The 121,896-nt window shown below is 38.0% G+C and overlaps 7 protein-coding genes across 9 annotated transcripts; 5 read left to right on the top strand and 2 right to left on the bottom strand.

Annotated features, from left to right (window-relative positions):
• Positions 1-19,643: 19,643 nt before the first annotated feature.
• On the bottom strand, positions 19,644-21,428 carry LOC148073608 (ras-related and estrogen-regulated growth inhibitor-like protein A). The gene is made up of 4 exons (XM_087797389.1): positions 21,380-21,428; positions 21,260-21,313; positions 21,110-21,186; positions 19,644-20,330 (listed from the first exon to the last, which is right to left on the bottom strand). Exons 1-4 carry the CDS (start codon positions 21,426-21,428, stop codon positions 19,908-19,910), a joined length of 603 nt encoding a protein of 200 aa, XP_087653515.1. The 3' UTR covers positions 19,644-19,907.
• Positions 21,429-36,306: 14,878 nt separating this feature from the next.
• Positions 36,307-77,816, top strand: slco3a1a (solute carrier organic anion transporter family member 3A1a). The gene is made up of 10 exons (XM_087797067.1): positions 36,307-36,747; positions 44,011-44,449; positions 70,582-70,680; positions 70,758-71,030; positions 72,332-72,496; positions 72,569-72,767; positions 74,512-74,674; positions 75,529-75,701; positions 75,791-75,855; positions 76,644-77,816. Exons 1-10 carry the CDS (start codon positions 36,577-36,579, stop codon positions 76,994-76,996), a joined length of 2,100 nt encoding a protein of 699 aa, XP_087653193.1. The 5' UTR covers positions 36,307-36,576; the 3' UTR covers positions 76,997-77,816.
• A 5,340-nt stretch (positions 77,817-83,156) lies between these two features.
• Positions 83,157-99,666, top strand: st8sia2 (ST8 alpha-N-acetyl-neuraminide alpha-2,8-sialyltransferase 2). The gene is made up of 5 exons (XM_087797074.1): positions 83,157-83,477; positions 88,472-88,606; positions 88,674-88,931; positions 93,318-93,611; positions 98,657-99,666. Exons 1-5 carry the CDS (start codon positions 83,353-83,355, stop codon positions 98,931-98,933), a joined length of 1,089 nt encoding a protein of 362 aa, XP_087653200.1. The 5' UTR covers positions 83,157-83,352; the 3' UTR covers positions 98,934-99,666.
• Positions 99,667-104,233: 4,567 nt separating this feature from the next.
• Positions 104,234-107,763, bottom strand: fam174b (family with sequence similarity 174 member B). The gene is made up of 3 exons (XM_087797444.1): positions 107,217-107,763; positions 105,009-105,140; positions 104,234-104,685 (listed from the first exon to the last, which is right to left on the bottom strand). The coding sequence occupies exons 1-3, from the start codon at positions 107,483-107,485 to the stop codon at positions 104,682-104,684; spliced, it is 405 nt and encodes a 134-aa protein (XP_087653570.1). The 5' UTR covers positions 107,486-107,763; the 3' UTR covers positions 104,234-104,681.
• A 5,350-nt stretch (positions 107,764-113,113) lies between these two features.
• Positions 113,114-116,448, top strand: LOC148073612 (GTPase IMAP family member 9-like). 2 transcript variants are annotated; one of them, XM_087798310.1, is made up of 3 exons: positions 113,114-113,480; positions 113,556-113,637; positions 113,696-116,448. In XM_087798310.1, the coding sequence occupies exons 2-3, from the start codon at positions 113,559-113,561 to the stop codon at positions 114,547-114,549; spliced, it is 933 nt and encodes a 310-aa protein (XP_087654436.1). In that variant the 5' UTR covers positions 113,114-113,480; positions 113,556-113,558; the 3' UTR covers positions 114,550-116,448. The 2 variants fall into 2 exon arrangements, with proteins under 2 accessions (XP_087654436.1, XP_087654437.1); XM_087798311.1 differs by having other exon boundaries at positions 113,559-113,637.
• LOC148073613 (GTPase IMAP family member 9-like) lies at positions 114,309-121,315 on the top strand. Of its 2 annotated transcripts, none has more exons than XM_087798307.1 (3): positions 114,309-114,401; positions 120,146-120,236; positions 120,295-121,315. In XM_087798307.1, the coding sequence occupies exons 2-3, from the start codon at positions 120,158-120,160 to the stop codon at positions 121,158-121,160; spliced, it is 945 nt and encodes a 314-aa protein (XP_087654433.1). In that variant the 5' UTR covers positions 114,309-114,401; positions 120,146-120,157; the 3' UTR covers positions 121,161-121,315. The 2 variants fall into 2 exon arrangements, with proteins under 2 accessions (XP_087654433.1, XP_087654432.1); XM_087798306.1 differs by lacking the exon at positions 114,309-114,401 and adding an exon at positions 118,428-120,081 and having other exon boundaries at positions 120,141-120,236.
• Positions 116,773-118,304, top strand: LOC148073614 (GTPase IMAP family member 9-like). Its single transcript, XM_087798308.1, has 3 exons — positions 116,773-116,924; positions 116,986-117,081; positions 117,140-118,304. Exons 2-3 carry the CDS (start codon positions 117,003-117,005, stop codon positions 118,000-118,002), a joined length of 942 nt encoding a protein of 313 aa, XP_087654434.1. The 5' UTR covers positions 116,773-116,924; positions 116,986-117,002; the 3' UTR covers positions 118,003-118,304.
• Positions 121,316-121,896: the final 581 nt, after the last annotated feature.

The raw sequence follows: 121,896 nt of genomic DNA on the forward strand, positions 1-121,896 counted from the left end.
TCTGTAATGTCCATCTTGTATTGCAGCCTTGACATGATGAATTGTTACGGGAAAAAAAATAAACAAGTCTGTATTTTTAACTTCTGACAGCAGCCTAAATCTTGCTCTTGCGCACTGACACTACAATGTGTTTCAACGAGGATAAAAGGATCAATGAAAGACGTCAGGAACATAGAGACTATTACTTCTGGTACAAACAAAGTTAAAATATACAGATTTATAAACGTATTTTTAAGAACAATTCTTCATTATAGGATAGACATGACAGACCAGCACCAAGGAGGTATTTTGATGTTTTTTTTAGGACAAAGATGAAGACGAAGATTACTGAGTTCCAGTCATTACATTAAAATGCTCATATATTTTTGTCTATAACTATTACTCCCAACCCTTAGTCGAGTATGAGTTGAAATTAGTGAATTTTGGGTGATCTATCACTTCAATAATTCTGTCTGAAACCAAATCTGGAAAGTACTTTTGTTTCATAAAATGAACACAAATGTAAGTGTTGACATTTTTGTTTTATTTTATAATGTAGACACTATGATGTACAGTACAGACCAAAATCTTGGACACACCTTCTCATTCAATGAGTTTCCTTTCTTTCATGACTATTGACATTGAAGATTCACATTGAAGGCATCAAAACTATGAATTAACACATGTGGAAATATGTACTTAACAAAAAAGTGTAAAACAACTGAAAATACACCTTATATTCTAGTTTCTTCAAAGTAGCCACCTTTTGCTTTGATTATTGCTTCGCACACTCTTGGCATTCTCTTGATGAGCTTCAAGAAATGGTTTCCACTTTACAGGTGTGCCCTGTCAGGTTTAATAAGTGGGATTTCTTGCCTTATAAATGGGGTTGGGGCCATCAGTTGTGTTGTGCAGAAGTCAGGTGGATACACAGCTCATAGTCCTGACTGATATGACTGTTAGAATTTGTATTATGGCAAGAAAACAGCAGCTAAGTAAAGAAAAACGAGTGGCCATCATTACTTTAAGAAATGAAGGTCAATCAGTCCGTAAATTTGGGAAATCTTTGAAAGTGTCCCCAAGTGCAGTCGCAAAAACCATCAAGCGCTACAAAAGAAACTGGCTCACATGAGGACCGCCCCAGGAAAGGAAGACCAACTTCATGGTAGAATAGCTGCAAGGAAACCACTGCTAAGGACACGCAACAAGCAGAAGAGACTTGGACTTTGGACTAAAGAAGACAAGGAATGGACATTAGACCAGTGGAAATCTGTGCTTTGGTCTGATTGGTCCAAATTTGAGATCTTTGGTTCCAACCATCGTGTCTTTGTGCGACGCAGAAAAGGTGAACGGATGGAGTCCACATGCCTGGTTCCCGCAGTGACGCATGGAGGAGGAGGTGTGATGGTATGGGGGTGCTTTGCTGGTGACACTGTTGGGGATTTATTCAAAATTGAAGGCATATTGAACCAGCATGGCTACCACAGCATCTTGCATCATGCTATTCCATCCGACTTGTGTTTAGTTGGACCATCATTTATTTTTCAACAAGACAATGACCCCAACACACCTCACCTCAGATGACCTGGCCTCCACAGTCAACGGACCTGAACCCAATCGAGATGGTTTGGGGTGAGCTGGACCGCAGAGTGAAGGCAAAAGGGCCAACAAGTGCTAAGAATCTCTGGGAACTCCTTCAAGACTGTTGGAAGACCATTTCAGGTGACTATCTCTTGAAGCTCATCAAGAGAATGCCAAGAGTGTGCGAAGCAGTAATCAAAGCAAAAGGTGGCTACTTTGAAGAACCTAGAATATAAGATATATTTTCAGTTGTTTCACACTTTTTTATTAAGTATATAATTCCACATGTGTTAATTCATAGTTTTGATGCCTTCAGTGTGAATCTACAAAGTCAATAGTCATGAAAAGAAAGGAAACTCATTGAATGAGAAGGTGTGTCCAAACTATTAATGAATCCATGTCCAAGGGTTACTTTCACTTTATTAGCCAACACCACCTCACCTCTAAAAGCGAATGACATCGACTCAATAAGGCTTGGCCATAAGGCGAGCTCATAGCAAACACTGGAGAACGTAATTGACTGCACGAATCAATTCAGCGTGAACTCCTGCTGTTTAATTCAGTCATCTAAATTCGTAAGGAAATCTGGTAAAGCGAGTCTATTCTGAGATAATTATTGGATGTAAATGTCTCTAATGGTTGCTGCAGGGAAGGATTCTTTCTCCTTTGCTGGTGTTTAAACAATGAAGCACCTGCAATGTGTTACTCACCGAAAGCATTCTTTGAGTTTGTCCAAGCTAGATTAACAGACTATCTGTGTGTGGGTATTTATGTTGTCACACTGTATTAGTCTAGATATATTCTCAGCCTGTTTAGTAACATGTTTATTTCCAGATCGACGGCTTACAAGTCGACTAAATTGCATTATCCCTGTTTTGCATGTGCGATCTTGTGCTTTTGCACGCAACAAACTTTTATAAGTGTCCAGAAAGAAAGAAGATTTGAGTAAATATGTAAAGGAAACTGCTGATATTGCCAAATATGACAAATTGCTATGAAACAGGAAAAAAAAGTCTGAAACAGGAGCTCAACCTTTAAAACTTCTTAAGAAGCCATTAAACGTCATCAGTTATTCAGGAACGTTTCACAAACACCTGCGAACAACAAACTCTAATCCATAAATCATGACAAAACCTATAATAACAACATGCTTTTATGTGGTTTCAGCACTAGTTTGTACTTAAGATCAACAAACGTACTAAAATATTTAGTCATATTTACAATTATTGTTTATTTTTTATGAGTTTTCTTAAACTTCGCTTGTTTCAAGAGTAAGAGCCTATGAGACTTGTCCCAACGCTCTGTGTTCCCTCACTTTGTCTACAACTTCTGACCCTAAAATCATGGTTTTCTCTTTCAATAATCAATCACTCTTAACTATTATTACTCTATTATTCATGTACTCGTTATATATTAACCAGATTTATTTCTGTCTTTGATGTAAATTTGGGATGATCCTTCTGAGACATACTTCAGAAAGAGTTGTTTAAACCCTTTTCAAAGAACAGATCAAAAGGTATTTGATTTCAGAGGTTTCAAATATAAAAGGCAGTTAAGCTGTTTTCATTAGACTCGTGATCCTGTCATTTAAAGCTTGTGAGACACTTAAAAAGGTTTGTTTTTACAATTTTGGCTTTATTCATTCCAGAAAACATCTTTCAATTCACAAAAGTTCAAAACAAATTCTCCAAATAAGTCGTACTTTTCATTGCGTAAAGATAGATGGATAGATATAGGCTAGTGTCAGAGCTTTTGAGCAGGTTGAGACATTCCCACCTGGCTGGAGAACTCACACTCTTGTCTTTTTTCTTCTTTTCAGGCTGTCCTTTTGACTTGCTGACAACACAGTCTGTGTTTACCTCGTCCCTCAGGGTCCAAGAGGTGGGAAGAAGAGCCTACACAAATGCCCTGAATGCTTAGAAAGAAAGATGATACATCTTTGATGCCTGGCTGCCAACGAGAACACCAATGGAAAAAAATAAAATAAATAAACCTAACCAAGTGAAATTCTTGGTAATAACTGATACTTGACAGTGGTTTTCAGTGGTGCTGAAAATAAGTTTACCGTCACAGCAGTAATCAAATTGATTCGCTGGCATTGTTTCTTTGTTAAAAGCAACACATGCATGACAGAGAATGGATTTTTTTTCCAAACAGAATAAACTTTTAAAATAGACGAAGAATATCTCTTAAGTGTGGCTGTTAAAGTGTGGAGGAGCATGTCCAAGGAAACCTTGTTGAATTCTAAAGCAAAGATAATCCATTTGACGGAGAGATGTGGTAAATGGACCGAGGACAAACGTGGTCCTTGCTTGTGATGAGTACACACAAAAGTACTTGAGTAGAGAATTAGGATCTTTGGGAATAGTATCTATCTATCTTAGCCCATCAAATGGTCGTTCTTGAGACTCCGTCTTGCAGTGGCCTTCAGGTTCCTGATGGTCTATAATCCTCTTTGGACAGTCTAAACCAGTGGTTCTTAACCTGGGTTCGATCGAACCCTAAGGGTTCGGTGAGTCGGTCTCAGGGGTTCGGCAGAGCCTGCGCCACCGAGGTTCGGACACACCAGAATTATCGTGTAAATTCGTGATGACATGCTACACTGACAGGCCAATCAGTGCCGAGGGGAATTTAGTGCGCCCAGTAGTCAGCGTGTGATTCCTTTGTGAATATTTTAATCCATACTAACTATGTCGGGCAAAAGAAGAAAGTTGACGAATATGTACAACATGGATTCACATGTAACACCGGGACGTGATGGTTGTGAGCGTCTTATCTGCATGATTTGCAAAGCCAAGTTGTGCAACTCTAGTCTCGCTCTGGCAAAACTAAAGGAACACTAAGAGGGGTTCGGTACCTCCAACAAGGTTAAGTACCACTGGTCTAAACGCAATAGCATATCATCTAATAGTAGATTTTATTATATGTTTAAGATTTTACGTGTATCGTGTAAAATTGTACCCAAGCAAATTAATGTCATTAATTTATTCCCTTCCGTCTCACTTCCCGGTTTTATTGTCCTGATCCTTGTCTTGTTAACTTCCTCTATTGCTCCTGATCTGATAGCCCTGATTCGTGTCACCTTTGTCTTCGTCTCACCTGTTCCCTGTTCCCCTTGATTGTTGTCTGTCTGTCACTGTCGTGGTATGCGTTTTGCTCAAGTCTGGTATATACAGTATTTAGTTCTGTTGGCCGATGTTTTGTGCCTCTTTGCCAGTGCTGTTTTTGTTAGCCTTTTATGTTATTAAAGTAGTTGTTCACCATTCCTGTCTCCTGCCTCTGCATTTGGGTTTCCTGCCCCGAGTCCTGACACATCCGCTGATAATGGCAATTAAAAATAATTCTTCTCAGTCTATGCTCTCTGTGTCTCTCTGTCTTGTCATAATAAAGTGGTCTTGAAGCACAATTACAATTAATGTATGTCATATGTGAACTTTTTTTCTTAGATCTTTGTCTCAAAATGGAAAAGTATTGGTCTTGGCATGGTCTTGAAACTATGTGGTCTTGATCTTCACTACAAGTCTACCCCAAAATAGCTAAAGTTTTAAATCCAGCATTGCAACAACGTGGTGGACTAAAGTGAAGCAATCGATATATAATTTTATATTTTTGAGCATTGGCAAATTGTCCATGTTCTTGGTATAAATTATATCAAAGTGTTGGTTTAAACTGACATAAAAACATGCTATAGGTTATTGTTATAACAGTTTTGATCCATATCTTTGACAACATTTTCTTGGGCTCATGAAGTCAACCAGTAACAAAAGAAAAACCCTTTGAAACATTATCACGGAGGACCTGGCAATAATAAGGTGTTACAGAAAAAGGTAATCGTCAAACCTATCAACCAGTAGTTGTGTCAAGTGATGGTGAAAACCCTCATGAAAGGCGAGTGAGTCAAATGCACAGGACTGTAAGTTGTTGTAGACTCGAGGAGACGGCGACCAATCTACAGCACAATAATCATTTTTTATTGAAGAGCCAGTTTTAGGTGATGGATCAGACACTTGGTGAGCTGAAGGGATACTTTTGAAAACGATATTGCACAGTGATGATCCCTGCGAGTCAGATACGCCTCCATCTTGGCCTCCCCCTACCAAGTAGTTCAGAGTCTGGCACTTCTCTTTGTGCTTCTTGGTGTATCTGACTCCAAATATTAACACTAGAATAGAAAATGTGAGATGTGAGGTAAAAAACTAAATTAAATATCCCAGCCAGCCTCCAACAATCTTTAAAAATGTAAAACACGTTCTCTGGTTGACTACAGAAAGGTCCGTCATTTAAAATGCCAAATTTAAAAATGGATCGCTTCAATAGATTTAGTATTGATAATTCTTTTTGGATCTATCTCCACTCTTTTTATTTTTCTACTTTTTCTATAGCGCAGTTCCAGTACTTTTTTTTTTCAACCCTAAAAGGGACACCAGTCTGTCACTGGTCATATAAAGACATACAACCATTCATAAACACATTCATACCTTCCCAAAAACACTTCCAGGTATTCAAAACCACCATCTTCCATGTGAGGTTGTGGGGCCGTCCCGCCATCCATTTAAAGGCCTGGCCTTACTTTTTATTCAGCTCACCCTGGCAGCAGACGCAAGTAACTAAGTAATATTTGTAGAGTGATTGTCTAGACTAGGGTCACAAAGCAATCAATCAAAACAATACTCAATAAAATATATACTTAAAAGGTCAATACACCACCGAGACTAGCAAAGTAGTCTCAGAGAATCAAAGAGAAGTCTGCACAAATAAAAGTGTCTTCAGATGTTTCTTGAAGGAGTTAGTAGATCATCAAACTCAGAGGAAGATCGTTCCAAAGCTTAGGAGCAACAGCCTGGAAGGATTTCTCTCCTCTGGTCCTGAACCGTGTGCGAGGAACCATCAGTAGATTCTGATCCACAGACCTCAGAGCCCGAGCTGGGGTGTAAGGCTGGATCAGATCACTGATGGAAGGAAGAACCTGACCATGAATAGATCTGAAAGTAAGAACCAGAATTTTAATAATGATCCTGAAAGAAACTGGCAGCCAGTGAAGAGTTTTAAGGATCTGAGAAATGTGAGTTCTTCTACTAGAGCGGATCAGAATTCTCACTGCCGAGTTTTGTATCAACTGCAGGCGAGACAGATCCTTCCTGTTAAGACATGAAAACAAAATGTTACAACAGTCCAGACAAGATGACACATACGCTTGAATGGTTGAGACGTTCTATGAGTGGCGAGTGTGTTTACTTTTTGCTGATCTTCAGCTAAAACAACAAAATCATCATGTAGGTGCCAAATGAACTGGCGACCTCCAAAACATCACAAATGAGGCAGACTTTGTAAACCGTCCTCTTCCAAGGTCTGGTCTGTTCTCCTCGTGAACCTCCCCCAGACAGTTGGCGTTGGCCTTTGAGAGAATTTTACAATCTGTGTAGGCGATAGAGACTCGACAGTTCATCATGTCCCTCCTGCAGGGCGGAACAAGGACTCCAGACTCTCATTTAAAATGTCAGGTCAAGAGCAATAATGTCCCAAGAAGCTAGGTATGATTTCACACTGAGGCCATGGGATCTGATAAGTGTGACGTTTGTTGGCCTTACCTGAGACCCGAGGCAGGCCATTGCAAAAAAATATTTTTTGCAATATATATAGTCACTCTCGTAGAGTTGTTTATAAAAATCCACGGCTCTCTGTCGGATCTAGACAGTTCATTGTCATCGTCTGACAACAGGGAGTGGATGCACAGCAGGAAATCACAGCGTGCGAGTGAAATAAATCCTTTTACTTTACAGCGTAGACGGACTCAAGCGAGTTGGTTGATACATGAAAGCGTCCAGTGTCAGTTGTTTGGAGCGCCGAGGAACGAAAACTTCTTTCAGGAAATGGTACAGGGAGTGGCCGGCCACGACATTAAAGCAGAGTGGAGAGAAATGTCAAGAATGAATAACGACTGCAGGACTTTGAAGGACGACAACAGTCAAGGTGATCCGATCTGAAAAGTGGCGGTGATATGACAAGAGGCATGTTCGGACACTACTGTCTCAATGGAGACAATAATGACAATGAGTGTTGTCATTTGTAGTCTATAGTCTTTATTATTTCAAGAACTATCTGTTTGTGAAATTAGCTTCATGTAGAACCTCTGGAGCTGAACGGAGCTGTCTCACACACCAGACAGTCAGTCAGTTTTGAAAGTATCTAGTGAGTCCATCATGTCTCAGGGACCTGACGAGCCAGTAATGACTAGCGTCTCTACAACAGCTGTTCATGGTAAGAATTTTAAAATGTTAAAAAAAAAATCCACATCTCATGTTTGTCTTTGAATAACTTTCAAAAAACTATATTGTTTAGACTTTTTACATTAATGTAAATTTGACCTACATTTTTATTTATTTTTTTAACATGAATAAAATACTTTTTATGCTTTCGTTTTTGCAGTGTGTATGTTGTATTCATCTTAATCTGGTTCTTATGAAAGAAACTCGGGAGGCAACATCGAGGTGAGAGTGACCGAAACAACTTCAACCAGGTGGACCCTGGTCAAGCTGTGAAGGAGGAGAAGGAGTAGATTGTCATCCAAACAAAGTGTAATAATGTTATTGTTTTTTAAATAAATAATAATAAAAATAATAATAAATCAAAACCCCACCTTGGAATAAATCATTCAGTTTTTCAAAGCATGTGTTTCTCTCTGCACCTCTGTTTGGAGCATAAACATTAATTAAAACAATAGAAAAGGAACTTTTAAAAAACAGCTTCAGCTAAAAGGCATCTGCCGAGGATAATGTTTTCCACTTCCAAAGAGTTTGGGGTAAAATCCCTGGAGAATTAAAAAATCCCACTCCTTCTCTGAAGTTCCCACTCTCTGTCCCAGTCAGTCTCGTTAAAATCACTGCGGGTCTCTTGTAGAAATTAAACAACAATGTTTTTGAACCTCACAGTGTCAAAGATAAAAACCCCTCTTTTCTTGCTTCCCTAGGCCTTTTTGTTTTTAAATGTCCCTCTTTAAAAACAATAAGTTTAAAACTTTGCTAAAAAAAACAAGAATTTAGTTCAAGTAATTAAAAAAAAAATTACAATTATTTTACATAGATTTGACTTCTGACTCTTTGTATCAACTTCTTTATTCTATCATTTCTTGATCCATGAATTCTGCTTTGTTTTTGAGACTGATATTTGATATTTCTGATGAGATGAAATGCCTGGTGTCTGGAAAATCATTTTCTGTTTTTTGGCCGTTCCTGTTTTTGTTTTCCTCTTACAAAATTCTTAAACATCGCTGCACTGTACTTCTTTTTCTTGGCTTTTAATTTTTTGTTAGTGTCACGTCACTGCTTTCAGACAAGTTGGCACTTTTTTCTTCTGCTTTCTTACTCATCTTTGCAATCAGATTTTTCATTTTCGCTGCTTTTGTTGTCATCTGGTTTTTCAGTTCTGCCAACTCCTGCTCCATCTCCACAAACAAGCTTAGACTATAGACTTGTTTAAGTTGTTCTTGGACCATTCCTCTTGTCGAGACTTCAATACAAGATCGACGTTACAAGCGAAAACCGCAGAGGTAATTCGATGTTTGTAAGTGGGTGTTAAAGGAACAGATAACAGATTAGAGAATGTTTAATTTTTGGGTGATTGATCACTTAAATGAAAAAAATAAGTATATAACAATAGCGACAATATTACATAAACAACCAGATGACCATAAATTAACAAGATAAAGCCTTGGGACAAACCAATGTTCACAACCTTACATTCTCAACCACTTCCACACACATCCACTCACACTTGGAGAGAGAGGGGACTGAACTTTTTTCCAAGCTGAGATTGAAATAGTTTGGATGAAGTGGAGTTCAGAAAAACAGTTTTTTTTCCTTTTGTTAGTATTGGATTGAAAATATTTTATTTTTATTTTCTTCTGATGAAGTTGTGACAGGACAGTCAAACAACATATCACAGATAAAACGAAGATTCTTTGATATGAAACTGGAGGCAAATAAATGATTTTCTTTTTCTTTTGAACATGCAAAGAATGTGTAATCTATTGAGTCGAATTAAATAATGTACAATCAAAAACATAACCTGGATTTCAAACCTGCAAATTGTCATTTAATTAACTAACGTGATCTATTTGTTCTTTGTAATTTTCAAAGGAATCCACATGTTGTTCACATAAGAAAGCACAATATGAATCAAAAGAGCAGGTGTAGATCCCGTAAGTTTCCCACTGTTTGCATTTAACACACAAATCCTTTCTGCTCAGGCTAGCCCGGAGTGCTACTTAAATTTTCTTTCTGATGATTTTTTTGTTAAAAAGAACTAGGATGTGTGGAACAATACCAACCTGAAGGTCGCACGCCGGATTAATCTAAACGCTCTGGAGAAGATCCTCCGGCAGAATAAAGTGTCTCTTTGATCCTGTAAGCCCTGCTGTTCCGTTTTTTTCAAAGTACACTCGAGGTCTACCGTAGGTGATCCTCAGAAACATGGACGGTTAACATGTTTGAGAGTTTGAAATGAATGTCACAGATATTCAAGGAGGCGTCACGAGTTTGGATCTGAGCTGTGATTCAGAAGAGATAGAAATTAATGTAAGTAACGTGTTCACGAGGCTTAATGAAGCCGCATGCGCTGTATACATTTTGAAAGGTCACTAGATGTCGCTTTAAATCTTTGGCTCTGATCTACTAATTCAATAAAAAACCTGGCATTATTTTCAGAACTTAGATCGACATCTCGTGGATTTTCAAACTCTGTCATGATACGGCATCATCTGCCTTGTCACTGGGTAAACACTACTACTCCACTGTGTTCCTCTATTTCTAATCTTTTAAAAATGCAATTACACTATAATAAAAGTAGTAACGGAGACTCTGATTTAGTGTTGGATTTATTAGATTCAGTCTGGTGCAGATAAGATCTTCCTTTGTTGAACTTCAATCAGATTAGAGGTGATCAGAGATTTTTATTAGTTGCTTGAGTCTTTAAACTCTTTTCACCTTCACTGAATTTGTGTAAGTATGTTATGGACTAGATAAGATTTTCCCTGAAACCCTCTTTAAAAACGAGGAGGTCGCTAACTAAATTCTTTAACCCCTGAAATCGATCACAACAAGCAACAAAATAATGAGGGACTACATACAGAGAAGTGGTTGTTCTGCAGCAGAGTTTGAGAATATAAAACATCAACACAAAAAGTTCGGCAGTGAGTTTCGCTCATTATGTGGTACTCGTTGTTTTCTCATCCTCGTGTGGTTCCTAAAAAAAGTGTTAAAGCTGTCATAAAATCATTACAACGACATATACAGGCCTGATACGTGTACTACAGCTTCACTTGTTTTGTCTGGACGTAGGTTTTCCTTAAAAAATATTGCTTATGATTTACTTATATAAGCAAATGCGATGGATAAGATCAGACAATAAAAATGTTAAAAAATAAAACACACTATAACAATATAATGAAGCGGGGAAAGTCCATCTAGAAAGAGTAGATCGATAGATAAACTGTATTGATCCCTCTGGAGGTCTCCTTCGGGTACTTGTTTGTAGAAGATCCCATGTTGAATTAAAATACTTTTTAACAAACTTGCATTCATCGAGAGGATTTAAAAAGTCAACTTCAACATAGAGAATATCGTTTCACGATTAACTTTTTACTGCCGAGATGATGAATCGCGATGAGACTTGTCGGTACCGCCCCCTTCTCTCCCTCATGTCGTCCTGCTCTCTTCCCTCAGCTCCACCTCTCCTCACGTCCACAATCATCTCATCTCCACTCGACTCTGTCCGATCGACACAGAGAAACTTGAAAAAGAGGAAAAAGGTATCATGTGGCCAACAGCACCCTCACGTGGTCGGTTTATCTTACTGCAATGAATGTTAAACAAACGACGAATGTAAAATATATACAAATGTCTACATAAATAGAACATTATGTCACAAAGTAAGTAGATTAAAAGTATATCATATTGTATCCCTTGACAAACTTGAGTTTAAAAACAATTTATTTATCCAATTTATAAGCAAATTGAATTGTCATCGTTAAATTCAATCATGTAACACTGACCTAATACAGCTTTTTTGAATTAGTTACTGAGTCACATTCAATTACAGGTACTGGTCTTTCTGTAATATAACGTTTATATTAATAGAAATTGTTTTTTTCAATCTTTTACCTGAATTAAATTTGGATTTCACTGATAACCATGTTCATCTGCTTTTACTGCACATACCTCTCTTTAAACATATCATAATAACATATACACACACCTATCACAACCCAGGTTCTACGAAGACCAAGCACTCTAACCATCGCCCGGCTTTATGGGGCTGGATTGGACTCGACTGAGCTTCCTGGGATGTGATGCAGAGCCTCTGAGATCAACCAATAGCGAGGCTCGGTCAGAGGGCCGAGCACTGTAATGTGGAATACTCTGCCTCTCTTGCAAACAAATAAAACTCTAACAATAAATACTCTCATACACACAGAGGCACACACACACATTTTCTCTCCTACAAAACGAGGTTACAGTATACAAGAGTCACCAGGGTTAATGACTGAACAAGCGTGTGCTGAAAGAACAGGAACAGGAAGTAGGAATGAAAAAAACAAACTGGACCACACTGAAGATTAAACAGTTGAGATCAAAAACACACCTTTTGTCCTAGTCTTTGGCGCTCGATATATGAATCTTGACCATATTCGTTCATGAATACTTAAATTTATCTTCATAGTATTTTATCTACTTTGATCATTTCTATATTTGTAGTTAGTTCTAAGAGTAAAACACTGAAGTTCTGAATTTTTAATTATTTTAGTTGAGGATTTAATTAAATAAACGATTTATTTCTGCTGTTTATGCATCGATTTGAACCTTTCATTCAGTGGACTGTTAAACAGATCTAACAAACTTGAGCTGTTCAGCATTAAATGTCACATTTAGCTTCATTATGAGTGTTTTAAGTTTCACTTTAAGTTCTCTTTTGAATTGACATATTTGATAAAAACAACCCTGCATCAATTAAAATCAAATAAATCAAATTATTTGACTGGATGACAAGACACATCTTGAACAAAAAGGCAATTATAGTTTAAAAAAACTTCTGTGGTTTTTAACTTGTTGATTAAATGTGGCTTAGTCATTCAGAAAATTGCTTTTGGTCCCACGAGCTCTCGGAAAAGATCTCCTGAGAAGTTTGTGGAAGATTGTGTTTAATCTTTCTTTCGTTCAGAGTTACACTTTCAGAAATGATCTATTTTTTTTTACCTATAACTCAAGCTACCAAAGCATCTTTAAACATATAGATGATCAGATTGTTTTAGTTTTACCATTTTTATTTCTACAGAATGCCTGCTTTAACTTCTTAATTATTTTAATCTGACCGCAGTATGGTTGTGTTCTTCCCTGTTTGGGTTTCAACTCTGGACATTGTAAAAAATCAACAGCATTCCGTACATTAAGCCTCAACTGCACCTCCCCTGTGCTGCGGCATCATATAGAGCATTAAGGATCTTATATAACATCATGACCCCTGCTTACTGACATGCAGTAGCACTGTGTTAACTATGACAGCTTTTTTTATTCACTTAAATATTTTTCAAATCGTATTAATGATTCAATCATTAATTTAATAAGGAGATAGTTTGTTTTTCTCAGTCTTCTGTGAGGTTTTAAATACATTTTGTACTTGTCTTTAAAGGAAGGGGGTGGAGCCTATCTCAGTTTCGTCATGTGAGAGATGCGGGGGACACCCTGGAAAGGATGCAAGTCTGTCGCAGGGCACAAATAAAACCAAACAACCATTCGCACACACACTCATACTTACGGACTATTTCCCCAAGTTCTCAATCAACCTCTGTATGTTTTTGAACTTTGAACTGTGTCTCTGATACAACGACCTCCACCACTGCATATGCATTTTTGGAAGCCATGGAGGTCGTTCATCCTGACCCTGAGATAAAACAATGGATACCTCAAACACATTTGTTTCCGGGCCTCCGGGTCATCTTGACCCTGAGATAACACAAGGGTCAAAAGTCAGTGAAACTATACATGTTTCACAACGCTATATATTCTCTTAATAACATGAAACGATATACTGATATACAACTTAAATTTAAATATTTATACATAATTATGAATATATTAACCCAAAACAAATCCTTATTATTCATAATAAATATTTACTTAATGCTTAAGTCTGTAATGTAAATGAAATAGTTGTGTCTAATATGAAGGTCCTAGTAAATGAATTTAAAAATGGTCTATTATGAATAAATATTGAATTGTATGTATATATTAATGTTATAGTTTACTTGGAAATCTTTTCCAATTTTGTGTGTTTTTAAAAAACAGGTGTCAATTATTAAAAGTTTTTATTGTTATTATTTATTTTATTCAAAAGTTTGAAAGCTGATATTTGTCTTGTCTTAAATATCTATCTTATAGCATACAAATATTCACATTAATTAAATCTGTGTTGTTACTTTGATATTCAAATGTAATGTATAGCTGCCACAAATCCTACTCAACCTGCTGCTTAAATAAAAAATAAATCACATTGTAATCAAATCTCAACTTCCCCTGGCTTAAACAAGAAATGTGAAATATGCACAAAATGTTCGACTCTCGGGTATTTTCTTCCAGGAAATCCTGCCTAATGATATTCCTGATCAAAAGTGTTGACGCATTCCTTCGTTAACTCAAGATGAGTCACTCTTGATTCAATTTCCAGGCTCACGTGTAGAAAATAAAAGTGAGAACTCAGACCTCCACGTGGAACACGTCACGAGAGAATAAACGATTTCCCAACAAAATCAGCCGTTTTATATTAGATCACAGCATTAGGAGCTCCTCCCTGCAGACCTCATTACTCTCCATCAGGTGTGGTGTTGGATTATTATCAGATTATGAGGCTCAGACTGAGAGAGTGAACAGTAATCTGCAGGATCAAAGTGATGGGTAGATCAGCAGTGAAACTCTGAAAACAAAGAAAGGAGAAAAGCCTTTTTTTTAAGACGTCGTTCATGGAGCTAAATCATGTGGATGAAGGTGTGAATCTCGGTTTAAAAATGTTCTTATGAAAAGCCACTTCTCTGTTCTTGATCCTTATTCAGCAGTACGTTCTGAGAACCACCAGATGGTGCTGTTTACTGTTCAACATTTGACGCCTCTGAGGGATTCACCCACAGTTTTCACAGAAGGCTCTGGACATTTGCAATTCCCTCCTGGCTGTTTTTTTCTACGTGGCTTGGCCGAACTCTTGCAAATTAAATCTCCTCCACTCTCCCCGATGGTCTCCTTTTGTACTTGCCTATTCAGCTTCCTACAACTAGGCCCCTCCCACATCAATAGGCTATAGGTGTGCATAGTGGGCTGTTCCCATAAGGAATGAATGCTCTTGCATACGTTCACGTAGAAACTCCATTCTAACTTTAAAATGTAGATAAAAGTCCTAAGTATCAACTTGGGATTTGACTCATTTGAGGCTTTTATAGTTTTTTGGTCAGGGGCCAAAACGCATAACCCACTCTCGCGATTTCCCGGCAGGGAAATGTCTAGTTTCAATCCCAGGCCGCTTAAAATCTGCTCAAGATCCACAAATTAAGACTTTCTTTTTGATCAATTTTGAATTTCTTAATTAAGACATGGCTGATCTACACATATTTTTACAGTCATCACGAGGACCCACAATTTTCGGAAGCCATGTAAATGAATTTGTACAGTTTAACAAACAAATGTTATGTCCAAACCACAACTTAAAAAAAAAAGGATGACGTCATATGGAACCTTTTCAGCTCTGCTTTCATTATAATGAGCAGCAAACCATGATTGAAGAACAGACACGACATATTGAGGTATAAATGACACGATGTACGGGTGGATAAAACAAGTGAATCCCAAACACAAATGTTTTATTTCCTCAGCGAATTTAAGATTTTCTCAAATGAGTTTAAAAACGTTGTGAAAAATTAAACAATAAACCAGCGTTGATGGAGCTTGTAGCACATTCCAGTGTTCTTGTCTGCTTTATCGGGTTCTTTATCTGATCTAAAGAAAAACAACTCAAGTTCACCAAACTTGGACTATTGCTATTGTTAATCATTTATATTTAATCGACAAACTCAAGCTACACCGTTGTCAGTCACCGTTTCTCAACGCCTGTTACAACTAGTTTTCTACAAACCAATGAGATCGTTCAGATTAAAAAATATATTTAGTTTGGTCAATGCTAACAACCCATTAGCCTATTAGCTACTAGGCTTATAGTGAAGAAGACTTAATTGTTTGACACTAACTTACTTGTTATTTAATATACTAAATCATTATCCAGAAATGTTCTACTCATGATAACATCAAATAAGTCCTGAAATTAAAGTGAAGAAATGGAAATCGTGGAAGTGTTTTTCCTTCAATAAGGGATACTTTGCTTATGCAAACCGCTGTTAGTCTCAAGTGGAGCTCAAAGCTCTTCTCGGTTAAGCCTTCAAAAGCTGAGAGGTGTACTTTAAACTTCATGCTCTAATGAGTAGGAACCTTATTTGGAAAGTTTCTGCAGGGCTCTGCGGGGGGTCCTTAACATTCTTTGCGGGGGATCTCAAGAAAGCATGATTGCATATTGAAAAAGATAGCTCACATTTTTCTACTGTTAACACATTTTTGCTGTGTAAATTTAAGGAGAGAACGGTCTTAGTTTTTGTTATTTGCAAAGCAGACCCCCATGACCCTCCTTTATTAGGAGATATGAAGTTGAAAAATTAAGCATCACAGGTTTAGAATAAAGGACAAGATGTTCTGCAAGCATTCAGGTAGGAACACAAATAAAAATGTATGAGCGTTTTTGGCTTTGAATTTGGGTTATTTGGCAAAAACAAAAAGTCACTTTTTGCTGCTTGATCCCAGTATCCAAGGGGTTTAAAATTCCTGGCATTAGATGGCAGGGATGATGGGGACACCCTGGAAAGGCTGCCAGTCTAGACTGGCAAGAGACTTTCTAATTCCACCAATTAAACTTTATTGTTTGCGTGGAAAAAACAGGAGGAACTTGTGAAACTGCAAACGCTGTTTTTTAATTTAGATCGTTCAGTAGATCGTTCGAACCTTTTGTCCCCAAAGGAAATATCACTGAGAAATGTATTTTTAATTGTTAAAAATAAGGTTAAAAAAATGTGTTTGGCTAAAAAATATAAAAAATATTTTTGCTCAAGTGACGGTCATTTGCGCAAATTTGAAAATATTTCACTTATTTCAAGTTTTTTAATTTGCAGATTTGAACCCTCAACCCCTCAGGTATCTCCCACATCGTTACCGGTACTTCACGTGGACGAGCTGGCTCTCGTCTTGTTTCTGAGCTCGTCACACGTTTGTCCTGTTTGTGCCGCGATAATAGAATAACTCTGGCTTTTATTTGATCAGTCAGCAAGAAAATCACATTGTGTCTTCGCCGCGGCCACACGTGTCTGTTGGAAAAAACCTGCTCCCCATAACCCGGGCTCCCTGCGGGGGGTCTGATCCGTGGCCTGATGACACATGTTGGAATATGGGTCAGCGTTTTTTAGATTCCTCCCGTGTTCATGACCGATTGATCCACATTTCGTTTTTTTTTTGACGCCCGTCGACACCGTATCATCCCATTTTAACACTCGATTGTATCGAAGACATTTTCAAGGGAAACACTTTTATTCAATCCTTCCTTCGAGTCTGAGAGTGACCTTGTTTATAAACTGCTTTCAGAGCAACTGAAGTTCAAACACGAGTGATACCGACTGAGTTCCGGTTGAGTCAACGATTCAACCGGTGTGGCGTTGTTGTGTATTTGAGCATCTGACCTTGATTCACGTGGAGAGAAACATATCCTACACCGTGATGCGGCAAAATCATGGAGGCGCTCCGGGCTGTCAAAGTACAATACACCACCTCTTCTCGGTGAGTCACCAGTTTGAACAAGAGTCTGAAGCAAACATTAATCATGACATCATCTGTTTTTTGGACTATTATGTCCTCACTAACTATTTTTTTTATCATGTTTTTTTCTATGTGCAATTGTGTGTGAAGAAATTGGTGGTAATTATACATCAATTTTATTTTCTGGTTCTTGTTATAAACACAAAGTGTCGATCCACAGTCTGCTTCTCCTCCCGTTTAACTCGCCCGGACACAAACAAAAGAACATAACGCATTATTTCCCCATATAAGGATGTTCAAAAGAGCAATTTCACCGTGTTCTTTGCAAGATTTGATTTGCGTTCAGGCTGAATCACAATGAGATTAAGAGGGAGGAAATACAACTTTTTTTTTACTTTACCCTGTTAAAACAATGAAATCTAATACAATATATAAATATGTAAGAATTGAAAAAATGTTTTTATTTATTTTCATTTATGACTGAAATACACACAAGGTGTTCACATGCCTGTATGTCTCATCACTCATTGATTTAATTCATTAATTTATAATCTTAGTTAATATGTGGCTTGTTCTGTCTGCTCCTCTAGTGACTTATATAAATGATATTCCTAAAAACACTGATAACATTATTTACTTTTCAATAATTACCAATTGGGCAACAGGAAAGGAATAAAACAAAATAAGATTAATATAATAATTGTTGTTGTGTAAATGTGGTTTAAAAACTCAAAATTTGTCCAATGAATTGATTAAAAATAACATTTTGAAGAATGAAACATTGTTAACCCTTGTGTTATCTCAAGGTTAAGGTGACCCGAAAGGCCTGAGAACAAATGTGTTTGTTGTATCCCTTGTGTTGTGCCTGGGTCAAGATGAACGACCCTTGACACCTTGACCCTGAGATAACACAAGTGATACCAGAAACACATTTGTTTCCAAGGCTTCTGGTCACCTTGACCCTGAGATAACACAAGGGTATTTAATATAAGTTGTGTTTCAAGGCTTCATTTTGACAAATACAACAGACTTAGAAATGTTCTGTCAGTATAATTATGGGGTTTAATTGTGTCTGTACAAATCCGCGTGAAGGAGGGGTTTTGCTTGCAAGGCTAGTTCTGATGATAGTTTGTATAACAGGTAGTTACTGTGATGTCGCACGTCTGTTCAAACCTTGGCCATCTTGAAAATGCAGTCTTCTGGTTTAACCAATTGAGTTATTACTGAGGTCAACCTTTATTATGCAAACTCATGGGTTTGTATAAAACGTGAGGAACTGCTGCTTTTTGCACATCAGCATCGGCTTGACCCTTTTTTTTAAATACATCTTAAATGTTTGTATATGAAACTAAACATTTCACCAGAGAGACTGAAAGTAAGGCACCAAAATCTACATTTTTCGCCTGGTTACTGCCATTAATGTCAGAACTGTTACGGTAAATATTAGAGATAAGTTAATGAGGCTTCATGAAACAGCTTATGAGGTATCACGATACAGCGTCTTCATTTTTAAGACCAATAGATGTCACTCGTCAGGGATTTTCTTGACACACTTGAATACAAACAGTTTGTTCCTTCCAGCTCATTGTGAGCCGCAGCAAGCATGACTACGTGCTTATTGTGATAAAACTATAAGCAACATAAATTCTTTAACACACTCTGAGTAAAAATGATGCCAGGTTTCAGGGCAGAAGATCGTAAAGTAGAGAGTGACATCGAGTGGTCTTTGAAAATGATGACACTGTATCATGATACCTCATCAGATGTTTCATGAAGACTCATCAACACATCACTAGTAAAGAGTATTAGTACACACCCTTAGGTGTGAGTGATGACAGAAGTTCTTTGTGGAATTCTTTTAGGTCAGTTTGTAGCCTCGCTAATTTTACAACGAAGTAAAAGTTAATTTACTTACTCAAAGCCAAAAATGGCTCAAGATATCATTGAAAGCAATTCCTAAAATCCAGGGTTGCGTGTTGATGTGAAGCAAGTTCTGTCTCTACTGGACACATTTTGTCTCTTCAATGTAGTAAAAAAAAAGGCGATGCAGATGAGGAGAGGTGAAGAAGAGAGTGCAGGCAGGATGGAAGAATGTAACGAGTGATCTGTGAGCAAGAGTGAAGTTTAAATGTAAGAGTTACAAGAGTCAGAGTTGACGATACTCAGGTTTCTTCTCATTTCATTCTGGCACACAAATGTTTTTGAACACATTTTGTTTATTAAAATTCTTGTAAACAAGCCCAGGGGAATAAATACAGCAGTGTTTGGTTCAACAGTATGAAGACACATCATCTCATCGTGAGGTGCACAAGAACGTGCAAAGAATCTCTTTCAATCTGAAAGTTAAATATCACATCAAACATTTACATCAAAGTTTCTCCATCTTAAAATCCCAGCACAAACATGGCCTCAATGAGATCTTTCACAGCTACACACCGACACCTTCTCCACGGGATCCACTTAGATGGAGTCAATCCGTCTTCTCGCGAACACGGCGGACATGGTCTTGACTATTCCCTTCAGGCCCAGAGGTCTCTTGGTGGGGAGCTTCGCGTCCTTCATCCGGTCCATCAGTCCATGAAACACCATCAGCACGCTGTGGTAGTTCTCGGCAGCAGACACCTCGTAGAAGTGGCAGCTGGAGTTCTGGGCCAGGAGCCGGCCCTCTTCGCTCAGAACCGTCCGCCTGTGGTGAAGGTCTCTCTTGTTGCCCACGATGACTATCGGGGATTTGGGGCCATTTTGGTAGTCCCTGGAGGACTTGATGGCCTGCACGAGTCTGCTGATGTAGGTGAAGCTGGTCCGGTCACAGATGCTGTAGACCAGGACGAAGCAGTCCGCCCACTGGATCTTCTTCTCGAAGAGCGACAGCTCAGACTCCTCCTGGAATAAAAATAAAAAAAATGATGGTTTTGTTCAAGAGTAACTGGAAGTTAACTCGTAGAAACATTGTCTGGATATTTGGTTCCTGTTTCAAACCACAATGAGTTTATTTATCTTTGAAAACACTTCAGAATTTTGCTGTTTTCTTTCTTCATTTTACTACTTTAGCGGATGTTTTATACATTTCCTAAAGCCTCATACTTAATACTGTGGTTAGGGGCCATCAAGACAAAAAAACAAAAACAAAGATAAAGTACGATTTTTAATTAAGTTCAACAAGATCAACATATTTTTTTTTCCTTTAATATAAATTCAGAGAAAATATTAATAAAAATGTGAAGCTCATTAAATAAGGAAATATTCACAAACATTTCCCAAACAAATGCTTTATTTTATTGTTGTTGATCAAAAGCAGGGTTCTTAGTTAGCTAGCTGTCCACTTCCTGTCTAAATAAACAGAGTTTATATATTGTCAATGATTAGACTCTGACACCATTTGAAAGGTTGGCAGTATTCTTGACAAAAGATCAATATTTTTCTTATTCAAAACATGTAATCTTTGTACTTTTAATTTATTTTCCCTTTTTTAATTCATTATAACATTGTGTATAACGTGTTTTATTAATTTGTGTATTTACATGTTAATATTTATATACAAAATGAATAAAGCCTTTTAAATTGCAGTTTACATAAATTATATTTTTTAATTGTTTGTAATTTTCTACACATTAAAGTATAAATCATTTTCAATATTTGATACAGTTTATTCTTTTTCTTACCTCAGTGAAAGGCGAATCCCAAATATTGACATTAAAGTCTTTCCCATCTACGAGGAAACTGCGACAAAAAACTGATTCTGAAAGATAAAAATCAGAGAAAGATTAATTTTTGCTGCAAATAAACATGATTAGTGATGATATTAAACTCACCGATATCTCCATATTCTCCAATAAACCTCCTGGTTAGAAGTCGAACGGTGAGTGCTGAGAAGAACAGACTGTTATTTTCATTATATTTAACATTATTTCAAAGTAGGAAATGTTGATTACCTGACTTTCCAACGCTCTCACTCCCCATCACAACAGTGTTTACATCCATATTGGTGGAGTCAGTGGACATGTGACGGCAGGAGACTGCTGCTGCTGCACTTATAGGCAGCAAGAGGGGAGGCGGAGTCACCGGAGTAGACCCCCGGTGACTGACGGCAGCTCACGTTGTGTCCCACATGAGTCAGAGTCTGGACCAACACGAGCGGAGACAGTGGAAAATTGAATTTTAAACACACTTAATTAAAACATAATTGAAGATCACATGTTGTGCAAATGATGGATCACAGTATTGTAGAAGGACGAAAGGCTTTGATGGGGTTATATTTGTCTATCTATTCTTTATTAAAACAACTCTTTTCAAAACAAATGTTGGATTTAAAACGGAATAAATGTAAATATAAATAGTGTCATCATTGAATCAGGTTGTTGCAGGTTCAGCAAGAAGACGATCAACAAGTCAATTTGTCTTCATAAGTGAGAAAAAGTTGAATTAAAGCAGGATTTTTTATTTTCTAGAGTTACATCACGTTGACATGTTACATCAAAACACCTCCAAAATCATCTTTTTCATGTTGCATTATTTGCAGAAAAATGTTTTTTTGGAATCCCTTAATATAACCTCCTTGTAGGGGGTAATTATAGGCATGACTAGGAAGGATTTTCAAGATTTTGTTTTTTTTAGGTCCGTGACAATGATATTCTGCAACCCTTCATTTATAATCTTAGTTTTTACAGTACAAAGCAGGGTACTTTTTATCAATCTTGATTTTTGTTCAACTTAAGATAGTTAAGGAATAAAGATCATCACAAAGGTTGTCGTGTATATAGCTTTGGTTTTATAGTTAAGATCTATTTATGTACATTAAAAAAATGGAAAGATTCCAAAGTAGGTTATCGACAATGGAAGCTACAAATACATTTAAAATACATTAACATTATAATATTTAAATTATCATATATTTCTTTACTTAAATTTAAATTCTGAAAAAAAGGAATTTGAAGATCTAGATAGTTACACCTTTTTTTCAAAGGAAATATACACTAAAATGTCCAGATAAAAAAGCAAAATGTGGTTGTTGTCGTTTTATTGAATTTAACAAGTAGTTCAAACAATAAAATTGTCATGTTGACCTTCCGGGCTTTTATTTTGTATTGTTTCCGGTTCCTGCGCTGCTCTCTCTCCCTTGACAGTTGCGAGTGCGTTGCCCCGCGAGAACCACAGCTGCCGACGATGCCCAGACTCTCCTGTCAGTCTGTGCCAACAGGTGGTTCTCAATACCCCGGTAAATCTTGCTCCTGCCCTACTAGTCTCTCTCGTCACCAAAAAAAAAAAACGTCACCATGTCCGCCGGGTATTCAAGCGATTACTTGAAAACAAACTCTTTGTAAAGGCAGAGAAATGTAAGTTTGGGGTGTCATCTGTTGTTTTTTTGGGTTCAATCCTTGGTCTAGGCCAACTTTGTCCGGATCCTACTAAGATCGAGGCAGTAAGAAATTGCTCATTATTGCTATTTTTTACAAGCGCTTCATTTCGTGATTAAAGTAAAGTGGCCTTTGCTTTAATTCCACTTGCCTTCACCAAGCGAACCTTCACATGGACACCTGAAGCCGACTCCGCCTTCCACAAGCTCAAGGAACTATTCTTCACGTCACTTATCCTCACCCATCCGGAATCATTTCTACATTTCATGCCCCAGACACCAGGCTCGGTGCTGGCCTCTCCCAGATGAACCCCTGCGCTTTCTTCTCCCGGAGGCTCACAGACTCCGAAAGGTACTACAACGTGGGGGACAAGGAGCTTCTGGTACCAAGTTCTCCAGTGGGGACATTCCTGAAAGGTTGCCTGCCATCATGGAAGCGCTCGTACTTTGGCACTGCTAAAACAGTGTTTTTGATAGCCACAATGAACCAGGAAGTCAAGGAGTTTGTGGCCGCCTGTACTACGTGCTACCGAAGAAAACCGTCCTCCATCTGGTCTGCTCCAAACTCTTTCTACCCCCGGTCGCCCATGGTCTGACGTCGCTGTCGACTTTGTCAACGGCTTGCCTCCTTCCAATGGCATGACCAACATCCTAACCATTGTATACAGGTTTTCAAAAATGTTCCACTTCCTAAACTCCCTTCTGCTCTAGAGAGTGCCGACATCCTGATCAACAACGTCTTCCAGCTGCACAGAATACGGACGGACATTGTATCTGATAGTGGGCCGCAGTTCACCTCACAGGCCTGGCAAGTTTTCTGCAAGGTCATCGAAGCCACCTCTAGCCTTACAGCCTTAAAGTTGGCTCCCTGGTACATCGGACCATTTGAAATCGATCGATCATCAATCCGCCTGCTGTCCGCCTCAAGCTACCATCATCCCTCAACGCCATCCCACCTTTCTTGTCTCCCTCTTAAAGGCTGTCGCCACGAGTAGGCTCAGCCAACGAATGACCCCCAGCCTCCACCGCTGGTCATCGCCAACCATCCGGCCTACAAGGTTAACAAGATCCTGGATGAAAACGGACTTGTGTAGCACTGTCACCATCTTGTGGACTCTGTTTGTATTGCACCTTGTTTTGTATTCAATTCTAATCCATCTCTCCATCCATCCATCCATCCATCCATCCATCCATCCATCCATCCATCCATCCCTCTCTCCCTCTCTCTCTCTCTCTCTCTCTCTCTCTCTCTCTCTCTCTCTCTCTCTCTCTCTCTCTCTCTCTCTCCAGAGGGATTAATAAAGTGTGTGTATTATGTTGAAGTGTAAAATAAAGTCCTAAACTGAATTGAAAGTGTCATCCAACACTGTTGTAACTTAATCTAAACCATTTATTTATTTTAGTTTATACATCTATTATTCTAATATTTAGCAGTTAGAATCCCTTATTGTGATGCATAATTTTGATGGCGACAATTTTGCTTAAGTCACGTGGCAGAGAAGAAAGTATTTAAATTGTAAAAAATGTTCTCCCTCATAATGAAGACGCTGTGACGCTGCGATTTACCTCAAGAGGGCGCTCTCTTGCAAATTATTCTTTACATCGACACTATGAGTATTGTGGCCCCGGTGGGTTTTGAGTTGCACTACATACTTTTATTTAATTGATCTAAGTCATTTAAAAGCAAAAAAAAACAAAAAACGTTGTCATGACAAATTTAGTCAGATTTAGATAGAGTGCTCAAGTGTATTCTTGTTTGTTTGCGGGCACTTTTGTATGAAAAAGCGTGCGTGTGCGCGTGTGTATTTGATGTAATGTTAATAAAATGTCTTAATGTCTTTCCTTGTACAAATCGCAATGTATGCATCTCAGAAAATGTGTTCATGACTAATTCAACATGATTCAACATCCATATTTATCTTTTATTCATGGAAGTATTTAAACATAAAGGTTACATAAAGTAAGTAATTACCATTCGTTTTAATAACAAGAATATTCTCAATCTTTTCCCATAGTTTAAGCTATTGTTATTTCACTAGTGGAGTGTGTGTCACCAAAAAATAATCAGCTCTTTCCGACTGTTTATCTTGGAATATACTGTATATGTAAATAAACAAATCTAATTCCCACAAGACTTCAGCTGCAACGATTGTCCACACACTTTTATCAAAGCTGTTTCACAGGAAACTGCCTGGGCTGTGTGTGCTTATGCAAATAAATCTTCTCACCACACACACCCTTCATGTGTGTGGTAATTCCACACTCTGTGTTTTTGTAGCTAGAATAAAAGGGAAGAGTGAAAGCGGCCTTTTTTGATAACAAGGATTTAGACGACAGGCCTTAGTACTCAATTTACAATTCTATTTAAAATTTCCCATCCAGAGACGAACGTCGCCAGTGTGTCACGCAATTTTATTAAAATTCATGCTGAGATTATTTACATTATGCTTTTAATGTTTGAGAAGAGAAAAATATGCAAGACTGAAATTGTTTGAGAACACAGTAGAGGTACATTTAACAGCGAAAATTTCAGCTGAAAAAAGGAACCAACGCTTGCTGGTGTTCTCTTAGCGGGGCCATCCGATACACAAAATTTTCACAAGCTAGGAAAGGTTATTTATACATGACACAGAACTAATAGGTAGAGACAGTAGGGAAAGCATATTTGACATGATGGGTGAATGTTAGATCAAGTGAAAATGTAGGAAGGCAGATAGGTAAGGCTGGCCAGGGTAGGTACGGGTAGGATTGATTGAGAGCGGTAGGTCAGCAATAGAATTTTAAAAGTAGCTGGAAGAAGTCATAGCTCTATTAATAATTGCTAAAGACAGTTCTTTGGTAGGTACAGTAGAAGATAATACTTATTTTGAAGGTAATGTTGGATGGGAAGGTAGGAAAGAACTCCCCAAAATTGGATTTTTAATTTTTTTTTGAATGAGGGAAAAGGTAGGTTAGTAGCCAGCTAACAAGTTAGATATTTTGTAGTTAGGGATTGTAGGTGGGTGGTTATGTTGGTGGTTAGGTAGGTAGGGATTGTAGGTGGGTGGTTAGGTTGGTGGTTAGGTAGGTAGATAGGGATTTTAGGTGGGTGGTTATGTTGGTGGTTAGGTAGGTTAGTGTAGGGTATGTAGGTAGGGATTGTAGGTGGTTGGTTAGATTGGTGGTTAGGTAGGTTAGTGTAGGGTAGGTAGGTAGGGATTGTAGGTGGGTGGTTAGGTTGGTGGTTAGGTAGGTAGGTAGGGATTGTAGGTGGGTGGTAATGTTGGTGGTTAGGTATGTAGGTAGGTAGGTAGAGATTGTAGGAGGGTGGTTAGGTTGGTGGTTAGGTAGGTTAGGGTAGGGTAGGTAGGTAGGGATTGTAGGTGGGTGGTTATGTAGGTAAGTAGGGATTGTAGGTTGGTGGTTAGGTACGTAGGTAGGGATTGTAGGTGGGTGGTTAGGTTGGTGAATAGGTAGGTTAGTGTAGGGTAGGTAGGTAGGGATAATAGGTGGGTAGTTAGGTAGGGATTGTAGGTGGGTGGTTAGGTAGGTATGTAGGGATTGTAGGTTGGTGGTTAGGTGGTAGGTAGGGATTGTAGGTGGATGGTTAGGTTGGTGGTAAGGTAGGTAGGTAGGTAGGAATTGTAGGTGGGTGGTTATGTTGGTGGTTAGGTAGGTATGTAGGAATTGTAGGTGGTTGGTAAGGTTGGTGGTTAGGTAGGTTAGGGTAGGGTAGGTAGGTAGGGATTGTAGGTGGGTGGTTAGGTTGGTGGTTAGGTAGGTTAAGGTAGGGTAGGTAGGTAGGGATTGTAGGTGGGTGGTTAGGTAGGGATTGTAGGTGAGTGGTTATGTTGGTAGTTAGATGGGTAGGTAGGTAGGGTTTGTAGGTGGTTGGTTAGGTTGGTGGTTAGTTAGGTAGGTAGAGATTGTAGGTGGGCTCTGAAAGGTTGCTTCGTAGCAAGCTGGTAAGGAAGGCAGGTCGGTACCTAAAATAAATAATAGTTTCAAAGGGATGATAATATTTAAAGTCAATCAAAACCTATTGAATATATTAAATTTTAAATTTGGACAAAACAGATGCAGATGAGAAGTCTATTTTAAGAGTCAGTAGATAAAGACAGATGCCACTCTTCACTACAAAGTCTAATAAGGATGATTACTGGTGACTAAAAACGGTATCTGATAGAAGTGGAGGCATCTATCATCAGTGAAAACGCTTTCATTAGACAGCTGTGATCCAGCACTGGTGCCGAGAGAGGAGCGAGCCATTAGCATGTCATTTCCCTGACAGGAAGGAAGCTTTCAGAGGGATGAAAAAACTAATATCAGCACACACGCCTCTTATGTGCCGACTGAAACAAGTCTTCACTGATGTTTGCCAGGGATGAACGTACTGTGCTATAACATAGATTCAATCTAATAATTGATTATTAAAGATCAGTATCTTTTGGTTGGTGACTGTTAACCACTCTATCTGAATGTACATACATTAGTTCTTATGTATGAAATCCTCTTCAAGCATGATTTCATGACATAAACGGACTCTATGCCAGCATCTTGGCCGCGTGTCCCTCTGCGCCAGAGTTACTTAAGCAGCCATATGTTTGCATGTTGCCTTCAATTTTGCACTATGGTATTATGTATATGTTCCATTGAAGTGCCAGCTGAATATTTCATGGAGTAAACACGGTAAGTGGTGTGTAATGGTTTTGAAAGCTTTTCAGAATCTCTCGATAATGTCGCCAACTTCATTTAGATGTTGTGTTTCAGTGTGTGCCTCTGGGGCAGCTGCATGAAGACGGTCCCTTATCTAAACGGCTTCCATTGTTATTGTTGCTGAAAACAGCTGAGCATCCCCTGACTAACCCTCAGTAGGAAAGAATGCACCTCTTAATCCAAGGTACTGATCTTTGCTTGATTAAACAGCAGGTGCTCAATACAGTCTATAACTTGGTGTCACAGGTACCGAAGAACTCCATCGAAAAAGTGAAATACATGATAAAAACCCGTGTGACCTTCATCTGTGGCTGGAATTCCAAAAATGTCTTTATCTTTTGCTTTGTGACCTCAGCTGCCACAGCTTGTTGCCGATGCTCTGACACAAATCTTTATTTGCACTGAAGCAATGCAGACGACTACAACAGATGCCAGTAGTGAACAGGAAGTAGTAGTTCTGTTGTTTTTTTTAAATCTTCATCTGATTTGATTGTGCTTTCCAGTAATATGTAATCTGATTCAAAGGTTAACCGCAGAGGCCCGGTTGCTGGTTGAATCCAAAGAAGCAACAGACAGAGCTGGTGACGGGAAGAGAATTGTTTTACTGATACGCCATTGTCGGTTGTTTAACTGTCTGTTACTCAGTTACTTCCTCATTTTCCTTATCACCCCACATGTAGGTCAGTCTACTGGCACTTTTGAGGTGCGGTCAGTTGTAGGTGTAGCAACGTATGTCAGACTGTACTGAATCATGGATGAAAAAAAAACTATTGGTCTTTTTTTTTGATAAACCATTGCACATTTCTACCATCCTGTAGAGAAAATAGGATCATTTTGTGTTTCTTACTGCCTGGCTGTTCCCACGTCACTAACCTTTCCACCTCAGGGAGGAACACATTTCCACTCTGGTCTCCGGTAGAAGCATGTTGCCATCGTGCCAGACTACCGAGAGTATAACATTGCTATCATCCTTTCGGGGGTAATTATAGGGCAGGGGTCACCAACAATATGCTCTCAGGTACCATAAGAGCAGATTGTTTTGAATGAACCTTCTATTTGGGTTCATGTTTCCAATCTGATATTGATTATTGTAAAGAAACCAATCGGGTCATCTGAGTGTTTGATGAATATCATTTAGCATTCTTAAGGTAGAGCTTTAGAAAGCATTTAACCTTTGCTGCTTCTGAAGTGAGTGACCGTAAGTACCCCTTTGGGTCACTGAGTGAGTCAGAGTACTTGTGGATTCAAAAGCCTTGGTGACCCTTGCGATTGGAGAATTTCTTAAGCTGCCATCTAAGCTCAACGTCAGGCCTTGAAATTGTCGCCAGCAGCCTCTTCATTCCTGCCAGTAAGGTATTGTTAAGACCTTTGGATCATATCCATATATATTTATCCTCTATAATCCCACCTGTGTAGTCCGGCAGGGAATGTATGGACATATGAGGGCCCACAACTCACCCAGCAATACCATAGTTAATGTCATACTCAGGTTCACTTTCGCACATAAACTAACATGCATGACAAGTGGAATTACCAACTCAACCATTCTCAACATATTTTAAAGAGCCCCGCTTAATTTTCCGTGAAAATTGGTTCCTTTCTTTCTCTTGTTCTTAACACGTACTTTAAAGCATCTCCAGGCAGTTTTGGGTACCTTAATATTTTTGTACTAAAATAACTTGTGATGACACTTAAAACTAGTTGAATGCCTCATATATTGTGACTTGAGGTGTTTTGTGTGATTTTTATTGTCACTGTAAAAGTTCTTGGGGATGGTGTGAACATGCTACATGTTACTCTGCTTGTGGTGGGGTTGGGGGCGAATTACTGTACAAAAACAAAGTTAAAGTTATATTATTTACAAAGCCGTCATAACACACATTATATTTCATTATCCACAATCTGATTCATTACCTCATTGGTATCCATCCTTTATTCAGACAATGGAAGTCAGGGTCATGGCAAATTTTGCGACGTTTAGCGAGTGCTCATGGGAGATGTGGTCTGCCGTCATGATAAACACAACCAGGCATCATCCGACTAAAAATCTCATAGACCTGCTTTAATATTCAATGTTTCCTTCATAGAGTTGCTGCTTCACTGACTGTGGTAGTAACAATATGTGGCAAAACTTAAATGGTCAAGTGGTCACTGGTCTGGAAAAGCCTATGGAAGGAAAGGTTTTAGGAACATATTAACACCTGGTTGCTCTGAGTGGTTTTTTCATTGCCTTGTGTGTGACTCAGCTAAAGAAAACATGCCATCTAAGTCACTAGATAAATAGGCCTTTCCCTGCAGAAAGGCTTCAGTCAAAGTACTCTGCCTTCTAAGATTTCCTAAGACTGATTGTTTTGTTTGTATCCCATCAGTTTGTTTTCCGTTCAATACATCTGTTTGGTGTTGCACACTCATATCTGCTTCTACTGTAAATATTTCTGCAGTTAGTTGAACCGAACGTCCAACATATTCATGTGATCAGAAAGTCGTGACTATGAGCCGCACTGGTCTGGCATTCGAAGAACAAAATCACATGAATAGCCCGTGCTTTTATTGAGAGTGAAATATCAGATGCATCAAATGATTTTCACACTGGAAAGCCTCCAGTGACAGTCTTTTTTAAAAGTGGTGCCCAATTAGTCAGCTCTTCTCCATGAATTATCAGCCCACCTCCCACCACGCACTGACAATCAAAATAACAAATACTTGTGAAGAAATATACACTTAACAGTCGCCGCTAAACTATACTTCAGTACTTTCTATTTCCCTGTAAACGAATCTGTGAAATCCTGCAACGTTTCACCACACCCTTTTCAAACAAAGCTCTGCCTGGACTTCCCTTTATGAGTGCTTAGCTTTTTTGTTTCCTGCTTTTGAATTGGTTAAATATAGTGATTATATCTCTTAAAAAAAAGTGTTAGTCAGTTAAAAAGTGTGATTAAAGGATCATTTTTGTGTGAACTGGAAGGTTTGGATTATGCAGTACTTAAAGAAACTCATATTTGAAAGTGGAAGCAAATTAAAACAGCTTATAAAAAGGATCAATTGATAGACTTATATAAATATATATCATATTGTGTATCTAACATACATTATAATGTTAATATAGAGAGAGCAGACTTTCACCCGCTCTCCTCAACTGTACACGGTATATAAAGAGTTGTTTGTGATCCATAAAGAAGATAACATCTCCCGTCAGACACGGACTGGTACATCTAAAAGTGTTTATTTAAGGTCTTGTATTTTTGTTTTTGCTACTTCCCAAATACCAATGCCGAGACAACTTCTGGCACCTCGTGAAACTTTATTCTTCTGCTGAATATATTCTGATATTATGGCTGTAGTATCTGTGACATCATTACTGAACACTGATCTTAAAGTCCATATATGTTCACTGCTATCTGGGGAAACGTAGTCTTCTGGTGTCAGTTCTATGTCGATCCGACCACTTCCTCCATGATGGCGCCACATGTTACAAACCCCAACGCCTTTTTTAAAAGCTTTTTTCAAATGTAAACTAAACTTCAACTGGACTATTTGAGGGCACCTTATACCAAACATTTATATTAACAAAAATACATTTGAGACTTTAAAAAATATATATATAAATGTGTGATACAAAGTGCCCTCCACTCATTTTGATTTCTCTTTTTTTTTTTAAAGTTTCGATTGTTTGCAGCATTTAGGAAAACTTCGGACAAGAGGTGGAATATGATCGGTTGATGAAAACACTGCCATTTAGTTAAGGCTTTCATAAACCAGAACAATCTGGTCCAAGGTAAAATAGTACCCTTGTACAGTGAACTTGGTGTTTTAATCCGTGCTTTAAATACGTATTTTGATTAAAAAAAGGGTGTTTTTTTGCTTCACTGTTGGACATTGTTTCTGAGATGCACTGGTTTTGCACTGGTTATGTCACTTCCTGTCCAATTCCCTCCAGACTGACATCAAATCATATTTTCCCCTTTTCATTTAATCATTCTTAACTTACCATTCTAAGGTAGGAACAGATACACGCAGTCAAAAAAAACAACACGTGTCAGATCAATTGCATAACTCAAATTCCCCTCCAAACATGAGGGAACTGGAAAGAGACAAGTTTGATGGATTCCTTCTCAGAAAAAGGACATCATTACATCTCCCTACATGAGACATATAGAACAACTTTAGAACACCAGCTGTATTTGCTATATAATGATGCACACTTGTGATTGGTTCACGCGACATTCCACACTTTAAATGTTGCTCTTGAGTTCTATGGTGTGAGCTCGTCCTGTTTACCAAGCCTGAGGTCATTCCAACCACTTCTTCGTCTCGACTCCTTCCAGCGCAGTTTGATTTTTTTTTTTGTTTACTGCCTGGGTAAGTGCCGAGGGGAGCAGGAGGGGGGGCTTTCAGAACTTTTGCTATATCTAGAAAAAAGCAAAACGATCTTATTGCATGAAAGAGAGAACACGCTGCTTCGTCCTGTTAAAAAAAAAATCTCCCCAACAGTGATAGCGGTCTATTTTAAAACTGCCCTCTCTATTGATACGAGAGTAAAAATAGAATGGGAGGGGGAGAGGCAGCATGAAATGGTTTAAATGTAGAACAGACAGCAGCACGCTATATTTAGAGGGGACACATACACAAAAAGTGCCTCATGACATTTTAGCTATTGAAGCTTGCAAATGCCATGTGAGTGTCCCCGAAACCATGAAATATGTATCTGCTCTAAAGTTCCCCGACAAAGTGTTTCAAGGTGTCATGTCAATGGCGGGTTATCGTGTCGCTACTTGAGCTTCCCGAGTCGTGTCTCCGTTTTACTTGGCGCAGGGCGAAGCTCGATGCGAGCGAAAAGCCTTAAGCAAACACACAGCGTAATGAATCCGGACAAGTTATTTAGCGGAGACTTGACACTGCAGCAATTTCACGGGGGATTTCCGCTGATCCACTGCAGGAGATGTTCTGATAGCTGCGGCGTCGTTGGGCACCTGAGGCCGTGTGGTGGTCAGGTGTCGGTTTTAAAAGAGGAAGTGGTTTCTTTTTTCCCCTTAGTGAAAGGGAAAAAAAGGTAAGAGGGAACTTTGTGTTTTGATCATGGAAACAAAACATTGCTGCCAAGAATGTAGTTGATCTGGTTTTATACACATATGTGATCAAAATATTGGATTATTCATTGACACCTTTAATATAGTATTACATTAATTGTGACCAAAATAATCAGTAAATAAAGTAGATATTCAATCTAAACAGGAAGAGTTAGTCCAGGAGAGATGTAGTGGAAAAATGTGTTACAAAAACTGACTTCTGGTCAAATAACCCTGATGATTTTGAGAAAAACAACATTTTTTAACAAAAGCAAAAGAGCGTGTTTAAAATAAAGGTTAAGGTAAAACAAATACATGGAAATGTTATCTTAGCGCTTCTAATAAATAACAAAAAAAATAGAACTATTTTCTAGGGATGGGATATTGTATAGGTTTTATCACATATGGTTGCAAAACCCTTACTTTTGAAACTGTCCCTTTGCATGAACAGTGGCTGAAATGGTATTTAAAGAATTAACACAAAACAGAGGATATAAACATTAATAACAGGCATGGATATGTTCACAACCTCCTGCTGTCTGTCTCCATGTGATATACAAAGTCATGGCACGCCCGGGGTCAAGTCCCGGGGTCAAGTCGAACTGGGAGCCAGCTGAGTCCTCATATAAAACTCAATAAATTGGTCGTAGAAATTTTGGTTAAATGTATATTAAAAACTTTGATTAATTGTCATCTTGTGAGTCAAATGAAAATGCCACAGAGTTGAAGATACTTTATGTTTAGAATGTGTCCAAAAACGTTTTTTTTTTTTTAATTAAATAATTCATTAACTTTGAACTTTGAATACATTTGCTATATTCTGTTTTATTTTGTGGAAAATGTAATGTAAAAAAATAGGTGATGTGTCTTTTAATAAACATTTTAGTTAAAAACACAAACGTGTGCTTTCACATTCTCTGAATCATAGGGTGTTGTACAGCCTGTGATGTCGTTTCCTCAAAATTCAGAGGAAGATTAAGAAATAAATCTGGCACAAACTTGTCTTCATGATCTGAGACAAACTTCAACCGACCCTCCGGAGACGTGTCACGTTTCCAGACATGTCTGTTGTAAACAGACGGTGAGGTAATTTTTCTTTCAACAGGAAATGTTGTCCTCCAGCATTGTTCAACTTCACGTTAAGCTGTCAAACTTCTCCAGCTTCCAAGTGTCTCCCAGCAGACGGGTGTGGCTTCGAACGCCACCGTCTTCCAAATCCTATAAATAGTAGTCATGCTATCGGCAGAACAATGCCTGGCAGAAGTCTCTATTCAAAACATTCCTCACTCGGGTTTAAACCAACCATGCCCATCATTACCAGAGTCCTTTACACATGTGCTTGGCATGAACTTGACCTCAATGTGCCTTTGTAGTTCAGGGCCGGGAATGATCCGAATAAAAAATAAATGTCCATTTTTGACTTTAAACCTTTCAAGACTGCGGTTAAAAAACAGGTCACATGGGTTGGTTTTGATTTCTATGGCTGCGGAATTGATTCAAAATGTTTTTCAGAAAGTTAAACAATGGGTTGGCCTATATTTGATTGACCCTATTTATCAGACTGCTCACAATACATTGACGAAATTGGGACCAATCAAGTAAATGTATCAAATATCTGTCAATACCAATGAAATTCGGCCAAATAAACAAATACCTTGTGTCCCTTTTTTTCCTGCTCATCCACATATTTATCTTAATTCATATGGCACGGACCAGGCTGCAATAAAAAAGACTTTTTTCCAACTGGATGCTCCCGACTCAACTGTGACTGCATTCCCAACATCTGAGGTGTCTGGAATACACGATGAGACAGTGTTTTCAAATGACTCAATAGCTTTTTGAAGTTTAAATGAGGATTAATAAAGAAACTGACATGATAGCCTTTATCTCGTCTTCAAAACAAAGGCATATGACATGTGGTAACAAAGGTCCCACTACATTGCAGTTAAATTGCTCTGCCATCAGAGGGAGCCAGGAACTATATTTTCAATATTATGTAGTGGTGCTTTTAGGAGACTTTCAATATTTTCGGCTGGTTCTGTATGACTTGAAACTTAACTCAACATAAAAAAGATAAGGGCAAGTGAGAATTAGCTTTAGCCCTTTAAAGAGCAACTAATGTGTTGATTTAAGTGTGTCTTAAATAGATGTTGGACTCTATTGTATCATCAGAATGTGTCTGTTTGTACAAAACTCTCTTTTCATTGAAATATTTACATTAGAAAATGCGCCTTAACCCTTGCTCACCTAAAACACTTGTTTTTTCTCAAGCTAAAATCTCGTTTACCAAAACCACACCCACTCTGCTGTGATTGGTCAATAATCAAGGTTTGTCACCAGGCGCTGTCAATCCCTGGAAGCCTCTACCTCCAAGGGACTCGGCGCATAAACAAAGCGGGCGTGATTACAGCTGGCTGGAGAAGGAGTAAAGCCATTATTACATCAAAATGGTCTATGCTCTCATAACCTCTTGTTCGCCAAGATTTCAGACGGAGGAAGTTTAAAACATGGTCATGATGAGGAACTTACTGCATCTTGGAGAGGAACATTTGAACATTTGAAACGTGAGAGTGAGTCATGAGAGTTGGTTTTTTTGACATTAGTTTAAAATAGACTTATTATTTTTGCCTATAATTCCATAAAGGAAAAGATTATTCCCAACCTTAGCGCAGGCTTTTCCCTACATTTCTGGGACACCTGTGATTTTTTTCTCTGTGTTATCTTGATCTTTTTAAGTATATACTTTGAGTATTTTTTTTTTTTTGATTGTTTAAGCGGTTTGTGACCTTGGTCTAGAAAAGCGCTCTATAAATAGAAATTACCTACTTACATACTTACTTAGTCGACATGAAGGTCAGTAGAAAATGGGTGAAATTTGAATTTTTGGGTGATCCTTTTAACCATTGGTGCATTTTTTTTTAAGGGAAACATGTCCAAAGTTAACCCCTTGACGCCTGAATTTATTTGCAATTATTTTAAAAAATAATTATGTGTGTTTTTGCTTTCAAGCAGAGACTAAATTAAGTGAAGATATATTTTTTTTTACTGTAGAACATAGAATAGTTGTAAAATTGGGTATGTTGCAAATTAGCGACAACAGGCATTAATGGATAAAAAAAATAACAAAAACACACGGTTCAGGACCAGAGGAGAGAAATCCTTCCAGGCTGTTGTCCTAAGCTTTGGAACGATCTTCCTCTCTCTCTGTGTTTGATGGATCTACTGATTTTCTGGAACTCCTGTTGTGTTATCAGTTTTATCTTGATCTTTAAAGTATATATTTTATTGAGTATTGTTTTGATTGTTTAAGCGCTTTGTGACCCTGGTCTGGAAAAGCGCTATACAAATAAAAATTACTTACTTACTTACATATCCCATCTTAAGCATTTTTTTTATTTTTTTTATTTATTTATTTTTTACACATGATTGCAGTGGAGAAATGATAGTACTTTTGGTATTTAAAAGGTCGAGTGGAAAATATATATTCACGTTAAACTTTATATTTTAACTTTAATCTCATGTCAATAAAACATGCTTAACAGTGAACTTTGATGTTGCGAGACTAGAGCTCCGAGCAACATACAAAGGAACAAATGTATGTTTTTTGATTCAAAGTCAACTCCACTCTTATAGAAGTCTTCAGAGGCTGGAGCCGAGACTGGGCGTGTGAGCAGCGAAACAGCGCCTCTAGGGGCCGAGTGTGTCACTGACACCGGAGCACACACACCAGAGCAGTCATTGTGCGTCAAGCACCGTGACAGCCCAGGAGGAGTTGGAGAGAGAGAGAGACGCGATGACTTAAAAAAAAAAAAACAGTCTTCCCACCAAAAGCCTGGACACCCCCAGACCCACATGTGCCACCACCAGAACCACAGGGACTTCACGTGTTCGCCGACGAGGAAGAAAATGTTGACGAGCGCCGGAGTTCGTGCGCGGAGCGACGAGTGAATGTAGCGAGAGAATCGCCCTCCGTGCGCGTTCTGGTTCCGGTTTTTTTTTTTTGGTTTCGGAAAGGATGCAGGTGAAGAAGCAGCAGCAGCAGCGGGACTCGGACCGGAGCGACGGCGGGGACATGCTGGAGAGAGACGCCCCCCAAAAAAGCCCCTCTTGCTTCTCCAATATCAAGATATTCCTGATAGCGGAATGTGCGCTCATGCTGGCGCAGGGCACCGTCGGAGCGTACCTGGTGAGTGAACGCAACACGGGGCTCCTGAACGCAACACTTCCACGAACCCAAATCTAGTCATGTGTAATAACGACTATTATGACAACTTCTGAACAACTTTACTGCAGCTTCCTGTCTATTACATTGTGTTTACTAGATAATAACACCGTTTATTACTACTTCAATAAATGACTTCATAACATTTTAATAGAGAAAAACTTGCTTTTTTTAAAAATAGTATCAGCAGTGAATATACTTAATGTATATCCTCCATACGCGACAGGGTTTAGTCCATAATCCTGTTGACATCCATCCTGGTCTTAGCATGTCACTTCAGCGTCAAGCCCTCGAGGGGTCGAACGCCACTTCAGCACTTCCATGACTCTCGTGAATGTTTTTGCATTTTTATAAACATTTAGAAAGTTGGTTTCATAAGTACAAACGTCAACATTAGAAGATATGTTTTTAAATTGGTTAATGTATAAAAAAAATGTACAGTTGAATTTACACAAATCAATGAGAATTAAACTTTAACCATTTAAATCTAGTTTTTTATCATATATATATATATATATATATAGAGGCAAAAATGCATAGGACGTGGCAAGTTTTTATTTTTGTATAAGATATATCTTTTAATTTAAGACTCAAATAAAAAAACGCATTTCTCAGCAAATTAAACACAAAAATGTTTGTTCTGTGCTACATCTACAAGCACAAAGCTGAGTTTACCTTAAATTAATAAAATAAACTAATTTTGCAAATTAATAAAGTGTTCTAAACTAAATAAAAGGTAAACAGCTTTTAGTTCCTTTTTTTAAATTTTACCTTGTGAAAGTCACAACAATATGAATTTAAAATTTGAACATTTAGATAAATATTGTAAATAAACTTGAAGTATACGTAATGTATGCCCACTCCCATGTTGCGTCACACAAGTGTGTCAGCATGAAATTCTCATAAAATAACCAATTACAGTAAAGCTTAAATACAGTATGATTTTATGTTGCTTATTTAATTATTCCTATTATTTGATTGACCCGTTTTTTTAAAACTGTTGAAACAAAAAAACTAATAATTTACTGTCATTACTGTTAGTAGATAAGTAAAGAAAAAATGTTCTGTTTCTGTTTCTTTTAATTAACTTAATATACTTTCTGGAGCAAGCAGATGCAATGGCAGTTACAGTATAGTGGTTGCAATGTCAACCTACAGTCCTGAAGATGATGATGGCAAAACATCTTGAGTAAATAAAAGTCTCTATTTGAAGGTCAATCATTAGGGATTCATTTTTGGCTGACTTTGTTTGACAGGATGAGTCATTTAAAAGTTATCTTTTCAAGAGGCTTTTGCTATTTTAAAACTTTTGAATATCCTTTCATTTTTATTTATTTTTTGCTTCCCAAGTAAACTATTTTCTTTATTTTTAAGTTTCCCATGGAAATGCCTGCCGATCTAAAATCATGCACAACTTTGCTCTTGACAAATATTCTCCATGTCAGAATTTATCTTGATAAATATTTATTTATAAAGGGGCGTTTTTTCTGTGCTTTGCGGCAATTAGTTGACTGAAGTCTTCAGCCCTCAGGCCATATTTGGAGTGGAACATGTTATCAGCTGCTCGTGGACCTGCTGAGCATCAAGCGCCCCGAAGCTAAACGCCCTGACAGATCACGCATGATCTTGGTTGTCTACACTGGATTTTATTCAGGCTCATACTCTTGTTTCTAAACATGTGCTGTAGTTTTATAGAGTCAATGATCAACCTTAGCTTATCGCCATTGCAGTAGTTCGCCCAAAAAAGGTCACATCTTTAAAAAATGTTGGATGTAAAACGTTGGGGAGTCTCCTTGTAACGCTCTGGAACATCATATCCATTTTGTTGATCGTCTAAATATTTGAATTGGCCAATCGAAAAAAAAAGTATTTATATTGCGATATATTTAAATTCTACAAAAACGTATAAAAAAAACGGAAGCGTAAAAAACCTTTCAAACATATTTTAGAGCTTTTCCAATCCCAGTGTTTTCATTATCAGCTGTTTTTGTTGTTATTTTGTATTTAGTTGTTTGAAGTTATGAAGTAAATATGGCAGTACACTGGTAAATAAGCAGTCGAAGGGACAACAACACGACACACATAAACAAACTAAAACTATGAATTTATAGGAGATGTGAATCATTGACACATTCTTTGCTCCGACACCTGAGAACTACTTTCTGTGTGTGAAACCTTCTCATTTCGGATGAAAGGCTCACCTGGCTGCTTGTTATTCAGGTACAGGTCTCAACCTGCACCTTAACCTCTTGACCTGCACCTTAACACAAAGTTAAATATGCAAATAAGCCAAGTAACTAAGTTAACTTTAACTTATTTTTGAACTGATTGAACTGCTTTCACAACTGCCATTCCTATGATACAAAAACATAAAAAGCTTGACAGTAATGTTAAGCATTGCAAAAAGGCACTTTTAAGACATTCCTGGCTGAGATCGACGGCTACGTTGTTGCCTGTAATAAGCTCCTTCACCTTCTCTCAGACGGTTCAAATCCCTGTTATTATCACGAATTTTGGAGAAAAAAAAAGAGACAAACAATTGTAAGAATTCTGGAACTAAAGTTGGCCCCTCTGGTGGACGGTTTTTCTTGGAATTTAGTGAAAACCATCAGACACGCAGTTGCTGCTTTGGCCATAGACTACGATTACTATCATGTCTTCCCTAAGTCGCGAGTTAAAGAGGCAACTTGTATTGTTCTCAGCTCATGTATCTGTTGACAAGGTTGACATGGCTAGTACTGTCCATCCAGAGAGAGAACGCTGGTCCCGATGGAAATGTGTGCATCACAGTTTTGGTCCCATACAAGAGTAGTAGCTGGATGGACAAAAAGGACTTGTTTCACCAGACCAGGCACATTCCTTTATCGCTCTTCTGTCCAGGGAGTACTTTTGTCTGTCACACCATACTGTATATACATGTCTATGGCAAGAGAAGCTAGTGCAGATTGGTAAAACAGTATTGCTAGGTAGTATTAACCTGAGACAGTGTTACAGTACAGTGTTGACGATATGTTTAGACAAGTTTGTTTTTTTATTCACTGTGGATTAAACATGAACAAACAATATCAATATTAACAAATAAAGTATATTACTTTCCAGGAAGCTCTTTCTGGTGGATGTGGTATAGTGTTTCAGTCACGTAAAGGCATAAATATATTAACACACTGATGGAATATTTAATAAACCGTCGACAAAAGTAGACGGTGAAAGACGAGTGTAAATGTCACTTTCCACTTTGCAATTGATTGATTTGGAGAGTGAAAAACAGAAATTTTCAGAAAAAGACTTAATGAAAGAATTTAAGGGTTCGGTCAATAGGTGACCCCATGAAACTTTAAAATGTAAATTATTCTATTATGATATTTTCAGAGCATAGTTTGATGCTTTCTGAAGTCAGTGTGTTGGGCGACGCCTACCCAGAGATACTAAGAAGGTTTAAAGACAATTATTATTCTCAAAATTAATTCTGCGAGTGAGTCAGTGTCAGTGTGTGTTAAATGAGTTTGGCAAATTATGAACTCAAGAGGACAGAGTTTGCCCAGTTTTCTGTTACCATGACGATTTTTTACTGACCACAAGCCAGGTATTGTAAACGACTGAATGGGAAGTGTTCCTTTGACTTTCATACTTCGTCAGAATTGAAATTGACTTTTTTAGATAGAGGTTCTGAAACTCCCATGTGCATCAACAATACTTATACAACGGGGATGTCACACAACTGCACAGGGTTTACTTTGTTGCCTAGCGACAGATTAAACACGATTTGTTAGAAGGAAAAATCGTGGCTGTGTGCTGACCAATATGTCATCCAGTCTTTCCTCTATAATTTATGCTGCTTTTAGTCCTTCTGGAAGGCTGCCTGGTCTAAATCAGGGCGTAAGTGCACAAACATGTTGAACCTGGAGAGGAGAGAGACCGACTCAACCAGAGAGCAAAAAGCCGTCGTTCACATCACTAGCTCCGGCCTTCGTTAATGGGATGGAACCTGATTGGATTACGGCTTTGCTCTTTGTGATGCGCACGGTCGCGCTTAAGCCGGTGTGTCAACAGGTAGTTCAGACGTTGTCGTCATGAAGAACCCGATAAGACAGCGATCGCACCTCAGCTGGGTGGAGTCGGCGAGGTGAGAATGCTGCACATCTGTGGTGTGTTTTTAATTTGAGAAACGCTCAGCGAAAGGAAAAAGGAAGGTAACTTTAACTGTAATCACTCACTAAAAGACAAACTCGGCCGATAAAGATGAGTCTTTGATTCCGTTATGCATCTCCCCCTTGTCACGTCACTTCTCCTTTCTTTACTATCACAGTTGAAGAAAAACCAAACCACAATGAGTTATTGAGAACTCAGTCACTTTGAAGTTTCATTTCCTCGGTAACGATGAATCAGCAGTCGTACCCAGGGGCTGTCCCACTCTGACTTCAGTTTCAAACTTGCCTTGACCTCACAGTTCTGTGTGACTGTCAACCGTCAATGATGATCCCATTAACTTTATTTAACCCCTGTGTTATCTCAGGGTCGAGGTGAACCGGTGGCCCCAAAACAAATGTGTTTGTGGTATCCCTCATTTTATGTGTCAAAGGGAAAGACCTTATCCTGTTTGTCAGAAAACAACAGTTGGAAACTAGTTGTTGAGACAGTAATATGTTCCATTCAAGCATAAAATGAAAAAAAAATGTGCATTGTTATAACTGTGTTTTTTTGGTTTGAATAAATACATATAAGGCTAAATATATTATAGTTGAGACAAACGATTTGGACAAACATTTAAATTCATATTTCATTTAATTACCCCCAATAGCTGTAAATAAATTCAAGTTTGGTAACACTTACCTAAAAGTGATAAAACTTTGGTGTGGTTAGGTTTGGTTATTAATTTGTATAACATGTAGCTGTTTTTCACACAAAGTTGCAAAACAGGAAAAAGTTGACTTAATTACAGGATAAAATCAAATCAGTTACACAAATGTATGTTTTCATGTTTAATACTGTAAACCATGGAGTAACACTTAACCAACTCTACCTGGTGGTGAAAACATCACGCACCAATTTAATAATAAGGTGCTTGATTTGTTAACTTTGTATAGTTTAACCCGTAAACAATAATAAATAATTGAAAATAGTTGAAAACAAATTTTCAACCATTTGATAGCATCGAGCAGCTGTCGATGCCATCAAATGGCCTTTCTCTAAAGAATTTATCTCTAAATGGATGAAAGGACTCTTGAGTGCTAAATCCTCAACATTCGTTGAAGCTGATGGATTAATATTTAAGAAAGGATGAACGTTTTAACCTCACTAGAGGCGATGATGGTCATGGGTGGTTTGATTCTCAATGAGTGGCTCTTATTGTTGTCCGGTCCAGTGAGTCTAAAGTTAGCGCTTTAGTTTCTACTCACAGGCTGAAATACTTACATTCCGGTTAATTGGTGACGTATTCTGCACTCGCCGTTGACCTGTCCAGGAATTTTTTTCTTTGGTCTGATGAACCTCGACTTGAAATTCCAGCCACTTGCAGAAAAGTTAAAAAAAAAGATAAAAAACTTGGTTGTCTCTAGATGGTTCTTGTCAACAGAGCTGTACTTCATTATCTACTAAGGCAAGTGAATAACTATAAAGCAAACATCGAAACAAAGGAAATACATTTTTGTGGTGGGTGGGTGAACTTTTGCCTGGAGATTGAGTGAGAAGCTCTGTGTGACTTTAGGTGGCTTGTGAATCATTAAGGTTGCTGCCCAAATGGGATGCAAACCAATGACTTCCACCTTAGTCATCCTAAAAAAAAAAGCTGGAGATATAAGGGTGACATTCAACCCCTGCCTCACCAACCCAACCCCCGATTAGCGCAAGAAAATGGATGGATAAAACGAATGACTTGTCACTAAGTTGTTTTTTGGGGGGTTAAAGGGGGCTGCTGATGCAGATGGAAACCTTGATTCATTCCTCAACGTAGACATTTTTAGGATGTTTATGTTGGCTTCATTCAAATGTTTAAAGGAGCCAGTGGGAGAATGGAAAAGTTGATGCCCTTGGAAGGACGGTTTGGAAAGAAAACCTGAAATAGCCACGAGACTATTTGAACGGAGGTTCCCATTGAATAGTTTCCCTGCTGACAAACACGACCTTGGCTCGCAAAGAAGTATCTTTATCTCCTCGGCCAGACTTTGTTACCGTTTTCTTAAGTCTTGTCGGTGTGGAGTGTCTCACGAGGGTGGATGTTGTGATGTTGTGTTTGCGCCCGACATGACAACGTTTATGTGTTCGGCTAATCAGAAACAGGCCTGTTTGGCTGGGAGGAGCCGTGGTTTGGAACATCTGAACAGCTTGTTATTCTTCATCTTTCAGTGGAAATACACTTCTAACGACCGTGACTGATGATGAAAACATGGGCTTGACTTAGAAAGTGTTTTTCATTCATTGATCAAGTCTGTGAATGTTTCTAGCTTCGCGTCGGATTCTAAAAAAAAAGACACAGAAGATGCCAAGGGCTTAAAAAAGGCGAAAAACTTGCGACTTATAAACGCCTGTAACTTGCTTAATATTTGAGCTACAGAGCTCTAATGTAATAAAACCTTCATTGGAAGGAGACAATAAACCTGTTAACGCTATTGTACTACTAACAACAAGGGAGTAGTTAATGCACAATGAAAGCCGAAAACTAAAAATAATGGCAGTTGATTTGAGCCCAAGAGAAGCTGTATAGGACTCTTGTGGCAACTTTGAGAGGTCACCCAAGCTGACTCAAGTGCCCTTTAGAGATATAGATTTCTGCATATTTATATTCTTTATCCTTCTTTGTTTCATACTTATTTCAGTGACAATAGTAATTGACACTAATTCATGTGTAAATGTCACATATTTTCTTCAACCATAAAAAGATTTCAAAGTTGAACTGTGTTAGAATTGAAAGCCCCTAGGTTGTGTTCAATCCATCTTGGGCTCCTGTCCTTCTACTCACTCACCACTAGGTAGTACATGCTGCTTTTCCAAAGCATCCCAGAAGTGGCAGTTTGATTAAAAAGCAAAGTGGTTCTGCTCAAATATGGGCTGGTCGTTGGTTGGATTTTTATTTCAATATTTTCTGATACTAGTGAGTAGTAGATTTATGCAACTGTCTAAATATTATTACATAGAGGGCCTGATGTGGCCTGTAGGCCTGTAGACCTGTAGGCCTTGAGTTTGACAAGATAACTGACCCATATCTTTAACATATGGCCTCTTTTTTTTCAGGTCAGTGTCCTGACCACCCTGGAACGACGGTTCAACTTGCAAAGTGCCGATGTCGGAGTTATAGCCAGCAGTTTCGAGATCGGCAACCTTGCGCTCATTTTGTTCGTCTCTTACTTCGGAGCCAAAGCCCACCGACCTCACCTGATTGGCTGCGGGGGGATTGTCATGGCGCTGGGCGCCCTCCTCTCCGCTCTCCCCGAGTTCTTGACGCACCACTATGATATCGGGGAAAAGCGGAGGACTGACATAGGCCGAGACGTCTGCTCGAACAGTAGCAACAGCGAGTTAGCGTGCGATAACAGGCCCAACACCAACATGATGTACCTGCTGCTGATCGGGGCTCAGGTCCTGCTGGGGATTGGGGCCACCCCGGTGCAGCCCCTGGGCGTGTCCTACATCGACGACCACGTGAAGAAGAAAGACTCTTCACTCTATATCGGTAAGTCACTGCTTACTTCTACTCAGTAATACAACACGGTCCGATATTTCCTTCTGCCGTGACCTTGTTCGTGCCCAGTGAGCAGATACGAAGGCTTGACAATCTTATTCAAGGTAGCCTTTGCTGAAGTGGAGTCGATTAGGGTTAAATGTCCTCATGCTTCTCAATTCCCTCACAAAGGCAAGATGCTGCTGATGCGGCTCTTCAAGGTTTAAAGGTGCTTTCAAGATTGCTTTCCAGGCAGAATGCAGAGCACACGATGAGCGTTTAGGGATACAGTATTTGCTAGGATGGGATGTTATTGCAGAGCAGGCTTGAAGAAGCTCTAATCTTATTAACTTAAACACTGTGCGGTGGTTGAATAACAGAAATAATCGATACACAACAGAAAACAGTGAACAGAAAAGGGCTTTGAAGCACTTCTTGTGGCTGAAAATGAAATGATAAAAGTTTGTGAACGGATGTGACTGATATTCTTCAGGTTCATCACTCTGTCAATATTTTTTTTAAAACAGTATGTCTACAGAATTGAACTATACAATCTCAAAATGTTGTGTCAATATTTTCAGTGAACATATGAGGTATCTGTCCTAACCTTTTTTTTATTTTTTTAATCTGATTTAAAGCAACTTTTGGATGGAATGGTACTCACCATATAATACCAGATAACACAGTAGGAGTAATAACATTACACTTCTCTATATATAAAATACAAGTTATGTTCGCTCTTTGCACGCTGTCTTAATGTCTTATGGACTTTTGAATGTGTTGAAAATTAGCATGAAGATTACTGACATCTCAGTGAAGGTTTTAGGGGATGTCATCTTGATCAGGTCAAGGGAAAGCGGGCATCAGTGTGGCAGAAGACCCCCATGAAAATGTTACTATGTCCAATTATAATGAAGTTAAAAATATATATTACATACTAAGTTATATAGATTTCAAGAATCTCATCTCCTTAGGTTCATTATAATGGGACCCCTATGAGCATCCAAATTTACGAATTGCAATGAAATGTGTTCCACATTTGATGCATTTTAAATAAGGATTATGTCCATATTTTCTACTGCTTTCAGCCTATATTATGCCTAAATTTACCCCCTGTCCCCATGATAGTTTTTGGTTAATTCGGTGTTCAAGTTTTAATTTTAGTTTTTAGTTGACAACACCATTGGTTAGCTAGTAATGTGTAAATGTAAACAGTAGCTTTTTAAAATATACATCTTAAAGGATAATATGTTGGTTTTCTTTAATGTCTGAAGCAAAGTAAACTGTGAAGGATGTTTAAAATCCACTACAGTCCAGCTATTTGACCTAAGACATTCCTCCATCAGGAACGAATTCCGAACACAGTCCTCGTTTTTAATATCTTCTCTTGATGTCAGGTCAGACTGATGTACAAGAAAATAAAGATATCTCGTTGCTCTGTTGATCACAGTGTCAAAGAAAGCGCCATCTTTACCCACCCTTTGACTTCTGCCTGACATACTGTACAGACAGAGCGCTTCAGTTTAAGAGCACTCTTATGTCAATACGCCACATGTTTAAAGTCAACAGGCTGCACTGTCCTCCGCTGATCTACTACAGATGACTGTGTTTGTCTATGTTTTGCAGCAACAAAAGAGACTGGGAGGAGGATGAGTTCAGTGCTTTGATCCATTAGCAGCACAACATGCTGTACGTCTTTCTTTTGTCTGACAATACAGATGTGACCTGCGAACAAAAGCGTCAGTGTGTTTCTGTAATCTCAGACCCAAAGCTGAGCTCGCTCTCGGTTATGTTTTGTGTGGTGGAAGATTGTTTGTTTTTTTTAAAAGCAGAGTCTTTTACCGGAAATAAAACAAAAAAGTACCACAAAGGGCTGTTGGCACTGTGAAACCACAGGGCTGGCGTGTTTTCGGTTTACAGTGGGAAGTGGACTGAGAGTGATTGAATTTTGGCTGGCGTTTAGTTCTGTCCCCCTCTGATAAGCTGTAAACAGGGTTGGAGGGAAAACAAGCGGTGTGCGAGCGAGTACAATGTGGTATTGAGTTGTGCTCAGCTGATCGTCCTAATCCGCCCGCTGCAGGCGTGTCATGCGGCCCGGGCGACATGAATGCAGAGGATTGTGTGAAACTGCAAGATTTTCTGAGACATTTGGATTATAATCAATGTACAACCTAACATTGTTCCGCTGCATTTCTTCTTCTGCACATGCTCAGTTGTAGATATAGATGATGTTATCTTGCGAATACAATCAAAGGATTTGTAAGTAAATCCTTCATCATCTCGCCCATGCCAGGGCTCGGCAGGGGGGCGTCGCAGGGGCGATTGAAGAGGTTGCGTCAAATGGGGGGGGCGCCCAATTAATACCTGATCTTGACTCTTAAATTACTATATTTTGCAAGTTGCTTTTGTTGTAGAAATTGAATGTAATTTGAGGTTTGCATTGTTGGGTCCCCTTTAATTTTCTTAAGGGATTTTCTCTCCACTTTAGTGCGTGTGTTTATTGGATGGTAAGATTTGGTTAGATTTAAGGGAAATCCCCAATTCGGCTTTCAGCTGAAAGTTCTAAATGTGTCTGCTAGCAGAAACTCACAAATTCATCTCAGGGCAGGTGAAAAAAGAAGTCGAGCTCAGTCACAAAACTGTTGCATATTAGTTAAGAGATGTTTCACAAATTATCTATGTGGGGACAATAGACTTTTGGAGTTTATATAGATAGTTGTTGTCTAATTTACATTTAGTCCAATAGATAAAAGTAAGTAAGTAAGTAAGTAATATTTGTATAGCACTTTTCCAGACCAGGGTCACAAAGCGCTTAAACAATTAAAACAATACACAATAAAATATATACTTAAAAGGTCAAGACAACACCTAGACAAACACAGGAGTCTCAGAGAATCAAGGACAAGCCTGCACGAATAAAAGTGTTTTCAGATGCTTCTTGAAGGAGTCAGTAGATCATCAAACACAGAGGGAGAGGAAGATCGTTCCAAAGCTTAGGAGCAACAGCCTGGAAGGATTTCTCTCCTCTAGTCCTGAACCTTGTGCGTGGCACCATCAGCAGATTCTGAACCACAGAACTCAGAGCCCGAGCTGGGGTGTAAGGCTGGATCAGATCACTGAAGGAAGGTGTGACCATGAATAGATCTGAAAGTAAGAACCAGAATTTTAAAGTTGATCCTGAAAGAAACTGGCAGCCAGTGAAGAGATTTATTTAAAAAAAATGAAATTATTATTACACCCAAACAAAGAGACATGAAACCTGTTTGTTGTGTTTGACATTAAGTCAACAATAAAACGTTAATACTATTGTAGAAGTTAGGAAAATATTGTTTTATTTGTCTTTAGGGGACCTACTTACACACTCATCTTTTATGCATTTGCATTTATGTTTTGTAGCAATATCTATAGTAGACTTACATGATCTCTTCCACAAAAATTTAAAGAAGTAATAAAAAAGAAACAATAAAAAAGTACAATGTCAGGTAATAATTAAAAATAACTGGAAAGAATTAAGCAAAAGTTACTGTAATGGCTGTGAAAAAAAAAACTCTGATTGAAATCTTTGGACGTACTTTCAGAAGGTTGTGAGGCCCAGACTTGGACACGAGTGCAGAGACAGCTGCCGACAGATGTGCTCATTGGAAGTAAAACTATTTTGCCAAGAGTGTGTGTCTACGTGGCATGCTGGCTGCACTGTGCTTTTACACCCTCCAGCGTTTCAGTGTGCTGCATACCTTCCACTAGTTATGGACGGATTTGCTAGAATTCCTGATTCATTGAATCCAATTGATTCACAAAGCAACAGAACAATATTTGTTTTTATTTGAAACATCTTTAATCCACTTCTAGCGACTACGATGACCCCGTGAATTAGGAAGCGGTGATTGATAAGCTGGATGAGAAGAACGCAACATGTCAACAAAGACAAGTCTCACTTTGTCAGGGAACGGTGCGACGCAGAGAGCAGTTCGGAGAGAGGGCCTGGAGAACAGCCATAATTACAGAGACGAGCTGGAATGCCAGCCATGAGGTGGGTCTGAGTGGGCCGGGACGCGTTCGCATACCACAGAATCCCGTGAAAACAACTCCTCCAGCGACCCTGACTGCCTCCCTTTTACCGTCTTTCCCCCCCGACAGTCGGCTGTTTAAACAACAGTAAAACACACTCCAGTGCCTGGTCTGCTGAGACACATTTGGCACTCGCTGTTCGCTATCGCCGTTCCAACATTTTGGAAACATTTCCCCCGTCCTGTACAAAGAGCTGTAAATCTCACAGCGGTCTTTAAAAATCAAGGATTCCATGTGCCAGTCTGGAAAGTCCAGACAATCTGGCCTTCCTCTTGCCACGCCTTGGCAAAATAAATAAATATTTGACAGATTGCATCAACTGTATTTCTTTTCCCACTGCTCTGTGACCTTTCGCTGTCCACTGCTAATTCTGGAACTTCCCACAGGACCCTTCGGCCTAAGTGTACTGTACGGCGAGAGACAGTTGACAACACACTCCACACACAGCTGCCCTAAAGGTCTCCCTGGTTTCCAATGTGCCAAACTGAAACTATAATGTACAACACTAGGAGAATGAAGAGAAGTATGTCAGGGTCATATATATATATATATATATATATATATATGTCTTGTTGCAAAGTTTATTTAATACACGTATGAACATCTTATGATGTGTCAATTAGGGAAAGGGTAGAAGTTGCATTTACATCTGGGTCAGTTTAAAAAACTGTGACATATCTGTTTCATAAAAAAAAAAGAAAAAACATCTAGGACAAGCTATTTTTGATAAATTCTCATTATGAAAGACACGTATGACCTGCAAAAAGTTGTTTTGCCTTTAACAAGCAAACATCTCAAAATGTCAATTATTTTAAAAATTTGACACAGATTTCATTTTTTCGTACAGCAGAGGATTTCATCTTTACCCCCTCATGAAGATGCCCTACATTTGAGACATGGTACATACATTAATGTCAAATCATTTGGAAGTTATAGGTTCATATTTAACCCTCGTGTTGTCTCCTGGTCATGGTGACCCAGTGGCCAAATGCGTTTGTTGTATCCCTTGTGTTTCCACTTGGTCAAGGTGAACGACCTCCCTGTATTCTCCTGAGTGGTACAGTATGTTTTTCGACCCGATGCTAGGAAATTCTGGTGTACGTGGAAAATGATTTTGTGTTAACTCTAGAATTACGATTTAGTTTCCATACCCATGTCGTGTTATGGGATAAGTTAAAGCTTAATCTACCTCATCAGCAAAAATCAAACATAAATTTGTGCTGGAACTTCCCTAATGTAGTTGCTGTGGTTGCTTATTTGTAATAGGCGGAGCATGTAGGTGTTATGGTATGTTAACATGGAAGAGATACAAGATTTTTTATCCATATAATACAATTATTTTATATACATAAGGTATAGGTGTAAAAAACGTTACGATATAAATTATATTTAATCTCTTGATATGGACATCATTGGAATCTCGACAGAACATCAACACCCACACAAATGTAAGCAGACATTTGGAAGCATTACGGCTTCCTAGTTTAAGCATAAACACTGAGACAGAGAAAATAAAAATAAAATACCCTAACAAGCTCCGTCTTGCGGCCGTGAAATCTGGCGGGAACTCCACCGACTCGTCGGGCTCATCTAGAAAAACACGGCTCTGATGTTTCAGTACAGATGCCAGATGTAAATAACATGAGACAGCGATATCAAGATATATCATCCTATCGTTCAGTCTTTTTAAAACAAGTTTTTATGGAGAACTAATGAATTCTAACAAACGATAAAGCTGGAATCCACAGTTGTTCCTGTTGTTTCATTTCTGTGGTGTCTTAAGGCAAGATGTTCTATGAATGGATTTGTGGCTAAATGAAGGGAACATTATAAAACACTATGTACTCTTTCTCCCTCATAACCGGTGTCACAAGAGAAACGCATGTGTTCTCTTGGGCAAATATGTGGGTTTACAAGTCCGTCCACCAGAAGACAGTTGCTGTTTCGGATTAGACCAAAAAAAAGATGGCTGCATACCTCACCCACTGAGAGATATGCTTGCTGTTAAAAGCTTGCAGACAGTCTGGTTCTCTTGGCAAACACGCTCACACAAACCCTCAGACAAACGCTCCACTGTATTCAAGAATGATAGAAAGGGCTTTTTGCTTGACCTCATGCTTATCATCCTTTCTACTAGAGTACTACTAGGAGTGCTTTTGTACCGTTTGGTGCTGCATATTGTAGTCCATCACATGACATAAACAAGCCAAACCCCGGCCACACCTTTTAACATTCTGCTCGTCTGCTGCCCGGCAAACACACCCACCTTAACTGGCAGGTTTTTCTGGGCACTGTAAACACAATCAATAAGCCCCGGACCTATTTCTGGGAATGATTGCTACAAGAGGCCTGTTAGAGCCGCACATCGTTCATCCTCAAGCCTATGATAGATATGAACGAAGTTATTTAGAATTTAGATTAAATTTAGAGTCAGTGTGTTTGTCCCATTTTACAATATACTGTAAGTCCCATTTTATTCATCAATATTTGACTGGATAATAACTGTTTTGGATAATGTTGTAGGGCGAACAGTGGTTAGTCGCCTCACAACAAGAAGGTTGCGATTCCAGGCCAAGCCAACCTTTCTATGTGGAGTTTGTATGTTCTCCCCGTGTTGCGGTGGGTTTACTCCGGGTTCTCCGGTTTCCTCCCACAGTCCAAAAACATACCAGAGGTTGATTGAGAACTTGGGGAAATTGTCCATAGTTATGAGAGTGTATGTGTGAATGGTAGTCTGTCTTTGTGTGCCCTGCGTCAGACTGGCGTCCTGTCCAGGGTGTCCCCTGCCTCTCGCCCTATGATACTGGGATAGGCTCCAGTCTCCCCGGGACCCCGGTAAGGGATAAAGCGGTTGACAATGGATGGATAATTTTGTTGGATTTCTGTTGTTGTAACTGTGATTTTGTGCTATTTCTTTTCATTTTTTATTTTTTATTTTTACCATCTGAAAGTTGACCTTGCTCGGCCTTCAGTGACTTTGAGAACACTGATTTAGAAGAAAGAAAAGTGTAGATGAAAAAAATAATTTGTACATATATTTTAAAAGTATAATTAATGGTTAGAACTCTAAAATGACTTGATTAATCAAACTCAAATGATACATTTAAAATGTAAATAATCATTTCTAGCTTTTAAATAATCAAATTTTCCTCAAAATATTACGGTATGGTCACGTTATTAGCTGTTGGGGTAAGCTTTTAATCAAAAACTGGGTTTTGAAGGAAATGTATACTTGAAAATGTCAAACATCAATGCCAAGCTAGCATTATAACTAAAATAATTTTGCCTTCTAACTTAGTAAAAAGCTCTACAACTCTACAACATTGCTGTGTCTTCGTCTCGCCCCCTCCTAGTAAACCCAACTACAAGCTTGGAGTGTTCGCCTACATAAACGGTGCTGAATAAGAAGGTTCTAGATCATCTATAGTAATCGGAGGATTCCAAAAGAGCCTTGAAGTGTCTTCTCCATGGCTGGAACTGGAGTTACTTATTGATGTTCCGATGTTTATTCTAGTGCGAAGTTCATAAAAGGTTTTATTCAGATTTGTTTTTCGAATCGCAACGGGAAGAGTATTCGACGTGTCGAGCGCTTCCTTATTCGTCTCAACCATCTGCGTGACTTTGACTCGAGTGTAATGACTACATGCAGTTTCTTCACCGCATGGGCCCCTTTAGGCTGCGTGAATTGAATTATTATGGTAATATATCACTTGAAAACACACAGCGTTAGCAGGGCAATCTTTATTGGCTTCCCCTCCGCCACAAATTACATATTAGAGAGCCTCAAATGTTGTTTTGTGAGTCGTGGACTGGGTTAAAAAAAAAAAAAAAGCGACCTCATCTCAAAGCACATGTTTCTACCTCCTTTCCTCCAGCAGATTTTCTGAGAAAATGCAGAGAGTAAATCAAATTTCAGCACTATCAAATTCTGCTCATGGAATACCGATGGAAGTCCTACTGACAAAAGGCCTTACGAGGATCCTCAAGAGACATGTCAACATTCCTGCTTAAACGCGCCGACTCCAAACAGTTGCTGCAGCAGGGCGTTTATATAAGCTACTTAAACTCAGCGCATGTTAATGTCATCTTGAAGGATTAGATTCTAAATGTTTTTTTTTTTTAGTCCCCGCCATAAGCTGCATGCTGGGTTTTGCCTAGCAACGCCCGCTTGTTTTATCTGGAAATGATGAACTACATTGCGGTAAATTTCGATGAGCCAACCTCTGCATCAGCGTGGCCAACTGTGTGTGTGAGTGTGTGTGTGTGTGTGTGTGTGTGTTTGACGGTCCGGTGACAGTCTGTCGCACGTGCTCGGTGACCTAAAGCCGGACACAGTGGTCGGCTCAGGCGAGGTCCAGGGAGGGGTGAACATGAGATTATGTCATATCCAGCAGAGCATACTCCAGGAACCTCAGAGCTAATCAGTAATTATTCCCGCATATGCAGAGGACCCGGGCGAGCGGGGGGCACATTCTAATGTCCGTCCCCCTCTGTTTAATGGGAAGTTAGTACGAGTGATTTGCGTCGGCTGCTTCGGGGACCGGATTTCATCAAATGATTTGATTTGCTTCTAATGCTCCTCGTAATCAGGTCATGTGTCCGTCCGGTCCCTGATGAAGAGTTGAAAGAGACCAGTTTGAATTGACAGGAACTGACGGGAAGATGGAGATTGTGTGGATTAGAGTTAAGGTCGTTACTTGATGCCTGAGATTAAACAACAACAAAAAACATGTTTGTTTGGCACCTTTTTAATTAAAACACTGAACGTGTTTAAATTGCCAGATAAATCTTGGGCCGAGACTGTAATTTACTCTTCCTTTTTTTTAAGTGATTGACAGCTCAAATATACCTATATTTTTAATCATTTAAGTTCTAAAATGTTAATTATTTTTCTTTTATATCGCCAATGTTGGCTGAAAAAAATAAATCATTTCTTCTCATGTTTTTGACTCATACTGTCACTACATTCTGTTATAAGATGATACTTCGCAATGATATAGTGTTGATAAGGAAACGAAATTTAAGTTTAGTTTATAAAGATTCAGGTAAAAAAATATATATTTTAATTACATATTAAAATGAAATAATGATTATTATTCATAGTAAAAAGATTTAATGGAAATATTATTGTTAGTTTTAGCATAAGATATTGCAAGGAAAAATGTATCTGATTCAATTTGTCTCACTTCCTGTCTGAACGATCCACTTTATAAGCGAAAAACGTAGAAAACAAAGGTATTTTTAGCGAAGCACCACATTGCCTCCCCTCCTGATTTTGACCGATTTATTCTGCTCTCTGTCACAGGCTGCCAGTATGTTGGAAAAGCTTTTTGCCACTATAGTAAACTAACATTCTGAATATTCTTTTACCAAAAATTACTTTTTATTTTAAAAGTTGTGAGTATAAGTAAAGACAAAAAAACCCAAGGTCCTCAGACCAAAATGTGGACCTGTACACTTAAAAATAAATGTTTATTCATGTATCATATAATATTTTATAAACTTTCAACTATGAAAAGAACCATAGAAAAAAACCTTAAACCAAAATTAAAATGTGTTTATATTCACAATGCAGATAAAAGAAGTGAGTGAGTGGATCTGAGTTTTTGGCTTGACCTTCTTTCAAAAAGCTTTTTCATTTTGATCACCCCTTCCCACCCGATTCCCATCCAGCCATCAACGCCCTTGAGGATTCTCTAGGTCTCAGCCAGGTTGCCGTCAGCAGCGACACTGACACAGTTGAGAGAGCTCAGTTCCAGGTTGCGTCCTGCTGCGGCGTGGCCTGTATTTTTTTTTTTTGCCTAATCGCGCTGGTGGCACCGTTCTTGTCGATGTATAAATCCCTGTGGCCTCAGTAAACCTCTGCCACTATCCAGCTTTCTCAAGGCGATCTAGGTCAGGCTCTGTCACTACTGATTAAAAAGGGGATTTTGGTCCTCAATGGGGGGGGATGGGTGAAAGGTTAAGATGTGGGAGGTGACAGTGCATTAATGCAGAACATCAGCAGTAGATATGGACGTGTCATTGTTTTACAAATGGATAATCTATCTACCGTTTCTCCTGACTGTAGTGTTGAACACTGGACCTTATCTGATAACCTTTACCACGGCTGACAAGCTTCAGAAAACGACAGCATCATAAACCTGTAAAAAAAAAGGCCATATAAGATGGTAAAAATATGAAGTTTGAATTATTAATACATGTAAAAGTCTACCATATGTTGTGATATTTGGTGGAATTTTTGTCTTTAATCTTGAATCTTAAACTTGATTTTAAATTTTCTAAAATCCATTAACACGAGGAAAATCTCTAATTAAATGGGTTAATGTGTATGGCCTTAAATTAAAAAAAACATACTTTTTAAACAGTGCAACGTATGACTGTGATCATATAGTATTACAAAGCAAATGGAACGTTGCGCTAACGTGCTGCTCTGAATTTGAATTCAGGAAGTTTCATGATCTACTTCTGGGAATTTACCGTGAAGTTTAGCGCAAGAATTCTCCAGATTTAAGTTCGGCTCATGACCTGAGAAACCAGAAAGACAGCTTATCTGCCGTACGATGTCAAAGCTGTTAATTTTGTTAAAAGAAGGTGACACTCAAAGCTTGACACTTGGCAGCACTGACATAAAATGTATATATATATATACATATTATAATGGTTGTTTTTTTTTGCTAACTGAATAGACGTTAGCATGCTTGTTTTTACTTATTAGCTGTTTATAACTTGCACCATACAAAAAAATACTATTTACCTGTGTTGAGTGAACGATGAGGTTAATTCCTACATTCTTCAACTGTAACGTTATGGTATGTTATTTTGAATGTGTATGTGCTGAGCTAGTCGATAACAGTACTAGCTGTTGTCATTTTGTCTCTTGTAGTTTGAAGATTACAATCAAATTTCTGTAAATCTCCAATTAAATAACAAATCCATAATTTCTGATAACCACTATAAACATGGTTCAACCATCTGCTCTATGAAAAAATACATCTTGGTCAAAATGATGGATAGGAATGTGATTTTATGATATTTCTGCTCAAAAATCATGTTAAAAACAAATTGTGTCTTGTTTTTAAATACATAGTGGAAATGACCAGGATATTTTTCCTTTGGAATGACCTAGAAACGCTCACAGAGCCTCGATGTGGAATTCTTCCATTTAAACAGAAGCCGCTCAGGTGTGGTTAATTTTAAACTCTAATGACTTATTAGCCAACGTAGCCTCCAGCGGGGTGTGTTGGTGAGCAACAGTAGCAATTATCCAAAAATGCTCGCAGCAAAACAGCTGTTCAAAATCCACTACCTCTCAAATAGTTTGTCTGGTAGAACCTGAAAATCATGTCAATGAATAGAAGTGAACTAGAAATAGGATGACGATTGGTATTTTCATTGAATTAACTAAATTGTTGGCTATATTGTGGCTCCTATAGTCGAATAAAAAAACCACTTCGTAAGCAAAGAGCGGATGAAGAAAATCAATGCTGTAACTTCATCACTCGTGCAGTGGTCGTGGCTAAGATGCCGCACAAAGCCGCTCACTCTTCAGAATTGAAGCTTCTGACCGTTGCTTGGGGAAATATAGAATCATCCTGCACTGGGATCTCTTTTTTTTTCCCTCACAAATCCCAGGCTTCATTGATTGAGTGGTGTGTAAGTGGTTGCTCCGTGAGCTCCTGGGATTACTCGGATGCATGTTTGGCACTTAATCCCCCTATCAGTTATGGCGGAGAGTGAGGGATCGCGGTGCCTAATTAAATGGACTCTGATCAATAGGTGTTGCAAATATAATTGACTTCTTCACGGAGTTTTCACTCAGCTAATTGAAAATGAGAATTTACTGGCTTCGTGAGCAGGTGTTAACTTCAGCGTTAACCAAAGAATAACTAGTTATTAAAGTGGTGTTGATGTTTTCTTTCCTATGAGGTCAAGATGTTTATTCGCCTTTGACTTTTTCAAATTAATATCTATCGTTTTTTAAAAGTGTTTTTCTTTTGAGGAAGGTGTGGAACAAACTCACAGTCCATACTATATTAAATACATTTCTGTTAAATTAAGTACATTATGTTGTCGTTATAGTGACCTTTTACAATGCAACAGAAACTATGAAGGACGATAAATTACTTATGTATAAATAAATGTATAAATATATTAATAAATGTCGTTCGACATCGATTGCTTTAGTTTGTTTCACCTGTTTAACCAATCACTGCCTTAGACTGATGTTGGACCCGCCCACTTCATTTACATAGGTACAACGAAATGTCAAAATGTATAAAAACCTAAATAAATAGAAGACAAAATGTAAAAATGTATAAATAAATGTCAAAATGTATGTAATTGTAAAAATTAAATCAGAAGTCATTTATTTATTTTTACATTTTGACATATTGAGATTATCCACACATTTATTTATAAATTTTGTTACGTATTTTTCCTTTTTGTCACGTATTTATACACTTATTTATACATTTATCGTCCTTCATAAGAAACAGGTGTGACTTCTCAAAAAACAATTTAAAATTGTAACTGATTCATAATAACAACAATCACCTGTGTATTTATCTACAGAATAAAAAGTGGCGAGACATTCTGTCATGCCAGTGAGCATCAAATATCGTAGTTACCTGGATGTAGCTCCGGTTCTAAGAAGCCCTGCTTTTTTTATCAGCCTGGGTCAGGCAAATTTGTAGCAAACAATTTGTGTAGTGATTACTCAAGTAATACAAATAAACAGGAAAGTAAATGTTGAGATTGTTGTAGTGGAAGGCTTAGAATGTTAAGTGCATTTCATCTTGGGGTATTTGTTAATAAAGTTGTGTTCATTTTTCACTCAAAAAGTTCCTGGTAATTTCATTGAATTAACTTTCACAATCTGTCGTGATGAGCTTTTGGCCAGGCCTGAAATAACAAGATCACAGAAACCAATGACCTGCTTTGAGTCAGAATTTCGGAAAGTTTTCTGTATCAGTGAGCAAGATATTTGTATATATTATTTAAAAAAACACTGGAAATTGGAATCTTATGGCTATTTTGCAGTAACACTAGTAGTGGGTGAGGTCATCGTAACTTAGTTAAATGCTAGCACAAAGAACATGGGGACGTTCCCGATAATGTTATTGATACTGATGTCTTCACTTCGATACCGCTTTCTGAACCATACTTTTTCAATACCTACTTTACCAGTTCAAAAGACCACTTGCTAACAAGAGACAGATAAATCTAATGAAAAATCCACACATTATTAAGTTAAATCACGCATGGATACCTAAAGATGTAGCATGTTTCGATACTACTACTGAAGAATGTTGGTGCCACAATAGTACCAAGGTTTGATACCAAGATCTGGCTGGAAGAGCTGCTTTGTCAGTGATTTGGACTCTCGTCTGAAAATCAAAAACAAGTTCGTATGTGGAGAATCTGAACATGATAGACCGAAATTCCAAATAGGCCTGAACACAATAATCTGTCTATTAATAACTATACCTTAATAGATATGATTCAGTTGTAATTGATAATACATGTAAAATCATTGTTGTGAACTGACATCAAATGCAAAAGAGAGAGGGATGAGTATATGCTGTACGTTTACAGCCAAGCAGTGTCTCAGCAGGGGATGAGAATTGACATGATTTATGTTCATATCGTGGTAAAAACAGAACGGATTAAATCTATCCCATGATATGGACACGGCTGGCAATCTTTGATTCCGGATGAAACTTTCCACTTTTTGCAAACTGGCGGATGATGTGGCGCCTTCTCACTTCGTCAGCTTCTCACATGTTTCTGGAGGAAAGAGGGGTAAAGGGGTTAATCACCGGGCGTCTCTATCGCGATAATTATGCCGGGCCACCTGCTGAAGGAGCCGACGGCAGCTGCCGCCGAACGGTCCAGAACCTCTCGCCGCCGCCGCTCCTCAATAGAGCAGATGTGGCTCTTCAGCAGAGAGCTCCGGCCTCGTGCCCTTCTGTCCTCCGGGACTCCTTCCTGCCACCCAGCTTCCCAATTACAGACGTGAGTGAATGGCGGCGTGTCAGAACATGAGAGGAAAGATTACAAAAGATCACTGTAGAAAGAAGCAGCTTTTTTTTTTTTTTAACTTTCCTCCAGTGACTACAACCCGTCTCTCTCTCTCTGAGTCACTTGAAAACGTGCCCGGACCGTTTATGTAATCTTATGGCACAGAAAGGACCATCGTTATTATTGTATCACCCGCTTGTATTACTCTCGCTGAATAGTAAGACAAAGCAGCAGTGAGTCAGCGACGCTGTGAATCAAAAAAGGCGACGCGCGTGTCCTTGTTTGCAACAAGCAATTAGGATTTCTGCCTTAATTAAGGCTTAAACCCCTTCGTCATAAAATGGAAACAAATGGACTTTGTTAGTGCAAACTAATACTGGAGTCATTTAGGCTAATGAGGGCTTTTTACTTCTTCCTGGAAGAGAAGGCGGGTGCGATGCCACGGGGCTAATTGGACTCAAAGATTATACTTCGACAGGTCACAGTTAAGTAGCATAATGGAATTGACCTACTCGGAGAAAGTACAAGACTGGACGCCGACCAAGCAAAACACAGCCGATCATTATATAAGAGCGACGCAGCGACGTGACACCGATTGATCAGTGAAATCCCTTCTCCTGATGAAGAAGATCTCACTAATTATGATGGATTTTTCTAAAAATAACGGTGCCAGAGTGTAAAATGTTTTGTCCAGGAAGGTTTTTTTGCGGGCGATACCTGTGTCTGTCATTTACAAGTAAATTTAGCGAAATACTTTTTATAGGATTTTTTAGGAAATGTTGATTAAAGCAGCAATAAATGTAACATTTCACTTTTTATTTTGACTATACAAACGAGAATCATTTTTGGTGTTTGGCAAAAGAGTAGCCACCGATTGTGTTTACAATTTTTTTGTGTGGGGAGCCAAAAAAAAAAGGATTCTTGCTTATTGCTGCTTTAATGGGACAAGAGTATGTTATCTTGATGTTATAGTACGGAATTACATAATTAATTTCTAGTTTTCTACCGGGTTGTGCGGGCGAGCTATGCTTCTGTCCCATTGAGCTCATTCTAAAAAATACTTTTAGTAACCCCTAAATGTAAATCAAAACCAAAGAGCACTGAGACAGTGCATACCTCTGCCAAGGATCTTGTTTCAAACTACTACATAAAACTTGTGATCTTCTGTGTAGTTTGTATCTTCTCCCTGTGTTGCGTGGGTCTACTCCAGGAACACAGTCCTAATATATACAGAGGTTGATGGGGACTAGGTATTAGTGTGTGTGTAGTTGTTAGTCTTTGTGTGTAGGCTCCAGTCCCCCCATGACCCCCATAAAGGATTAATCGCCAAAGAAAATTAATGAATCAATGAATGAACCTCATCACTAATCGAACTGGGACGCTTAACAGAAATGTTTGGCATATTTATATTCTGGTGGCATTTCCATCTGGATTTGGTAGGTTTTGAAGGATTTGTTGCTGAATTATCCCATTGAATGTGTTGTTTCAGATGTTAAATTGGCAAGATGAGGTGCTAGAGACAGTTTACATCACTGGTCAAATGGAGAATTACAGAAGTAGTTTCATTGATTTGATTGATTCAAGTCATTTTAAATTAGGTCCTTGGCGGAGGTATGCACCGTCTGGGTGCTTTCTCAAGTTAAACAATACTCAATTTTCCATGAATCATGTAAACATCGTGACGAGAGAGAGAGTTTTGATAAATTGGCTTTTGTTTAATGGACCTGAACTAAACTGCTTCAGACTTGGCTCAGGATTTCATCTTCAGGCAGAAACTCAATTTGATGGCTTCACTCCAGCTTATATAATGCCAAAAGGGCAGGATGCAATATTTTTAGATTAAAACGGCAGCAATGTCCGCGACAGGACAGTTCTTTCCTCAGCTGAAGCATTTTCGCTCATTCGGTAAACCCTCTCTCCACTCCACTTAAGTGACTTCTCCTCTATTGTCATCTGAAGGGACGTCAGCCGCGACAGCTCGCTTGTCGCTGAATTATGAAATACGACCATCCGTCTTGGAAAGATGGAAGCATTTCATTCTACTTTGAAGACGCCAAAGAGTCACTCTGGGGTCAACATTTTAGGTGATATTTACAAAATGAAGAAAAATAACAGCTGAGTGACTGAAAGAAACACATAGGAATAAATATTCTTACTTCTTAATGAATAGCTTCAATTGTATAAACCACTTCTTACTTTATTTGGATATAAATCTGCTGCCTATTTAACTTTACTTTAATCCAATTTCTTATCATTTTTAAAGGATTGGAGTGACTTTTTTCCTACCAAACAAATAGAGACAGAGACAGAGAGAGAGACACAGAGAGAGAGGGATGGGTGGATGGATGGATGGATGGATGGATGGATGGATGGATGGATGGATGGATGGATGGATGGATGGATGGATGGATGGATGGATGGATGGATGGATGGATGGATGGATGGATGGATGGATGGATGGATGGATGGATGGATGGATGGATGGATGGATGGATGGATGGATGGATGGATGGATGGATGGATGGATGGATGGATGGATGGATGGATGGATGGATGGAAAGAAAGGCATTTAAAACTGTGTGTAATTGGACTGAGAAACAAGAACAATGTTAAGGAGAGGCTTTAAAATATCTATAAACACACTCATGATTTCTGAATGGTCGTTGCCTAATTGTTTACATTCTCTGTGACAATGTTGTTGTTTTTTTCACCGAGTAGCCCTGTTGAGTTGAAATATGTGGTGTTTTGAAGTCTCTAGTTAAGTGCTCAGCGGGATAGTTGGCGCCGAAGAATCCAGTGTCCTTGAGCGGGAGCGCCAACTTGACTTGGCTCGGTTGCAAGTCAGCATTAACCACCGTCCCGCTGCGGTAGAACCTGCTGTTATCTTCCGTCTAGACGTTGCTCAGGTGTCGCTGATGATAGGTGGGCAGTAGTGATGCAGGCGAGTGACGTTTCACCCCCCCCCCACCCTCCCGGGTCAGGCCGCGACCTCACCGTGGCTTAGCTCAAGCCGATTGTGGGTTAAATGTGACACAAACTCTGCGTTTGTTCGCGGCTATACAGCGTCCAGTGTCAGCCTCTATACACTGAAGTTTCTGTTGGATGTGATAAAGGGAAGGTCAAAGTGAAGGATGTTTGTATTTTGGATGGTCAGTTGCAAACGCTGGTGGGATGATCCTGATCTAATGGCATTTAACTGTGAGTGGAGAGCCTACTTACTCAGCCTTGGCACGTTATTTAGGTCACTCGGCTGTAGAATCAGCAGGGTTACTATAGGAGACAGCTGACCAACATCCATCTCTGCTTTGGCCTGGATTATTCTCAAACCCCGATGATGATGTCACGCAAAATGGGTTTTTTTGAGTCACACTGTTTGTGTCTCTCAGCAACCACCACACAAAACACTTTCTGGCTCACTTGAGGCAATGATTGTAGAGGTCGTTTCTCAAACACATGGTTTGTTTGTGTCAAATGTTTGGCCAGTAAAACGACCACATCAGATATTTAGGATCAAGGCGAGAGGGAAATTTCATTTTATTTTATTTTTAGGAAATAATGAGTTAAATCTAAGTTTGAAGACAAGATTATTAGTTTTCATTATTAGTTTTAATGTATACTCTTGAATGTATTCATTGAATGTTTTAATCTTTTTGTTGTGAACCGACAACTTCAATTTACCCTGAAATATTTAATCGAATGTTTTTAATATTAAGAAAATACACAAGCTTGAGAAGACACTCATTTTGGAAAAATAATATAGATATCTGTCCCAATAAACTATATATAATGAACAGATAATAGAAATGTCATGGCAAAACTAATGAGATTAAATAAAAAAGGAAAATATTGTAAAAATCAATCACATTTTATCGAGAAATCTTCTTTTCAGGGTTTTCAGGTTCAGGTTCAGGTTTCAGTCTCTATCCCCACATTTGTATAAGTCTTATTTATTGTTTGGATTGGATACATTTAAATGCAAAAAATGAATGATCAATAATCTTCACTCATACTTCCTGTTACAGTTTGGTAAATATACATTTGGTTCGGGACGTTAAAAGTGTGTTAACTGATTTTAAAACCATTGCTTTAGGTGCAAAACAACAGTAAACAGTTTACCTGTTTTCTTGATAAAAAGTACATATAGTATACTATTCATCATTTGATACTAGACATTTTTTTTGGTGTATTTTTTGTTTCTCAACAAACTTGAGAGTTTATCTAGTAATCAAGAAACATCACGTCAGAAACACTTCAACATTGATCAGTAATAGTTTTTACTCCGACGTCATGAGGGCCAAATAAATACAGCCAAGGGTCTACATGTGGTGCTTTGATAGATTACAATTTGTGGTATTAATAGCATTTAAAAATTTTTTTTTCGTATTTCACTTGCTGTTCCATCCCAACATGAAGGACTCCTTCATGATAATTCATGCGGGTAATAACGCTGGTGTACCTCAATGGTGGGGTCGTACTCATCCACAAAGTGGTTCTGGATGAGTTGGATGGTGAGAGTACAACCTCCAGCTCCCACCACCACCACAATTGGAGAACTAACTTACCAACCCACCAGCCACGGTAATGACGTTTTTTTTTGGTTTTGGTTTGATTTGAAGTTGGGGTTACATTTAATTTAAAATAGTATTAAAATGTCAGAAAAAAATCTTGACTATATATCTTGCCTTAAGCTGAAGGAACCGTGGTTACGAGTAGCATACGAGTCAATATAAAAGAATGAAATATATATAAAATGTTTAAACATGCATGAGCATTGTGGACCGAGCAAGGGGGTCCATCAGGTCCGAGGATGAAGCAGAAGGCGTGTGAGGTTGGCAATGATACATTGACGTTGATACTAAAAGCCACTCAAGTTAGCCGAAGCCGCCCTGGCTTCCTGCGCCCAAAGCTGCCGTCTAATGCAGTTAGCACATACTTATGGATCAGCCAAGATTTGCTCGACATTAATCTTCTCTGTGCCGCATCGAAATAGACTTCACCTCCGCGGCTGCTCGCATGACTTCTACCTGTTTGTTAATAATCCTGCCGACGTGTCAGCAGCTGCGTTTACATAACACCTATAGGTGGAGGTGCCGAGTTGGGGGGGGGGGGTCGCCGCGAGGATTACAAGAGGTTGCTGCTCGGTTGTCATGTTACTCACGATCCGGAGGAGACGGAGTGTGACAGAAAGAAATTGAGAGATTCAGTGAGCTGATAAATAAACGCTCTGCTCTCCATATCTCGTTCAACGTGTGTTTTTTAACAGCTGGTTTTGAATCTTAATCATCGTCGTTTATCCAAATACAAAAACTTGATTAAAACTTGATTTATAAGTGAGTGAAGTGAGTCGACCTCTCGCTCTGATTCCCCTGAACATTTGCAAAAATAAAATTGATAATTTATAGATAATAAAGGAAGTCATGGTTGATTGACTTTTATTAATTTTATATATGAAATGTTGGCTGTAAGATGGTCCTTGAAAGACATGAGTTGCTACCTTTAGAGCTCCTGAGATGTGTCTCAAATCGCGTACTTGCGTACTTAAACTTAGTATTTCTATTGCGAAATGTAGTGTGCCATACACACTAAATTGACGTCCACAAAACTGAGTATGGATCAATGGACACTTTCTACCCTAAACAGCCGCCATCTTAGTGACGTTGACGTTGTAAACGGAAGTTACGTCATATATAAATATATATTCATATACTTACAGGTGCATTTTCAGCCAGCAGTAGGAGGATGACACGTCTTCGGTGCTGATACCAGTGTAAATGTTTCGCCAATATTTCTTTCTCATATTTCTTCATCCAAACAAAACGTGCTGCCAGCAGGTGTCGGCGAAAGTGTTCCAACAGCTGGTTGAAATCATCTTTAAATAGTAGTAGAAGAAGAAGCTGTCGTGTCATTTCCTGTTAGTGTGTAGCGGCAGTGTTTGATTTAAGACATACTATCTGTTGAGAAATGGCGTACTAGTTAGTAAGTACACTATCCTGATGCATACTAACCGCCAGTGCACTAAGAGAAGTATGCGATTTGAGACACGGCACGTGTTTGTTTATTAGCTGATGCTAGCTAGTGCTGGTTTGCTGGTTAAAATCACTTTTAATTGGCTAATGTTAGATTTTAGTTATGTTGTTGTTAAGAGGATTAATAAAGGTACAGTTACTGTAATGCCTACAGCTGTTAGTATTAGATAAGAGAGCAAACAAGCGCTAGTTAGCATCAGCTATTTATCTTTCGCCTTTAGCATTTCTGTTGTAAATAATTTACTTTTAATCTATTAAGTGACCGGCATCATTTTAACTGTTTTAAAACCTGTGATCGGAGTCGAAAGGTTCTGGTTTATTAGTAAAGAGAACTACCTGAAAAATTCTGTCATTCATTCACCTTCAGTAGTTAGCTTGACACAGAATTATCATCTGTACTATAGTCCTTAAGAGTGCTGAGACAGCGTTTATTTTTGACAAATATATATATTGTGTGAATCTTATTGTCCATTTGAAAAGAAAAAACACTTTGACCGTGATTTTTCTGTCGTATTGTTGTTGTCAGGCCAACTGTCTGAAGTGTTACTGTTCTTATTTATGACAATAAGAACACGAAAGAAACAACGATATAAATATATTTGGGATCTAAGTAACTTACCATGTTAAATCAATAATAGAAATAAGGTTTGGTCTCTGATAAGTTTTAGCTGTTGCTTTGCATTTTTGGACGTCCACTGTGAGGAGAGGAAGAGCGCACTCGTTTCACAAGCGTCTGAGAAAGCGTGTTTCGTAGAAACTACAAGTCAAAAAACAAGGAGGACAAGGCACTCGTCTTCATCTCCAGTAATCACTCGACACAGTCTCACTTTCAGTCTGGCCCCTTGAGAAAGTGGCACAAGCTGTTGTTTGGTCTCCCGTGTCGTCGTGTCGCTCTGCTCAACCCGGATCTGCGAGGATTACGTGGTCCACTTGAGCAGGATTATTAATGCTGGACAAGGTTTCGCTTTTGTACAGTTGAAGCAGGAAATGAATTCAGGACAATGGTGGCACAGCAATATTTTCCTTAAAATCTACCAATATTTTTGTGTCCTATTGTTAAAAAAAAATGCCTCTTGAACGTTTACGTGACAGAAAACATTTGTTATTCAAAATTAAAAACATTAAAATCAGAAACACAAAATATTGAAATATTTAAAATATTTTTTATCCCTAATGACGACATAAGTCACTAATTAAATTAGCAATAAGTAACATTTTAACATCCATATTTTTTTCATATTTTCTGTAATGATTGTTTTAATCGTGAATATTTCTAAAACGGTTAAACTCTCTCAGTATTAGCTGAAGCACTGAGAGGACATTTCAAAGTTACCAGGAAGACTAAACAGGAAACCGACACAAGAAACTTTCTTTACACGTCAATCTTTTGATCTGCAGCTCGGAACTACTACCGGAGACGTGAATGCACCTTTATTCCACTGTAAAGGTTCATTCACGTCTCCACTACAAGTGGATTAAAGGTGCCTGCACTTGTTCACAATACACAAACATGCATGTAAATGTTGTGGCTCAGGAAGCACCAGAATGAATGGCTTGACGTCAGAGGTTCTGTAGTTTCGGCCGAGACCGCAGGAAACCATACAGGAAACCATGTTTGTTCTGTGAACGTGTGCTGCCGGACAACAGTGGCTCCTTCTGTTTGTTGGTCGTCACCAGGGGAGGAGGGAAAGTGTTGTTTTTTTTATTCTCGTGGTCCCTAAACAAATTAGACGGAGACAAAAAAGAGCGGGGCCGGACCTTGTTATTGAATTACATGGAACACGCTCCGGCGAGAGTTTAATTTGCACGGTACTACGAGGCTCGGTCCAACAGGAAGACATACTAGTTTATATTCATTTGCTAGAGAGACTTTTGACTGACCCAGAACCAAGTGACTATAACTAGCTACGGATGATATGCTGTAAAGTAAAGTTTAGAGAACAGAAAGATCAGATATGAGTGTATCAGAGCTCACACGGAGAAGCTTGGAGACGAAGCGAGTGTGGCCAGATGGTTTGGTCACGCGGAGATGAGAGAGTGTTGGACGACGAAGAATGTCTTCAGATGGAGGAGAAGACAACGACTGATCAAAGGGGTGTTATATGAGGTCATAGGGATGGTTGGATCATAGGTTCAAGTGGAGGACACTGACTGGATGTGGCGACCCCTGATTTGAAATGCTAAAACGACTGGTTGAAAACTTGGGAGTTTTCAGATATTTCTGTTTGAATTACAACTTGACTTTGAATTTTTAACCCCCTTTTTGTGCGTTATATAAATATTCTCAAATTTTGCAAACATCTCTTTTACCCACACATTTACTACTTCACATATTTAATCATTTATATTGAGAATCTGCAAATAAAATTAATTAGTAAAGTTTTTTTGGGGTTTTTTTTTTGCTTATTTTTTTGTATTTTATTAACACCAGTTGGAATTGTATCTTTTTCTATTTTCAGTGATTGTCTCATATAAAGAGACAATAACTGTTTGTTTTTTTCTACCTATTTTTTTTTATTAATTTATTCTAACAGTTTGATGGCTTTTTGAAAGTATAATTACTGAACCAATTTCCACTAACTAGTAGATTCAGTTTGAACACGTACACAACATAAAATAATTCCCTACCAAAGTTACCGTCTTTGCTACTCGTGTAATTCTTCTAGAAGACGCCTTTAGTTTGAAACTTAATGAATCGCACACATAAGTGGTGTAACTTGATCAAACATTCAAGACACACTCAAGACGATGTTTCTAAAACAAGTAAATATGTTTAAGTTAAAGGGGAAAAAATGACTTCATTGTTGTTAAATGTGAAATGACGAAGTCAATGTTTTTTTTACTGAAGGTTGTGTCATCAACACTATTTGTTTCAGGCTCCCACGACACTTTATAAACAGCAGCAATGCAAACACGTGAGATTAAATACACGATGTGGAAGTTGTGTAGTCAAATGAGGCAACTTGTTCAAGAATACTCAAGTGTCATCTGCTTGTGTGAATGACGCAGCTTGAGAAACAACCAGTACAAAGAATAAATCCAGTCGGCAATGAGAAATATTTTACAAATACTAATTCATTTTGAGAAAATAGATACAAAAATATGAATGTCCTTTTAATTGGTGGAGGAGCTGTGTGATTATATCTGAAGGAAATGTTGTGTACTTGCACAGTTTCATCATTTCATCATCAGTTACTTTACAGTGTTAGTTTCCCTGCAGCATCTCAATGGTTTTAGGAGAGTTTATGACCATAAAAAGAAAAAATTATTCATAATATATAAATAGACAAATTTAACAAGACGTCAGAAATTAACCCAATATATCTAAACTAGAATAGTACTTATACAATGTATACCTTTGCCAAGGAGCTAATTTCACATAATTTTAAATACACAGTATACATCAAAATAAGTTTAAAAAAATTAATAATAATAATTAATAATTGTAAAATAATTTGGTGGGAATCAAGATCACTGTTGAAATGTGTTGGAAGTTGATTTCACTCAATTATTTGTATTCAATGTTTTTAAAATAGTACATTTTTTTCCCTTTATATCAGAAGGGTGCGGTAGCGGTTATAAGCAGTACAAGTCAATGACGATCTTTTCAAAACCTTTCTAGATCCAGATGAAGCTCAGGTACACCATCCAAATAATAATAACTAAAAGTTTTATTTATTAATTAAATACCTGACACACAGGGAAATATACACAAAATAAAACCTCCTTGGCAGAGATAATAATTACAAATATAAAGCACTTTTTTTTAACTTATTTTAAATTAAAACAATATTATGATTTTCTTGAATTAATTTTCTTCGACAAAAAAAATATATATATATATACTTGTGATTCTCCTTCCAACCACCAGATGTCAGCAAGCAGTCCGCCCTCTGGACTGTAGCGACTAGTTCAGGTGCACCTTCAGGCTGAGAACGAGTGAGGCTTCCTGCAGATAACACAATTATGTTGTTGCTACATGGATACGACCGTCTGTTTCTAAGGAAACGCTGCGAAACACCAACACAGCACTCATTAGGAGACACCGCAGGCAAATTCAGCCTCAACACATGTCGAGTTCTTCGGCGGCCACCTCCCCCGATGTGCAGCTTCCTGTGACCATGTCGGAGCTAAACGGATTGATCGTAAGCGCCGTGACAGGACATATTAGGCCGACGTCTCTTAGAGGAAGCGGTTAAAACCTGCGACAGCGTGTCATCCTGCCCTCAACCACAACTGTCACAATCTCCACTCGCGTCTTCGTGAGACGCCGAGTCTGTTTGCCATTTTCTTTATGTGCGGAATCACGCGAACGAGGTCTGGTTTATGTGGACCCGAGGACTCTCTTCCTGTGTGGGTGGTCTCGCTGGAGAATAGAGCAAACGTTTGTTGCCTCGTCATAGTTTCCACACTTTGTATCACACTTCGTGCAGCTCTGAGGAACTGCTCTGACAAACAAGGGTATAAACAATGTATCACTTTGAGTACCTTGTTGAGCTTCCCTCTCGTTTGGTGCTTATTTTTGCTAAATGTTTTCAGTGTTAATAATATAAAGAATACAAAAAATAATAATAATGTCAAATATAATGAGTCAGGGTTTTACAGATCATTAAAAACACGTTTTTTATTGTTTTTTATTGTCTATTTATATTGTTAAAGGTTATGCTAATTATCTGGTCTAGTAAAGTTTCTCTTTAAAGTTTCATATTATACGCTTTTAAATAAACAACATTTGTTATTAGATCATTGTTATAAAACTAAGAAACGACATCAGTTAAATTGTATGAGATGTAAACTAAAAAATGTTTGTTTATTTTAGTTTTAAGATGAATGTATTTTACCTGAGAGAATATACAGTTTTTCTCCGATTCTATGAGCCAGTTGTATAACTTTCTTTGTGTAAGCATGGTTTTTCAAAAACCTAGCATGGATCTTGCTAGCTTAGCGTCTTACCAAGAACTGCATTAAACAAATAATGTTTGTTTATTTTAGTTTTAAGTGTAATGTATTTTACCTGAGAGAATATACTGTTTTTCTCTGATTCTATGAGCTAGTTGTATAACTTTCTTTGTGTAAGCATTGTGTTTCAAAAAGCTAGCATGGCTCTTGCTAGCTTAGCATCTTACCAAGAACTGCAGTAAACAAATAACGTTTGTTTATTTTAGTTTTAAGTTTAATGTATTATACCTGAGATATATGTACTGTTTTTCTCTGATTCTATGAGCCAGTTGTATAACTTTCTTTGTGTAAGCATCGTTTTTCAAAAACCTAGCATGGCTCTTTCTAGCTTAGTGTCTTACCAAAAACTGCAGTAAACAAATAATGTTTGTTTATTTTAGTTTTAAGTTTAATGTGTTTCACCTGAGAGAATATACTGTTTTTCTCTGATTCTATGAGCTAGTTGTATAACTTTCTTTGTGTAAGCATTGTGTTTCAAAAAGCTAGCATGGCTCTTGCTAGCTTAGCATCTTACCAAAAACTGCAGTAAACAAATAACGTTTGTTTATTTTAGTTTTAAGTTTAATGTATTATACCTGAGATATATGTACTGTTTTTCTCTGATTCTATGAGCCAGTTGTATAACTTTCTTTGTGTAAGCATCGTTTTTCAAAAACCTAGCATGGCTCTTTCTAGCTTAGTGTCTTACCAAAAACTGCAGTAAACAAATAATGTTTGTTTATTTTAGTTTTAAGTTTAATGTGTTTCACCTGAGAGAATATACTGTTTTTCTCTGATTCTATGAGCTAGTTGTATAACTTTCTTTGTGTAAGCATTGTGTTTTAAAAAGCTAGCATGGCTCTTACCAAAAACTGCAGTGAACAAATAATGTTAATTTTAATGTATTTTACCTGAGAGAATGAACTGTTTAACTCAGATTCTATGAGCTAGTTGTGCATCTTCTGTGTGTTAGCATCACATGCAGGTAAACATGGCGGCAACTTCTGCTGTTTTTGCATCACCAGTTGTTTTTGTGAGACTTTGCTACGTAAAGATCGTGTTCGTGACGTGCATTCGTTTCTCGTGCAGGCATCTTATTTTCCACGCTGGTGTTCGGTCCGGCCTGCGGCTTCATCCTGGGCTCGCTCTGCACCAAGTTATACGTGGACTTCATCTTCATCGACACCAGTGAGTCCAGATCGCTCAGTGACGACCTTGGCGTTCTCTTCTAACAGGTTCCGCTTAACCTCCCCCACGACTCTCAGGTAAACTGGGGATCAGCCCGGACGACCCGCAGTGGATCGGGGCGTGGTGGGCCGGCTTCCTCCTGTGCGGTGCCTTACTCTTCTGCTCGTCTCTCTTCATGTTCGGCTTCCCTCAGTCGCTGCCCGTCGAGAGGGAGGACGGGGTGGAGAGCGAGCAGGTCATGCTGCCCCCCCCTGCTCTCAGCCGGGACTCTCAAAGTCCAAAGCCCAGTAACGGAGTCCTGATCAGCCACGAGCCGCTCAACAGCGGCACCTGCTGTGAACAACTCAAAGGTGAGCTTCTTGTCAAAGGCATGAAAAACATGTAATAAACGGGTTCTGTTGAGTGACATGTACGTTTGTATGTGCGACAACATCAGAGGTGGCTTTATTCTTCTTTTTTTTTCCATAGTTGCCTCACTTCCATCCTTCAGGACGTTTCTGAAATAGTCAGTGCGCCCCCTTGTGGTGATAAGCGACAAGTTACGGGGGAAATACATGTAAAAAAAGATAGTAAAAACAATTAATTTAGCACAACTAGCTTAATATTGTGTAAAGATCTTTACTGTATGTGAATAAATTGAATTTTCATCATATAAATATAATGATAATGATTAAGATAAATCATGATAGAAAACTGATTTGTTCCCTATGTTCTTTATCTTTAGACTTAGATCGTGTCATCTTGTTCTTGCTTTTTATTTCTCTTTGTTCTTGTTTTTATTTTTATTTTTTGTATTGCTGTGTCTAATTGGAAAAAAAACATTTTAAATAAAGTTCTAATTAACCTAATTATTTATAAAGGTGTCTTTGAACGCAGCACAGTTTTTTTTATCTCTGTTTTATTATTTAAAAGTGTACAGTATTTTTGCTGCAAACTGCAGTACAACATACTTTTACATGTGCATATCATAATATAATGACTCTGAATAAAACTTTGGCTCATATAATTGTCTTATTATTTAATCATTTTCTTTTGTTTCGTTAAGAAATAATGGTAAAATAAACAAAATTGTGAATTGATATAACTAGATAAATACATACACGTTTATATTAATGATGTAAATAAAATTTAATAAGACATTAAACTGTCTTATAATATATTTTTCTACTTAAGATGTGCATTTCCACAAAAGGAAAGAAAATGTTTTTATTACAAAGTATTTTATTTCATAAGATTAATGTGGTTATTTATTTTCTTGAATGTCTTAATTAATGTCGGTTTAAGTCTTTAATTGTTAAGTCTTTGATTGTTTTAAGTGTTTAATGCCTTCTGTTACGTTTTCATGTTTTGCATCGTGGGTCAGAGAGGACCACAATTTAATGTATACTCTAGGTCTGAATACATGCATATTTGACAATAAAAGAACTTGACTTGACTTGAATGTGTAAGTAACTGAAATAGTAAAGACTCAAGTACAAAATAAAGTTTTTAGAAGCCAAAATGAAATGATGCCCACACGTTGTTGACTTCCAATGTACTTATATTCTTACTTTTCTTTTTCAGAAATGTACATATTGTTACGAGTGTTAAAGTAGTAAATCATGTTTACTTTTGAGTTAACCACGTTTTTTAATCTCCTCTTCTCCACCAGTGATCCCCAAAGTGACCAAGCACCTTCTCTCCAACCCTGTGTTCTCCTGCATCATCCTGGCGGCGTGCATGGAGATCGCAGTCGTCGCCGGATTCGCAGCGTTCTTGGGCAAGTACCTGGAGCAGCAGTTCAACCTGACCACCACCTCGGCCAACCAGCTCTTAGGTTCGTACCCGTATCGACGAGTGCACACACCGACCCGAGACTCACGGTTAAAAAAACTTTTCGGACTTCCAGGCATGACCGCCATCCCCTGCGCGTGTCTGGGCATCTTCATGGGAGGCCTGCTGGTGAAGAAACTCAACCTGTCGGCCCTCGGAGCCATCCGCATGGCCATGCTGGTCAACCTGATCTCCACCGCCTGCTACGTCTCCTTCCTCTTCCTGGGTTGTGACACGGGTCCAGTGGCCGGAGTCACCGTCCCATATGCAAACAGGTAAAACACCTCTGGTCGAGGAACTCATTTAACAAACTCAAGCGAAGGGCATTGAGAACTCCACTGATGCTCACTGCTGACACCTACTGGACAAAGAACGCATAATGAAAATTACAGATTACAATCATTTTAATAGTTTAAAAAACGTTTATTAAATCATATGTGAAATTTAAATTAAATTAAGAAATACTAGTGAAATAAACATTTGGTGAATTGATAGAAAAATAAAAGTACATGTATTTATACAGTATATTATGAATCATATTTAATTGCTCCTAAGCTTTGGAACGATCTTCCTCTCTCTTCGCGCTTGATGGATCTGCTTTTCCTTGATTTTTCTGGAACTCCTGTTGTGTTATCAGTTTTATCTTGATCTTTAAAATATATACTTTATTGAATATTGTTTTGATTGTTTAAGCGCTTTGTGACCCTGGTCTGGAAAAGCGCTATACAAATAAAAATTACTTACTTACTTAATTAGACATGGGATTATATTATGTAATTCTTATTCAAGTTTATCTTCTATATATTCGATATTATTTATACATGATAAAGAAAAACATCATAAGTAAAATAATGTTGAAAAAACGTCTTTGTTGTTTTGTATATGTAACATAACTCTTGGACGCCGAGGGTTCAAATGTTTTAGACGTCCACGCATCAATAACCATTTATAAACGTTCTGCTCCCTTCATGACCTTTGAAAGCGGCAGATCGACGTTCAAGCAAACCGAGGTGTTAAAATAAATGTATTGATATGACTCTGAGCGCTCGGCGGTAAAGCCGGTTCTGACCCACTTTCCGTCGAGGTCAACGGCAGAAAATGAAAACGCTGCGATAAATATTCTCCCGGCAGCTTCTGGAACACACCGGCTTTATTTCCTGAATTCAAATACGCTTGTATCCGTCTTTTAAAATTCCTGAAGCGTCCTCCTGTTGCTCTGCTGACAAGACACGACAGGAATTGGATTTACTGGAGAACAGATGTTTCTAGTTAACCCTGTCTTTGTTGGATGTAAGTGACTAAAAAAGGGAAAGAGGAGCGTAAAAATGTACTTGTACTACGATATTACTCCTCGCTGCGACTTCTTCGTTAAAGAGCCGTTTAGTTGTTCCAAACTTAAAACTCACTCACAGCCGCAAAATCAGTTTGATTGAAAAGCTGACGCTAAGATAAATTCTAGTAAACAAATTCAATAAACAAATCAAAATACCAGCTTAAGAGAAAATAAATGTTTTTAAAAAAGAAAGGTTTTTATTGCGTAAAAATGTAGTTTAGGTCTGTTTGAATCTTCAAAAAAATGTTGTTTCTTTTTAACTTTAAAACAAGTTTCATTTAAATGTTATTACATTATAATTATTATTTTCTCATCTGAACTTGAATTTCTCGATGGAGCCACTTGTGGATTTCGGGGCGATGGGTCTGGTCTAGAAGGAAAATAACACTTTGTATTGTAAAATAAATTCTAAATTTTCCTCACAGCACCGAGACAGAAATAAACATTACGATTAAAACATGTTTAAAGAGTAAGCTTTGCAAATATATTTATTTTATTAAGCAAAAATAAAACATTTTTTAACAAGGTGTGTGTACGTTTTTAGCTGTTTCGGGCAAGTTGGTTTTTCGGTTAATGATGCTTCAAAAATCTGTCTTATTCACTGGAGTGGTCTGATCCTGTTTTTCAACTTCTTTCTGAATGACGGCCTTTAAAACATACGTGACCTCGTCCTTGTCTCTTCCCAGCACGCTGCGTGTGGGCGAGGTACCCGAAGCCAAGTGCATCAGCCACTGCAACTGCTCCACCTCCACCATCAGCCCCGTCTGTGGTTCCAACGGGGTCACCTACCTGTCGGCCTGCTTCGCCGGCTGCACTCACTCCAACAGCGTCCCGACCTCCAGCTTCCAAGTTAGTTTGAAATGAGAGAATCAGTCATAAAGATAAAGTGTATTATTTTTTCCTTTAAAGTTATATGTGGTTAAATATCCTGAATAATGAAACACTGCCCTCTACGGGTAAGTGAATGGTATTGCATTAAACCGATGAAACCCGTGAAATAGAATCTTTATGAGAATATAAGAAATATATTTTAAGATTTTGCTTTCACTATTACACATAATTTATACAGTAAAGTAATAAATAGTGGTTATAAATAGTTACTTTAAATAGTAAAACAGTATAAAAAATACCTAAAGTAGTAAAAAAGAAAGATGATTTGTCCCATGACAACACTTTGATTCATGTTTGTTCATTAAATGATCCACTATTTAGCTAATGTACTTTTTATAGTATATGGAAGTTAATCAGTGCCATTAAATATTTCAATGGTTGGATTTAACATTGAAAATGTTGAAACTTTGAGTTTTATTATTGAAATGTTGTTGCTTTTTTTAAGCGTTTAATTAAATTGAATAATTTGTATATTAATGGTTGAATTGTTTTGTTTGTTATTTATTTAATTTAAAAAATATATATATTTTAAAAATGAACGAAACCAAAAGATTACAGAGCTACTTGATGGAACTTTTAGGCAATGACGGTGGCTTTATTATACTAACATTTTTATATGGAATTTAAAATGCTACCAATTTAAAAAAAAATGTTTAATTTTGAAAAAAAAAGATGAATTGGAGTAAGAATATAATTTCCAAAGAATAATAATTTATAAAAAACTAAATCTATTTCTTAGTTTTAATTATTCGATAACAAAAACTAACCTGTTGTTTTTTTTTAATCCCACTTTGTGTTGTTCCCCTTATCAGAGTCTGACCGGGTGCAGCTGTATATCTCCGGATAGCGAGTCCGCCAGAGCCGACCCAGGAAAATGTCCAACTCCAGGCTGCCAGGAGTCTTTTCTCATCTTCCTGTGTGTGATCTGTGCCTGCAGCCTGGTGGGCGCCATGGCCCAGACCCCCTCGGTCATCATCCTGATCCGGTGGGTTTTATCGTTGGAAGTCGGGCCAGGACCCGCGGTGATGTGTGAGCGAGCATATGAGCGACTGTTGACATGTGTTTCTGCCACAGGACTGTCAGCCCGGAGCTCAAGTCATACGCCCTCGGAGTTCTGTTCCTGCTGCTGCGACTCCTCGGTGAGTTTCTGCCTGTCAACCACATATTCAGCTCTAAAGCAACATTTACACAATTTCTATGTAATTCTTATGAGGTTTCCTTTTTTTTCTTTACTAATTTTTGGAATTCAATTCATTGTTAGTTGTTTTATTGTATTTAAATATTAAAAAGCAGTGAAGTCAGAAGCTATTTATTGCATTTTTGAATTATTTTTATTTTTAAACATGTAAATTTTAAACACACTCACATTAGGTGACGCACAAAAATATTTGAGTTTTTCGTTTAAGGAACGTGATAACACGATCCATTTTATTGACAGCCTCCCACCACTAGATGGCAGTGTATGTAGATACTTTCTAACAAAAGGAGATTATAAATGTAATCCCCAATGTATCATAGGGAACAATCTAATATGCCTCTTTGATGATGGAGCTTCACTTTAAACTTTGAAATAGATTTTTTTTTAAAAAGTGTAGTTTGAGGGAATAAGTTTAAATGTGTATTAGCAATTAGCATAGCATAATTTGTAAGCATATTTATAGTAGTATAGTTATACAAGAATATATAATATACATTTTCAAATGTTAAGAAATGGCACATTAGCGTTAGCATGCTGCAAGCTAACAAGCTAAAACATGACAAACAAAGTCATTTGAAGACAAGCTAATACTTGTTTGTCATTACAAACGTTTTTCTTACGATTAAAAGCCCCTATAAAGCCCTTATAGACGTTTATACTTGTAAATTGATTTAAGATGCTCTTTGATTGGCCACTAGAGGTCACTGAATCTTCCCTTCTGTCCTCCAGGCTTCATCCCTCCTCCGCTGATCTTCGGCGCCGCCATCGACTCCACCTGCCTTTTCTGGAGCTCGGACTGCGGCGACAAGGGCGCCTGCCTGCTCTACGACAACGTGAGGTACCGGCACCTCTACGTGAGCCTGGCCATCATCCTGAAGGGCGTGGCCTTCCTCCTCTACACCACCACGTGGTACTGTTTACGCCGGAACTACCAGAAGTACATCAAAAACAATGAGGGTCACATGACGCAGACTGAGTTCTTCCCCTCGCTGACGGACGGACCCAAGCAGGCGGACAGAACCAAGTTTATTTATAACCTAGAGGACCACGAAGTTTGCGAAAACATGGAGTCCGTTTTATAGGAGCGGAGGAAAAGACTGTTGGAAGGGTCCATCGACGTTATTCGGACCTCCTGCTCCTCGAGGAGACCAAACGTTCAGGTTTTAGACGGAGGCGTCACTAATAGTTGCCATATTTTTTTAGACCCGTCAAGTCAGTGCACTGTGTGTCCTGACCCTCTTTATAAGAAGACAAAAGTGTCTTTATTTATTTGAAGGTTGCCTAGAACTACAGCAGGCAGCGAGAGGAGATCCACCACACGGTCGTGGCCTGTTGAGACGCTTTTTCCAAAAAGTTCCAGAAGACAGGATTGTGGTTTTTAATGCTCGGCACTGTTGACTCGAGCGTCGCTGGATCGTAGTCGACGCTTAGACTAGACGCAGGTCTGTTAGATGCAAAGGTGCAATTCATATCTGTCTTCTTCTCTAGTCTTTGTTTCAGCCTGTGTTGTCTTAACAAGGGAATACGTTTCATGTCTGCGGAGAGAGGTATATTTTTTGTGTTCGGGGCAAAGATTAGGAGTAATATATTGGTGTCGTTTGGCCCAGAATGTTTTATTAGACTCCATTTGGAGAAGATTTGGGTAATAATTCATGTCAATGTTTTTCAGTTTGGGACGATTATTTGCAGTGAAAGTAGCGTGCTGCATAACTGGGATAGTCCGGAACACCGTGTGTGTTCGAGGTCTTATGTATACTTATGGTTTGTGTATTTCAAGATAGCGGGATCACGTGGCTTCCACTGGTCACTCTGCAGTTACAGTTACGTCCCTTTTTTTCTTACACTTTTTGTATCGCAACATATCATTTATTTTATTCTGGAAATAAATTATTTTTCAGGAAATCCACATTTGTTCTTGTTTTTTTTTTCTCATCTTTCTCGATGTGTTTCGTCTTCCACGAGGTCAAAAGTGTTTGGCGTCCATCATGCAAATGTTCCTCACAGCGGATCCAGTCTGCGATTTATATGTAAATCAAAACATTCTGAATTTGCATCAAATGTCCATAAATGTGCTGACAGCGACGGAAACTCTGCGAAGGTCATCAAATAAAACTGTTTGTAGATGTAGAGTTTGCACATTTTTGGGTTTACTTTAGGTTTACTAACACATCCTGGGTACCTAACCACTGAGCATAGATCAAAGTAAACATAAGAAAACTAAATGTTATTTAGATTATTACCGTCTGAAAGGTGTTTTTATTAAGAGAAAAAGCTGTACTTTCTCCCTCATGAGATTTGCTTGTTACTCTAGGCAAGTTAAGAGTGAGTCAGTAGATCATCAACCACAGAGGGAGAGGAAGATCGTTCCAAAGCTTAGGAGCAACAGTCTGGAAGGATTTCTCTCCTCTGGTCCGAAAGCGTGTTCAAGGGACCATAAGTAGATTCTGATCCACAGACCTCAGAGCCCGAGCTGGGGTGTAAGGCTGGATCAGATCACTGATGGTAGACGGAGTCTGACCATGAATAGTTCTGAAAGTAAGAACTAGAATTTTAAAATGGATCCTAAAAGAAACTAGCAGCCATTGCAGAGATTTAAGGATCGGAGAAATGTGAGTTCTTCTACTAGAGCAGCTCAGAATTCTCGCTCTGAAATAGGAGTGCCATATTATTCAGAATCAATTGTAGGATTATAAATGGAAATAAATGTTTTAATTTTCACCTTCTTCTTCCTAAAATTCAAAATAATATTAATTTAATTCCATATTCAAAAAGGTGAAGAAATATAGCTAAATATTATTGGTGAGTCATACAATCACGACCAGCTGTCAACTCTTCTAGCTGCTTAAAACTATAAATCAAATACTAACTGCTAAACGGAATATTTGAATACAACTTTTGAAGTCTCCTGCATGGATCTAAAAGTTACCACTCCTCCGAAATATCCCTACTTTTATATTAGAAGGTCACGTCCTGAAGAAAAAACTGAGAAAATACTATGTATAAATAAAATCACAAAGACCTAAATGATGTCCTTAATTTTAAATGAGAAATGATATGATAGTTAGATTTGATTAGAGCTGTATACAAGTGAGTGTTTCGGTTTTGTGTTTTCCCTCAGAGATACTGCTGCTAGTACTGTTATCAACTAGCTAAGCTAGCCTTCGGTTTAAAACGTCCTTTCACTTCACTGAGCAGATAAACCACAGTATGCGAACCCGCCTGCTTGGAGTCTTGGCTCCGTGATTGGTTTGAGTCATCATTTGTCAAGAACTCATGAAATAATCCGGATACAAAAATAGAAAATTGTTGCAGTATAACCTAGTTGAATATTTGCTGACTCACGACATTTATTTCTCTTGTGTATTTGATTTAATTAAACTGTTATTTATCATAGTTAAGAGCCTGTCGTGTTTAATGATTTGTTGTTGTTTTGAAGTTGAAATTTGAAATTTAAAAAGTTGAAATTATTGGTTGTATGAAACAATCCCTGTTGAGTATCCTGGTCACTGATTGGCTGAACGAAATACCACCTGTATTAGCACCAGAGGAAGATTAGAGTTTACTATGGACTTTAATATATATATACTGTATATAGAGAGAGAGACTTATTTTGAATTTTCTTGCACAACTCTAGCAAGAAGATACCTCAACACTCTGACTGGGGAACATCTCATCTTAAGTAATGGGTCTAAGCTCTTCCCTTGGTTTTCACCCGCCCAATTTATCAGAGTGTGTTTTCACACACACCTTTTTTTTTAATCAATTCTCAGTAGACCCGTTTGGTTCTGTTGATAATCCATCATCGCTGGACCGTCCAGGCTGCTGATGAGGGAGCGGAAAATGATACCAGAACTGACGGCTGCGCTGCCATTTTGACAAAAAACCCTTTGAATGTCAAGAGTGAGGGCGAATCCAGCTCCTTAATCCTGCATTCAACTAGAGGGAGCCGTGCGGCGATTCTCGACTGATTTCCCAGATTCCTGCTGCCGCACCGGGGGTCCGAAAGAAAACATTTCAGAGAAAGAAGGGTGGCGTGCTGGAAATGTAAATGAAGCCTACAAATATGAGGCTGGTTGCAGGTGATGGGAGTTTATTTATAGCTCAGGAAGATGTGGACATCAGCGTCACCTTCTATACTCAGACGCGTTAACAAGACAGACACCATCCTCGTTCTCTCACATTATTCTTGTGAATATCCAGCAGGTTTCAGAGTTGATTTCCGAAAAAAGGAAAAAACCCCATGAGTCCTCCGCTTCCTCTCATTATTTCACCCTCATGTGTCACTCTCTGTTTTCCCTGTAAAAAGTCCCAAAAGTCGTCCAGCGTTTGAAAGAATCGGGGTGATTGAGAAATGTTTCACGTTTCTTTTTCCGAAACGTCTTCAATCCCAGAGCTATTTGTCAGCGTATTGCGCTTCCAGTGAGCTATAAAAAGATGCTCCAGTTAGCAAGAAACGGGGCCACATGTGGTTCACACAAGCTTAACCCCAATTTCATCAGAAAGTACACGGTGTCAGTGGAACTCTTGAAGGTGATGAAAGAGAACACGCTGGTTTGACTTGAGATGTTTTTGTGTTAAAAGCAGAGGGATACAAAAAAAGTAATAGATACATTAGATGAGAAGACATGTCTTTATCATCCTACATAGTCTACCTGCCTCGTGTCCTCATTTACAGGTGAATGATTCTGAAGCACAAACGTCTTCAAAAGTAGTTTTGGAATTGCCATAAATGGTGGTTATGGAATACTACACACTAACTCAGGAGGAGACAACGCTTTTTGATGGAATGTGTTTATCAAATTAAATTAACCACATATTAACATTAATATAATTGTGTCATTGCTGGTATTTCCATCACTGCATGTCATCGTCACGCCACGTCTGGAACTGGACTGTGACGAGTAAACGCCCCCTCTGACCTTGAGGATGATAACCTTGTCCAACCCTTGCCATTGTTGGGAGACTGTTGGAGTTAATGATAATAATGAACGGCTTGGAAAGGATTCAGACGGACGAGATGAAAACTCTGTGTTCTTCTCTCTTACGTGTATACAAGTAAAATGTGTGTTTTCAACCTTTACCCAGACACGACATAAGGGATACCACGAACACATTGTTTTCGGGTTTCCGGGTCACCTTGACCCTGATATAACAGGTTAAACCAGATCTGATTTCTTTTGATTGTTTAAGTAAAATTAAGTCAGATTCTAACCTAACACATTTAGATATTTTTGTGAAGTTAAGTGTTCGTTTTTTTAAGTGCTGCCAATATTTCCATTGTTCTGGCGCTCTATTTTTATACTTCATTGACATGTAGAGGACCAAGATATAAATTTATGCCGAGCACAAATGCATGACATTCTCCATCATGACAATGCTAAAAGTAAGTATATATGAAGACACAGTTAATCTGGGATTATTATATTTGTAGTATAGTCCGAGGTCTTTCCTATGGAGTTGAATTTACAGACCATTGCCAGGATCTCGCTTCGCTTGAGTGTTTGAATAATGTTTATTAACAAAATTTGTATTGGTGAATATTCCATAATCGGGATTGTAAGTGGTGTGAAGTCATCAAGTTTTAATTGAACTTCCTTTTCAATCATGACAATGTTTTCAAGTTAATACTTAATAAAGTTCTCCCACGTCTGAAATCTCGGCGAACAAGAGGTTACGAGTGAGAAGACCATAATGACTGTAATAATGGGCTTCACTCCTCCTCCAGCCAGCTGTAATCACGTCCCGCTTTGTTTATACACAGGTCCCTTGGACGTGGAGACTTCCTGGATTGATGACTCTGCGTGACTAACCTTCGTGTTGGACCAATTTCAAGAAAAAGTGGAGACTGAAATCCAGGAGAGTCCAGAACTCTACAAGTTGAGATTGGAATTCTTCTAGTTAATCGGGATTCTAATCTCTTCTAGGAGAATTCCAGATTCTCCTAGTAGAGATTAGAATTCTACCAGAACAATCTTTTAGGTGAACTATCACTTAGCTAAGCATTGATAATTATCATAACAATGTTTTGTACTGTATATTTACTGCAGTTTTTAACCTTAGTCATGGTTGTTGTTGTCTTTTCTTATGTAAAGCACTTAGTGATTCTGGAGGGTTTTATATACGTTAATATACATCATAATAATTATATCATCATTATTATATCATTATTACTACTATCATTTCAACAATGCAGAATACAAAATAATATAACATTCAAAACGAAACTATTTGATATCAAACTTAACCTAATTTATTATAATGTACACCTTTGTAACTGACTTGCTGAAAAATATTAAAACATTTGCTATGTAGGCAAAAAGAAAGTATAGTTCACCAAAATTTTTTCAGGTCTGCACAAATTTGAAATTAAATTTTTGAACAAGCCAACAATTCCAGTCTCCACTGTGATATATATGTTAATTAAAAGAGAGTTTTGTACAAACAGACACATCAGTACAATAGAAGTCCAAGATCTATTTAAGACCCACTCAAATGTACACTTAAATCACTGCAGAAAACTGACCAGAAACTGTTTCCTTCAACTGATAAAAATCTCTAAACTTAGGAAAATATTGTCACAACATGATCTGGAGCTTGTAATCCATGCGTTTGTGTCTTCTCGCCTGGACTACTGCAACAGTTTGTTTTCATGTCTTAACAAGAAGGATCTGTCTCGCCTGCAGCGAGAATTCTGACCCGCTCAAGTAGAAGAACTCACATTTCTCCGATCCTTAAAACGCTTCACTGGCTGCCAGTTTCTTTCAGGATCAACTTTAAAATTCTGGTTCTTGCTTTCAGAACTATTCATGGTCAGACCTTCCATCAGTGATCTAATCCGGATTTACACTCCAGCTCGGGCTCCGAGGTCTGTGAAAACATCTTAAGAACATTTTTATTCATGCAGGCTTTTCCTTGATTTTCTGGAACTCCTGTGTTGTTTCTCAGTGTTATCTTGACCTTTAAAGTATATACTTTATATAATATTGTTTTGATTGTTTAAGCGCTTTGTGACCCTGGTCTGGAAAAGCGCTCTATAAATACAAATTACTTACTTACATCAGTTGCACTATATATTTTTGACGAGTAAGAAATATATTTGTAAAAAGATATTAGAAGAAAAGCTTCATACGTTCGAGCCCCCTCACCTGGAGCAGGGGGGCGGGGGGGAGAGACTTGAAGGTTCTGTCCCTTTAAGAACCGAGTCAAGCCGCTCTCATGGCTGGATGAAGGTGCTTCCAAAGTTTGACTGGGGAATACTGCGAGCAGCGAGCAGAGCTGCGGCGTCTCTCTGCCGGGGAAACACACGCTGGATCTTCGCTCCTGCACAGAGGGAGGCGGGACAAGACCCTCGGTCCGGGCAATGGAAGCCCCTCAGTCCCGGGGATCAGAACAAAAGAAATGAAGGCGCGGGTGTGAATGGACAGAGGGTTGGCGGTGAATGAAAGAGAAGAAGAAGAATAAGAAGAGAAACATGGTCCCCAGGACGCTGCTGTTCGCCCTCGTCACGTTGCTGGTCCTGGTTCTGATCATTGATGACATCGTGGAAGTGGAGGAAGAACCGGCGTGAGTACCGTCTGTCTTTTTCATGGGGGGTCCAAACGAAGAAGTTAAAAAAAAAAAGGATGAGGGGGTTCAGCAGATCTCAGGGGGGTTCTGGTGTTTGTCTTGCAACAGACATTGCATTTCCCACTTCAAGAGTGTGGAACCTGAAGCCCTTAAACGTCTCATCCTGACTCCAGGGGCTCCAAAGCTGCATCAATAGTGTATTTCTATACAGTAGAAGCACATAAAGGCAAGACTATAATCCATCTTTATCAACATTCTTGAGTGGATCTCTCTCATATTTCACACCTCCAGGTTCTCAATGCAGTTACCCAGACGTGCCTGCTCATAATGAGGACATATTGGTCTGTGATGCGTTTTGGGAAAAGAACCTCAAAACCAATTTTCTGCTGCTGCATAAATGTACTTGATCCAATAAGAACAGTGCTGGAGCTGCCTCTCCTGTGTCTGGTCCACAATCCAAACTGTTAATGAAAAAGTGATGAGAATTATAAAATATATGTTTTGATGTCGATGTAAAGACACAATTTCTCAAAAGAAACGTCATGTTCTAGAAAGGAAAGGACTATTTATTAGTGATGGTGGGATGAAGCTTCATGAAGCAGTGTCATTATGTTCAGACTCCACTAGATGGCGGTCTCTGCACTATTTTCCTTTGTTTTAAACACCTGTTCTGATGAAACTTTACATCATTTTTAAACTGATGGTGCCACCTACTGACCTGTAAACAACATGACACTGCTTCATGAAGCTTCATCAGACCATCACTACTATTTATCTATATAGAAGTCTCATATAGAACACCTTCAAAATGTTCACCAAAAATGTAATTATTTAGAATTTGCCTTTGATCCTATGTCATTTTAAATATAAAAGTATTATTACATTGCCTTCGTGTTATAAAGTCACTGTTTCATTACGTGACATCTGATGATCAACTTGATTTTATTAATTTATTTGCAGCTTAGCTAGTTTAAAAAAAAAAAAGGTGCTAGTTGTGGTCAAAGGTTGTAGGTTAGTTGTAGGTTAAAGAAAAAGAAAAACACAAAGGATATTTAAAGAACTGTCTATGAAAGGATCTGTGAGCAATCATTGTTATCCCATCAAATGTCTTTCCTTCAACATCAGTTTTACTCTTATGGGACGTCTCTGTACAATTGCTGACCTAGAAAAACGTATTTACCTTAATCTCGTCTCTAACACTGGCATCTTTTTAGGTCGCCATAGCAACACATATATATGTTCCTTCGAGTTGATTTTGAACAAACCATTCAGCCGGGCCACACAACAGCACCTGGTGAGCCAGATTTGAGCTCAACACGATATGTCACGATAAGTTTAGTTTTTTATAATTGCCAACAGACATTGTAAAAATTGGTTTGCCATGTGATTGACTGATTATATCTCCAGGATTCGCCCTTGGTAGCTAGGATAGCCTTCAGCTGCCACGATACCCTTAAAACAAAGGCAAACAAGAGTCACTGCAACCTCCTCACAGCCAGACACAGACTGTGGTCTCACTTGGAATTGCATTAAATCTTATTGTAGCAACAAAGGTATGTGAATAGAAATGATTGAATTTTGAAATCACCTCTCAATTGTTGCAAAAATGGTTCTTGTGGTTTCATGAAGAGACGTTTTCAGTCTTGAAATATGTTGCACAATGTGCCATTTACTTCTTGTGATTACACTTACAGATGGTTTATTGTTTACTCTGAAATAGAACGGCACAATACGTGCGAACAGAAGAAGACCTTGACTTTTCTCAGCGTCATAAAAAAATTCTATTGATTTGCTACGTTAGACTTGATCATCGATCGATAAGGTTTCTGGAGAGTAACAAGGCTCCTGCTTAAAACAACTGAAAGGAAATCATTATAACACACATTATTCTAAAAAATAATTGCAATGGAAAACCTAGCCCTTATTTAGTAAACACGGGTAACTTTAGCCAATTGCTAATAACATGCTAAAAAAGAAACAAAGTAAAAAATAACAGATATAAAGTTATAACAAACACGATGAATTGACCTGCAAACAAGATATTTAATCTTAAAATAATTTAGTTGTTGGCAAGTTTTAGCCCATAATACTGCTTAGCTTATACTATGCTAAATGTAATGGAAAACCCAGCTCTTTTTCAGTAAACGCTGGTAACTTTAGCTAATTACTAACAACATGCTAAAAAAGAAACAAAGTAAAAAACTAAAAATTTTAACAAGATATGTAATCTTAAAATTGTTTAGTATTGGCAAGTTGCTCCTAATACTGCTTAGCTAATAGTATGCTAAACGCTAACAGGGTAGGAGGGAAATATAGTTCAAGTACTACATTGTTTTTTAAAGCTTATGCAGGTAAATAAGATAATAGAAAGTACTTTTTGTGTGTTTTAAAAGCCAAATTTTGTGGATTGTTGTTTTAAAATCGAATAATATAGATGACAGTCGTGGTTGAATAAGCCAATTAAGATTGTGTTAAGTAGCTTTTTAATACTCCTGGGTTTAAAACAATTTGACAAAGTATACATTTATTTAATCAGAAAAGATCTTGTACTCCCTACACAAATTTGCAGGGGGGAAAGGAGCATAAAAGTGATTTGGTCTTGTAAGAAATATTAGTTGTTATCTGTGTCACAGTGAAATGATAAAGCATTGTTAATGTATTATTCAGGTTCCCCCTCATTAAGAAAGAAGGTTACGTCCAATGCTCACATCGACTGTGATCTGGATCCGTGTCGGCGCAAACAACAGGTTACAACGAGTCCCACTTCCTGCTTAATTGCTCCACGTTTCTCCTCATTACGTCAGGAAATGGGTTCCGCGTCCAAAAATACCGGCGTGCACACATTTCACCTTCAATTGATCTTAAAACAGAGCGAACCAAGCGGCGAAGGAGACGATCAATCAGAGCGAGAGGAAACATCTGTTCGCTGAAAACGCGGGGAATTATTCAGCAGCTTTTACTCATCACGGACAAAAAAAAAAAAAAATGAGGTTCCAATTATCACAACGAATGTAGTTTTCATCCTTTTTTCTTCTCATCTTCCGGTGCACAAAGCTCTCAGGGTGGAAGTATTGATCTTCTGATGGAGGAGGTCACTTCTGATCTGAGTAATCATGCTCCAGAGACATCCATGCTTTTTGTTTCGAGTGTTTTAGAGTTTATGCTCCGATTTCCTCCCAGCTAGTCATCAAAAGGCTCTTTAAACGTCAGCACTGGACATTATTTTCACTTACATTCTTTACAAATAGCTGCGACAAGGGTGAGAGAAAATGACACTATAATAAAAGTGAATCATCGTATAAAGTCTAATTTAGTTGTACCTTAGAGAATGTCCAATGATGCTTGCTAGCATAAACATTTCCAGGAAGCTAATAATAGCTAAACTTGTTGTTGCTTCTTTAGCATCGCAGTTAAGAAGCTAACAATAGTAGGTACTTTAATTTACTTTCCCATAAAGTTCAAACAATAAATAAAACTTGATTTTCTCTTGAATGAATAAGAAAAACGAAAAGGGAGTGATTAAGTTATACCCACCATTCTTTTTTTAATGCATGCTAAAAATCTTTGTAGCATTGCCGCTAACAAGAGTAGGTACTTAAATTGACTTTCCCTTTTCCAATAATATTCACACTATAAAGAATAACTACACTTAAAACTGTTTCTTTTAGATAAATAGAACACAACTTTATGCGTCGCATTATTCTTAAGTTATATCGAAGAGAATGTCTAAGATTATTTTTTTGCTAACACAAACATGGCCATGATGCTAATGATAGCTATTGTTGTAGCATTGATGCTAAGAAGCTTACTTTTCTTTTTTTCTATCATGTTTAGACTATAAAGTAAAATTAGATTTAAATCACACTTAAAACGGTTTATTCGGAAATAAATAGTACAAAAAAATATAATAAAACTGTACTCTTGGCATGGCTAATAATAGTAGGTAAGTAAGTTAGTTTTATTTGTAATAACAAAATAAATGTGAATGTTTTAGTTGTACCCAAGAGAATGTCCAAGATTCATATTTGAATGCTTTCTTTCCCTTTTTCCATAATGTATAATTAAGTAAACTACAATATAATTAAGTTTAATTATACTTGAATCACACCTAAAACTGTTTCTTTGTAAATGAATATAACTTTATTTATAACATGGCTGTGATAATAATAATAATCTCTATTTATAATGAAAAAGAAATGAGAATGCTTTACAAAAGGAGGGACACAAAACCAAACTGTTGTACTTAAAGTTATAAATAAAATCAATGTTATTATTTAACCAAATGTTATCATTAGCGTGACAATGTCTTTATTTTTTAAATAAATACATGTACAGTATACATTCTGTCTTCCCTCAACATCAATGATGTCGTGTGCTCATATCTTGTCAATTAAACTAACCGTTTAAGACTTTACCGCACATTACACATTAACCCTTGTGTTATCTCAGCGTCAAGGAGTCCCCGAAAACAAATGTTATTGTTTCATCCCTTGTGCTGACCCTGAGATAACAGAAGGGTTAAATAAAATTAGATTATCAAAATAAAATACATAAAATATGAGAAGTTGCATTTTTCATTTATAAAAATAAAATACATAATAATTCATTAATATTGAGTAGAATAAAATGTATTCATGTAAAATCAAACAGTTTATAAAATTGTTAGAGCAATTCAATTGTGAAACATGTCCACAAATCTAAATTATTAAGCTGTTCAAAATATATTATCCTTCGCGGTATAATATCTAATGGTGCATCTATGCAAGAATGAGGAATTAAATATTGACCCCTGGATCTTTTCCAAGTATTACAGCCACTCAATTCCATGACTCTCTCCATCCGTTCATTTTCTTTCCAGCTACTTTTGGCGACTGTCAATCACAGGACACATGCAGACAGACGACCACTCATATGGATTTAGCGTCACACATGTTACAGGAAGTTGAAGTGCCTTGTTCTTGATGTGATTTTTTGTTCCTTCATTTTCCTAGAAAAGCCTCCGCTCACACGTATCCTCCTACTCTGACGAGAGCTACCAAAGAAGCAACAGTTCATCCTATTTTTAAAAGTTCCTATCTTTCATCTGGAAACTGGACCTTCAACAGAACCCTCTCCAACATCATCAGGTAGAAGCACAAAAAAACGTTCAATCCGACCCGTTAAAGGACCACTCGTGACACTTCCTGTTTCCAGGAAGAACATCCTGAGATTCCTGGACCCGGAGAGAGACATCTCCATCCTGAAGGGGACCTTGAAAGCCGGGGATGTGGTCCACTATGTGTTCGACCGCCACAGCACCACCAACATCTCGCAGAACCTCTACCGCCTGCTGCCGCTCCAGTCACCCATGAAGAACCAGCACCACAGGAGCTGCGCAATCGTGGGGAACTCTGGGATCCTTCTGAACAGCTCCTGCGGACCGGAAATCGACTCTCATGACTTCGTCATCAGGTATTTGCCAAATATTATTCCGTGCATGTTTAGATTTTTAGCTCAGACTTGGACAAAGTGAGGCCACGTGTGGCCATTTGCCTGTATCTACCTGACCCTCAGGAGGTCAGTGTGATACTATTGATAATTATTTTATTTTTGAAGCATTATATTCATGTTTTAATTTCTATATTTTATTTACCCCTTTACATTTATAATTATTTTCAAGAACTCTTTTTCACTTTATGTATGCATGATTAATTTAATAAGTACTGTATAATTATAGCATGTGTTGCTTTACAACAGTTAAAAAGTATTTTTGGTCCTTTAAATTAAGTAATATAAAAATAGAAACATGTTTTTCCGCATAGTTCTTGAGATATTCACCAGTTAAAATTCAATTAAGATGTAAAAGGAAATGTTCATTTATTTTAATCTTATTAATCATTTTATATCATTACTACTGTCTTACTTGGATCTATTTTTGTATTTTCTCCTTGTTATTCATGTTTTTTCCCAAAGTCCCACATCGTATAACACATTTTCAATTGTTTTTTGGCTTTATTCCCTCTCGCAACACTATACAATATGAACCCTTTAGTTGAATCTAATAGCCCACCTCTGATAAAGTAAGTGTTTCTTATGTTCCACAGTGCTTCACTACCTTTTTTAATTTGACCGCTAAAGCCGCTGCTGTCGCACAGCAGACATCTATAATTTCATTTAATGCTCGACCGACTTCAAATTTTTTTTTAATCAAGATGGAATCCAGCGCTTCAGACGAAGAGTAATTAAATGCACAATTATACAAGATATTGACATTTTGCAGCACAAGCAGAAACATGTTGTGCTTTTACGAAACAAACCCCGACGTTCTCCGGAGTCATTCTCCCGTTCACTGCAGGATGCGGGAGAATCACGGCAGTAAATCCATTTATGATGTGAGGTTTTATACGTCTCCAGAAGACCTCCTGCAGATTTTCTGGGATTTGGGTGACTTGGGTCGGCACCGAGGCCTCCTCCCACCTTACCTCAAGAGAGTCTAGGCCCCCTATCTTCTATCTACCCATCGCTCCCCAGATCTTTTTCGAAGTTGCTGCCAAGAGAATCCTCTCTTAATAGAGAGCAATGTTCTCTGAGCTGATCCTTGTTATCTAATCACTTTGAATTAAATCAGTATGTATACATTTTCTCCTCTAATACCTCTGCCAAGGAGGTTATGTATATAGTACAATCTGTATTCCTCTTTCCATTAGCAAAACAGTCCTGAATTCATTTATTCATTTTCTGTTCTGCTTGTTACCTTTTGGGGGTCGCTGGCTACTGGAGCCTATCCTAGTTAATTCAGGCGAGAGGCGAGGGACACCCTGGACAGGACGCCAGTCTGTCGCTGTACACACAAAGACACACACCCATTCCTACTGACAAATTCCCCAAGTTCCCCTAAGTTAAATTTTAAAATTGGGATTTATTTTTTAAATGATTAGAATCTGGCGTGGTTCTTATAGTCATATCCCGCTTTGTTTACAAAGAGAGTCCCTTGGAGGTGGAGACTTCTAGGATTGATGATGCATGGTGACAATCATTGAGGTTTGACCAATCACAGCATAGAGGGTGTGGTTATGTAAATATTTCAATGAAAAGAGAGTTTTGTACAAACAGACACATACTGATGAGGACAATAGAGTCCGACATCTATTTAAGACTCACTTAAATCAACACATTAGTTGAACTTTAAACATTATTTTGAATAATAAATCAAATCTCTAGAGTTTTGTCTGATAACTGCGCTAAGCTAGCCTCAGACAATTTCCCCTCTCAGTCTTAACGAATCTTGAATCGTGAAAGGTATTATATCATTATAAGGTGTTTGAAATTAGATCCTTGGTGGAGGTATGTGCCGTCTCTGTGCTTTTCTAGTTAAATGCTAAAAAGAATGGCCTTCTATGCTGGTGTTGCAACAGTGAAACTGCCATGAAGTAAAATCTCTTATTTTGATTTTGCCAATTTTAGTCTTGAACATTTGTTTACAATATGAGATCAAAACTCTGGTTCGCTTCCTTTTATCTTCTCTCAGTAATACTTCGAAAAAAAACAAACCCACTGCTGTAAAGCTGTAAATAACATGGACACTCAATGGGCGGGTCGTCTACACAAAGTAACGTAACTTAGTTAATAAAAGAAGAATCAATCTTTCTAAATAGAGTAATAATATCAGAGTGTTACTTATTGATGCTTTAATAAATGACATTCTATTTGAGCATTTTACATTCTGATCACATTTAATTTATAGAAAATGATCAAATTTGAAGCGCCTTTGACTCAGACCAGTTGTAATTGGGCCGGCCAGCTTGAAAGGGTATTTGACAGGATGAAGAACTGCCTTGTCAGAAACCTTCCTCTCATTAAATATGACTTGAACGTCAAAGCAGGAAACACAGGTCTCGATCGATTGTCTGCTAAATGTTTTTCGTTTTTTCTTCCGTCTCTTAATTGATCTGGATATTGACTCCTCTCCTGTCGGTTCTGATGGACTCGAGTCCTGATTTTACACTTCAGCAGAATGATAATATTCCCGGATGCTGGCTGCTGTCGAGGGAAGCGAAGCTTGGCATCTTGACACACGGAGGAGTATCACATGTTTCGGAGAGAGTCTGTCGAGTTAAACAACAGTTCAAGTCAGTCGCGGTGAAGCTGACTGGCAGTTATTCCGGCAGTGAATCTCACATTTATGCCGCAAATCATCCTGTTGTCCGATGACTTGCCAGTCACAGCTATCATCTCACTCCCCCATCTTTTACCATGATTAGCGTTTAGTGTTGGGTTGTCACCTCATCAGGCCATCATAAAACACCACCCGTCTGTCACCTGCTTGCTGTTCCTCTTGCTATTCATTTCCTTCCCGACAGCGGTTTGACTTTTTAACGGCGGCGCTGGAAGATAAATTGAAGGACAACATAGTTAATCGGCAGTTGGTTTGTCCTCTGGTATTGCTGCCTGCAGACTGATGGCCGTGGAGAAGGTCAGAAGACTCTAGAGATCTTAAAATCAGGTTTTTACTGAGTATAAAATGTGACATTAAACCCTCTAAAACATGGTATACTGGTGACCTTTCCAGTGTGTCATTCTCCTCTTGCCCTATGGAGCTGAGACTAGTGGTGTGTGTTGTCAAGATACAAGCTGATATGATACGTATCACGATATATTGCTATACTCTGGGAATATGGATATATTTGTAGTATTGACAATTCGTAACTGATTTAAAAGCTGCTGGAGTCAACAGTATCCTCTTGTCCTCAGTCATTGCCGGGATCTTGAAGCATTTCATTGCTCCCTTTACTGCTGAGCGCGTAATGACTGCTGCCATCTTGGGGCTGGAAGTTTAATTGCAACACAAGAATGAAAAAACCTTGTGAATATTTATGTGTTTGTTGTGAATTCGTAAAGATAATTATTTTTATTTCGACACACTTTATTAAAATACAAACCATAAAAGAATAATGATGAAAAATAAAATATGGAAAGAATTATTGATACTGTGCTCATAATTATCGATACAGTATTGTGAAAGAATATTGTGATACATCAGATATTCTATCACACATTAAGCTGAGACATAGAAATGGAATTAACGTTTCAAGATGTTCTTTATTAAAATAAAAGCTAGAATAATGTTATAATTACCTCTACCAAGGAGGTCACGTTTTTGTTTGTGGCTAAAAAAAATGGATACACACAAATCTTGATTATGTGACAAGGATGACGATGGTTACATGTTAATATTTTGTCAAATACATCATGGATCTAAACATTAGCGACGGGTTAATGAAGCTTCGTGATGCAGCGTCTTCATTTTCAGAATGCTGTAGGTGGCGCCGTAGGTTTGAAAAATATGTGAAATTTCAATCAATATTTCAGACAAATTAAGAGCAGGGAGCGCCATCTAGTGGGCTCTGAAGACGACGATAATGGTTGATGAAGATTTATTGGTCCATCAATTTCACAAATTATTGTTTTGTAAGTATAAGTTTGGTCGATCTCTGTTGTGCAGAACAAGATGTTCTTGCTTTCTAATTATAATGATGGTTTTTCTTGACAATTCCTTTTTTTATTGCAATGTTTTTTAAATATGACTTAAATTTCATTGGATTTTTTGTGCACCTACTTTAGTACTGTTAAATTACTATCTCCAATTATAAAATATAATCTTGTACAGAACATTTCTATATACTTATTCTTTCTTATTTTTTATTTATACATTGTTTTTCAAGACTTTTCTTGTACTTTTTGTATATTTATGCAACTTTTTTTGTAGACATATTTCTTCACACTTCTTCACATGAATTAATTGGTTAAATTCTCTCACCTGTTGAAATAAAAACCATCATTTGTTTCTGCCGCTCTCAGGTGTAACCTGGCCCCGGTGGAGGAGTTCTCTCAGGACGTGGGACTCCGGACCAACCTGGTGACCATGAACCCGTCGGTGGTTCAAAGAGCCTTCCAGGACCTCGTCACCGACGAGTGGCGGGTTCGATTCCTGCAGCGTCTCCAGAGCCTGAGCGGCAGCGTGCTGTGGATCCCGGCCTTCATGGCCAAGGGAGGGGAGGAGCGCGTGGAGTGGGTTCTTCGCCTCATCCTGCTGCACACGGTCGACGTCCGCACCGCCTTCCCCTCGCTGCGCCTCCTGCACGCCGTCAGAGGGTAAGACGCATCCCCCCCCGCTGAGACGGATCTTTGAGAAGCAGATGCTTAACAGGGGGGTGTGTTCTGATCCGCTGCCAAGATGGTTATTTTAAGTATTCGGACCAGCAGGGGGGTTTTGCCCTTGTGGTAAAGAGGTACTACCTGCTGAGACTGAATCCTCAACCGATTTATTACTGTTTTGGAAAGTAGGAGGCAAGAAACTGTCAAGGAGAGGTGATGGTATTGTTCTTTAGACTGTTTTAAAATCATGGCTTTAAGCCCACTTATTGTTTGTTTTGAAACATAACATGCAAAACAAAGGTTACATAAAAGCTGACCTAAAAGTCAGTTGAATTTGGTTATGATCCAGATCACTGTCAGGAAACATATCTGCACTGACTTGAATGGTCTTTAAGCGCTGCAGCTCCAAAATACATTTATTCTGATGTCATTGTTGGTCTAGTGGTTAAGATTCTGCACCAGTTTGATTCCCTTTCTGGACTGTCCAGTTTAAGTAAAAAAAAAAAATTCAAATTGTCTTTTAAAATTCATTTTTATTGATTTTAATTGTGACTTAAATGAGGGGCTTCTGCTCTCACTCTGTTTTTTCTACTGATCCTTCTCAACTTCTTCCTCGCAGCTTGTCTCTAGAAACAGAAGCAGATTTTTTTTAAAATATATAATCATTCATTCATTCATTCATTGTCTACCGCTTTATCCCTCATCGGCTTGACGGGGAGACTGGAACCTATCCCAGTATCATAGGGCGAGAGGCAGGGGACACCCTGGACAGGATGCCAGTCTGTCACAGGGGCACACAAAGACAGACAACCATTCACACACAATCATACCTATGGAAAATTTAGAGTTCTTAATCAACCTCTGTACATTTTGGACTGTGGGAGGAAACTGGAGTACCCGGAGTAAACCCACGCAACACGGGGAGAACATACAAACCCCTATTAAAAACTCATTCATTTTTAGCTAAAACATGTGTCAAATGTAGAGTTTGGTAACCACTGGCTGGATTAAATGTCATTTCTAACTTGAAAAAACAAACTTAAATTTGTCCAAAATATAACATGATAAAAATAAATACAACACAGGTATAATATTTAAATATAGTATATATAATATATGGGGGGATAAATGTAATTATACGTTTGAGTATTTCGACTTGCGATGAGACTCAAACGTAATAAATGTATCTATTTTGTTATTTTGTTGTCACGTTTCTCGTAAGAAATTAGCAGCAAAGTTGCTGAACACTTGGATTAAGGTCAACATAAGATGATGAGATTTAACTTGAAGTGCTACTTTGAAAGAAACTATTTGTGTTTTTTCTTTAAAACAATATTTTTAACACAAGTTGCTGCTGCTTCTGTTCAGTGTTCAACAGCATTGTCAGTGTTCGATCCCTGTTGGGTTTAAAGCTCGACGAGAACAAACCACTGCATGAAATAAAACCTGCGGAGGCTTCTCAGGTTGCCAGGCAACCAGCCCGAGACGCAGCGCAGATGGACAGATAAACGGCCGCTCGCCGCATCAAACCTCTCCGAACGGTGCCGACTATTCTGTCAGCTAAATACCAAATCCTTCACCCGACTTTAATCCCGTGAACTCCTCTGTGATATTCAGGAATGAGATGCAAATGCGAGCTCTGAGACGCTCGATCGCCGCCGACTTGTTTATTCCTGTTTGTGTGGCTGTCAGACTGTGAAGCTGTTGCTAACAGATAATGAGCTCGTCTTCTCACGATCGTTATTTCTGAAGACTGTATTTCTGGGCTGCTCAAGGACGCCCTGTTGCTTCACACGTCGTGTATCTTCGTGATCTTCGTGTTTAACATATCACTTGATATTTACCAATAGAGTTGTATTATTAGCGTTCGATTTAAACACATGACACGGTGGCAGCATGTGTATTGTTTCATTGATTTTAATTGTCTAAATGGTGTTTTATTTCGGACAAAATACCAGATTTTCTCCAAAGTAAAATTAACTGCAACTTGCAATGTAACTTGTTTCTGTCGAGTATACTCAAAAGAATAATCCTGTAATCTTACGAAAATGAGTGAAACACAAATATAGGACGGACTGTAAAGCATTATCGTGTGAGATCTAGTTTTTAATACACATTCTCCATAATCTATAGAGATCCTCTTTTGGACTCCTACCTTTTCAAAGACTCGTCAATCAAATACTGGCAGTTAATTGTTGCAATTTTGATTATAACCATCCTTACTTTTTAGCCATACTCACAGGGACAAACGGTGTCACGATGAGAATGGTCACAAACAAAAATGTCATTATAACATGAGCTATCAAATAAATTTGATAAACAAAAATATTGCAATATTGTTGAATATTACATTGAAAAAAAAAAAGTAAATGCTCATATTAACACAAACAATGTAAATACCAGCAAAAACAAAAAAGATAAACAGAAATGTGATCTTTAGTCGCCTAAAAAATAAACAATACTATTAGCAATGCCTGAAAGATAAGATGTTCATTTACGACATTCAGGAGGATTCTGATGAATTGGGCGAACAATATCTAAATAATACTTTCTCCTTTAAACGTACAGAAGTTTCACCACGTTTTAAAGGAATTGCCAGATATTTTCTGACATATTGCTGAAGTAATTTAAAGTATTTCCAAACATGCTTGAAAGTATTTGCTAAGACAATTTCCATGTTTTGCCAAAAGCGTGACCTTTTCCCATAATGCCGCAGGGGCTGGATATGCCCAGATGTACCCACCAAGGATGTCAATTATGGGATGAAGAGGCTCACCCATAAAAAAGAACTCTGTTTAATAGAGGCTTAGGAACATTAATAATAAAGTTTTTATGATTAAATGCTTTAAGCATTTGGCCAACCATGCTGACATGTCATTAGGTAATAAGTTGTAGTGAGTTTGGCAACACTTTTAAACAAGAAATGTGTCAAACACTGTTTGGTTGCTGTACAAAAATGAGAAAAGAAGACTCTTTGAAATTCTTCTTAACCTGCTGTTGGCTATTTTTACTCTCTTCCACCTTTTCCCTCCTTCAGCCTGCAGGCGGTTTTCCGTGTGGAGATGCAGAGGTCGTTCTATTTAAAGTCAACCACGGTCATGAAGGACAAATACTGCAGGTTTAGAACTGAACCGCTGCTGGTGATCAGCATTCTGCTCACTGTAGGGTTTCATTATCGCGGGATTGACATTGACTTGTCGGGATATCTGCTCCTGGATCTGAAGTTCAACCTTATCCACTTAACAAGACCATCTCTCGGGGGGGCGGGGGTGTCACTTCCACATGAGGATACAGTCAAGATGGTTCAATTATGTAAACACAACTGGACGACCAAGAACGAAAGAGATAAATTATGAGTAAAAAAAAAATATATATATTTTATCAATATTATAAATAACATAGGGAAAAAAACAGAAAACAAAAATGTCACTATAGCAGAAGCTAACAAATACATTTGATAAACAAAAATATTGCAATATTGTTGAATATTACATTGAAAAATTAAAAAAAGGAAATGCTCATATTAACACAAAAAATAGAAATACCAGCAAAAAAAAGAAAGAAAAACAGATATATGATTCTAATAAATACTTAATAATAATGATAATGAATCAAATAGCATTATTTAAAACAAAACATATATAATCATATATAAACATTTTCCAATATAATCAAACAAAATTTAACTTAAAATTGGGGAGAATTTAATTCTATCACTGGAAATAAATAGAAAAAAACACATTTAATGTGACAATAAAACTTGACCTCATTACCTACCGATAAATAACAAAAACAATGTTAAAACCAATCTTTCAACTGATTTCTCTACTTTATTCGAGAAATAAAGTAGCAAAGATAAGATTTGTCCTCTTCCCTGAGCCTTCTTAACTGATCACACGCCTCATCTGCTATTCTCTTTGAGCTTCTGCAGATGTCACATGGCGCCGTCTCTCAACCCGATACCCTCCTGATACGAACCTCCTTCATTGAACTGCTCATTATCTGAGACGATGATCTTTGTGCGTCAGGAAACTGGATACAACTGGACACAGTGACTGTGTGTTGTTATAAGTGGGCGAAAGAGGAACTGAAGAAGAATCTTGACTCTATTGCACATGTTGGCATAGTGTTGTTTTTTCATTCGGCACTTTTATAACTGGAATCTCAAAAATATTATTTAAATAAATGTAAACAAATGTTGGAATAAAAAATAATATTTAGGATAGAATATTAAAAGAAACATTTATTGTATAATAAAAGGTAAAAAAAGTGTCATGAGAATGAAACAAATAGTCTGATTCTGGACTGTTAATAAGTTTCCTCACCACCTTCTGACTATTATGAGAGTAGAAAATAGCTGCCTCGTCGTCATGGCGATGAGAAGTACGCTCACTGGAGTTTTATGTGTTTATTCCTCCTATGGGAACGGAGCAAACGACCCGACTCACGACTTTCTTGACTTTGTCCGGAAAGTCTCTCTTGCAGTTGCGTGTCCTTCAGGTCTTTTCTCATTTGCAACTTTTATTTGATTTATTTTTTTATCTTCACTTTATAAAACACATACAAGTATATATCCCCACCTCATGGTCCAAAGCCCTTTTAAATTCTCCTTTTTATTAGAGCAGATAAATTAATCTTTAACACCCAGTAACAGACAATATTCACTATATTCTGGACATACATTTATTTCAACGTTCTTTTGCAGAAGATGTTTGATATGAGAACAGAAAAAAATTGATGATAAATTGATGTTGGTTGAGACAAATACATTATTCTATACAGCATATGTTTATTGAAATTAATTCATATAAAAGAATGAAAAACAAATGTTATTTGAAATAAATATGTTAGGCACTAATGATTTGTATTACTTGAGCCCCCTTATATTTTGAAATAGTCTGTGTATTTATAAAGAATAATATATTTATAATAACGTTAAAATATGCATAACACTTTAGATGCTTTTAAATACGATTCTTGGCTCATTTCTGTTGTTAAATAAATATGTGTCGTCATGGATACTTGTTGTCTCCTCTCGACAGATACTGGCTGACCAACCATGTCCACATCAAGCGTCCGACCACGGGCCTCCTCATGTACACGCTCGCCACCCGCTTCTGTGAGGAGATACATCTCTACGGCTTCTGGCCCTTTCATCTGGACCCGGGGGGCAAGCCGGTGAAATACCACTACTACGACGCGCTGAAGTACGAGTACACGTCCAGCGCCAGCCCTCACACCATGCCCCTGGAGTTCAGGACGCTGAACAGGCTGCACAGACAGGGGGCGCTGCGGCTACATACCGGCACCTGCCGCTAAGAGTGACCCCGATGAGACTTGAGTTCAGTTTTCAGTTGGTAATACATTTGTCTTTTTGTGGAACTTCTTACACACTTGATTCCACTTCCACTTGAAAAAAATAATTGAAAGATTTTTTAAGATAATGTAGTGTTGAACGCAACCGTTAGGGGGCGCCCCTCGATAAACTGAGCGATGGTGTCTTAACTGCTTTTTCTGTATTAAAAGGTTAAATGCGAGTTTCCAGTCATCTTAAACTTTAATTTAAAGTTAGTTCTGGACATAAAGGAATGAATACAAAGGTTTTTTTGAATATCCAACTTGTAGTTCTGCTATAAATTTGGTCATATTTAATTTGGAAAAAAAAAGGTTGAGGTCCAAAAGGTATTTTTCAACACAGTCACACTTCAAATTCCTTTTTTTAATTTTTTTTTGGTTGCCAAAGGAGACGTATGAATGCCAGGAGAACTCAGAAGGAAACAGGAGTGCAGCAGCTGTTCATATAAGTCTATTTGCTTAGTGCAAACTTCTCTCCAAGATAAACCGGCTGCTCTAGAATGTGTCGTCAGGACGTGCGGCTGGTTCCATGCCCATCGTTCTGACCCAACGCCGAGTGCAAAACAAGATGCTGCGATATATTTGTGCCTGAATTAAGGGTTTTGTGAATGTTTAAAACGTTTCAGTTTGGTTTTGAAGTCAAACAAACTGTATTTGTTTGCTTCAATAAAAGTATTTTGTCACGAGCCTGCAGTCATGTGATGACTTTAGATCCGGGGCCTTATTAAGTTGCAGAGCAAGACGAGAATAGACATGAAAGATGTGTTTGACGTCAGAACGGCCAATAAATATCTTTTCTTATCTGCGGCTGACGACTGTCACAGAGTCTGTTGTTCATTAACCTCGATCGTCGACCTGGAGCATGAGAAATGTTGTCATGCTCACTCTCCTTCTACCATGCGGAATCTTGTTGGATTGTGGTGAAAAAAGAGCTGAGCCAGAAGCTTAATTTAGAGCAGGTATTGGCAATTCAATTTCCTCGAGGGCCACATTATATATATAAAATCACAGAAAAAAGGATATGAAAAATGAGCTTTAGTCTTAATGTGACAGATTTTATTGTTTTATCTTTGAATAATAAAACTTTGAATATTAAATAAAATGTACCATTTAAATTTGAATACATAAAATGCAATTAATTGTAAATTAATCAAGTCAAAATTACGATGTAAATATAGAACTTTAGGAGGAAAAATATAAATAGAGAAATAAATGAATCAATAACGAAATAAAATCAATATGTATTTAAAGAATTTATAAATATAAAAATGAAAATAAAGAATATAAATATGAGGCAGAATAGTACATCATATAAAATAAATTGGGAAGGCAATTACTATGAATATTTATATTTAAAGTAATTATAATATACTTGATGGATAGATTAAGGAAATAAATATTTAGCAAATAAATAAAGACATAAATCAGATCAATAAGGAAATACAGCAATAATTCCATATTTGAAGAAGATATTCTTTTGATAAATGTAAAACAATAAAAATGTAATTTAATTGGGAAATAGCTTGTATAAAATATATTTTAAATGAGGGGGGGCATATAAGTCAACATAAATATGAATATGTATTTGAGAAATATCTAAATAATGTGTAAAATTGTTTTTATCTTCAAATGTATTAAACTCTTACCAGGTTTTGCCACCCCCATGAAATTAACTAAGGCTTGAATTCTGGAATTTCTCAGAATGTATTATATATGGTTTAAATTGTATCTAAATTTGACATATTTGAATTTTTGGTTTTTCTGGTAAGTAAGTAAAGATTAATTCTTAAGTACCTTTCTAGACCAGGGTCACAAAGCGATTGAACAATGAAAACAATACACATTTAAAATATATACTTTGAAAGATCAAGACACATAAGACAAACACAGGAGTCCCAGGAAATCAGGGAAAAGTCTGCACAAATAAAAATGTCTTAAGATGTTTCTTGAACGAGTCAGTAGATCATCAAACACAGAGGGAGAGGAAGATCGTTCCAAAGCTTAGGAGCAACAGCCTGGAAGGATTTCTCTCCTCTGGTCCTGAACCGTGTGCGAGGAACCATCAGTAGATTCTGATCCACAGACCTCAGAGCCCGAGCTGGGGTGTAAGGCTGGATCAGATCACTGATGGAAGGAGTCTGACCATGAATAGATCTGAAAGTAAAACCAGAATTTTAAAATTGATCCTGAAAGAAACTGGCAGCCAGTGAAGAGTTTTAAGGATCGGAGAAATTAGTTCTTCTACTAGAGCAGGTCAGAATTCTTGCTGCAGAGTTTTGTATTAACTGGAGGCAAGACAGCTCCTTCTTGTTTAGACACCAAAATAAACTGTTACAATAGTCTAAACGAAAAGACAAAAACGCATGGATTACAAGCTCCAGATTGTGTTGTGACATCATTTTCCTAACTTTAAGAGATTTTTCTAAGTTGAAGGAAACAGTTTCTGGTCAGTTTTCTGCAGTGTTGAACTAGAGAAATGTCTTTATCAAATACAACACCCAGGTTTCTCAGTCTCAGTTTGACAGACTGGTCTAAGTCACCCAAGTACTGACTCAACCCTGGAACCTTATATATTGTTTGAATGTCATAAAATTGGCCATATTTTAGTTTTCATGTGCCATTCTGCCCTCCTTGTGCCATCTTTCCGATTTTGTCGAGCAGCTGGGAAGTCTATGAGGCGACACATAAAGACAGACATCTGCTATTTAATATATACAGTATATAGATATATAAATAAACAATAGTCTAGAAACAAATATTTGTTAAGCATATCATTTCTTGTTTTGTCTTTCCTGTGAGTCCATAATACTGAACACATGGACAGCATGAATGACAGAGAAGGATGAAACAAAACACCTTAAAGGATGTTAAAGTCATTCTGTGTTTCAAAGACATGGAAAACTCTGTGGAAAAGACATGTCTCTTGGAAGCTCGCTGCACATTTGTTTGCAATCAATGTCGTCAACGGTGTTTAAAACCGCTTCTTCCCATTAAATGAAGAAACTAGGATTCGCCGACATGTTTCAGTCTTTTAATAGAAACCACAAGTTACAACCATTTAACAAGTGGAATCATCCGCAGAGTTTGTTTTCGACTGGATGCTAGAATTAGATCTGAAGCGTCTGGATCGAGAGAGACATCACAGCGAGGCTGATAATGATAACTCGTGAAATAATGAACGTTTTATTAAGGGATTCACGTCACTCGGTACAATAAATCAATCCCCCTGTTTTTTAACTATTTTAATGAATTATACAACATCAAGCAATGTTAGCTGTGAAAGTACTCATTTCTCAAGGGTGCATTTCATGAAGAAAATGCAGTGTGAATGCTGACCCTGCTTATTAGAATTAGTATTAAAAGTAGAACAAGTGGAATTAATAGTTAAACTAGAAGAAGTGAAATTAGTAGTAAAAATAGAAGTAGTAGAAAAGTAAAAGTAGTAGTAGAATTAGTAGTAAAAATAGAAGTAGTAGTAGTATTAGTTGTAGAAGTAGTAGTGGAAGTATTAGTGGGATTAGTAGTAAAAGTACAATAAGTGGAATTAGTATTAAAAGTAGAAGTAGTTGAAACATAAATGTGGTAGTAGAATTGGTAGTAAAAATAGAAGTAATAGTAGTATTAGATGTAGAAGTAGTAGTGGAAGTATTAGTGGGATTAGTAGTTAAAGTAGAATAAGTGGAATTAGTATTAAAAGTAGAAGTAGTAGAAATGTAAAAGTAATATAAGTAGTAGTAGTAGTAGAAGTAGTAGTGAAAGTAGTAGGGGAATTAGTAGTAAAAGTATAAGTAGCTCAAAGTGGAAGGAGTTGAAACATGAGTTTAGGTGTTTCCCCATTGAAATGAATGTGGCAGAAAAAGAGGAATAAAAGAAAGAGAGGAAGTGATAAAAGAAAGATAGAACACAGCCCACATTTCGGAAACCAGCTGATTTGATGAAAGTTTGAACGGTGGGAGGAGAAGCGGCACAAAGTTTAGGTCAGAAGAAAACAGGATCAATTGTGTGAATGCTGGGAAGCATTCAGACAAAGGAATGCTCCCCAGCATTCACAAAGTTGCTTGTTTGACGTGTTTATTCCAGTTAAACTGCAAGAATAACTCGGGGAATTTGTCCGACCTGGTAAATTCAATTGTGTGTTTGCGTGGGGAGATTAGAAAGTCAACAACAGGTCGGTGTGTCGATGCATCTAACATCCATCTCAAACTCTTCATGACTGTGGGTCGACTGGATGTTCTGGTTCTTTCAGCTTCTTGGAATTCTGCTCACAGACTGACCCAGAACATCACAAGGCCGAACTGCTCAACACCAAGTTGTTGACACAGAAAGGTTTTTTTTATTTATTTTAAAGGCTTTATCTTCTTTTTTTAACCTGAGAGCCAAAGCCTATTATAGCCAGAGTGAGAGGGGGAGGACACCCTGGAGGGTCGGCAGTCAATCAGAGGCAGGTAGAAACACGAAGGAAGAAAAATAACAACATTTATAAAAAAAAATGTTTTTCTTCTGTGTACTTTTTCACGAGATTAAAATGTCTCTTATGTCTAATAATTAATTTCAAATATATTTAAAATATTATTTTATACTGTATTTGTGTTGTGAATACAGGCGATCACTTTATTATAGTTAATATCAGTCTTTTTTATTCTGCTTTATTTGTATATTTTACTGGTGCATTCAACACCGTATATATTTATTAAACATGTTATTATTTTGCATTGAAACTTTTCCAGATAAATGTAAGAACCAGTTTTCTGACTTTAATTTTCCAGATAATTGGATTTGTTCTTGTTCAGTTGCAGGCGAATAATAAGCAAATATGTTTAAGTAGAATGACCAATATTTGATTTTTAAAATGTGTCATGTGCATTTTAATTTGTCTCATTAGTTCTCTTCTTTCTTATTCTAAGTTTATTTTTTATGTGATTAAAATGTATTTAATTCTAATTCTGAATTCATCAAACATATTTGAATTATTATTATATTATTATTGACAAATCATTCATGCTTTTCTGTTCGATTGAATATTATGTTACAATTATACTATTTCTTCCATGACTCAAGTGTATTATAAGAATATTTTACACATTTCAGGTGTATTTTAATAGAGTGTATTCACCTGAACCTACTATATCTCCAACTGATGGTTATATTTATCTATATTAAACCATTTGATTTAAAATTAAGTTCATTCCAGTGTAAATTTTATCTTATCTGGATGTAAAATCTTGAAGGTAGAAGACTCATTAGACAAACAATATTCAAGTTAAAAAGAAAAAAAAGTCGTTAAATAAGTGATCATGTAATAAATGAACAAATTTGACTAAAGAAATGAAAAAAAGGACTGACTATGAGCATCTGTTTAATAGCACTTTACAAACAAACCACTGAATCTGAGGCAAAAAACATTCACATTTACAAACTCATGTTGGAAAGATATGAAGCGTTACATCTAAACACACAACTAAAGTGACTAATAGATCCTTTTATTCACTTTTAAGTATAAAAATGTTTCTTTTAAAAATAGCTATTATTACTTCACGGTGTGCAAAGTTGTCGATTGTTTATTTATCATAAATAGAGAATCGAAACGATGTACGTGTTCCAGGGGAAAACTTCCATCTGTTTAGGAAAAAGGGGAATGAATATCCTGGTTTTCGAAGGAAGTCCTTGTGTTTTCGTACACGAGAAATAGCGGAAGCACGTCGTGGTCGTGGTTCACCTGCAGGGGCAGAGAAGCGGAGCCTTTTATCAGCGGAATCCCAGGTGCCCCGGGTGTCAAGAATGTCAGGTAAACAAGGATTCGACTTGGAGGAAGTGGTCGTGCGTGAGGGAACAATGGAGGGCGAGACTGAAAAATCAGCTCAACGTGGAACAAAAGCAAGAAAAAAAAGAAGCATCTGACAGAACAGAGTGTTTCTGTTTCAGTTATCAATAACAAAATGACTCATCAAACCTTTATTTTATTATTTACCGAGTGTTTTGAAGCAACGACAGACGCACTCTTGAGATCAATGCACGTTGTTGACTTGTCGGGGAACGAACCTGTATTTGATATCAAACAGAGTCGAGTCATCGTCGGTCTCCTCGTCCTCATTCAGGGGGGTCATCTCCACGCGCTCGGCGGGGGTCGTGATGATGTCATATTTTCTCGTCTTCCGGATTCGTCTCCCGGATCTGTGAGGGATAAAACAGGAACAGGTTTTTTTTTATGTTCCTGTAGCAAATATACTTCTAATACTGAACTGGGAAGACAATAATCATCGTTTTAAATCAGCACTATTTGACATTTTGACGTTATTATGTTTTCATATTTTCTCTTATTATTGGTTTAACTATTATTTTAATGATGCTCTTTCCTGTGTAACTTGCAGCCCTAAAAGTATGTGAGTGATGTTCTGAAGTTACAAGAAATATTAAAAAAGAAACTCACCCAACGATATATTTTATTGTGTTTTACAAATACACATGCAGTATATGGCAACAGAGGTTTCACGACATTGCAGCTACACTGGGTTAGCTATAAACGTTTTATTTATTTTTTTATTTTATGTAAGTAAGTAAGTAAGTAATATTTATTTATATAGCGTGTTGTTTCTTTAAAATTAACTATTCAACAAATGTAACAATGCTGCACAAAAAATAAAGCTTTTTGGAAAGAAAACTTGTGCATTACTGTAGTAGTCGATATACTGTATATTTATATATTTTTAATGGCACAAATAAATTGTTATTATTATGATTGTTCTAAATTTATACAGATGGTAAAAATAAGTTATTTCAGGTAAATGTAGTTTGTCAATTTGCTACCTGCAAGTCAATGTTATCTTATTATTTTTTATATTAACATTAAATTACTGTCCATGTTGTAAGAAATACTCGTCATTCACAAGTAGTTTCTGTTCATTTGTTTGATTATCTTTATTATATTTATTGTTTTTTTCATTGTCTCATTTTTAAATCATTAAACAATAAATAATTCCCTTCTAAATGAAGAATTGTTTGATTCTACTCAGCAGAAAAACAGTGTAAACAACTGTAATCATCAGTTTTTGTTCCCAGCCTTTATCTGTGAACTACACAAGACTGCAGCTTGTTGCACACGTAGATGTTATGCTTGAAGAGTCGATGTCATTAAGATGTTTTCTTACAGTAAACACACGCTTATTCGCCAACAAGAGTATTTCATTTGCAAATATTAAGTCAAGCCTCTTCATCATCTGTTTAGGTAAACTGACGTTTGCAAATGTGACGTCTCGTGGTTCAAACCCTCCTTTATAGTAACGGATGAATATCTTTTTTCATAGACTAGTTTTCTTTGATTGTATTATCTTTAATCTACTTTTTTTTTTATATTTCAAGGTTAACTTTTCTTCCTCCAGATAAAATTATTAAACATATGCCCTCATGCAAACACAACATATTTTTCAGACTTTCAAAATAAAGATTGATTTATTAAATAGTTTTTGTCTTTGATTGAGTTCCATTGTATTCTTTGACTTATAAAAAAATTAATTCTATCGTTAATTAAGTAGAAACTTATAATTATATAATATATAGTCAATCTTAGCATTGATGAATACTTTAATATTAACATAAAAATTGGCATTTATAGAGTTAATTCAAGATAGAAATTGAAATGTTCTCGCGATTATTGTATTTGTATTGTGAATCAAGCTGATCTTTGTTTTATTTATTTGTATAAATAAAAGCTGATATTTGTTTTATTTATTTGTGCATTTAACACATTATATACACATTAAATATATTTAATTTTTGCATTTCATCTATTCCTCAATCAGGAAACTGATCATTACTGGTAAAATGTTTTAAGATACTTGGATTTGTCCTTGTTTATTTCCAGGCATGTATAAACATATTTGTTTAATGAAATATTTATATTTAAAATCGACTTTTTATATTTTCATAGGTGGAATAAGTTGCTCCTATTTGTTCTGGTAACATTGATATTTCTCTAAACCTTCTAACTTGTTGTAAAAACGTGCCACTCGTAGCACAGTATTATGTTTAATTTTTTACAAACTGACTCAAATGTAAACAACAATGACAATTTAATTGTACACAAATTATACTGTTTATTTCGTAGCTTTTTTGCTACAAACTAATATTAGAAAAAGTAAGACTATACACCTGACTTGAACAAATATCAAGCTGCCATGTTGACTGTGACTAAACATTCCCAAGAATACAATTATAATTTAAAGGTCAACACCAAACTGGGCTCAGGCTCACCTGTACACTTTGATGACCAGGCACGTGACGAGCAAAGCTGTCGTCACGCAGGTGAGGAGGACGATGACTTTCAGAGTCGGCAGATGTGACAACAGGGACGAGATCCTGGATCCCACGGACACGTCCGTGACGTTGTCCGCCTGAAGATGCTCGTCCGCGGTGGACGCCGTGAGGTTGACGTGCGTGCTGGCGGACGGGAGAGTTTGGGGCTCCCCGGTGACCCCGTGAAGGGCCACGAGAACGACGGTTGAAATAAAATGAAACAACATGATGCGATGATGTCAATAAACACTTGTGATCTTGGCTTGAATGCGATGGAGAAAAAAAAAACAGCTGTCACATGATAAACGACGTGCGTTGATATCCAGACATTAATAATCCATTGATTGATCTTTTTGGGGTGTTTTTTTTATCACGGCATCCACACACGATGCTCGCCCTCGCAGATGAAGTGAAGCAAATCCTCCCGGGTAGAAGCAGAGTCTGGCACAGACATGAGGATAATCCGCCTCCGGAAGAGATCTGCGCGCTGACTCTGGATCTGCTGCTGCTCAGCGACAGCGTCATATGGAGCGTGCTGCCTTCAGGGGACGCTCGGACAGATCAATGTTCTCGCGTGATCGGCTAATATCTCTTCCTTCCTCGTTTGGGTCATGAAACTCAATGTTGTACAAATGAAACACGCTATGGTGAAAAAAACACAGGCGTTCCAAAGAATATTGTATTTTAAATTTTAATACATTTAATGCACAATTGTGCTACAACATACTGGTGAGTCTTTGAACGCATCACGCCAACTTCGTCACACGCTAATATCTTTATTTAGATTTTTGTTTTGTTACATTATGAACCGCATATAGTGGCATTTAATGGACATTTATAATATTACGCAATATACTCTGAAAAGTTACACTATGACCTTTAAAGTATATATGTTATTGAGTATTGTTTTGATTGTTTAAGCGCTTTGTGACCCTGGTCTGGAAAAGCGCTCTATAAATACAAATTACTTACTTACTTACTGTATGTGAAGGAAATGTTTTGATTTACATTTATAGGAAATGCGATAAATACTCCAATAATGTGTTTTGTATTAAATCGTTTTAATTAAATAATAATACAAAAAAGAATAATAAAAGAGTAAATTTGGGGGCAATTGTGATTTTAAAAATAAAGCTGGAAAATATGACCTCTTCAATTTCATTCATATTACCTTATTCGATCTGTGTTCTTTTTTTTAAAATACGGCATTTTAATGTTATTTTATTATTGTCCTCTGGTATTAGGGATCTTGGAAAGGTGCTTAAATATTGAAACATTTTTTTCCTCTTTTTATTATTCTGATTAATTTTAATTATTATTAATATGAAAAAATAAATAAATTGAAAAGTCATTACAAATAAACAGGCTTCTTATGCAGGTTAAAATATAACCAAAAGACAACCCAATCGGGGTTCAGAGTTCAAATAAATAAAGTGCCAGGTGAAATGTCTGATTTTTTAAAGGAGCATTAATAGAAATGTTTGAATGACTTAATATATTTATAGAAATCAGTATATCATGGGAAAATGGTTGAAGGTTTACCTCTAAAAAGTAAAAAAAAAAAGGATAAAGAAAATATTTTGCGTTTAATAAAACAAATAATCCAAATATAAAAGTTAAAGATTGTGGTTAAAACTATTTTAATTTAAAAAATAAAATAAAATAGTAGTGGAAATATAATAAGAGCTCCCTAATACAGTCTATATATTATTAATAAAATGCTGCGTCTCAAATGTTTTATCAAAAGCACTGAAAATAATAAATAAATATATATAATGATTGTTCCACATTCGGTTTAAATCCCTTACAGGCGATATGTATAAGAAATGTGATTACCCAAATAATTCGAAATATTTCCTCAATCTTTAGTGAGGAGGATTTGCAGAGCATTGTTTAAAATAAAGAGACCTCGCCCCTTTGGTAAAGTTTGCCATGGGAGTCCAAACTGTGGAGCAGGTCATGAATTGTTAAAGAAGATTCTACTTCATTCTCTTTTTTTTAAATTTCTTCTGTAAACAACTCAACTTAATCTCGCGATATGGTAATCTCTTAGGCTCAGTTCAAAGATAAACATGAATGTTTATATATAATACATACATCACACCTGTTCTTCAACAACTTCACAGGCTCCCCATCACCCACTGTATCAACTTTAAAATCCTCCTGTCTTTTAAAGCCCTAAACAACCCTACCTGACTGATCTCCTCCACATAAACACTCAGATCGTCCTCATCCATCAACCTTACCATCACACCAAATCCTATGGCCACCATGGGGTCCAGAGCCTTCAGCCGATCTGGCCCTCGCCTCTGGAACTCCCTCCCACCTGACATTCATAACATTGACACACTGACTGTTTTTAATACTCATCTTTTTTAACTTGCTTATTCACTGTAATCACTTGTTTTATAATTTCCTTGTTTTATTGTTCCCTTTAAGAAACTTATTATCTTCAAAATTCCCGTTCTACTGTTGTTTTATAATATGTTTGCCTTGTGTGTCCTAAAAGGCGTCCAATTGTTTGCTAGAAATCAAACAATTGCTGAGTGAAAACACTTTTAACGCTAAATGTGGACAAAACTGAAACTCTGGTGATTGCTCCTGATGATAAGGTTCCTGGGTTGAGTCAGTACTTGGGTGACTTGGGTCAGTCTGTCAAACTGAGCCTGAGAAACCTGGGTGTTGTATTTGATAAAGACATGTCTCTTGTTCAACACTGCAAGAAACTGACCAGAAACGGTTTCCTTCAACTGAGAAAAATCTCCAAACTTAGGAAAATGTTGTCACAACATGATCTGGATCTTGTAATCCATGCGTTTGTTTCTTCTCGTCTGGACTATTGTAACAGTTTGTTTTCATGTCTTAACAAGAAGGAACTGTCTCGCCTGCAGTTGATTCAGAACTCTGCAGTGAGAATTATGACCCGCTCCACTAGAAGAACTCACATTTCTCCGATCCTTAAAACTCTTTACTGGCTTCCAGTTTCTTTCAGAATCAACTTTAAAATTCTGGTTCTTACTTTCAGATCTATTCATGATCAGGCTCCTCCTTACATCAGTGATCTGATCCAGCCTTACACCCCAGCTCGGGCTCTGTGGATCAGAATCTACTGATGGTTCCTCACACACGGTTCAGGACCAGAGGAGAGAAATCCTTCCAGGCTGTTGCTCCTAAGCTTTGGAACGATCTTCCTCTCTCTTTGCGTTTGATGGATCTACTGACTCCTTTAAGAAACATCTGAAGACGTTTTTATTTGTTCAGGCTTTTCCTTGATTTTCTGGAACTCCTGTTGTGTTCTCAGTTTTATCTTGACCTTTAAAGTATATACTTTATTGAGTATTGTTTTGATTGTTTAAGCGCTTTGTGACCCTGGTCTGGAAAAGCGCTATACAAATAAAAATGACTTACTTACTTACTATAATTCATTGCAGTACCATCCATCTTCCTGAGGTAGGCGCTACATTACCGAAAACACAAGCGAGAAAAAATGATCGAATTCTACTTTTCTTATGATGTAAACTTTTCATCACAAATGATTTATATATTAAAAAATACTATGTTTTTTGCAATTTTAAGTGTCTCATTAATTTAAGTCCAATGTATCGTTCCGTTAGAGCTACGGAGAGAGGGTGAAAGGTCATGACGTTAGAAAGGACTTTAACAGTCGCATGATAAGAAGTAATAATAAATAAGAATAAAACACGTGCATATATTAAATATCAACTTCAACAGAGACCCGCCAGTAACTGTATTCGTCCTCTTGGTGGCAGCACCAAGTAACTACACAGACTTGAGGCTCCAGACTGACGTGAACAGTTGGGCCAGGCACACATGACTCAGCAGGAAAATATGACCTCAGTGCAAGGGTCTGAGAAAACCTGTGAACCCTAACATTTGCTATATTTGGACTTGCATTTGTTGGGAAAGTGTCTGATTTAAAAGTAGAACATTTAACCTTGTTATAAATGTGCCACATGCAAGAATATTATTGATTACATAATATATATGGTATAAAATAGTGGGTCTGTGTGTTTGTATGTATGTTTGTGAGAGTGTGTGTGTGTGTGTGTGTGTGCATGTTATGTGTGTGTGTGTTTCTACCTGATTTGTCTTGAAATCAGCAATCTCTCAGTTAAGTTTTAGGGGGAAGGGAACTCCACCAAGTATACGTCTTATTTAGATGAAGCTTAAACCATATATATATTATATGTATACATACTAAGTGAGGAAGATAACCTGGATTTTGTTTATTGTAAGGGGACAGAAAGACGGGGCAAAAGACACAAAAGAAAATTCAAATAGGGACATTTTCAATTACATTGAAACCATTTGTATATAAAATAATACATAATAAATATTTTCCAGGATATCAGCTGCTTTTGTTATTTGTTAGGGTAATGCAAAGGGAGGAAGAAAACCACCCTGAAAATTCAAATAGGTCCGAAGATTATAATTTTTTTTTTTAAGGATATTTTTGATTTTACGTATGAATATTTATGCAGATAAAACAATTGGAATTTGCTTTTTAAATGTTTAACCGATAGTTGGTCAGTCAAGTGTGTGACATAAATAAGATAAAGGCCCTTAAAACATGGTCAGAAATAATAAACTAGTTCTAGTAGTGTTTCATGTACATTTTGGTCAATTACATATTGGTATAAATATATAGTGGTTGCTACTAAATAAAACACTAACATTTTGACAATTACAACAAAACAATAATACAATTATTTTTTTGTGACCTTTTTTTGAAGAGATGCTTTAAAAATAAAATATGAATATACTTTAAATAAAACTGTTATATAATAGAAATAGTACTGACAACCCAAAGTGAGATATTCTCTCAGAAAACAATTTGTTCCTGTGTGACTTTGTTATTTGATCTCCAACTTTTAAGTCTTTTTAAAAAAAATTCAGCCATACATAAGATCGAATTCCAATGAGAATGTCACCTCCGTTTATATATGGTTTCACAGTGAAAACAGAAACACTAACCAAACAGAAACACTAGTTTTACACCCTTTACCACAAATAACCTGGGAGACAGTAGGGACAGATCTTTTCCACTATAAAGGTTCTGAGGTTCTGCTTTGTGTAGATTATTTTTCCAAGTTTCCAGAAGTCATAAAGTTGATGAACACAACAAGGCAGAGTGGACCCCAATATTCCTGTGCTTTGCAGAAGAATGGGAATTCAAGCATGTTACTTCCAGCCCAGGTCGTGCTCAATTAAATGGTCAAGCGGAAAGGTCATTCCAAACGATCAAAAATATGCTTAAAAGGTCAGAATGTGACAAGGGTGACCCCTACTTGTCATTTTATGGATTATCCAAACACTTAATTGGAAGGAATTGTTTTTCCCCATGCACAGATATTGATGGGAAGAAGGTTGAAAAGAAAAATTCCAACGTCAGCATATCTTCTTACACCGGAAGGAACTGAGATGGTTCGTAGGAAGCTGGAGGAAAGAAAACTAAAGCAGAAGGTCTACTTTGACAGACACACAAAGACACTTCCGACTGGTGAGAACATCAGAGTACGGAAAAAAAGACTCCTGGCAGCCATTACTGATTCAAACAACGGATGGCCGAATCTACAGGGGAAACGGAAAACATTTGAGGAGAACCTCAGAGAAAGTGTTTCCTACAGATTTTGAACACGGTGACGCATGTTTTGAGTCAGAGTTGCAAGGCAGTGAGCAGTCAAAAAGTACACAGCGTACTGAAGTCGACACTAAAAACAGTACACTGGGAACAATAGATATATTAGATTGAGAAGGCAAGTAAGATTACGAGCGAGATATAAAGAGTGAATATAGTTTAAAAAGTTTGATTTAAGTTAATTTATGCAATTCAAGTAAGAGTCATCTGAAGCAAAAAAATGTTAGGTCTAAATACTTAGTGTTTTTTGTTTTGACTTTAATATTATGTTGTGTTTCAGAATGTTTACCCGCCAGTAAAGAAACATTTCTATTTCAAAATAAAGGGGATGCCACGTGTCACATGTTTTATTTTGAAATCACTTGATGACGTAAAACAAATTGTGGGCGGGACGGATGAAGGCTGACAGTGTTGACATATTGCGGAAGGAAAAAGACTAAACTCAAAGATCCTCCCGCCTCATTGTGATCCTGAACATGACACATTGTCAGAGACTTTGAGCTTTAAGTCGTTAACAACTAAACAAGGAGTTGACTCAGCATTTAAATCATCTCACTTAACAGGTAATACTTCATCTGACGACAAGAGTGTCGTCATAATTATGTCTGTGTTTTTGTTTCCTTGAAAACTTGCAATAGAAGATGAAGATGTTTTTGACCTGGATATCGACCTTTATCTTCCTTTTCCTGATTGCAGCGAATGCTCAACATAAGCAAACAGGTTTACTTTCACTTTGAAACGAATCAAAATTTCAGGTCTAACTTGTTTCTCCGGTCAGATTGTAGGGAGCTGAGGATCATTCTAGTTGGGAAAACTGGATCAGGAAAAAGTACTTCTGGAAACATTATTCTTGACAAGAATGTTTTTAAAAGTGAAGCATCACCTGAATCTGTAACCAGCAAATGTGACAAAGCAGAGCGTAACATCAGTGGTAGGAAAATCACTGTTATAGACACACCAGGGCTGTTTGACACCAAGAAAACCGATGAGGAACTGAAACAAGACATTGCGGATTGTGTTGTTGTTCACTCTGTTCCTGGACCTCATACAATTCTGTTAGTGATTAATGTAAACACCCGATTCACCGCAGAGGAGAAGGCGTCCGTCAAGTGGATTCAAGACAACTTTGGTTCAGATGCCTCAATGTACACGATCCTACTGTTCACGCACACAGACCTGCTGAAGGACAAGACTTTGGATGAATTCATCAGTGAGAGTGAGGATCTACGGCGCCTGAAACACCAATGTGGAGGAAGATACCATGCGTTTCCGAACAAAGACCCTGAGAACAGATCCCGGATGGTCCCAGGACTCTTGGAGAAGATTGACAAGATGGTGAAGGACAATGGAGGACAGCACTACACTAATGACATGTTCGAGAAAGCTCAGAGGAAACTTGAGGAGGAAAGAAGACGTGCTGAAGAGGAAGAAAGGAGGAAAAAGGAGAAAGAGGAAGAGAAAATTAGAGAGGCAGAGCGAAAGAAGTTAAAATATCAGAATGGTTTCGGTCCGGCTATCATAGCTTTGGGTCTCCTCACATGGGTATATTTGGCCCCCAAAATTCTGTCAGCAGGTGTGGGTGTAGCTATTCTGTACTCTTATTGGGACAGTATTGTGGAATCCCTATGGTGAATTTTGTCACATGTCAAAGTCACTGTATTCCAAAAACAATGGGCAATTGTTTTCCCCTCAGTTATAAGTTTATTGCATCAAAAGCAAGGGTCGACTAGATATATAACTGTAATGTTTACAGTCTGAATGAGGTGGCCGATTTCTTTATTGCTCCCGTGTGTTACCATGAGAAGATGCCTGGAACGTGGAAGCACTTTTGAAATGTATGCTGTTGATGGTGACGCTAAAGTTGTGTCTTCTTTAGATTGCCCGATGAATTTAGTTTTGTCCTCAAAGGAAATAAAAGCTGTTCTTAAGTTAACTTATTTGGTTACTATCTGGTATTATTAAACAACGCAGGTAACTTGGGAACAAGCGCATCGAGATCCATCTCTTCTTACTTTGCGTTTGTGTTACACACGAAATATAAAAAGAGGAGAGTAAAAGAAACATAACATCATTGAATGATTGAGATAACACCATGTTAACCTTTATTCAGCAGGTTTTATACACAAACACAAGTAAAAATGAACGCTGGCCTCTATCCCGAGCCAGAGAGTCTGTCTGTATCTTTTCAATCTTCACTAGAAGGTCTGAGCGGCGTGAACCTACGGATGGTCTCCGTCTGCAGGCTCTTCGAAGACGACGCCTTTGGGTTCGCATAAACAATGCACTTTGAATCTTTCCAACAGCAGCCTTCGTCGTATCGTGTCCATATTCCATTCCGTGGGAGATCGTAAGAGCTTCTATCAACAGGAGACTGTCCACATGATTCTTTAGTTCGAGAACTTGTTTGCGTTTGCGCGCTCTATTCGCAACAGTTCTCGCGGTGTCCATAGGCTCGGGCTCCATCGCGCTCCGGATTGGATCAGACATGGCGGGCATGTGTACTAGAGGAGAGGGCTCTGAAAGGGCACTTATTGTTGGTGCTTTCTTGATGTCTGAGGTCCATGAGCCGCTGCTGCTTTCGTCCCCTCAGTTCGTTCTGAAAGGCCATGTGCATCTCATCTTTTTATTTATTTTTAACGCACTCTGTGCACACCTTTTTTTATCTAAGAGAAGGAGGACAACTCCCTGATGTTTGTGAGAAGAGCAGCAAATATCTCTGAGTGTATTTGCGCGGGTAGTACAGTACAGATCTTTCACTTGCACCGCTTTGCTGCGATATGCGTGATCGGGACTATCCGGACGGGCCGGGGGATCTGCTGCTGCTGCTTCTTCATCATGTTCCTCTGTTTTGTCTTCTTGGGCGTATGACATATGCCTGCGAGCTGCGCGGTAGTCTTCGCTCAGCACGCCCGAACGCTAAAGTGATCGCAGATTACTCTCGGGCGATGCTAGAAGCATGAGAGGCTCCGCGGTGCTGTCGAGCCGTACGTAGCGAGCATAGGTGTTGTTAGATTAAAAATTGTTATACACTATACATATACGCCATACTTAAATTAACGCTAAAAGATAATCAAAATATAAAGTATAAATTACTAGCTTCATCTAAGAGCTTAAACGTTTGAATACACATTCACAATCAATATTTCACTCAGACTGACACACGGGCAAAAGACACAAAAGAAAATTCAAATAGGGACATTTTCAATTACATTGAAACCATTTGTATATAAAATAATACATAAGAAATATTTTCCAGGATATCAGCTGCTTTTGTTATTTGTTAGGGTAATGCAAAGGGAGGAAGAAAACCACCCTGAAAATTCAAATAGGTCCAAAGATTATAAAAAAAAATTTAAGGATATTTTTGATTTTACGTATGAATATTTATGCAGATAAAACAATTGGAATTTGCTTTTTAAATGTTTAACCGATAGTTGTTCAGTCAAGTGTGTGACATAAATAAGATAAAGGCCCTTAAAACATGGTCAGAAATAATAAACTAGTTCTAGTAGTGTTTCATGTACATTTTGGTCAATTACATATTGGTATAAATATATAGTGGTTGCTACTAAATAAAACACTAACATTTTGACAATTACAACAAAAAAAAGTTTGATTTAAGTTAATTTATGCAATTCAAGTAAGAGTCATCTGAAGCAAAAAAATGTTAGGTCTAAATACTTAGTGTTTTTTGTTTTGACTTTAATATTATGTTGTGTTTCAGAATGTTTACCCGCCAGTAAAGAAACATTTCTATTTCAAAATAAAGGGGATGCCACGTGTCACATGTTTTATTTTGAAATCACTTGATGACGTAAAACAAATTGTGGGCGGGACGGATGAAGGCTGACAGTGTTGACATATTGCGGAAGGAAAAAGACTAAACTCAAAGATCCTCCCGCCTCATTGTGATCCTGAACATGACACATTATCAGAGACTCTGAGCTTTAAGGCGTTAACAACTAAACAAGGAGTTGACTCAGCATTTAAATCATCTCACTTAACAGGTAATACGTCATCTGACGACAAGAGTGTCGTCATAATTATATCTGTGTTTTTGTTTCCTAGAAAACTTGCAATAGAAGATGAAGATGTTTTGGACCTGGATATCGACCTTTATCTTCCTATTCCTGATTGCAGCGAATGCTCAACATAAGCCAACAGGTATACTTTCACTTTGAAACTAATCACAATTTCAGGTCTAACTTGTTTCTCTGGTCAGATTCTAGGGAGCTGAGGATCATTCTAGTTGGAAAAACTGGATCAGGAAAAAGTACATCTGGAAACATTATTCTCGACCAGAATGTTTTTAAAAGTGAAGCATCACCTGAATCTGTAACCAGCAAATGTGAGAAAGCAGAGCGTAAAATCAGTGGTAGGAAAATCACTGTTATAGACACACCAGGGCTGTTTGACACCAAGAAAACCGATGAGGAACTGAAACAAGACATTGAGGATTGTGTTGTTGTTCACTCTGTTCCTGGACCTCATACAATTCTGTTAGTGATTAATGTAAACACCCGATTCACCGCAGAGGAGAAGGCGTCCGTCAAGTGGATTCAAGACAACTTTGGTTCAGATGCCTCAATGTACACGATCCTACTGTTCACGCACACAGATCTGCTGAAGGAAAAGACTTTGGATGAATTCATCAGTGAGAGTGAGGATCTACGGCGCCTGAAACACCAATGTGGAGGAAGATACCATGCGTTTCCGAACGAAGACCCTGAGAACAGATCCCGGATGATCCCAGGACTCTTGGAGAAGATTGACAAGATGTTGAAAGAAAATGGCGGACGGTACTACACTAATGACATGTTCGAGAAAGCTCAGAGGAAACTTGAGGAGGAAAGAAGACGTGCTAAAGAGAAGGAAAGGAGGAACAAGGAGAAAATGGAAGAGAAAATTAGAGAGGCAGAGCGAAAGAAGTTAAAATACGAGATTGGTTTCGGTATGGCTATGGCTTTGGGTCTCCTCTCAGGGGGATATTTGGCCCCCACACTTCTGTACCAAGGTCTGTCAGCAGGTGCAGGTGTAGCTACTCTGTACTCTTATTGGGACAGTATTGAGGAATACTTAGGGTGAATTTTGTCACATATCAAAGTCACTGTATTCCAAAAACAATGGGCAATTGTTTTCCCTTCAGTCATAAGTTTATTGCATCAAAAAGCAAGGGTCCACTAGATATATAACTGTAATGTTTACAGTCTGCATGTGGTGGCCGATTTCTTTATTGCTCATGTCTGTTTCCATGAGAAGATGCCTGGAACGTGGAAGCACTGTTAGAATGTATGACGTTGATGGTGACGCTAAAGTTGTGTCTTCTTTATTTTGCCCGATGAAATTAGATTTGTCCTCAAAGGAAATAAAAGCTGTTCTTAAGTTCACTTATTTGGTTATTATCTGCTATTATTTAACACCCCAGGTAACTTGAGAACAAGCGAATCGAGATCCATTTCTTCTTACTTTGTGTTTGTGCTACACACGTAATAAAACAAAGCTAGTAAAAGAAACATAACATCGAATGATTGAGATAACACCATGTTGACCTTGATTCAGCAGGTTGTATACACGTACACAAACACAAGTAAAATGAAATCCTCTATCCCGAGCCAGAGAGTCTAGTCTGTATCTTTTCTTTATCTTTTAAGATACTGGATCTTCACTAGAAGGTCTGAGCGGCGCGAACCTACGGATGGTCTCCGCCTGCGGGCTCTTCGAAGACGATGCCTTTAGGTTCGCATAAACAATGCACTTTGAATCTTTCCAACAGCAGCCTTCGTCGTATCGTGTCCATATTCCATTCCGTGGGAGATCGTAAGAGCTTCTGTTGACAGGAGGCTGTCCACATGATTCTTGAGTTCGAGAACTTGTTTGCGTTTGCGCGCTCTATTCGCAACATTTCTCGAGGTGTCCATCAGCTCGCGCTCCGGATCGGATCAGATATGGCGGGCATGTGTACTAGCAGAGAGGGCTCTGAAAGCGCGCTTGTTGTTGGCGCTTTCTTGATGTCTGAGGTCCAAGAGCCACTGCTGCTTTCGTCCCCTCAGTTCGTTCTGAAAGGCCATGTGCATCTCATATTTTTATTTATTTTTTAATGCACTCTGTGCACACCTTTTTTTTATCTAAGAGAAGGAGGACAACTCCCTGATGTTTGCGAGAAGAGCACTTAATATCTCTGAGTGTATTTGCGTGGGTAGTATAGTAAAGATCTTCCACTTGTACCGCTTTGCTGCGATATGAGTGATCAGGACTATCCGGACGGGCCGGGGGATCTGCTGCTGCTGCTTCTTCATCATGTTCCTCTGTTTTGTCTTCTTGGGCGTATGACATATGCCTGCGAGCTGCGCGGTAGTCTTTGCTCAGCACGCCCGAACGCTAAAGTGATCGCAGATTACTCTCGGGCGATGCTAGAAGCATGAGAGGCTCCGCGGTGCTGTCGAGCCGTACGTAGCAAGAGGGGCCGGAGGAGAGCATAGGTGTGGACAAGGATCGTTTCGCATCTTGAGCTCCCGTGACCCTGCAGGTGGACTTGTCCATTCTTGCATACATCCTACAGACTTTGTACTATCCTCGTGCAGGCCACAGAGGTCTAGGGAAGTTAATAATGCATGATTCGTGTTTCGTTGCGTACGGTCTCGTGGGATCTAGGGTCCGAAGAAACAGTATTGGTGCGTGTTGCGTAGACCCGGGATTCCCGAGAACAGCCAGCAATATCTAAAGTGGATCCTGTGCTGGAGCTTAAACTCTGTGATTGTGAACTTGGAAAGCTGAGTCTCTTGTTCACGCGGCGGATATAAAGAGTGAATATAGTTTAAAAAGTTTGATTTAAGTTCATTTATGCAATTCAAGTAAGAGTTATTTGAAGAAAAAAAATGTTAGGTCTAAATACTTGTTTTGACTTTAATATTATGTTGTGTTTCAGAATGTTTACCTGCCAGAAAAGAAACATTTCTATTTCAAAATAAAGGGGATGTCACGTGTCAAACAGGCGAGACGGATAAAGGCTGACACTGTTGACATAAAAAAGAATAAACTCAAAGGTCATCGTTGTCCCGCCTCATTGTGATCCTGAACATTACACATTATCAGAGACTCTGAGCTTTAAGTCGTAAACAACTAAACAAGGAGTTGACTCAGCATTTAAATCATCTCACTTAACAGGTAATACTTCATCTGACGACGGGAGTGTCAACATAATAATATCTGTGTTTTTTTCCTAGAAAAGTTGCAATAAAAGATGAAGATGTTTTTGACCTGGATATCGACCTTTATCTTTCTTTTCCTGATTGCAGCAAATGCTCAACATAAGCCAACAGGTATACTTTCACTTTGAAACTAATCAAAATTTCAGGTCTAACTTGTTTCTCTGGTCAGATTCTAGGGAGCTGAGGATCATTCTAGTTGGAAAAACTGGATCAGGAAAAAGTACTTCTGGAAACATTATTCTTGACAAGAATGTTTTTAAAAGTGAAGCATCCCCTGAATCTGTAACCAGCAAATGTGAGAAAGCAGAGCGTAAAATCAGTGGTAGGAAAATCACTGTTATAGACACACCAGGGCTGTTTGACACCAAGAAAACCAATGAGGAACTGAATCAAGACATTGAGGATTGTGTTGTTGTTCACTCTCTTCCTGGACCTCATACAATTCTGTTAGTGATTAATGTAAACAACCGATTCACTGCAGAGGAGAAGGCGTCCGTCAAGTGGATTCAAGACAACTTTGGTTCAGATGCCTCAATGTACACGATCCTACTGTTCACGCACACAGACCTGCTGGAGGAAAAGACTTTGGATGAATTCATCAGTGAGAGTGAGGATCTACGGCGCCTGAAACACCAATGTGGAGGAAGATACCATGCGTTTCCAAACAAAGACCCTGAGAACAGATCCGGGATGGTCCCAGGACTCTTGGAGAAGATTGACAAGATGGTGAAGGAAAATGGCGGACAGCACTACACTAATGACATGTTCAAGAAAGCTCAGAGGAAATTTGAGGAGGAAAGGAGACGTGCTGAAGAGGAAGAAAGGAGGCACCAGGAGAAAGAGGAAGAGAAAATAAGAGAGGAAGAGCGAAAGAAGTTAAAACATGAGATTTGTTTGAATATGGCTATGACAGCTTTGGGTTTCTTATCAGGGGGTTATTTGGCCCCCACACTTCTGTTGAAAGGTGCTTCAGTGAGTGCAGGTGCAGCTACTGTGTACTCTTATTGGGACTGTATTAAGGAATACTTATACTGAATTTTGTCACATATCAAAGTCATTGTATTCCACATTCCATGAGGTGGCGGATTAATTTATTGCTCCCGTCTGTCATCATGAGAAGGTGACGCTAAAATTGTGTCTTCTTTGTTTTGCCCCGATTAACTTTGTTTTGTCCTCAAAGAAAATAAAGGCTGTTCTCAGACACAATTGTTTGGTTATTATCATTATTTGGAAACACCCAGTCCATGGACCCTTTGCTCACGAGCCCGGAGTCCCTGCAGAGCAGGCCATTCGATCTAGTCCAAGAGCCCCATGTGCAATGTTCCCTCTAATTTTACTTTTTGCGTCTGAGCAAACACACCATCTCCCTGAGCGGTCCCTTGTACCACTGTGAGCAACATTAGACTTACTGTCATCAAGCCAGTATCGCATGCATTCAATATTAACTTGGGATAATATAATTGATTTATATAATAACCATGTCATCTTTGACAATTAATATTATGCTTCCTAGCAGTTGATCCAACTTCCGCTGGTCCCACTGCCAGTTATTTAAAGAATTTTGATAGCGCCACGCGCACCGAACTGACCAGGTCCCAACGCCACGACGACGATGATGATGCAAACGCTGAAAAATATGATGGTGAGCTAACGAGTGACCAGAGCGAAATCCCGAACCTGCCGGCTTGCACAGGAGGCTCCTGCAATTCAGTCAGAATCTAAATAAGTGGTGTTTTTTGTTTGACTTTAATATTATGCTGTGTTTCAGAAT

The sequence above is a fragment of the Callionymus lyra genome, chromosome 8 (assembly GCF_982586985.1).
Source record: "Callionymus lyra chromosome 8, fCalLyr1.hap1.1, whole genome shotgun sequence".
In the NCBI taxonomy this organism is placed as follows: domain Eukaryota; kingdom Metazoa; phylum Chordata; class Actinopteri; order Syngnathiformes; family Callionymidae; genus Callionymus; species Callionymus lyra.

Bases quoted from the DNA above. Each gene is read 5' to 3' on its own strand.
- LOC148073608 (XM_087797389.1), bottom strand. From the start codon at position 21,428: ATGGATGTAAACACTGTTGTGATGGGGAGTGAGAGCGTTGGAAAGTCA. The intron at 21,187-21,259 runs GTGAGTTTAATA...TTTATCTTTCAG, and splicing joins TGGAGAATATGGAGATATCG to AATCAGTTTTTTGTCGCAGT. The intron at 20,331-21,109 runs GTAAGAAAAAGA...TTTTTATTCCAG, and splicing joins GGGATTCGCCTTTCACTGAG to GAGGAGTCTGAGCTGTCGCT.
- slco3a1a (XM_087797067.1), top strand. From the start codon at position 36,577: ATGCAGGTGAAGAAGCAGCAGCAGCAGCGGGACTCGGACCGGAGCGAC. The intron at 71,031-72,331 runs GTGAGCTTCTTG...CTTCTCCACCAG, and splicing joins CTGCTGTGAACAACTCAAAG to TGATCCCCAAAGTGACCAAG. The intron at 74,675-75,528 runs GTTAGTTTGAAA...TCCCCTTATCAG, and splicing joins TCCCGACCTCCAGCTTCCAA to AGTCTGACCGGGTGCAGCTG.
- st8sia2 (XM_087797074.1), top strand. From the start codon at position 83,353: ATGAAAGAGAAGAAGAAGAATAAGAAGAGAAACATGGTCCCCAGGACG. The intron at 88,607-88,673 runs GTAGAAGCACAA...TCCTGTTTCCAG, and splicing joins ACCCTCTCCAACATCATCAG to GAAGAACATCCTGAGATTCC. The intron at 88,932-93,317 runs GTATTTGCCAAA...TGCCGCTCTCAG, and splicing joins TCTCATGACTTCGTCATCAG to GTGTAACCTGGCCCCGGTGG.
- fam174b (XM_087797444.1), bottom strand. From the start codon at position 107,485: ATGTTGTTTCATTTTATTTCAACCGTCGTTCTCGTGGCCCTTCACGGG. The intron at 105,141-107,216 runs GTGAGCCTGAGC...TATCCCTCACAG, and splicing joins CTGGTCATCAAAGTGTACAG to ATCCGGGAGACGAATCCGGA.
- LOC148073612 (XM_087798310.1), top strand. From the start codon at position 113,559: ATGAAGATGTTTTTGACCTGGATATCGACCTTTATCTTCCTTTTCCTG. The intron at 113,638-113,695 runs GTTTACTTTCAC...TTCTCCGGTCAG, and splicing joins TGCTCAACATAAGCAAACAG to ATTGTAGGGAGCTGAGGATC.
- LOC148073614 (XM_087798308.1), top strand. From the start codon at position 117,003: ATGAAGATGTTTTGGACCTGGATATCGACCTTTATCTTCCTATTCCTG. The intron at 117,082-117,139 runs GTATACTTTCAC...TTCTCTGGTCAG, and splicing joins TGCTCAACATAAGCCAACAG to ATTCTAGGGAGCTGAGGATC.
- LOC148073613 (XM_087798307.1), top strand. From the start codon at position 120,158: ATGAAGATGTTTTTGACCTGGATATCGACCTTTATCTTTCTTTTCCTG. The intron at 120,237-120,294 runs GTATACTTTCAC...TTCTCTGGTCAG, and splicing joins TGCTCAACATAAGCCAACAG to ATTCTAGGGAGCTGAGGATC.